The sequence below is a fragment of the Oreochromis aureus genome, linkage group 3 (genome assembly GCF_013358895.1).
Source record: "Oreochromis aureus strain Israel breed Guangdong linkage group 3, ZZ_aureus, whole genome shotgun sequence".
NCBI classification, from domain to species: domain Eukaryota; kingdom Metazoa; phylum Chordata; class Actinopteri; order Cichliformes; family Cichlidae; genus Oreochromis; species Oreochromis aureus.
This window is the reverse complement of record NC_052944.1, coordinates 1,784,617-1,928,795: the sequence shown is the minus strand read 5'-3', so window position 1 is coordinate 1,928,795 and position 144,179 is coordinate 1,784,617. Positions and strand designations below refer to the sequence as shown.

The following is a 144,179-nucleotide window of genomic DNA, read 5'->3' as shown; positions in this document are numbered from 1 at the left end:
AAAAGATATAGCCATCATTAGCAGAAATAGCAGAATAGTTTAAAATTTGAACGGTGAAAATCGGCTGAAAATTGTGGAAGTAGATCCACGGCGAAAAGTGTACGGAAGTCCTAAGAATAATAATAATAATAAAGAATAAAGAGAAACAGGAACTCAATAGTGTGGATGCCTCCAGCATCCACACAATAAAGAGAAACAGGAACTCAATAGTGTGGATGCCTAAAGCATCCACACAACTAGAAAAATTTGCATTTCCTGCGAAAATGCAGTGTGGATGCTGGAACGCTGAAGCTGTCTGCTGAAACTAGCTGAAAAAGCTGAAAAGTTGCAGAAATTGTAAAAACTTTGCAGAAGCAAAGGAACGTTGCTAAAATGTAGTAACTTAGCAGAACTGCAATATCTTAGAGGAAACATAATACTTGGCAGAAATACAATAGCATAGCAGAACTTAGCAGAAATATTGTAACTTACCAGAAACACGATAACTTCCCAAAAATACAAGAATTTCGGAGAAATAGTATAAGATAACAGAAAGAATATATTTAGCCAAACATTCTTAAACATTACAGAAATACTACTCTATAGCAGAAATGATATATTTAGAAAGAAAAATATAATATAGTAGAAATACTATGATTTAGCAGAAATCCTACAATATAGCTCAGTAACAATGATTTAGAACAGATACTATGATTGAGCAGAATAGTAATAACTTAAGTGAAAATATTGGAAAGGTAAAATGACAAGCTGAATAAAAAGGAACATGGTTAAGTTTGCTCAAAACTAATTTTTGTTCACCTGTGAAAAAATAAAATAAAAATACATTTAGAAATACAAATAAGAACAGCCAACAGATACACACAAAATTAAATATGGATACACAAATCAACAAATACACACAAAATCAAATATGGATACACAAATGTACAGAGAGAGACACACACACAGGGTCTATGCCAGTCAACCAGTCTGAATATATTATATTTTTATCAAACAATGAGATGCTGCCCCAAAAAGGGCTTTGTGTGTGTCTTTCTCTCTCTCTCTCTCTCACACACACACACACACACACACACACTCTCTCAAACACTCACACCCACACTCAGGCTCACACACACACACGCGCGCACATCAGCAAGTGAACAGGGGCTGTTAACAGCATGTTTCTAGGTCAGTCAAACAGCTGTGAGATTCTCAATTTGAATCCACCAATCAGAGGGGCTGTGTGCTTTTTCCTGCCAAAACTGGTGCACCAAGTGCAGGCTTTTACAGCACAGAGAGAGACAGGATTTTTGCAGTCTATTTCTCATAGTGAGGACTCCCCTCAAACAAACAGCCATAAATTCCTAACCGTAGGGGCTACAACGGTCAATCTTAGACCGTTGTGTTCAGAAGACATGGGAGAATCTTGAAATGTTGACCATTTAAAATAAAAATATGAAACATCATAGATATAGGACATAGATGATTGGTTGTCTTAGAAGCCATGATTGCCCCAATATGCAAATTTGAATGTGCAAGGCCTAAGATATGATTGGCTGGCTGGGAAGCCATGAAGGCAACAATATGCAAATTTGAATGTGCAAGCCCTCGGATATGATTGGTTGTCTTAGAAGCCATATAAAAAGCAGTAAAACTGTACTATGATTTGGTAGAAAAACTATAATTAATCAAAAATACTATATTTGGCAGAAATACTATGTTGTAGCAGAAACACTATATTTAGCACAAATCTGATGAAATAGAAGAAATAGTATGATTTAGCAGAAATGCTGTATTTAGCACAAATACTGGAAAGCAGCAGAAATGCTATGACTTAGCACAATAGTAATAATCTAAATAGAAAAATTGGAAAAGCAAAATGGACAGCTGAAAAAATCCTGAACATGCTAAGGGTCCCTCAAATGTAATTGTTAAATGAAAAAAAACCAGCAAAAAAAAAGTATAACAGTCATACAACCACAAATATGTACACATATGGTAACACAAATGCACAGACAGACACACACAGGATCAAATTCAGTCAACCAGTCTAACTATATTGAATTTAAATCACACACACACACACACACACACACACATATCCAATTCAGTCAACCAGTCTAAATATATTGAATTTAAATCTTACAATGAGATCATCCCATAAAGAGGCTTTCTCTCTCACTCTCTCTCTCCCTCTCTCTCTCTGTCACACACACACACACACACACATAGACACACACAATATCCAATTCAGTCAACCAGTCTAAATATATTGAATTTAAATCTTACAATGAGATCATCCCATAAAGAGGCTTTCTCTCTCTCTCTCTCTCTCTCTCCTCTCTGTCACACACACACACACACACACACACACACACACACACACACACACACACACACAGGATCCAATTCAGTCAACCAGTCTAAATATATTGAATTTGAATCTTACAATGAGATCATCCCATAAAAGGCTTTCTCTCTCTCTCTCTCTCTCTCTCTCTCTCTCTCTCTCTCACACACACACACACACACACACACACACACACACACACACACACACACACACACACACACACACAGATCCAATTCAGTCAACCAGTCTAAATATATTGAATTTAAATCTTCCAATTCAGTCAACCAGTCTAAATATATTGAATTTGAATCTTACAATGACATCATCCCATAAAAAGGCTTTCTCTCTCTCTCTCTCTCTCTCTCTCTCACACACACACACACACACACACACACACACACACACACAAGATCCAATTCAGTCAACCAGTCTAAATATATTGAATTTGAATCTTACAATGAGATCATCCCATAAAAGGCTTTCTCTCTCTCTCTCTCTCTCTCTCTCTCTCTCTCTCTCTCACACACACACACACACACACACACACACACACACACACACACACACAGGAGAGAGAAGTAAGTTTCTAGGTCAGTCAAGCAGCCTGGGAGCTGCTGAATTTGAATCCACCAATCAGAGAGCCTGTGCACTTTTTCCCGCCAAAACAGGTGCACGCAGCACAGAGTGACACAGGACTTTTGCAGTCTATTTCTCATAATGACGACTCCCCTCAAACAAATGACCATAATTTCCTAACCGTAGGGGCTAGAAACGGTCATTCTTACACCGCTTTGTTCAGAAGAGATGGGGAATCTTAAAGTGTTGACACTTTATCATTAAAATATGAATTATTGAAGATATTTGACTTCTAATGCACCATAACTGAGTATAGGTAAGCGAAAACTGCCTTGGCTTGCCCTCAAACAACGCTTTCTAACTCTAAATCTATTTGGAGTATTGATATAATTCTTTCACCGTAAGAGACAGCAGGCTTTGGTGAACAATCATGGAAATTTTCAGGTCTTTGTGGAAATCTATCAAAAAGATATGACGAGAGAAAAAGTGGTTCATTTCCAGAGTTTGAAAGCTGAAGAAATCTGAGCGAGGACAAATTTCCTACCCTCAAACAAACCCAATTCATGGCCAAATGGTAATAGGTGAGAAAAAAAATCGAACACTGTGAGCGTCAGGAGTGTCTGAAGATATATTGGCACAAGCCTCATGTCTTAACGTCGCTTTGTTAGGGAGATATGACGATTCGAATATGCCTCTCATTACAGAAATCCAGCGGTGATTTTGAACAAACTCTCCATTGACTTTCTATGGAGAGTTTCCAGACTTTGTGTTGGTCTGAGGAGATTTGCCAAAATTCTATAAATCCCACAACAATGATAGTAACATTTTCTGAAAGCCAGCAAAAATACCTACGTTTTGATGTATAAATTGTGGAAGTGGAGTGAAGACTGAGCAAGTAGCAAGAAGTTGTTCGGACATGAAGAGAAGACTGCAAAACCTTCAGTGGCACACTGAAAGCCAAGTGCATAGCAACCATAACAACGCATGTATTTTGTGAAAAATCAAAAAAAAGAAACTCAAAACTTAAAGAGGGATAAGATGAAAACGGTAACAGATATGAAAAAGCTGAATCATTCATGAATAGCCCAATAATTTGTGAACATTTTAAAATTTGAATGGTTGTTCTACGTGAAAGTAGGAAAAAGTAGTTAAGTTTCAAAAACAAGCAAGTTTTAGCAGAATTGCAGAAGTTTCCCATTCATTTCAATGGGACAAATTAAAGGAAAAAAGCTTAATATTTTAAAAAGTATAACAGTATAAAATACCAAAAGTCATAGCAGGAATTAGCAGAAATAGCAGAATAGTTTAAAATTTGAACGGTGAAAATCGGCTGAAAATTGTGGGACTAGTTAAGTGCCAAAAAACGTACAAAAAGTGGCAACTAGAATAATAATAAAGTAGAATAAAGAATAAAGAGAAACAGGAACTCAATAGTGTGGATGCATAAAGCATCCACACAATAATAAAGTAGGATAATAATAAAGATAAAGAATAAAGAGAAACAGGAACTCAATAGTGTGGATGCCTAAAGCATCCACACAACTAGAAAAATTTGCATTTCCTGCGAAAATGCTGTGTGGATGCCTTAACGCTGAAGCTGTCTGCTGAAAAGCTGAAAAAGATGAAAAGTTGCAAAAAGTTGTATGGTGGTGAAAAAAAAAGTTGCCTTGAGCAGGATTCGAACCTGGCCCTGTTAATCTCAAGGCGGCTACTCATCTCACTAAGCCAAAGTCACTCTCACTTACTCAAACTCATTATCACAAAGAAGAGATGGAGAGACTGACAATTTTGCTGAAATGAGCAGAAGCTGCTGAGAATTGTGCTGGTAAGAGGAGAAAAGGCTGAAAATTTTGCAGAAAAGAGGTGAATCAGCAGAATTTCTGCTGAAAAGAGGTAAAGAAGCAAAAACTTGCGCTGCAAAGAGATGAATCAGCAGAATTTCTGCTCAAAAGAGTTTAAGAAGCAGAAAGTTGCGCTGAAAAGAGATGAATCAGCAGAATTTCTGCTTAAAAGAGTTTTTCCTGAAAACAGCTGAGATTTGTGCTAATAAGAGGTGAAAAGGCTGAAAATTTTGCAGAAGAGGTGAACAAGCAGAATTTGGGCTGAAAAGAGGTGAAAATTCTGCTGAAAACAGTTCAATCAGCAGAATTTCTGCTGAAAAGTGTTCTCCAGAACTCTTTTCAGAATTCTGCTGAAAAGATGTTTTGCTGAAAATAGCTGAAAAGCTGGGAAACTGAAAATTTTGCTGAAAAGGGGTGAAAAAGCTGAAATTGAGTTAAAAAGTTTCTCTCGTAAAACAGGTTTCTGCTTAAAACAGCTAAAAAGTTGAGATTTGTGCTGAAAACAGGTGTTCAAATCCCATGACCAGGATTTGAACCTGACCCTTGTGGTCTCAAGGAAGCTACTCATCTCACTGAACTAAACTTGTTCCGACAAACACAAGGGATGGAGAAACTGACAATTTTGGTAAATGAGCAGAAGCTGCTGAGTTTTGTGCTGAGAAGATGTGAAAAGCTGAAAAATTTGCAGAAAAGAGGTGAATCAGCAGAATTTCTGCAGAAAAGATGGAAAGAAGAAGAACATTGCGCTGAAAAGAGGTAAATCAGCAGAATTTCTGCTGAAAAGACGGAAAGAAGCAATCACAGTAGCTGCTCATCTCACTGAGCCAAAGCAGTTCTTGTCCCACCAAGCGATATGATGAGAGAAAAAATATGCAGGGGGGGCCGAAGAAGCTCAATTGTTGTGAAAAGAGGTGAAAAAGCTGAAATTCTTCTGAAAGAGCAGAACAGGCTGAAAATTTTCAGCTACTCATTGAGCCAAACTGGTTCTCATATAACTGAAAAAAGGTGAAAAAGCTGAAAATTCTGATAAAAACATCAGAAGTAGCTGACATTTGTGCTGATAAGAGGTGAAAATGCAAACTTTCTGCTGAAAAGAGGCAGAACAACCTGGTTCTGCTCAATTTCACCAATCAGAGGTACTGCTTCTGTCTGCTTCATCAGGCTGTGTACTTGTATGTATTTCTGCTGTGCAGCGTTAACAAGAATCTGAGGTCCATATTAGAAAAGCTGCTAAAATCATAAAACTTTGCAGAATTGTAATAAATTAGCAATATAAATTACAGGTCTGTGATAGTGTATAAATTTGAAGTGAAAAAAAAAATATTGACCAAGGTGGATTTGAACCCACGACCTTTGGGCTGTAGACCCGTGTCATTACCAATTGCGCCACCTGGAAAGGGGGCGGGTGCCTGAAACCCAGATTGATAACCAGTCAGAAATAGATCGCGGTGAGAGGTGAAAAACGCCGTTTTTTGGAGTTACAAAACGTCAAAAACTAGGAGGGCTAGCAGCATAATTCTTGTACTGGGTGAATCAGCGGACTTTGGTGTACTTTGACTGCGATTTTCATTGCTCTTTCTACCTCCATCGCGGAGATATGACGAGAGAAGAAACGGCTTCATTTTCGGAGTTTGAAAACTGAGGGGAGGACAGATTTCCACCCCTCAAACAAACGTATTTCATTGCTCAACGGTAAGATAATTGTAAAAACTGCTTCCACTGTGAGTGTCAGCAGTGTCTGAAGATATATTGGCACAAGCCTCATGTCCTAACTTTGCTTTGTTAAAGAGATATGACGATTTGAAAATGCTTCTCATTAGAGAGTCCCAGCGCTGATTTTGAACAGACTCTCCATTGATTTTCTATGGAGAGTTTTCAGACTTTGTGTTGCTCTGAGGCGATTTGATAAAAATCTGTAACTTTCACAACAATGATAGTGACATTTTCTGAAAGCCAGCAAAAATACCTACGTTTTGATGTATAATTTGTGGGGGTTGAGTGGAAATTGAGCGAGTAGCAAGAAGTTGTTCAGACATGAAGAGAAAATTCAGAACAGACCTGCGCTCACTCTGAGTTAATTGCATAGCAACCATAGCAACGCATGTATTTTCTGAAAAATCACAATTTTGCAACTGAAAACTTAAAGAGAGATAAGATTAAAACGGTAGAAGATCTGAAAAAGCTGAATCAGACAGGAATAGCCCAATAATTTGAGAACATTTTAAAGTTTGAATGGAGTTTCTAGGTGAAAGTATGAGGAAGTAGTCAAGTTTCAAAAACAAGCAAGTTTTAGCAGAATTGTCGAAGTTTTCCATTCATTTCAAATGGGACAAATTAAAGGAAAAAGTGTAATATTTTAAAAGTATAATAGTAATAAACACCAAAAGTCATAGCAGTCATTAGCAGAAAGAGCAGAACAGTTTAGAGTTTGAACGGTGAAAATCGGCTGAAAACTGAAGCAGTAGTTAAACGGCGAAATACGGAGCAACTAGAAGAATAAAGTATAAAGATAAAGAATAAAGAGAAACAGGAACTCAATAGTGTGGAAGCCCTTTGAGGGCATCCACACAATAAAGAGAAACAGGAACTCAATAGTGTGGAAGCCCTTTTAGGGCATCCACACAATAAAGAATAAAGAGAAACAGGAACTCAATAGTGTGGATGCCTAAAGCATCCACACAATAAAGAGAAACAGGAACTCAATAGTGTGGATGCCTAAAGCATCCACACAACTAGAAAAATTTGCATTTCCTGCGAAAATGCTGTGTGGATGCCTTAACGCTGAAGCTGTCTGCTGAAAAGCTGAAAAAGATGAAAAGTTGCAAAAAGTTGCATGGTGGTGAAAAAAACATGTCGCCCTGAGCAGGATTCAAACTTGGCCCTGCTGGTCTCAAGGCAGCTGCTCATCTCACTGAGCTAAACTCACTCTCTCAAAAAAGAGGAGGAGAGACCGACAATTCTGCTAAAATGAGCAGAAGCTGCTGAGAATTGTGCTGAGAAGAGGTGAAAAGGCTGAAAATTTTGCAGAAAAGAGGTAAATCAGCAGAATTTCTGCAGAAAAGAGGCAGAACAAAAGAGAAAACTGAAAACAGGTTTTGCCATGACCGGGATTTGAACCTGGCCCTTCTAGTCTCAAAGCAGCTGCTCATCTCACTGAACCAAACTCATTCTCACAAAAACAAGAGATGGAGCAACTGACAATTTTGCTAAATGAGCAGAAGCTGCTGAGAACTGTGCTGAGAAGAAGTGAAAAGGCTGAAAATTTTGCAGAAAAGGGGTGAAGAAGCTAAAGTATACCAAATCAAAGTATTTGTGCCAAAACATAGTGTTTCTGCCATATTGTGGTACTACTACATTACAACATGAATACGGATTAAAGATGAAAGAAACTGGCAACAAATTCCTCCACTACAAACCAGTCTGATACCACTTCTTTGCAGTGTTCATGTTTACTAAGGCACTACCCAAAAGGCGCCACAAGAGCGCACTCCAACACAAGAGATGAGGTGAATGAGCAGAATTTCTGCTGAAAAGAGGCAGAAGGTTCTGTATGTAGAAAAAGAAACACTGTTGAACCATGTGTGAAATAAATAAAGAAATGAAATAACAACCTGGTTCTGCTCAAATTCACCAATCAGAGGTACTGCCTCAGTCTGCTTCATCAGGCTGTGTACTTGTTTCTGCCATGGAGCTGCTAAAATCATAAAACTTTGCAGAATTGTAATAAATTAGCAATATAAATTACAGGTCTGTGATAGTGTATAAATTTGTAGTGGAAAGAAAAAAACGTGGACCAAGGTGGGATTGAACCCACGACCTTTGAGCTGCAGAGCCGTGTCATTACTGATTGCGCCACCTGGAAAGGGGGTGGCGGTCTGAAAGACAGATACTTGGGCAGTCAGAAAATAGATCGCGGTGAGAGGCGAAAAACGCCGCTTTTGGAGTTACAAAACGTCGTGTAACTCAAAAACTAGGAGGGCTAGCAGCATAATTCTTGTACTGGGTGAATCAGCGGACTTTGGTGTATTTTGACTGCGATTTTCATAGCTCGTTGTACCTCCGTCGCGGATATATGACGAGAGAAGAAACGGCTTTATTTTCGGAGTTTGAAAACTGAGAGGAGGACAGATTTCCACCTCTCAAACAAACGTAATTCATTGCTCAACGGTAAGATGATTGTAAAAACTGCTTCCACTGTGAGTGTCAGCAGTGTCTGAAGATATATTGGCACAAGCCTCATGTCCTAACTTTGCTTTGTTAAAGAGATATGGCGATTTTAAAATGCCTCCCGTTACAGAATTTCAGCTCTGAATTTCAAAACCTCCCCATAGACTTTGAATGGGGAGTATTGAGACCTTGTGTCACTCCGAGGCAAATTGCGAAAAAACGGTAAATCTCACAATAAAGATAGTGACATTGCCTGAAAGCCAGCAAAAATACCTACGTTTTGATGTATAATTTGTGGGGGTTGAGTGGAAATTGAGCCAGTAGCAAGAAGTTGTTTAGACATGAAGAGAAAATTCAGAACGGACCAGCACTCACTCTGACTTAATTGCATAGCAACCATAGCAACGCATGTATTTTCTGAAAAATCACAATTTTGCAACTGAAAACTTAAAGAGAGATAAGATTAAAATGGTAGAAGATCTGAAAAAGCTGAATCAGACAGGAATAGCCCAATAATCTGAGAACATTTTAAAGTTTGAATGGAGTTTCTAGGTGAAAGTATGACAAAGTAGTTGAGTTTCAAAGACAAGCAAGTTTTAGCAGAATTGTGGAAGTTTCCCATTCATTTCAATGGGACAAATTAAAGGAAAAAAGTGTAATATTTTAAAAAGTATAACAGTAATAAACACCAAAAGTCATTGCCGGAAAGAGCAGAAAGAGCAGAACAGTATAGAGTTTGAACTGAGAAAATCGGCTGAAAACTGAGGAAGTAGTTAAGTGCCAAAAAGTGTACGGAAGCAACTAGGGGAATAATAATAAAGAAGAAAGAGAAACAGGAAAACAATAGTGTGGAAGCCCTTTAGGGCATCCACACAATAAAGAGAAACAGGAACTCAATAGTGTGGAAGCCCTTTAGGGCATCCACACAATAAAGAGAAACAGGAACTCAATTAATGATCATGTCTCACCTCTAGTGTTCTTGGTCTTAATTTAAGGTTTCTACCATGTGTTGTAGATAGTTCAGGAGGTTAACTCGACCAAGCAGTCTTTTTGTTTCCGCTATGTACTGTTTAAAATCCAGAATAGGGAGGATGGTGTAGGTTTAAGTTTATTAGATTGATACATATATACCAACAAGGCAGTGTACATCAAAGCAGTTGTTTTCATGCAAAGGCTTTATGGTTTTTCCTATAGCGATTGACAGATCACGTGACTTTCGCGCATTGCATGCCGGGAACTCGAGGCAAAACAATCCAAGTACCGCATCAAATGCAAGCATTTACAGCACCGCAAAACGTTCATTCTCCGGTTCCAATACCTTCTTGGTTTTTCTTTGCCGCACAAAAAAGGAATGTACAAAATGAAGGAGAATAATGCCGGTCCGTAGAAAGACAGACTCGACGAAAAGGCAAAGAAAAGATACGAGGAAAAAATCAAAGGAGTGAAAGGGTCAGACCCTTACGAGCACACAGAGTGGACAAAAGACAAGAGTGCTGCCCAACTTTCACCACGCTCAGATTTATAATTATACGGTTCTTGGAGTGAGTGCATACACTCATGAAGTTTAGTAACTTCAGGTCACTGCAACAAGCCCAGGTACAGTTTACCGACGGATGGGTACAGGACCTTGAAATGCACCGTGTAGAACGAAAGACCGGTCAAGTGAGCCGTCATTTGTGAGCCGCGGTCAAGCCACCGCGGTCACCGATCTCCTAATATCTGTTGGTGCTCCAGACATTTTCATTCCGGTAAGTTCTAAATATGTTCATATCACTCTTTATAGCCTATTAGTTTTATTTTCGATGCGCTCTGAGGTCATAGTAAATTAGTACAAACATCCTACTGAGTGATTTTGCAGAACTACCTTCTATTTATAGAGTTTCTAATTATTTGGCATTATTGCAGCAAACCAGCCTATGAAATGGATGAAACACATCGTGACTGGGTTCCAGCGCTACATAAGGGACCTGCTTCAAACATACCACCATGCCAATCAGATTACTTCTTCCATGTGAGGGTGAAGAGGTGACCCTTCTGGATAAGATGGTGAAGGTTTGCTGCGTTTGTTGAACAGTGTGATAATAAAACCAGGGAAAATGAAACTTGCTCCTGTTAAATATTCTTAAGTCTCGTGCTGTTAAAATTGCTGTATTTTTTTTCAAAAGATACAGTAAATAATGTTAGTAGTGGGTGATATCATGTAAACACTGTCATGATTTTATGTAAACATTTTGTCTTTTATAAACTATAAATGACATGGATTCTACATTGTAACTGATGTGATGTTCTATAAAGTGGTTTTAATAATAAAAAAAGAGGCAAAAATTAGTTTGTTTCTTTATTCAATTTTTGAACAGTGGTACTCAGTCAGTACATATTCAGTAAATGCAAATTATTTACATGGCAGTGCACTTCAGGCATAAATCTAGACCCCTAGATAAAACATCATGGCATTATAGCAGTGACAACTCCTCCACAGTAGCAGGTGGGATTTTTCTTTTTTGAGGACGGCTCCTTTTACCTTTCAATACGGATGGTCTGTTTATGTTTTGATCAAGAGCCTTTTTTTGGGCAGCTGAAGAGGAGAAGTCTATCTTATGGCCAACCACTGGCTGTATCTTGGTCATATTACCCAGCAAAACCCAGTATGCAGGTTCATCTGTAACAGTCCTTGTGCCACGGATCAACACTGTTGCTTCTACATTAAACAGAAGAGCAGTGACATGGATGCAGGTCTCCACGACTCCGGCCATACAGGTGCAGTGGGCGGCTTCAACCTTCCCTGTGATGCTCACAGTGACCCATGGCTGCAATGCTGGTTCACTCAGTCTTTGAGAGTGCAGCACCTGAAACACACACAGACAAAGTTAATTTAAAGACAAGAACTATGAGCCAAGGCCGACATAAATGTGTTTTATCTACTTTATCATAAATGTAACAAAGTGTTTAGAAAGTTAGCACATACATGTAATTTTTCATTTCTTTATGTGTCCATCTATAGAACGCTGCATTTTATAGGGTAAATCTGCCTGTTTTCTGTCAGAAACCTGCCTGCAGAAAATTAACCTAAAGTATGTAATGCAAGGATGTAATCGCTTTAGAGATGGAGAAAGCATAAAGTGACAATTATGAATCACTTAATATGATAAGGAGTTCTGCAGGTCATTAATCAATGTATAAAATTAAAATAAAATGTATTTTTAGTGACACAGGACACAAACACAGAAGCAAAATGTATATTTAAATTATTTATAATAAATATGAATAAATCAGTGCAATTTCTTTAACCATAAAGAATAACTAAATCCTTCAGGACAATGTCTCATCAATGCACTGAACTCACTATGTTATCCACCTGACAGCCTCCACATGTTCTCACTGTAATTTCCCCCTAATGAATGAATTTATGCTGCACTAATCTGAATGTTTGGGGGAAAATCAAACGCATTTCACACGCAGTACTCGAGCTGACTTACCTTTGTTTGAATGACAACTTGTACTCGCTGACTGCACAGATAAGGTACGAAAATATGTGAGGCTACGTCAGAAGCGGTTGGTCTTCAGGGTTTCTACTCCACGGCCGTGTTTCATACGGGTCCACATTTCCAATGCACGCTATTTTCTGCAAGTACCGCTGCTTCGCCTCTGGACGCAATCGGTCTCTATACCGTCCGTTTTGTTTGGAGCTGCATTTAAGCATGATTCTTGTCGACGTTGTTCCAACACAGTGTCTCTTTTGATTCGTAGACCCCGAAAATGGCGCCGTGCTCTGCAGCGTGACGTCAACTCCAAAGCCCTATACCGTTCACGGTAATACCGGTATAATGTTAGGCAACGATAGGAAAATGAAATATCGCGATAGAATATGAGTAAAACGCGCATGCGCAGTGCCTTTGTTTTCATACGCACATGGCCGATTGTTGAGTGAAACAGATGAACCAGAATTGGTTTGTAAAAATGGTGCAACTTCAGTGATGTGGAACTGGTTTGGTGTTTGTCTGTCAGATACACGACAAATCACATTTTTTTTGCAGAACATGCAAGCGGGCCGTCGTTATTGCCGTGTTTGTCGGACTAAGATGCTCTTAAATCTGGGAGTAATCTGGGTCCTAAACTCCGTATGCTTCAGGTCAAACAAACACTGCAGCATCACTAAGAGTTAAAAACTGATTAAATTCTTTCATCTTTAATAAAACGATCAGCATTACTGCTTTACCAGGTGTAACTATGAAGTTTCACTTCCAGGCATCCATGAAAACAGAATTTATTACATTTAACGGAGTTAGAAGTTAGCAGGACGTTAACGGAAGTTAGCTCGTTAGTTTCGCTAGTTACCTAAACATGATATAGCATGTTCTGACTGAGAGATTTCTGAAAAAAAATCAAACGTATTGCTCTGCTATCACTTCCAACATAAATGAAGACAGAAAACTAAACAGCAGTGACGTTTGTAGGGTTACTGAAGTTGGACTAGCTGGTATATAATGATGTCCCAGATAGCAAGGAAACATTGAAACAATGTTGAGTCAATACCAGGCGACGTCATTGAAGCAACGTTGAAGTGTGACGTTGACCCAACATCACTCTTGCACCCATTTTTAACGTTGAAACAATGTCAGGTTTTGATGTTGAATCAATGTTGAAACCTGACATTGATTCTACGTTATATTTTCTAACACTGTTGACATTGAAACAATGTCAGATTCTGATATTGAAACACTGTTGAGCTATGGTATTGATTTTCCACCTCTTTTCGCACAGTTGCTTTTTATTGAAAAAAACAAAAAAAAAAAAGGTCAATAGACATGTATCATTTGCAAAATACTTTATTAAAGACAAAGTTTCCTATTTACATTTCTATGTTTCACATCACTTTTTATTATTTACCCTGGGATGGGGATGGATGATGTGCATCCTGCGCGCCACCCGTACGATCTGGAGCATATCTGAGCCATTTCTGGACTGCTTGAGCAAAGACCAACTCAGACATAGAGTTCGCCCCTACCTGCTGCGCCAGGCCATCTAGGACAAAAATAGACACACACACAAAAAACAAAGACAAAAAAGGAATTAGAGCACATGAATAAGCTCTTGTTAATTGTCTTCAGCAGGGAGAAAGTATGTAAACTCCTAGGCTGATAAACATGAAAGTCACCAGGCGGAAATCAGCAAACTGCCGCATTTGATTCCCAAAGAGCTATAAGCTGAAAATGTGACATGTCTTAGCATGGTGTGCCGTGTATCCTTTAAAAAAAAAAAAAAAAGAAAACATGGTCCTCGGGCTGTACAAAGTGTACAACCCGAGGACAAAACAAGCCGAAGACCAAAGACTCCATCTCCAGATTAACCGGACATGAAAGTCTTGCTATTAAGAAAGACAAAGTAATATAGCAAAAACCAGACATAGGAAATGTGAAACGCACCCAGCACATCAATTGATCCCTTTATTGTTCACTTTAGGTTCATAAAACTACAATAAATGTTAAAACTTACCAAATATGCATCTGCACAGTGCTGTCTCTTTAAATGCCCTTTTTGCTTTGTCTGGTCCTTGGTTTTTTTCCCTGCCCAGTTGAGTACAGAGGCCAGCTCCTTTGTAATGGCATAAACCATTACACGGCGGACTCGCACCTCCAGTGTGGTCCAGCAGCACCAATCAACGCAAAGCGTCTCACCTATAGACACATTTTATGAGATGGAATTAGCGTGTCTCATGTCTTAAATGTGTATGCAAGTGCTTGTGTGTTTACGTCATGTAATTGATGATAGAAACATGTCATTTAGTTTTCCTAAAGCCTGATTTTCAAGTCATACAAAGAATAAACCAAAGTATTGGCAGTACAATGTATTTCTATTCCCTTTGTTGGATATTCATGTGTTAGTTCTTGTAACTGCTAAAAGTGTTTACTAGTTTTTGCCTGTCACATATATTTGTTATACCATGTAAACTGTGAAATTCCAAGATTTTCAAACTTGCCTTGTAATAGTGGCCTCACAGAGTCTCTGGAATCTACAGAAAAAAAAAAAATCACAACAAGATGACATTCAGGAGTATAAATTGGGTTTTTTTTTTTTTTTAAGAGTACAATGACATTGTGATGCAGCTTTAAAAGCTTTTTAAAAGCATACCATCTATAGGGAAGACATCAGACTCTGCGTGCTGGCGAGATCGCAAAGCTGTGTCGGTTTGTGCCAGAGTGGCGAAAGGTGCCGGAAGCTGGGTGGGGCATTATGATGGTTGCTATCAGTGGGCTCGGGGGCAGACTGCGGGAGTGATGAGGGCTGTTTAGAAAAGATAATTTTTAAGTATTTAAGAATACAGACAACTTGTCAAAAAGTTTCCTCGTGTCAGACACAGATATGTACACAGACACTAGACAGTATTTTATTACCTGGTATTTTCACTTTCGAAGGGCCTGGGGAAACCATTTTTTGTAGGCTGCTCATCCTCTGAGTCCGTATATGTGTACAGGGCATTTGGTCTAAAGAAAAAGAAATTAAAACGGTCTTAAGTAATTGTAAATATGCTTTTGGCATATTGTTTCCTAAAGTTAGTTTGATTTCTAACAACACACACAGGAAACAGAGGCGTGCAAGAAGGTACAGTATACAATGAATTTTTGAAGTGCACAAGTGTACACTGCTTTGCATTTTTAAAAAGTTTACAAACTTCCACTTTTTGGACTATATTATGTGGTGATATTGCAGTATGCAAGCACCACAGATATGTACAAAAGACAAGATTATAAATTCTTAACAATCAAAGATATGTTTGCGAATAAAAGGTTTTACTTGTGCTTTCTTTTAAGACTGGTCTGGGTTTCTTCTTCGGACTGAAGGTCAGTATCACAGCGTTCACGTGGATATCTCTGAAGACTGCGTTCTGCTTCGTGAAATGTGCCTGGAAATACAAACACAATGTACGGCCAGACATACATTACGTGTGGACAAAAGGTGCAAACGCATAGAAAAATCAGCGGTTTCAAAAATACGCTGGTACGTGTGGACATAGCCTTATTCATTATTCAAGGCACAAACGGAAAGTCATGTACGCGTGCAACGTAAAGTTAGGTGACCGTGCAACGTACAGTCACGTGGGCATGCCGCGTGAGCATTCAAACTGAGTCTAAAGTTTTCGTGTGCGAATTGAAGCGAGTGCTCTCCAATCATCAAAAGTAACAAAGTCATTGAACACGTTTATACAGTTAACTTTACGTTTATCAATCATATATCACAGATTTAGAATTTTTTGTAGTACTAAGCAACTACAGAGCGAAAGTCTGGGACAAGCGCCGAGGCGACGGCAAGAACAAAGGAAACCTCGAAGCGTTAAAGCTAGCTTTGTAAGGGAATATAACGAAGAAATTATGAAACAAAAATGTTTTCTTTGTTGATATACTTTGTTCGCAGTGCAATTTATTTGTTGCGGATTGCAAGAAGTAGACACAATTTCGGGCTCCCACATTTTGTGGGAGCAACGTAATAATAGTAAAAAAAACTCGTTAATGTACAACATTAACGAGTTTTTTAATGTTATTCAAATGCAAACATGGAAATAACGAGTAGGAAAAAAAATCATTCATTCTTACCTTATACTAATCGTGGTGCGGGCCAGTGCAGTGCATGAACTGGTGCCTTCTCCGGTCAATTCCGCTGAGAGTAAATCAAATGTCCCGCTCTACTGTAGAAGACAATGAATACCTGGGGGGATGTACCAATGTGAGAGGGGTGCTGCGAAATAGTCCAAGTGATTGCTGCTTTAATTTCCCGGTCAACTATACATAAATTGCACGTAGACACGATTTTTTAAAGCTGGTGAACTAGACCAAGTCATTGATAACAAATGAACAATAAATCTACTTTCTCTGGTACTTTATACCCGATCAGTTGCAGTGCAATTTCATGCTCAACTACAAATCGATGGTTTTTGATGGTGACCGGAGCCGAATGATCGTCAACTATAAATAGACGTTTTCTCGACGTTGTTGTTGTCACCTGGTCGACTATAAATAGATCAAATATCAATGACAAAAAAACAATGGTGAAGCAACATCGTTACAACGTCTCTATAGTAAGACCGTCGGTTTACCACAGTATTTCAATGTTGTTACAACATTGGCATTTCAACCCAGACCATATACGACGGTTCGGATGAAAAATCAACATAGATTCAATGTCGTCTTGCTATCTGGGGTGCTACGTGACCGCTAGTGACACAGCTATGTTAGCATAACATAAACAGTGAAGCTGGAGGACGAACACTAACACTTTTCCACTTATAAAAGTTAACGTTAAGGTTCCTGATAGAGACAAATGCAATTGCATGGCAGGATGCTGTAAACGGACCAAACTTCAGTCAGGAGAACAACTGAGCTAATCCATGCACAATACGAGGTTAGTCATTAATATACTGCAACAACATGGGAATAGAGTAGATGTGATAGAATACAGTATTAATGAATCAATGGTACAGAAGTGGAGGAAGCAAGAAGAATGAGTTTAATAAAGTTTGATTTATCTGACTGCTTTGTTTCGCTTAATGTGCCTGATAATCCCGTGCACCTTATGGTCTGAAAAATACGTACTGCACACTGCAGTTTAATGTTGCAAAGCACCTCTTTTTAACTTCAGTGGATATTATACATGGTTATGCTCAGGATATGTCAGCCCATTTCTACCGGAAATGCCTTTTGGTTAAACTTTCAGCAAGGAATTTGCATTTGCACTGTTAAATTTTTATATAGTTTTAATACACATAAAAAACAGCTGCTTGTTTAAGTGAAAATAAATGGAAGGTTGTCTTTTTGCGCTAGTAAAGTTGTGGAGTTGTATTTTGTCTTCATCAATTATATCGTCAGTTAGATCATTATTGCAAATTTTCAAATATATATCGTGATAAATATTTTTGGCCATATCGCCCTGCTCTATCTGCAGGTGTCTCGTGTGTAAATATTAATCACAGTGACAGTAAAGGAGGTAAAGGGCTGTGACGTCATCACGTACACTGCGTCCTCTGTGGACTCTGAGTGAACTCACAAAGTACAAACTACAAGTACACAAACACGAACGTAGCTCAGAGTGAGGACACACTCGGCCTCGTTGGTCCAGCTGTGAGTCCGTTACCGTGAACTATGGAGCGGCAGATTTGTGCTGAACTAAGCTGCACACAGCTGATGTTAGCCAGGAAACATTACACACTGACTTTAATGGAGAGACCGGAAATACAAACACACACAGTTTGTTGTGTGAAGAAATCAAACATGAGCTGAACAAACAGTAAAGTTCCTAAAGACAAACTGTTAAAGGAGGAAACAAAGCAAACTCACAGTTTCTTCACACCAACAACAACAAGCTCCACTCCACACCTGGACACTAAACACGGACACACAGGTGAGCTGCTTCCTGGAAGGAGGCGGGACTCCACCTGAAACTCAGCACAGGTGGGAGGGGCTCAGCTCTGTGTGTGCTGATGTGTTAACTTTAAAAATATGCCGTCTGACTGCTCAGACTGAGTCAGAGTAAAGTTCACATGCTGACGTGTGGAGACATGAAACCTTGTTGTAGCTGCAGGTGTGAACACACTGATCCCAGATCAGCTGTATTTGTAACATGAACATTTCTGCTGCAAAGCTTCAAATGTTCAGCATGTTTCTCTGTTTCCAGTCTATAGATCCAGTCACACTTTCTACCTTCACCTGTGCAGTAAAGACTGAGAGCAGAGCTGAAACCAACCGTCCAATCAGAGAGCAGCATCAACACCTGAGCTTCATTCAGACTCTGTTATTGAAGATGTTGTTGGTACAAAGTTCATCTGCTGCTCACATGAATCCATGAAAGATTTATTTCACTGAATGTTTCTTCAAAGCTCATTTCAACCTGTTGAAGGCAGCAAAGTTTGAATGGAGCTCTCTGTCTGTGCTGATTTGTCGCCCTCTGGAGGTCAAAGCACAAACTGCATGATGTCACTGTAACCACCACAGTGACAGGAAGTGTTTTTATGACTGAAACACTCCATGTCCCTGAATTTAAACTGAATCTAAACACACCGTGCACAATGCCAAGTTAGATAAGGGTTAAAAGAACAAGATAAGAATAAATAAAAAGATAAAATAAGGATAAAAAATAACTTTAAAAAATAAAATAAGAAGATAAATAACTGCAAATAAGTACAAATAAGTAACTGAAGACACGTGTGGTCTGCAGATGTCGATGTTCATGGATGTACAAAGGAGTTTAATGTGCAAAATGAACTTAGTGTGCAAAGTGACCTGATGTGCAAACGGCAGTCTGAGGTCGGTCAGCTGTTCAGGAGTCTGATAGCAGTGGGAAGATGGAGTTGTTGAGTCTGGATGTTCTAGATTTCACACTTCTGAACCTTCGTCTGGAGGGCAGAGGTGTGTCTCTCCTCTGGACTCTGTGGTGGTAGCTGCTCTGCAGAGAGGGCAGCGGGGTCCTGATGATCTTCTCCACAGTTGTTATCACTCTCTGCAGGCGTTTGCAGTAGTGCTGCCGTACCATGCAGTGATGCAGCTGGTCAGGCTGCTCTCCACAGTGCAGCTGTTGAACCTGCTGAGGATCTTGGCCAACATACCAAATTTCCTCAGCCTCCTCAGGAAATACAGCAGCTGCTGAGCCTTCTTGACCAGCTGTGTGGTGTTCAGTGTCCAGGTGAGGTCCTCACTGATGTGGACGCCCAGGTACTGCTGCTCACCCTCTCCACTTCACGCTCCCGGGTAAACAGCGGCTGGTGAGGCCTCTTCTTCTTCCTCGTGTCCACTATCATCTCCTTTGTCTTATCAGTGTTGAGGGTGAGGTTGTTGTCCTCACACCGTGACACCAGACCAGCCTCCTCTCTCCTATAAGCCACGTCGTCCTCTCCAGTGATGCGACCGATCACTGCAGTGTCATCCATGAACTTCAAAATGATGTTGTCTTTGTTGGAGGCGACACAGTCATGGGTGACCAGGGTGTAGAGGGTGGGGCTGAGGACGCAACCCTGTGGGACGCCAGTGTTTGTCTGCCAGTCAAAAAGTCCTGTAGCCAGTCACAGAGGGTGGAGGGTGCAGGCCGAGTGTAGCCAGTCACAGAGGGTGGAGGCTGCAGGCCGAGTGTAGCCAGTCACAGAGGGTGGAGGGTGCAGGCCGAGTGTAGCCAGTCACAGAGGGTGGAGGGTGCAGGCCGAGTGTTGACAGTCACAGAGGGTGGAGGGTGCAGGCCGAGTGTAGCCAGTCACAGAGGGTGGAGGCTGCAGGCCGAGTGTTGACAGTCACAGAGGGTGGAGGGTGCAGGCCGAGTGTAGCCAGTCACAGAGGGTGGAGGGTGCAGGCCGAGTGTAGCCAGTCACAGAGGGTGGAGGCTGCAGGCCGAGTGTAGCCAGTCACAGAGGGTGGAGGGTGCAGGCCGAGTGTAGCCAGTCACAGAGGGTGGAGGCTGCAGGCCGAGTGTTGACAGTCACAGAGGGTGGAGGGTGCAGGTCGAGTGTAGCCAGTCACAGAGGGTGGAGGCTGCAGGTGTAGCCAGCTTGTGTGGGATCACAGGATTGAAAGCTGGAATCAACCAAAAGTAGCCTGATGTGTGAGTCTGTGTTTTCCAGGTGGGAGAGGTAGCAGTGAAGGGCAGTTTTCCCACAAAACAGCACAACCAAGGACTCAGAAGCACGACATCAAATCCAACAAGTTAAAATGCTGGGTCACAAAGACCCGTGACAGACTCACCTTTAACTGCCCAAGACTGCGTCTGAATCTTTGGACCAACTTCAGGGATGAACTCAGTGATGTCAGTAAGACAGAAAAGGTTTTCACATCAAGCTCACTGGGTGTGTTGCAGAGTATATAGTTAGTGTAGTTGTTGTTTTGTGTGTCAGTTCTACTACTAAGTGTCATAGTTGCTGCAAAAAAGTCACCAAGTAATAATAATTTACCTTCAAATCGTTCCTCCAACTCATTTAGTCGCATTCAAGCAGTTTGTTTCTTACAAAATCATCCAAGAAATGAACCTGAAAGATAAACTGTAATATTTAACCAGACCAGATCTGTGTAATACATTTCTGTGTCATGTTCCTGTTCCACACAGGTGCAGACTGTGGAAATCTCTGTGCCATGTAGTGGTGAGGTTGCTACCCAGTGTGGTTATGGGGTTTAAATAGAGCAGCTATTGGATGAATTTCACCAATGTCACCAATTTTCTACAGAAATATATTTCAGAAGGTGCTGTTGACATGAAAATCTCACCAGATGTGGCAACAACCCATCAAATCCACACATGCAAAGTAATCAAACCACACGTTTCCATAGATTATGTGTAACAAAGAGAAATAAGACGGGAAAAAGTCTTGAACACGCTTGCTGCAGTTTGTTTAACACTTTGTACAAAAGCCTTTGTGTATGATGACATCATCAAGATGCCTCCTGTGTGGACAAATTAGTCGTACGCATGTATTCTGTGCGCTGTGGGCGTGGCTCTACACAGAGTGACAGATGGTCTCCGAGGTAACCACCATGAGATGCTCAAATGCTCTTAGCTTGCACATCACATGTGCTCAGATGTTTCTCCACATCAACAGGGCCCCGTCTATAAACTGTGAGGATTCAGGTCAATGGAAGAAGAAATGACATAAAAGTTTATATTAAATAAACTGAAAGTAACAAACCCAAAGCGACAAATGAGTTTTGCATCAATCATTGGTTTTTAATTTGAGATCTACGTAAGAATGCTAATCACAAACTGCTCATGAACTTCTACCATGGAGATCCTTCTGCTGCACACTGTGGTTCAGCTGCTGTGGAGGACAAGAGGAAACTGCAGCGGGTGGTGAGGGCAGCAGAGCGGCCCTGGGCCCGACACTAACCTCCCTCACAGACATTTATATACTGGCAATGTCGTCCTCAAGGACCCCCTGGACACTCACTCCACCCCCACCCCTTCCCTCTGGTAGGTGCTACAGGTCGATCAGGTCGATGACAAACAGACTCAATAAAAGGTTTTACCCACATGAACTTACAATGCCCCACTGTGTGTGTGTGGAACAAAGATGTGAAGCAGCATAAGACTCACATGTGATGCTGTCCTACATGCATAGAACTAAGTGACAAAGTGACCATGAAATAAAGAAATGTCCCATCACAGATGTTTGCCTGACAGCCGTGTTCAGCTCACAGAATAAAGAGTTTGAGTCTCTCACTGACTCAAACTCCTGCAGTGACACTTGCAGCCTTGCAGATTAGTTGATCCTGATGCATCTCTGGAGCTGCTGCTGTCCCCCAGCAGACAACAACAACATAGATGCACTCACTGGTCCACTTTACCTCTAAATACATCTCTGACATCTGCAGGTTGCTCCAGTAGAGACTCTTGTGCAATGCCAGGTGTTTGTGTTTGTCTGTAGGTACACATTAGATATGACCATAGACACACACACACAAGTGAACACAGGAGCACAGATGGTTTCCACCTGCTTCCCTCTTTCTTCACACAACTGTGAGGATGATGAAGAGGTTTCAGGACGAGGTGGTCAGCAAGCACAGGATGAAGCAGGGCCATGAAACTCTCTCTGCAGCAGATGTTTAATAAGACTCAGCTTTAGGGTTCTTTTTCCACCTGGCAGCAAAGTAACAGCTTCACTCATGTGAACAGTCACAATGTTAAACGTTTCTATATTTTCATATATTTTTATACGTCATCTGTTGATGCTGCAGAATAAAGTCTGTTAACAGAGTCCAGGATGTGTAGAGCAGGTCCAGCTCTCCCTTTACTGTGTCCACTTTCATCAGCCCTGTGAGGTGACACAGAGTGCATGTGTGTCTGTCAGCTGTTGTTTATTGTGAAGAAGACAGATGGAACAAATGAACACACACCTTTAGAGAAATCTGAAAAAGAAACACGTGCTTGGGCTCCTTCTGTGCTCGTCTTTATTAATGCTGATCTTTCTTTGCTTTTGTTCTTTGGCACAAGCTTCAGTCTTTTCTCCCAGGGCTCCTTCACACTTAGAAACACACCTACATTCATTTATACACAAACATCATGAAACAAAGGGGCGGCTTTGTAAAAGAGGACACAAGATCCTCTCTGAACAGCACATTAATATCAAACACAGGACTAAACAGGACTAAGTCTGTGGTGTTTTCATTATTACTTGCTAAGTATTTTTCCAGTGGTTTGAAATGTGACTCCAGTCTGATTCTTCTACTGTGTGTGAACTCTGAGCAGCTGCATTAAACACCTGCTTTTCAAACGAGCCTCAATTCTGTGACTCTGTGAATTTAAACGTTTGTCACCTGCATAAATAACAATACTTGATCTAGTAAGGACTGCAGTGCTGCTATGATCCCAGCTTATAGATGGAGGCTAGCATAAGAGGCTCACAGCTAAAGCAGCACACCTGCGTCTCCCAGCCTATTAAAAGCAGCCCTTTGCTTCACCTGCTTCACTAAACATTATTATTCTTATTTAAGCAGAGTGGTGTGATTGATGTAGGCATTGCTGTGTGACAGGATGACTTTTCTTGCACACCCACTGTTGTGGATGGGCGTAGCTTTGGGTCACGTGGTGTCGGTAACAGTAATAGTGATCGCTATATCACCTGTTCACGTCCCGAGGGGATTTTTGTGAATGAGTGGGTGATGGGAGAAGTCGACTTTTGCTGACCGCTCAAGCTTAGAATGTTGATTTTGATCACTGTTTTTCTGGATTTTAAGGATTTGATAACAAATAAAGAAGTTTTTAATCTGGAACTTTGACTTACGTTTTGAACAGCGGGCGCGTCAACATTATTCCCCTATTCAGCTGCTCGGCGACTCAAAGGCTTGACAGGCGCCAATACCCACCAAATGAGGGCGCACATGCTTCCACGCCCACTGGTGACTGCACACATCCTTTCAAGGAAGCATTTCATTCATCCCTAACAAATGGAACAAAACACTGTGCAGCGTGTTCAGGTTTGAACGTGGCCCTGGCCTCTCTCTGCATCCACCTGCATCGGCCTTCTTGTGTGTTGTACCTCCAACAACCCAGCAGCACATCCACTCCCTGTTGAACTGCTTGGTTTGAATAAATTCTACTTTCTTTGTAGGTACATTTCATCTGTGAACTCCTGAACTCCTTTACAGCAAAGGCTGCAACTCATTGGTGGTTATGTCACCATGAGAAGATTTTATTATTTTGCAGAATTTTTTAGGATCATTCAGATGTTTAGTAGTTTTTGAAGGACAGGATTCTGATTTGGCCTTTTTAATGAAGGAGGCTGAACGATTTCCGAGCTGCCACAAATCAGCCAATCTGCTCCAGATTTAGTTTCTCTGGCCTGAGCAGCATCCCTGTTTTTAAGGAGACTGCATAGCTGAGGAGAAAACCAAGGACTGTTTCTGCATTTCACTCTAAATCTGAGCATGGGGGCATGCTTATTTATCATTTTGATAAAAGTGTCATAAAAATAATTCCATGCCAGCTCACCATTGGTGATCAGATTCTGTTCCAGTTATAGTCCCATAAATCATGAAGCTTGCTGACAGAAAAGCTTCAAATCTCCTTTGAAAGCTGTTTGTGGTCTTGGTTGTGGGAGCTTCAGTTGTCTGACTCCAGCTGCCACACAGTGGTCACTGACATCATTTGCAAAAACCCCAGTGTGACAATATTTATCAGTGAAACAGAAATCAGGAAGTGACGACTTTTCTTTGAACATTTGCTAAGGCTAAGCTGTGTGTAGCACTTACATGGTTTGAAGTACAGAACCAATGGATAACTACCAAGGTAATGAGTAATTTGAGCTGGTATCAGAAGATAAAGAATGACTCTTAGAGCTCTGGTATATGAATGACACAGAAACCAGACAAACACAGTTGTGTGGCTTAAAAGTATTTTAGTGATGTTAAGTCTTGTAAAAGAATTTTGTAACCACACAGCATTACAACAGGTTTAACAGAACTTCAAGTATAAAATTTCCCCCAAAGTAGCAAAAAAATAGAATAAAATAAAATTGTGCACAAGTAAAAGAATTAGTCTTTTTAAGTCCAAATGGTACCGGTGGGGCCCATGACAAACGGGTGTATTGCAATAGAGTTCGTCCGATGAGGAGTGTGTGTGTGTGTGTGTGTGTGTGAATTGTCTGTCCTACCGTACTACTTGTACAGTAGAGGACTGTAGTCCATCAATGTGCAATGGAGTGTGCGTGTGTATGTATATCGTCTCCTAGGATCTTGGGTTGGCTTGCCATCCAGTGAACACTGGAACACTCTCGGTTCTGGAATCGCTGACCTGATCTTTGGATTCGTCCCATATAAAAAAAACCTGACCTATAAACAATGGTCAAATATATGTCACGAACAATTTAGGAATAACTCTCACAAATTAAACTAAAGTAGTGTCACAGTGCAGTAACCACTATTCAGATCAGCTATCATCAATTCAATCATCATCAGTTCAGTCATGTTGTACAACATTAAAATATCAAGTTTCAAAGTATCAATATCCAAAATTTCACAGTATCAAGGTTCAATACTTATTTGTAACCTGCAGTAACATTAAAGATTATCTACAAGGCTTCAAACATTCAGGAATTATAGTCACCATATAAATCACTTTCATTGTAAACATTAATTACATCCATCAAAATAAACTCACTGTACATATATATCTAATCACAAATAAATAAGTATATTACCCCTTTTAAGAAATGGAATAATATGCAAATGCTTATCAGAAATGAACAAAGTGCAAACAATCAGGTTCAATAACATGTAAACACAAGACTCAGTCCACAAATAGGAGTATTAAAATAGACGTGCTTAATCCCGCTTGTACCATAGGCCTACTAGTACAAGTGGAAATACACTAAAAATTACCTCCAAGTATTCAATACTGAGTATTCTAAAACAACAGATTGACATCAAAATTAAACAGGAAGCAGGATAAAGTCTGCTTACAATTATCTCTCATGAAGTTATTTTTTAGCTGCTTTAACCATTTACAGCTTTTCACATATTAATGACTTAGTTAACTATCTAACTAGCATAACAGCAGTGCGTTTCAGAGACATCCAACAACTGTACCCACACTCCACACATCACGTGTCTGATTAGCCACATTTAGCTTACCGCCGTCGAGTGGATGCTCAGCGTTTACGTGAAGCCACAGCTCAGTAAACCTTCCAGTTTCGCTCTGCCCTCTACGACAACAAGTGCAAAACCATATTTTGTGAAAAATATCAGTTTAGATGATGTTTTTTTAACTCGTTAGATGTTAATTTCTCCAGCTTACCGATAACAAAGTTTTAGTCCGCCTGCTCTGTTCGGCTGTAGAAGCAAGAGACTGCAAACTTGGGAGCTGGCACTAAGGAGGGACAAGAGCTGCCTAGAGCTTCACCGATTGGCTGACATGTGAGGAGTGGAGTAAAACAATAGGCTCTCATCAGAGCTCATCAACGCTCTGAGAAAACTTAACCCTTGTTTGACCAGAGCATATCATATATAAATCTGTGTCCCTTTTTTGTTTAAATAAATATATTGATCTCGTTTCACTTTTATTAAACAAGGACAGTAAGAACAGGAACAATGAACATAAAATGTTTTACTTTTTCTTCTCTTTTGTTTGAGATGATTTTAGGAACTGGGTTACATGTGCTTTATACCACAGTTGGGAAAAGAGGAAAGAGAGCATATTATCCTTAATGTATTAGGAAAAAAGAAATCTGATACAAAACTGATATAACCACAATAGTCACATATCAAGTAACCAGAGTACAGCTGTGCAGGACTTTTATTGTGAAAAGTAGGAAGAGGTTTTCATGAGCAAGCTTTTCTGACATGGTAAATGGCCTGTATTTATATAGCGCTTTCTAGTCCCTAAGGACCCCAAAGCGCTTTACACATTCAGTCATCCACCCAGTCACACACACATTCACACACTGGTGATGGCAAGCTACATTGTAGCCACAGCCACCCTGGGGCGCACTGACAGAGGCGAGGCTGCCGGACACTGGCGCCACCGGGCCCTCTGACCACCACCAGTAGGCAACGGGTGAAGTGTCTTGCCCAAGGACACAACGACCGAGACTGTCCAAGCTGGGGCTCGAACTGGCAACCTTCCGATTACAAGGCGAACTCCCAACTCTTGAGCCACGATCGCCCCCGACATGTGTATTGAGTGGTTGAGAGGAGGCGGCAGACAGCAGGACAGTCAAAAACTCCCGACCACACTGGTCCTGGGAATCCCACAGTGCTCGTCCTTTAATAAACACTCCTCACCAACAAGGCTGAACGGCTGCTGTCTCATCATACATGAAGCGAGCAGCGTTCATACAACAGAGGGCAGGGCGCATGCTTGTGACATCACTAAACATGAAGTTGTCTTAAAGAGACACCACACTATTGCCACTGTTACACATGGAAACTTATAAGCATAACTTCTCTCCAACAAACGTGGAATAACAGGAAGATCCTTTATAAACACAAGTCATTTCTTCTTCTTTATATGGAGGAATTAACTGGAACCAAACTTGGCTGCATGAAGGACAATTTAAAGGAGTTTCTTATAAAATACTACAGAACTTTAAAATTTAGAGACGAAGCCAAGAAGACACTGCAGAGGTTTCAGCCTGATGTGAACTGTTCTGCTTCTTTCTGTGAGTTACGCACTGAAACTATTTATCATCTATTTGATCAGAATATAAACACCAGAATCAGAGTTTGTCTTTTTTTCAAAATATTTTTATTGAGTGATTGTGGATCCAGTTTACGGAAAAAAATATAGAATTGAATACAAAATTGAATACAAAACAAAACTTCTCATGTTAGAACATAGGTAAAGAAAAAACAAACCTGGGAGCGGCAATTAAAACTAACAAACCCTTTCCTTACAAACAATTTCTTGTTACAACATAAATCACAACTTGCAATAACTGAATATAACTAAAAAAAAACAAACAGCCAACTTGTTACACGACAGACAGGTGTTTTTAAAGGTGGATGATAAAAGTTTTGCACTAAGCATTTAGTTAAAGAGCCAGTTTGCATACCACAATAATAAAGGACACACTGACAGACATGAAACAAGACAACAAAGACAAAGAGCAAGCTCACATTATCTGTGCAACAAATCAATTTCCTCAAACTGAAAAGAGCCACAGTGGCAAACACATGTGACTCATACCGAAGAGACGGACAGCCATGAAAATGCCTCACAGTGAAAATGTCTTACAAGAGGCCAAGATCCAAGAAGGCGTTATGTCTTTAATAAACAACATACTGTAAGCATTAAAATGAATGTGGCGCAGTGGGTAAGAAACAACAACCCTCAACCTTCTCAGATTCTGTTGAAATGATGTGATTCAAGGTCTCAGCATTTTCTACACACGGCTTTGACTGTAGGGCAAATAAGGTCAAGTTTCAGGAGTGTTGTTGACTGAGATGGCTTATCGGAGGAACGTACTTGCCAAATCAGAATGTGTGATCACAGGGGTAAATTGGACCCTATTAATGCTCATCTGGACTCTGATTTGGAGAGCTCCTCCAGAGCAGAAGGTTGTTTTTGCAAGCAAAAATATTTAGCTTTACATCCATTATCAAGTAGATAACAGAGAGCACAATTCCATAGCCAGTGATTTGTTTGTGTGGCTTTTGGTTAAGAAATATACATGTTTAGGATAACAAAAAAAAGTTGCATACATTCACTTGGTTCACTGGTGGGCAGAAGTAGTGCCAAAGTAAAAAGCTCATCTTCTGTTTGCAGAGCACTTTTTAAATGGCTTAGATGAAGGAGTTTGAGAAAGAGAGGTTTCAACCTGCAATCTCAAATGGGAGGAAGGGAATGTGTGAACTTGCTGTCCAGAGCTAGAGATTGAAGAAGATCTGTAAATGGAAGACTTCAGGCCACTGTGTGGTCCCGTTGCTGGATGGTGACAAGAGGTTACAAACTGAGTTCCAGGACATTTCACAGGAGGTCAGGGTGCAGGCCTGAGCTCGGGGCTCTGCAAAATGCTGCTGTCGCCTTCAGATTTTTGGACTGATTTGGTCAGATATGATCTTCTCTTTTGAGCCCCAGATGAAATTCTGCTTTGAGCTTGCCAGCAGCGTGCCAGCAGCGTGCCAGCAGCGGCCTGCATTGCTTGCCGTCTGACCTAGGTAAAAGATGCAGTGTAGTGAAGACTACATGAAGACTGCCTTGACTATTTCTGCATGTTCTGCTCCTTGGCTTAAACCGCACTGCTGTCTGACAACCCTCTGTATCATCCCCCTGCTTGGATTTGATTGATGAGTGGCCACTTCCTGTCCCATCCGTTTCTGTTGCAGACATTGCCTCATCTGTGTATGGTTTTTGTTCATGTCTTTCTTTTTCCTCTGCGCTTTCACTTTCTTCATCTGTCTCTTGCTCCTCAAAGCCTTCTGGACTTTCCGAACCTTGAACCAGTTTGTGTTTGACATGTCTGGAGACTTGCCGTGTTTTCTTTCTCTGTGTGTTCTATTGGTGAGGGTATTTTGACAAGGTCTCTGAAGTGAGTTTGAGTTTCTGGGTGAGCACACTGTCTGTTCTTCTTTCTGCTCTCTGAAGCACAAACACACCTCTCAGCAATTTTCAATATACGTTATAATACCTTTTTATGTTCTAAAACTGCATGTGTATGTTCTGTAGTCATCATATAGAGAAGCTGGGCGTCAGTTTCTAATTCTGTGCTGCATAATGAGCTGTCAAACTTGAGAGCCCCAGTGATTTTTTTTTTTTTGTTAACCTGAATAGTTAAGTTGGAAGAAACAATTCTTTTTTCTACAAGCCATTAGCAGGAGTGCCACAGCACACTCAGCTCCTGTTGTGGAAAGCTCAAATGTGTTTTGAACCTCTGGCTTAAGGTTAAATTCAGAAGACAGCAATGCATGTTGATTCCTGGATCTCCTCTTAGTGAAATCCCTCACCTCTAGAGCTATATCACTGTACAGCGCTGACTCTACATGAAGCGTGACCCCGTTTCCCCCACGGCGACCCCCTCCTTCCCTTCGCAGCGTTGAAAGATAGAGGAGCACAGGGAAAGGCGTGCCAAGGCAGTAGACACTTTTAAGCAAAGATTAAAGGTTTTTCTTTTTAATCAGTCATTTGGCAGCAATGTTAGCATTTCACCCTGATGCTGCTAAGGATCAATTTTTAATGCTGCTGTGCACAGAGCAGACAGGGTGATTGGCAAGAGAGAAGCTATTTACAAATTTTCCATAGAAATATGCAGAGGGCACAACTGACATCTCTTACAGAATTTTAAATAAGCTCTTCTTTTTTTTTTACTTCTTCACAAGGCGCGACCCCTTAGCACCTGATCATCACTTCAGTGTGTGTGCGTGCGTGTGTGTGTGAGTTTGTGCATGTGGGTGCACAGACTCACAAGTGCCTCACATATAAGAATAATAAAGCAACATAACTCCCTTGTGTTGCATTATCTTCATTTCTCCATCGTATGCTGCAGGGGCTGGGTAACTAGGTCAATCAACCCTGGTGTGAACACATCACAACAATCCACCAAGAACAATGACAATGACTGCTTTTTAATTTATATCTCTCAGTCTCTCACTCTTCAGTTTCAGTAATACTACGTGACGGATTTCAGCTTAATATTGCATCCAGGTAAGCAAAAAGTTTGGTAAATAGGAGGTAGTTATCTACTATACCTACTGGGCTTAAATATAAAATTGCCCCAATCAGCAATAACTAAAAAAACAAACACTTCATGTTAAGAAATGCTTCTTTGCGGAGGATTCACAACAAATCAACTTCAACCTGCAGTAAGTGGCAGGCTGTGTTTAATGGTGGCAGGTGTACAGGACAGAAGTGAGTCTTACACAAAATACAGCAAGCAAGTAACATCTTCAGAACTACACAAGTTCATCTCTGTGCAGACCCAACACCGGTGCCCTCCATGCATCCATCTTTAAGTCTACCCATGAATCAATCCATATATTCATCCATCCATCCATCCATTATGCAACCGCCTATTCATTCCTTATCCAACCATCCATTCATTCATGCAGTCAAACAGCCTTCGAGCCAACCAACCCACACACCACTGATCCAATGATTGACCCTGCATTGGGTAGATCAATACTCTCTTAAATGGCATTGTTGTAAGTGCTTAGGCACAATGGCAAGGCATTGTTTGTGTAGTTAATTTCCAAGGTAGCAAGGCCGTGCAGGGCACTACCCCAAGTCAACTCTCTTTTAATCTCCACTTACACGATAACGTCAAAGCAAAGAAAGGGGGCACTGAAAAAGATATTGAGCAGAAAGCATCCTGTACACATGCAACAAAAGGGGCAGTGTTCCATGCAAAACTACTTGTAATGACCCAAGACTATTAGATGCTCCAGATAAAGATGCCTGTGGGTACAGCAGGTTTACAGACACATTACTGTCACACATGCAACTAGACAGGCAAGAGTAATAGCAAACATTCAAACATTTATAGATGAAAGAAATCATGATGTACATCACTGTAATGAGGTGCAAACTGAAGGTAAACGGAACCATGACACATTTCTTTTTTTTTCTTTTTTTTCATTATTTATTTTATTTTCAGTTATTACAGACGGGACAGACATGACTGAGGGAGAGGAAGGGGAGAAAGAAAGATGAAGGAAAAGAAAAACAGAAGGGAAGAGGGACAGTGAGAAAGGGCACTTAAAAAGAGAAAAAAAATCTCCTGGATCACCTGTTGAGAGAAAAAGAAGAGAAAACAAGCAAAAAAAAAAAAACAGAGCAACATACTAAACACAACACCATCACGTTAATCTAGCTAAGTGTAAACAGCAGTAAATACTAAATATTGAATGTTGTTGTGCAGCACGCAGGACAGACAGCGCACAATGTGCTTTGAAGTAGCAGCTAAGAAAGGTGTAATTTATGTCTACGAACAGTGAACACCCGTGTGCACACCTGTGTGGATCAGCGCACTTTCAAAAGGTTTCTCCATGTAACGGTCTGCTAGAGGGTGCGGAGGCCCATAGCCCCGCCCCCCAGGGCATGAAGCAGGCATGGAGGAGATCCAGGCTCCAGACATCCAGAGGCCCCAGAGTGAGAGAGCCCAAGGAGGACCACCGGAGGGGCATCCGTGCCACCCTCCTGGGAAGGGCTGAGGAGATCCCCAGACGAGGGGTCACCCAGTAGCCACGGAGCAGAAGCCAGAGGGGGCTGCAGTGGCGCGCCCGCCGGCTCTGCCGGCAGCCAGCTGTGCCAGAGTGAACCGAGCCGCAGGCCCTGAGGCCGGCGGCCCGAGGGCCCCCCGACCCCTGGAAGAGGCCTGACCGAGCAACAGGCGCCAGGCCCCGCCAAGTAGCCACTGGGAGTGAGCTGGTACATACCTGAGTGCCCAGCCCCGGACACCAAGAACCATCAATGCACCAACCCCTGAGGGCATCAGTCACCGGCAGGGAGTGTGGTGAGGGGAGATAGGCCGTTGGAGGGCCTGGGAGTACCCAGGGAGGTGGAGTGTAAAACCCGACCTGACATATAGACACAGACAAACAGGCACACACAGACACAAACATGCATTCCCACCCACACATATAAAACCACTCAGCATTCACCCAACGTAGGGATAGACATACATAGACATGTACACACAATCACACTCCCCAAACATACTCTATACCCCGGGTCCAGGTACCCTCGCCCCCAGAGGGGGAAACGGCACCCAGACCCAAGAGATGTTTTTTTTTTTTTTTTTTTTTTAACCTGTCCCGTTTGGTTCTTTTGCCATCAGAATTATTGTCTAAAGGCGAAGAAAGATGCCCAACGGATTTACTTTACCAAATGGACCATCCCAGCCTTGCCGTAATGGTCCATTTGATTCACCTTTTATTGTTTATTTTATTTTCACTTGCTGAATACGGGACAGACTTGACTGGTGGAAAGAAAGGGGAGAAAGAAAGAGGGAAAAAAAAAATCTGAGAAGAGGGACGGAGAAAAAGGGCAAAAAAACCAAAAACCAACAGAATAAGCAGATAAAAAAATACATATCGATCACCTGGATCACCTGTTGGGAAAGAAAGAGAAAGCAAGCAGAAGAAAACGAGAGTAATAAACAACATCACAATGATATATGGGAATATGACAGTAAATACTAAATATTAAACATTATTGTGCAGCACGTGAGATCGACAGCGCACAGTGTGCTTTGAGGTAGGAGCCAAAAAGGGTGTAGTTTGTGTGTGTGATCACCCGTGTGTGCACCTGTGAGCATGAACGCGCTTGTTTTTTAAAAGGTTCCTTCATGTAATGATCTGCTAGAGGGTGTGGGGGCCACTGCCCCGACCTCCAGGGCATGAAGCAGGTATGGAGGAGATCAAAACTCCAGACATCCAGAGGCCCCCAGAACACAAGAGACCAAGGAAGACCAACAGAGGGCAGCAGCGCCACTATCCCAGAAAGAGCTGAGGAGAGTCCCAGATGAGGGGTCACTCAGCAGCCGCGAGCAGAAGCCAGGGGGTTGCAGTGACGTGCCCGTGAGCTCCGCCGGCAGCCAGCTGTGCCTGAGTGACCGAGCCCCGGGCCGAGAGGCCGAGGGCACCCCGCCTCGAGTGGCCCGAGCGAGCCCCAGGCTCCATGCCCGATAAGCAGCCGCCAAGGAGTGAGCCGGTGGGTACCTGGGCGCCCATCCCGGACACAAAGAACCACCAACGCACCGATGTCTGAGGGCGCTCTGCCACCGGCAGGGGAAGTGGTGGGGAGATGGGCCTCAAACCTTGGAGGGCCTGAGATGTCCCCAGAGAGGTGGCGTCTGATACCCAACCTGACATATAGACACAGACAAACAGGCACACACAGATACAAACATCTATTCCCACCCTCATGCTCTCATATACAATTACTCAACACTCACCCAACGTGGAGACAGACATAGAGAGACACTGTACACATAATCACACTCCCCAAGCGTACTCTAAGCCCCGGGTCTAGGTACCCTTGCCCCTGGAGGGGAAACTGCGCCCAGACCCAGGTGGTGTTACCTTTTCCTCCGGTGGGGAGAAGCAGACCGCCCCGACTCCGCAGCAGCAGGGAGGCCCCACATTCCAGACCCCAGTCGGACGGCCAACTCCTCCTCCTAGCCCCCCCGCTCCAGCAGGCCGTCCCAGGCTCCGCAGCAGCAGGGAGGCCAATCGGACAACCAACACCTCCTCCCAGCCCCCCCGCCCCGATGGCTAGTAGAGAACGGGTGTGAAGACCCCATACCTCCCTCCTCCCGCTCATGTGTAGTGTTGCTGCGTGTTGTTCTAAAGTGCATTTAAAACAAGGGAGGGCATGGTGCTGCTGCCAGAGAGCAGCAGGTGTTAGCACGGCCCCTCCCGAGAACCCTCAATGTCTACATGGATTTAAAATTGAGAGGTGGGCACCGGCGCCAGAGGTAGGGCTGAATACACAGACCGTCCACTGGACACCGTTAACGTGCCCACCCTCAAGGCCCTATATATATGTGTGTGTTATGAGAGTGTGAGTAATGTGGATGTCTAAGTTGTGAGATAAAATTGAGGCACAGGTGGCCAGAAGAGGACAGAGGGGGGGGAATGTCTCCCCTGCACCCTGGTGACACACCCGCACCCCAAGGCCCTGCATGTGTGGGTGGGTGTGGTGGAGCGGGAAGAGGGAGGCAGAGTTATTTCAGAGTTATTTCTAACAGCAGTTTCATTATTGATCCAACAGCACAGATTTATCACTGATCTGTTAAACCTGATCACTTAACCCTTTCACACACAGTGGTCACTACAGTTACAGCTATTCAAAGTATTTGTGTCAGTGTTGATGGTATACTTGCACATAAACCACTACACTGGACACTGATGTGTCCCTCCATACCCAGTCAAAACCTGTTGTCCACCTAACCCAGTGGTTCCCAAACTTTTTTTGCTGGGCCCTCTTTGTTTTACAAGAAAAATGTTCGCGCCCCCCGCGTGCACGCACACACGCACACGCACGCACATCCTCCAAACACACACACCCATATTTTGCTCCATTGCGGTTTATTTCACACCTCAAACATTTAGTAAACAATTAAGCAAAGACAAGTAATCTGCAATAAATTACAGGTAGGAAGAAAATAAACTACTAACTCTGTTATGCTGCGTCCGCACCTACACGGGTATTTATGTAAATGCAGCTGTTTCGTCCACATGTAAACAGCGTTTCGAATCACCGAAAACGGAGATTTTTTTAAAACTCCTTTTTTGCGTTTACGTGTGGACGAGGATTACAGAGTTCGTCACGCAACGTCAAAGGTATGTGCCTTTTTTCACGTCACGCTGTGCGCACGTTATTGTTTACATGAGATGAATTGCAGAATAGCAGATAGAGACAAAATACTGTTACTGTTAATCTGACTATCTGCAGGTTTTACACGCTTACATATACACACGCAGTTACTGTCCCTCCATTTAGAAAGGCAGAGGCGTCACGGTGTGATTATTTTACGTGTAGTTGTTTTTTTCCTGTGTAATAATATTCAACATTGCAATCAATACATTTTTCAAAAAATGTCTCTCTGTGCAAAATGGGTTTAAAAACATAAACAACTGTGGGATACTGTTTGTCCGTGATTTGAACCGGGGGAACAAATCGTGGCAGGATCAGCCTGATGTTATTTGTATCCCGCTGTAACTTTATAAAGAGCTAACGTCTCCAAAATGTCAGGAGTAGTTAGTCATTACAACAAGTGTTTGTGAACTAAAAATCACAAATGTGGGATACTGTTTGTCCGTGATTTGAACAGCCCAGCGCTGCTCCCGACGCAGGGGAAACCAGTCCTGCAGGGAGACCTACCTTGGCACTTGTGCAGGTGAAGCCAAAGGGAAGATTTGCTTCACCATATTTTCTAGTCTTTGGCTTAGAATGAAGTTGGTTTGGAAACATATTCAGCGATGCTTCATCTCCTGCTTTGCGTTTCTGTAAGCGCCTGTGCTAGCAGTGTCCAAGCGTTTTGTTTTTTTTCCCTCCTTTTCATCCCGCGCCCCCCCTACCATGGCTCTGCACCCCCCCTAGGGGGCGGGCCCCACACTTTGGGAAGGTCTGACCTAACTGGACATGTAAAAAAAACTCTTTGAAAAGTACAAGTTTAAATGAAGTTCAAAAATCTTTTTTCATGCCTAAAGATGAATAAAAACACTTAAGAAAAAAATCCTGATTGAGGTTGTCATAATTCATGCGTGAAAGAGTCAAAACTAGAAAATAGACGGGACAGACATGAGTGAGGGAGAGGAAGGGGAGAAAGAAAGATGAAGGAAAAGAAAAACAGAAGGGAAGAGGGACAGTGAGAGAGGAAACTTAAAAAGAGAAAGAAGAGAAAACAAATTTCCTGGATCACCTGTTGAGAGAAAAAGAAGAGAAAACAAGCAAAAAAACAGAGCAACATACTAAACACAACACCATCAGGTTAATTAAGTGTAAACAGCAGTAAATACTAAATATTGAATATTGTTGTGTAGCAAGCAGGACCGACAGCGCACAATGTGCTTGGAAGTAGCAGCCAATAAAGGTGTAGTTTATGTCTATGAACAGTGAACACCCGTGTGCACACCTGTGTGGATCAGCGCGCTTGTATTCAAAAGGTTTCCCCATATAACGGTCTGCTAGAGGGTGTGGAGGGCCATAGCCCCGCCCCCCAGGGCATGAAGCAGGCATGGAGGAGATCCAGCCTCCATGCCTGCTTCTGTCTGTCCCGTCTGTAACAACTGAAAATAAAATAAAATAAATAATAACAACAAAGGTCGATCAAATGGACCAATACGGCAAGGCCATGATGATCTATTTGGCAAAGTAAATCCATTGGGTCTTCTTGTTGGTCTTCAGACAACAATTTTTCTGAAGATGATGTTTCCTTGGCTCTTGGCGAAGGCGGTCGCACTTTTCTCCTCTCCTCCTTCCCCGTATCTTCCCTGCTTAGCCTCTTGTGTCCTTGTCCTGTCTCGTGTGTATTACTTTTCCCTGAACAGTCTCTCACTGTCGTTCTCTAAAACCTAAAAGAGAATTATGGATTTGATCAACTGGTCTCTGAATGCTATTGACACCTTTTTCTCAACGAGAAGTCTGGGCTTGGGAGAGCCCGAGTGCCCTGGAGGGACTTTCCCTGCCGGATACACGATGGACGGGTGGCAGACATGGAGGATCGTGTGCCTGGCGGGACTGTCGATCGAGGACGCTGAAGATATCGACCTATTCGGAACCATGATAACAGGGTTCTTGCTGATCGGAGCTGGTTTGGCCCTGGCTTATCGGAGAATTAAGAGAGCGGAACCGGCTGTTCAAACCCCCCCAAGGCTGCCCGCTGGGATTGAAACGATGGGATGAGGCGCGACTTCTCACAACGAACCCAGCATGGTTAACACCTTTGAGACGCTTACAGCTGCCGTGAAGACTCAACATAACAGCATTGAGCGTATATTGGGATACATCAAAGAAAGGCCTGCTCAGAATGAGACCCTTGAGCGAAAGTTGGATCACATCGCAGAACGGATCACTGCAGTTGTGGGGTCTCAGAATCAAAAGGATGACAACACCATGGAACAAAAGTTTGATACCATCATGGAAAAGCTCGCGGCTCTCCAACGGGAGATTGAGAGACCAGTGTCGGAGTGTTAAAGAACAGCTTTGAAATTCTCCTGAGCTGCTCGCAGAAAAGAAAAATCAACGACATCAACATGCGGACACCATGGCGCCAGCTGCGGGTCCAAGGCTGGTGCCGAACAAAAACAATTCCCTGATAACGACTGTGTGATGACTATTCTTCCCATTCCATGCAAGGCCACCTGGGTTGGCTGGCAGACTGTTTACTTAGCCTGATAGGGCGAAGGACACTGTCTCAGCTGAACTCTGGACACGCACACACATACACTTACACTGAAAAGCAAGCACTGATCCCCCTCCCTTTCCAAACGCCTTCGATGCTTTTTTTCCTGTGGGGGAAGACGGCGGGTCTGTGTGCTGCGCTGGAATGGTAGCGCTGTGCAGGATGACTGCTGTGTTTTCCTTCGGACTATTCCTCACCCCCTACCCAACCCTGTGGCTTGTCACGTGCTCCAATGTTGTACTGTGGACATTTATGTGCTTTTATGTTTTTTTGTTTCCTGTTCTCATGCTGTCCTCCCATAGGTGCCCAGCATGAGCAGAGGTCTCTTTTTTCCTCTTGTACTTTCCCCATTGTTGTTTACTTTTTCAGTTTTTTTTGTAACGCTGCCGATCTCCGACCTGTATTCCCATGTGTTGTCTATGTTGTGTGTGTAAGTCGGGGGGGTTCTATTCCTCTGCGGGGCAACCTGCATATGGCCAATAAAGCATTCATTCATTCATTCTGACGACTAAAGAACCAAATGGGACAGGCAAAAAAACAAACAAAAAAAAACAAAAAACTAGAAAATAAACGATCATGTTTTGAGTTGAAAACAGTGACAACAGATACAAAATCACATAGTTCATAATAAAAATGACTGCTGTGAATCTTCTAAATCCAGTGGATGATGTTCAGCTTGTGTTTGTGCTGATTACAGAACCACGTGATGTGATGACTGCAGTGAAGAAGAGCAGCATATACTGTCACACAGCCCCGATAGCAACATGACTCTGGACCAGATCTGCAGACCAGGTCTGGACTGGAGTCCACCTGTGCAGTGGAACAGATCAGGATCTGTTTGTTGTTGTCACCTCTGAAGAGCTTTGACGTTCAGTTTTAGACAGTTAAAATCATTATTTGCGCCTAAGAAAGATCCAGTGTTTCTGGTCTAAATGTGTCATATAAATGCATAAACCACAGGATTTACCACTAAGAGCTCCAGTCTGGCCAGAATGCCGTTAGCCCCCTGTGTGGATGTTATAGCGTGGACAGGGTGAAGGCCAGATCAGTGACAGATAGAAGAAAGCAGAGGAATAGAAGAAAGAAAAGGGACAGAAAAGAAGGGTGGTGGGGGAAAAGTCGAGGGTGAAGCAGATGTACACAATGGGTCTCCACCTGCTGCCACAGATGGAGCTCCCACAGCCAGGGGAAGGAGTACTAGCGGTCCAGTGCAGCGGCCAGCCAACCGCTGCAGAGGCCGGCCACTTCAGAGAAAGCCAAAGACGGGACCCTGGACCCCAAGAACCACCCGACACCTGGGGAACCCCGACCGCAAGCAACTAAGAGGAACAAGCCATCCCGGAAAACAACCCTCATAGGAGCAGGCCAGCAAGTCTCGCACCAGTTGTGACATCACATCCTGTGTCGTGCGACACAGTCGTTGTGGTGCGTTGGTCAGTATCGCTTAATGTTTGTAACTTGATCCATTGTGCCGTGGTCGTTGCAATCATGCTCATTTTCCCACCATTTTAATGATGATCCTGCACCGAAGCTCAGAGACACACGAATACACAGAGTGAGATGTTGAAGCAGTTTGAAAACTTGAATTTGTAGAAAGACCTTTGCAAAAAACACCCTCAACAAAGTCGTGGCTTCCAGTTTTGCTTCTCCTTATCAGCTCGTGTGACGTGATCCTGTCTGAATGGTCTAATTTAGGAGAAGAGTGCAGCGCCTTCTCCCGCCTTAACCACAGTTAGAAACGACTGCATCTGTGTGCTGACCAGATGAGTTCAATGACCATTGTGGGGGTATGATGGTGCCAGGAGTGGTTACAGGGGTGGCAACACAGGGGCACTGGTCCCAGCTGAAATTTGATTGGCCCCCTGAAGTGCCCCTGTGCTGTCACTCATCTGTCCTTTGCGGGAGTGCTCATCAGATTCAAATCCAAGTCCCAACACTAGTGGTGCTAATGAGAAAAATAGGAATTTCCAGTGTGAAATCTTACAGAAGAAGATTTGAACCTCCTGCAATGAAAGCTTTTCAACAACTGGTTAGAGTCTACATTTTGAGAAGTTTGTTGGTATGTCATAAATCTGTATTTACCCACAGCTGTCATGTAGCTGAAGTCTGACAAACATTAAATGAGCCCCAGTGCTCCCAGTATCGGGGCAGAGATCCCGTTTAATCGACTGTAACACGAGCTTTGTAATATCAGTCCCGGCGTGTGTGGTACCTAAAAAAACTGAATCTCAGCTAAAAGCTCCTTTAAACCATTTCTGCAACCACCAAATACAGCAAGAACAACAAACAGTTAGGAGCCGTTACGTCATTTCACAACAAACACAACGCAGCCTCGTTAGTGCAAAACTGCAGCAGCAAAACATTGTTTAAAAGCTGAGATCTCACAGATTCCAAAACTATGAGTTTCATCACGCTCCGACCAAAATTCATGGAACCAGCTGAAACAGCAGACCACAAATATGCACAGCGTTCAATAAAATATAACGTAAAATTCACTCCTTCCAACGTGTGAACATCCAGTCGGGACTCCAGAACTTTCCCTTCCTCACTCAATCTCCCACAATGCCTCAGAGCCGTTTCCCGTCGAGAATCACAAATTTTGCCCGGCTACAGACATTTGATTGGACCAGGGTGAGTGTTGTAAATTCATGGTTACGTGTATTTTTTGCTCTGCAACTTCTGATTGGTGGACCTGACGTAAAAACAGTGATGTTAACTTGATTCTCTTGGCTAAAATTATTTTAAAAAGAGGGTCAATCATGCAAATCTGCCAATAGAAGCCAAAGTTACAGCCCCTCAGAGTTTAAAGAGAAAAGGCACGTTTCCAACACTCGGTTATGCAAAGGGAAACAGGCCCACAGTGCCTGAGTGGGTAATTCTTCAAATAATATTCAAAAGCAAACATTTTTAAGCATGTAAATAAAATTAAATCATTTCTGCTCTTCAGTACCTAAGAAATTAAAACTGGCAGATGGTACCAAAATGTGAAACGCCTGGCTATCTGTGCATTTAGTGCTGTAAGGTTTCACTGTTTACCTGCAGAAGCATAAATCTTTGCACAGATAATGTTCATATGTGGATTCCTGGTTTTCTGGAGTTAATCGTGACCCAAAGCGTATTTTTAAAGTGTTCCAGGCAATAAAGTCTAAAAATAAATCTACTTCCTTTTTCTGTGTTCCAGCCTCAGTGACTCTGACACAGTGCTGTAATATTTACACCTCTGATGAAAACAGAGTTTGTAGTTGCAGAGAAATACTCGAGTCATTTTGGGCATTTACGAGCAGGAACCTCAGAAAGCCCCTCGGTGCTTCACTGGTTAAGAAGCAAAGCAAACATTAGTTAACAGTGATGTTAATTAAGGCCCAAAGTTTAGGAAAGAACGTCAGCACTTCACTAATGAATGTGATGCTGATTCATGTACTTGTTTTGTAATGTGCATGTTGTGCGTTGCTATTTCCCATATTCTTTGGCACTGATAGATGAAAAGTCTCAGGCAGGACCTGAGCCTGCCAGCTGCTGACAGTGAGCAGGGAGAGAAGAAGAAGCTGGTCAAGAGCACCTTCAGCCTCCTTCATCAGGTCAGAAATCATTTGGGTGTCTGTGTGAAATGTCTGATTTTTTTTACAATCTTTTTTGTAGACATATTTATTAAATGTTTAACAATTATATAGAAGAAAGACGATGTAAAGAACAAAACATTTGGCCCATAAACACGGTCAGGAGTCACAGTCGAGTGTGAGCTGCATGTATACAAAGAAATAAGAAGGAAACAGCAGTTAGAAGGAGCGTTGTACGTGCTGTTGGAGTAATACTTGGCCCCTCTATGAATACTGTGGCCTCTTGATGGCCCCACACTCAGAAACATAGATCCACCACTTTCTTTCTACTGCACTGAGGTCTAGCAGGACAAGCACAGAGATGAGTCCACTGTCACCACCACTTGTCTTTTCCAAACCATTAGTCCTGTTATTGCGCCTCTTGATGTGGGTGTGGCCAATGAAATGTCTCCATTACCTGTGTTGACACCAGGCTGTGACATTCTCCAGGTGATGGTGACTGTTCAGTCTTGGTTTTGGATCCTGATGTGTGGAGCCAGGGCTTTGGCCACAGCTACTTCCCCCTGTAGACCAAGCCCCTGTAGAACAGGCTGCTTACAGCACCCCCTGGTGGTGTTAAAGTGGAGTAGAGCCATGAGTGAGAGATGATCTCTTTCCTTTGGCTCTGCTGTTTGTCCTCATATGATCCTTCTTCCTGGCAACAGTGGGATGCATAAGTTGGTTCTCATGGTCACTGCAGTGTCCTCTCCTGCTCAGCCAGAACATTGAGTATATAGGAAACACTGAGGATAGTAGGAAAATGGTGAGGTCGGCTGCCGTGCTGGATGCTCTGCCCCAACTTCTCCACTTTTTGCGGTTTTTCGTCTCTTTTTTCTATATCTGCCATAATCTTGCATGGGCATCATGCAAAACACACAAATTCGCTACAGTAGAGACACTCTGGTTTCTATTGGTCTACAATACACGAACATTTCACCATGTTTAACTCTGGACCCAACCTGGCCAAAGGAGATCCTGAGAGAGAACAAAGGACACGACCCTAAGCGACGGCCTCGAGGGAAACGAGCCGGCATCAGGAACAGGATACGGGCTCGCGCACACCGCGCACCCATGCCCAGTATCCTGCTAGCCAATGTTCAATCCATCGAGTACAAGCTTGATGACCTCAGAGCCAGAATCAAGTTCCAGAGAGACATTCGGGACTGCAACCTCCTCTGCTTCACCGAGACTTGGCTGAACCCAGCGATACCAGACCACGCCGTGCAGCCGGCGGGGTTCTTTTCGGTTTACCGCATGGACAGGACAATGGAGTCGGGGAAGAACAGAGGTGGTGGCGTGTGTTTGATGGTGAACAACAGATGGTGCGACAGCACAAACATCTCCCCACTCACACGCTCTTGCTCGCCCAATCTGGAACTTTTGATCGTTAAATGTCGTCCTTTCTATCTCCCTCGGGAATTCACTGCGGTCATTGCCTGCACTGTTTACATTCTGCCTCACGCGGACTCGGACGCTGCCTTATGTGAGCTACATGAGGCTCTCACACATCAACAAACACTTCACCAAGATGCCGCACTCATTGTTATGGGAGATTTTAACAGAGTGAATCTCAAACGGACATTCCACAACCTTCACCAGCACATCAACTGCCCCACCCGGGGCACTAGGACATTAGACCACTGCTACACCCCGTTCAAGAACTGTTACGAGGCTCAGCCCCTGCCGGCATTTGGAAAATCGGACCATGCCGCCATCTTCCTCATGCCTGCTTACAAACAAAGGCTAAAGCAGCAACCACCAATCAGGAGGGAGGTCGCTCGCTGGACGGACCAATCAGTGGCCACGCTGCAGGACGCACTGGATGACGCATCGGATGACGCACTGGATGATGCACTGGATGACGCACTGGATGACGCAGACTGGGACATGTTTCGGCGCAGCTCTGATGACATCAACATGTTTACGGAAGTGGTTGTGGGATTTATCGGGAAACTAGCGGACGACACAGCAGAAAGAACTATCATCCGAACGTTTCCCAACCAGAAGCCGTGGGTGGATAAAAACATCCGCGACGCTCTGAGATCACGCACCGCTGCCTACAATGAAGGACTCCTGTCCGGTAATATGGACCTATACAAGGCTGCGTCCTACAACGTGCGCAGCACGGTCAGAAAGGCAAAGCGGAGCTACGGGGAAAAACTAGAGTCACAGCTACGACAGTGCGACTCTAGGAGGCTGTGGAAAGGACTGCGGACTATAACGGACTATAAACGACCAGCTTCTTCAATGATGAATGCTGACGCTTCACTGGCTGATGAGCTGAACACGTTTTATGCTAGCTTTGACGCCGCAGCAATTAAAACAACAAACGGCTGCGTGCGCTCGGAGTGCACCAGTGAAGACAATGCATTTATCATCACAGAGCATGCCGTGAGGAACACCTTCAGGAGGGTGAACACCAGGAAGGCAGCAGGACCAGATGCAATCCCTGGCCGGGTCCTGAGAGCCTGTGCTGACCAGCTAGCACCGGTGTTCACGGAGATCTTCAACCTTTCCTTGGCCCAAGCTGTGGTTCCCACGTGCTTCAAACAGTCCATCATTGTTCCTGTTCCAAAGAAACAACAGCCCGCTTGCCACAATGACTTCCGTCCAGTAGCACTGACTTCAATTGTGATGAAGTGTTTTGAAAGACTGATGAGAGATCACATCACTTCTTCACTTCCTGCCACCATCGACTCACTTCAGTTTGCTTACCGGACTAATCGTTCCACAGACGATGCCATATCTCACCTGCTCCACACATCCCTGAGTCACCTGGACACTGGGAATTATGTTAGGATGCTGTTCGTGGACTACAGTTCAGCATTCAACACAATAATTCCCTCTAAGCTTTTCACCAAGTTGAAGGATCTAGGACTCAGCTCAGCACTGTGTCAGTGGATCCTCAACTTCCTCACAGACAGACCCCAATCAGTGAGGGTGGGAAAACAAGTCTCCCCTCCATCTCACTCAGCACTGGAGTGCCTCAGGGCTGTGTTTTAAGCCCCCTGCTGTACTCACTGTACACTTATGACTGTGTAGCCACATCAGACACCACCTCCATTGTCAAGTTTGCTGACGACACTGTTGTTGTAGGCCTGATCTCCGACAACATCGAGACGGCCTACCTGGAGGAGATTAGGAACCTGGAGAACTGGTGCCAGGAGAATAACCTCCTCCTAAACATCAGCAAGACTAAGGAGCTGATCGTGGACTTCACTACAAAGCAGGCGAGGAATTACAAACCCCTCATCATCAGTGGCACACTAGTGGAGAGAGTGGACAGTTTCCGATACCTGGGTGTCCACATCACTCAGGACCTGTCATGGTCCTGTCACATCAACACCCTGGTTAAGAAAGCCCGTCAGCGTCTCTTCTTCCTCAGAAGACTTAGACTTCCATCTGCCACTGAAGGTGCTCAAGAACTTTTACTCCTGCACCATCGAGAGTGTCCTGATGGCAAACATCTGCACCTGGTTTGGGAACAGCACCAAGCAGGACAGACGAGATCTGCAAAGAGTGGTGCGCTCGGCCGAACGCATCATTCAATCAGAGCTCCCTGACCTGCTGTCCATCTACACCAAGCGGTGCAAGTCCAAAGCTAGGAAGATTATGATGGACCTCTCCCATCCCAACAATGGACTTTTCTCACTGTTGAGGTCTGGGAAGCGCTTCCGCTCCCTTAATGCCAAAACAGAGAGAATGAGGAGGAGCTTCTTCCCCCAGGCTATTCGGGCCCTGAACCAGGTGTAGGACTGGACTCTCCCACACACATCACTAGAATAGAATAGAATAGAATAGAATAGAATAATCCTTTAATTGTCCCACAAGGGGAAATTTGGTTGTAACAGCAGCCAAAAAGACACATATACAAACAAACAGTACACAGGACACAGTGAGACTGGACTCTCACACACATCACATCACCACACGCACCACCACACATTTCCTATAATTTATAATCTTTATAATCTCTTTCTGCTATTTGCACATTTTTTAATGTAAATTTCTAAGTTAATTTGTAAATTTTGTAGTAACCTGTAAATTGTAAATACTGTAACTTTTTTCTGTCATTTAATGGTCGGGCATTGTACAGCTACAAGCATTTCACCCCCATATCATACTGTGTATGGTTGTGTGTGTGTGACAAATAAAATTTGAATTTGAATTTGAATTTGAGACCTCTGATTTCTTGGGGACGGGAATGATGATGAAGGATGTGGGGACCACCAACTGCTTCAGGAAGAGGTTGAAGATGTTGGTCAGCACATGCTCTAAAACATGACCTGGAACGCCCCAACACATCTGGAGAGCACTGAACTCTGAGAAAGCACCAAGTGTGTAAATCCATGACTCCATAACCACAGACTGGGCTCCCTTTAAAAGCTGGGGAGGAAATTCTCACTCACTGGGACACCGATCTGCACCACGGAGCGGTCCCATCAAAACATTATCTCAGGACACCACGAGCAACACACTGGAGAGGAATCATAGCCAGAGACTCAACTTTGTCTCTGTTTTCTTTGTACTATTGTAGGGTCTTTACCTTACAAAGGAACATAAACAGAAGGTAAAGAGGCGGGAACAACAATCCTGGGAGACTGCCAACAAGCCCACTGTTTTCTGAAATCACACCCTGCACCGCACTTACGGTGTGTTCACACCGACGCGACCAGAGCGTCAGGTTTACATGTGAAGTCAATGTAGAAGCGTGATGACCCGCGACTGCGAGTCCTGCAAAAATTCGGAAGCAGATTTGCGTCGCGAAAACGCAAGAAATGCGTGTCACAGCAGCGCGTCTGGCGCGTTTGACTCGCGAATAAAACCACGCGCGTCACTTTTTGCGTTGCATTTTGTGCACACGCGCGTATCGTGTCTACCGCTCGAGTTGGAAAAATCGGAACTCCAGCGTCAAATCGTGCGGCAACAACCAATCAGGAGCCTGGTGACGTGGCTGTGAAAGGGGAAGATCCAGCCAAAGCTCTTCATTCTTCAATGGCGGGAAGGCTAATCAACGCCGTAGCAAACAACCCGGAGCTGTACGACACCAGCTGCTTTCTGTACCGAGACAGGAATATAAAGGACGAGCTTGGAGGAAGATATGTGAAGAGATCAACCTGGTGTTGAGACAACGCCGGTCTCTGCGATTCTTTTGGTCCTGGTAGAGATCACTCTGGGATGTTTCCATGTTTTACACAATCCTTTTATTACCCATTATTCTTACAGATGCATCTGCAGATCAGCACACTGCATTCTTATGCTAAAGGCTGATCTCACGAACTCCACACAACAGTTACAGTTATAACTTCTGGTCTCCTCCCCCCTACAGTAAACACCCCCACAATGGAAATACACTAGTACAGTGGCCAAGGGTGCTGACACCCTGACCCCCATCTCCTTTTATGGTAGTGTCCGTTTGCCCTTTGTCTGCTCCTCACCCTCAGTAACTCTTGCTACTGTCCTGGGGGTTGATTGTCCTTCTGCACCTCAGCTCTTTGTTTCCATCCCAGGCCTATTTTGTATCATTACACCCATTACCACAATATTATAATGCTGCAAGCAATCACAACTATATTCTCTTTAACTTTGATGTACATTAAGGAATCTATTCTCAACACTGGTAAGTTCATTCATTTCTCTTTTGAAAGTTTTCACTGACCCGGGGAAGCCGCACAAAAGCCAGCAAGCCACCGCTATTTTCCCACTGATGTACAAATACCGTTCTGCTCTTATGCATGTTGTCATATAGGAATATATTGTTTATTAATAAACAGCACACAGTGTTCATCCGTCACTGCTTCGCTTTTTCGCTGATTTTTTATTGCACCGTACAGCATTGCATTCTGCAGCCTGATTGACAAATCTCCTCTGTGTCGTGTCTCCTGCGCTTGCCAAATTTATCATGTTTGGTTTTGATAACCATCACGTCCAATAGAAAAAACAGCACAAAAACACCCATAACTATGACCCTCATTCGGAAATAGACACCTGCACCGCGAGGGGAAGAGGCGCACGAAAGTGGCAGGCAGATGAAGACAAAACGTGGGTACGGCGAGGACGTCCTTTACGCCGCTGCTCTGCTCTCCACAGTAAATAGAGAAGGGAGACTCTCTCTTCAAACGCTAGCTCGACAGCTGCTATCTAGCAAAGACACCATCTGGCACAACTTCCTCCCACATTTCCGGTTCACGCGCGTCAAAATTACATATTTTGACACACGATAAATTCGCGTTGGACATACGTCGATGTGCGAATTTGCACGCGTCAAGTTAGGGGCGTCTGGCGCGTTTTGATCATGTCTATCGCGTTCAGTGTGAACACACCGTAAAATACCACAGCTCTAAGATGGAGGCTGATTAGAAGCAGATGGCAGAGCGATCAAGTGCAGGTGAGGCCACAGCTGTGCGGAGAAGCTTCCGGGTGGAAGGCCATCCGAGCCACGCCCCCCAACCCCGCGGCTGGGAGAGAGGAGAAACAGGGAGAGAATACACACAAAGGTGAAGTCATGTACTTTGATTACCAGTCTGGCAGGGATTATGGTGTTAAAAGCCGAGCTAAAATCAGTAAAGACAAGGCTGATGTAACTGTCCTGTTGTTCTAAGTGAGCTACGGTTGTATGGAGGGCTATGGCATCCTGAACTGTTCTTCCTGTGAACTGAGGATCGAATGTGTGAGTTCTGACCAGTTTCTCAAGACACTTCGAGATGACTGGAGTAAGACCCACTGGCTCTGCGAGGCGCTAGAAAACTAAATGAAATGTTTATTAAGGGAGAAATGTTTCAGGAACCTGGGTTGATAGTTTATCTGGAGCAACATCACATCAGAAACACTCCCACCTCTGACCCAACTACCCAACCACAGCAGAGCGCTACTCTGGCAGGTCCAGCGTCAGCACCTGTAAACCGTCAGTGTTGATTGGTCCAACAAACTGGTGGTTAGTAACCAGCAACAGCACTTCAATGACGGGCACAAGAAGCTCTCTTTAAAAAGAAGAGTGAGGAGGTGCAGAAGGAGCTGCCTCCAGTCTGTAAGTGCTTCTGAACGTTAGCACTGCTAACACCTGCCTGCCCCACTGCCCACCCCCGGATCCTTACAGACTTACTCTCTGGACGCTCCCTGTTGCTCTCCCAGATCTCTTACCCCTCCATGCCTCGCCTGCTCCCACAAAGAAGTAAGACTGTTTTCAAATTCACACTTTTCTCACTGCAGTAATGGCTGGAACACCTGCTAACCCCTGTCTCCCTCCTTGCAGTGACTTTGAGAATTTTCTGCCTCCTAATTCCTCGCTGGCCACATCTCTCGGTTCCTGCACTGGTCTAGCTGTCTGGCTGTGACATGAAGCGCTCATGATTCCCAGTAAAAGACTTCTACAAGAAATATGTGTTCAGTCTGTGTGCATGTCTGTGTGTTTAAAGTCTGCATAAAGATGATCCAGGTTCATCCACAGTGTTAGCTCCATGTTCATGTGCATTATTCAAATCTAGTGGAGAGCGACAAAGAAAAAAAACTTTGGACATGGAGAAAACATGCAGAAAATAAAATATTAACATCGTTAAACTCCTAATGCAGAGCTTCCCAAAGTGTGGGGGGGAGCCCGGTATGAAAAGGGACGAAAACAAAAGAAAAACGCTTGGACACTGCTAGCACAGGGCGCCTACACAAACGCAAAGCAGGAGATGAAGCATCGCTGAATATGTTTCCAAACCAACTTCATTCTAAGCCAAAGACGAGAAAATATGGTGAAGCAAATCTTCCCTTTGGCTTCACCTGCACAGGTGCTGAGGTAGGTCTCCCTGCAGGAGTTTTCTTGTAAAACAAAGGGGGGCCCAGCGAAAGAAGTCTGGGAACTGCTGTCCTAATGCAACACTGCACACACCGCCGTGGAGCTGCTCAGTGTTAAATAGTAACAGAGTAACACCCCTGACCTGTGCAAGGACATAATTTTAAGAGACTATTCAATCAATAATCAATAACATTGTTGCCTTTTTTTCAGGAAACTGTTTAATAACCAGCAATCACAAATCTGAGGACTATTAAACACTTCATGACTCTTGTTTTTGAACAGCCTGCTCGATGAAGATTACAGAGAATAGTGTTGTAGTTCACATAATAACATTAAAATTTAAAAACACACACTCACATATTTATCTCTCTCTCTCTCTCTGTGTATATCTATCTATCAATCTATCGATCGATCGATAGATATTAAAATGTCTTTTTTTAAACAGTATTGAGCAATCACTCCAACAGTTTAAATGCCTTTCATGACCGGACTTTTTCACTCATTTTCACTCGAATACTACCGACTGACATTATTCTGAGGAAATGAAGTGACTTCTTGACGACCCAATTAACTCCAACTTTTTAGTTGCTCTAAGAACAAAGGAACCTACGAACATAAGTCCTGATATGAACCAGTATTATGGCCGGCCTTCAAGATTATCGGATCAAAAATAGGAACGACTGCCAAGAAGTAATAATCAATGAAGCCAAATATGGCTCACTGACTGTGATATGCAAAATTAAAAACATCAGTGGCCACAGTTTTTAATGGGTGATGAATCGTAAAATTACATTTTTTCATTCATATCATCATCTGTAGGTTATGAGAATATGAGTACAGAGATACAATATTAATATCTACAGCCAATGATTAAAAACTAAATATATTGTCACTGTTCAGGGATGTAATTTGGTCATTGGTGGTGTTGTTCTCAAGGCTTCTTCGAGGAGCATCCGGGAGAACTACTTTCAAAGTATTTAAATAAAAAGAAAGCTTGTTTTTCTTTTAGAAGGTTCCCTTAATAAATATTTACTAGCAACCTCTTTAAAATGATAATTAAGGGTTTGTGTTTATACATAAAAAATAACAAACTAAAATCATTAATTATAATAATAGTTTGTTTAATACAATTAATATATATCTCAAACCTGTGTAGTGACAGCTTCAGTCGGCTCTGTGGGAACATCTGAGTGTGGTGGTTCTTCTTGATGATCCTTATAAAAATAATAAAATTACAACTTTACATGGAAGAACACAGAATACTTACAGAACACACATGAACATGTTTGTCTTTAGCAGAACTTAAATTATTCTCCATCTATAATACAGACATAGGTTTAGACAATATACAGTCTGTGTTTATATGTTACTGCATTTACAGAACAAAATGTTAAGTGATATAAATGGTCTTCTACAACAGCAATAACTAACAATAATGCTCATTATTTCACTAACATCAAGTATTTTATGGGCAGCTGTTGCCATGTGTGGAGTGTACAATATCATGATTTTCATAAGTTTTCCTAAAAGCTGTGAAAGACTAATGATGTTTTTAATGTAAAATGTATTATGGCACATAACATGGTTATCTGATGTATACAACACAGTTTTAACACATAGATGAGTTATAATTACTGTACATTTATGTATAGTTAACATCGTTATTTACTTTCATAAACATAAAATGAATTAAATCACAGGAGCATAAAGAGAGTTACAGTAAGATTACAGTATTTTTTACATGCCTAATTGAACAATTGTAAAAAAAAGCAAAGTATACATTTAAATTTGATTACAACACACAAGCTTTCAAATAGAAAATGTTTTAGTGACATAGATGAAAGAAAAAATGATGATACCTGTTTGACTCGTTTTCCCATCAGAGCAGTTACATAGAAGCCTTTTCCTTTTCTACTGTTTTTCTTCCACTTCTCGGTCTCCACTCGGTAAGACTGAAAAGTATACTTTTGAAATAATTAACAATACTTTTTAGATCTGATCTTCATGTACAAAAGATTACGAACATGCAAACCGTCAAGGACATTTACTGTAATCCCAAATTTATTGGAGCGTAAAATGCTTAATGCTTCCTGTCTTTGGTTTAATTACAGTTGTTAGTCAAATAATCTCCTATATTTATCACATCAGAAATGTCATTCTAACCACATGTAATGCAGTAAAATGTTCTTTAATAACACAAAGTCACAACGACAGTACCAAAGACATTTTAGACTAAAGCATGCACAAAAAACAGACAATTTCTAATGTGAATGGGAATATACATTACAGATTGGATAAATTCAACAACAGCAGTGCGAATGACTTTCGTTGTGTAAAAACTGCACCAAATCTGTCCCAAAATGTTAATGATCCTCTTCAAACCTCACCTTCGTCCTTTTTTTGCCTACATGGCCATATTCTCGGAGAAGAGCATCATGTTTCCTCTGATATATCTGCACAAAGTCATCTAGGCTAGCGAGACGCCTTCGTTCAAAGCGAATCCTTTTCAGGTCCCAGTGACTTTTTTCCACGATCCCTTGCGTTCGATTGTCTTCAGTGTAGTTCTGAAAATGGTAATTACATCATTTACACTTTGGCCAAATTCAGCATAATGTTTCTTTTACTGTATTAACTTATTCTACCTGCTTCTTCAACTGCGACACATGATTGTACCGCTTACTGAGAAAGCCATACGCTGAGCCTTTCCCATGCCGTCCAAGGTCTCCTAAAGAAAAACAGCATTTTTAATCAATAAAGCACATAAATAACAACATATAAGTGTTGATGGACCAAAACAAGACATACCAAGCAGCATTCCTGACCACAAGGTAGCATGTGGTAGAAAGTACTTTGAAATACTTGAAATGAATGCTGGTGCATGGTACACATTCGGTGGTCCAGTCACATCAAGGTGGGCACTGGCAATGACTTGACAAAGTGCTGTTTAAGTGATGAGTGAACTATTGCCGTCTGAAATAAAAATTTAAATATCATATAATGTTTTTGATTCTTAAAGAAAGTCTTAATCTGTTTTAAAAACACAGAAATGTACTACAAACGATGTTATTGGTGTCACACTATATCATGAACACAATTAATATCTTAACCATTGAAATCCAAGCTGAATTTTAAAATGACCTTATAATCCTCTGGAAGGATGTCTGTTTCTTCAGCATCCCCATTCCCCGTCTGATCGATCAGCAGTTTGAGGTTCTGCAGGTGTTTGTTCACTTCTGGTCCACTGCATGAAAACAACTGTTGCACTTATAATGATGCCATCCATGTCTTTCAAGTTGGAAGAACAGGCCAGTAATCCAAAAACGTGCCAAATTTGTAGTGTTTCTGTAGTCTATAGTGGAAAAAAGCATATAAACAATAAGCATGCATACTAAACACAAAGTCTAATCATTAGCAGAAACAACATTAACAAAATATAATTATAATAGAGATGAATTAGCAAGTCAACAATAACTACAAGGGCAAGAACACTAACACCAAAGAAATACTTAAAACAGAAAAGAACAATCGTACTCACAGACTCTGGCACAAATACCTCTTTTGCAAAGATCCTTTATGTTCTTCATGATGTGACTCAAACACCGGTGGAGAATGGGTATGTTGAAGTTATCCGTGTCTAACTGTCCTGTGATCACCTGGAAGTATCGCTCCAAAAGGTCTTCCAAACTTGCTCTGCAGAATGTTACAGCAATGGACTGAAGCACCAGTGAGCCATCACATATGATCATTACTGGCCTTGTGTTTGCCCTGCTTCCATACATTTGTGTAAGCTCTGTTTGAAATGCTTGTAGAAAATATGTAACAGAAGCAGTGGTATGGTCACATGTTACAGAAGTTGCTGTTGGTAGAGGTGATGATCCCTTGAAGGGATTTCTAACTATAACTTCATACACATAGTACGGAGTAGCAGAAGCATCATCTTTAGATGCTTCCTGTTGCATCCAAATATACTATGTGGTCTTTGCACCGCTGGTAAAACACTGAAAGTGTTTCTTTGGACCACAGCATTATACCTTTTGGATGCAGGAGCACTCTCTGAAGGACTTCGTTTGGAAGTCCTTGCTGTCTGTCTATTAACATTTGCAGACTGGCCGTCTCATTTAAATGAGGTCTCTGTTTTTATCTGTGGGACAAGGCAATATTTTTCAAGACATCTTTAGATGGAGCCTCATCCCGACACCCTGCTTGGAAAGCTTTTTCTGGTATTTGATTTAGAGAATCCAGATAAAGACTTCTTGGCATTTTGGTTTCCAGTTTTTCTGCTATTACATCTCTGGACTGTCCACGCACAGGTCTTGTTTTCATTTCCTTTGTGTTGTGGCACTCCTCACCTCCTTGGAAAAGCACATCAGCCTTCAGGGTTTTTTCATCTTTAACCTCCACTTTCACTGGACAGTCCTTAAAGCGGCAGTATGCCGTACATGAGAATACAGCCGTCTTAGACTGTGACTGACTGGTCTTGATGGTCTGCCTCTTAAATCCAAAACTGCAAAATGGGTGTACTGACTTAATGCCAGTGGCTACAACATTAGTCCACTGCATACCTTTGAAAAGCCTCCCTTTCTGTGTTTTTTAGGTCTTGCCAGTCTTTCTGGTCAATGAAAACAAACATGGCTGCTGTGGCAAAGAGCATTTGTAGAATTCCTCTTCAGCATTACTACTGTCACTTCTGTGTGATGAATTTCTACTCCAGTCCTATAATGCATAAAAAGAATTTATTAAAAATAGGTGATGTAATTTCATGACAGAAATGTTATGTGGAAAATACTTGACCTTTTCGAGGGATGTAGACGTGATGGAGACACCAGTTTGTTTCAATTCAGGAGAAATGTTTAGGACAATGCCATTGTCATCACTGTCCTCCACAACATCCTTTGAATATCATTTTATTGTCAAACAAAGAAATAATTTTTAAATAGAGACATTGTTTTCATCGAGTAAAAGTAGTTCAAAGTAATGTAATAAATAATTCCAACCTGTTTGAGCAAAGAGAGATTCATTTCCTTCCATTGCAGATGGACACATCTCCAGTGTTTCCTTCATCCTGAGTGTGAAATAATTATTAACTCATGAGTATAGTAAGGTAAAACAGGAACTACATGTTTTAGTTTAAAAGGTTTAGCATAGAGCTGACTCTATATTACAAATATAATAGATGTTTATATAACCTATGCAAAATGGAAACTGGATAATAGAAATGTGAAATCAACTCCTCTGTATTGCACGGTGTCACAGCAAGTTCTTTAGTAGAGTTTAAAGCAATGTTTGTTGAACACCACAATGTTGTGAAGCCTTATATATATTTATATGGCTTTTATATGAAAATATTGTCTTCTGCAGTGTGGACATAATACAAGTAATTTACTTACTTTATGTTAATGAGAGTGTGGGGAGTGAGCTGGAGGGCAGGGTGGGCTGCTTTTAACCATGTGAAGCACTTTGTGCTACATCTTTGTATGAAAAGTGCTTTATAAATAAAGATTGATTGATTGATACACACACAGATGATAAATGGACTGATTTATATATATTGCTTTTCTACTCTCCCGGAGTACTCAAAGCGCTCTGTACAACATACCACATTCACAACACCTCATACATGCACTTCTAACATCAAGTGCAAACTAATAAACATTTACACACATTCACACTCCGATGAGCGCATCAGAGGGCAACTTGGGGTTAGTATCCTGCCAAAGGATATTTGGCATGCAGACTGAGCCAGGAATCGACAGTATACCTGCTCTACAACCTGACCCACAGCCACCCAGTAGCAAATATAAATCATTTATATTTGTTTGATACAATATTGAAGCACAAGCTAGGCAGTGCTAAAGGTATTGGTGGTTGATTTAACTTACATTTTAGAGTAAACGTTAAAATCTGCATGAAAATGTGAAGGAAAAAAGTGTAACACCCAAAAAGCAAAACATAGAAATTCCTTTAGTGAAACAGCAGAATTGAAATAAAAAAATACCAATCTTAATGTACCTGCTCAAAGACTTGAATGGGTGTACTGTAGGTGGCCAGAGCCAAATGCGTTTGCCCTTCAAACAACAACGGTTCCTGTTTTTGTGCCTCCATCCATTAATGCAATATGTCTCATGTTAGGTGTTATTATTAACCACTACACTATGGAGTTACCACTACACTACAATGGATAGAAAACCATAAATTCATGTGTAAATGATTGTTTAACCATGTAAACATTAATACAATTAAAAAAATGTAACTTTTGAATTCATAACAATATATGTAACATCAAAGAAATCCTGTAATTTTGTTTTGAAATACGTACCAAAGAAGATGTGTTCTCTCCAGAGGTCCCACTATCACCTTCAACATGGATATTTTTGGGTTTGTGTCTGACTTCCATGGTTCTCTGTTTAATACACATGTAGTCATTACATTTTCATCTCTCTGTAATGTAAAACAGTATCCTTCCACCTAGTTATACTTTAGGTGTGCCTGTGCAAGGCACAGTTTTTATTATTCATCCACTGTTCTTCAGGTCTAAACAAACTTCTGTTGCTCACTCAATCTTTGCTCTGTAATTCATTCAGAGCTTAATAAATGTTTGCCACACTCCTTGATAAATACTAAGTCCAGAGTAGTATTCAGACTCTAAACATAGATATCATAGAGTGCTTACCTTTTGGTAGTGCAGAGCAACATGATTAAGTGTTTTACGATTTGTACAATGATTTGGCCCTCCCAGGTCTTTGCACACGTTACTCCAGGATGCGTCTCCTCGGTGAACACGGTGTTTCTTTCTGTTTTGTGGTTCGGAGAAAGTCTCAATGCATTTTATTATATGTTCATGTTTCAGACGAATTCTCCGTGTCTGTAAATGCAAGTAAAATAATTAAATAAAATAGAGAGATCTAGAACTATAAAATTATGTTTTAATTTTTTTTACACTATATGACTTCAAAATATTGTTTAAGGATAAAACTTGCCTTTCCAAAGGATGGAAATGTGGAGGTTCTGTAACACAAATAAGAAATTAAAAAACAAAGGCTTCAATGCAAGGGCGTAGATTTGCCTTTGGTGTTGGTGGGGACGGATGATTCATCCACCGAACCCTGCCCTGTTTCTTTTTTTCCCCCCTTTTTGTCTTTGCTTCTTGATTTAAAAAAAGGAGAAATGTAGTTGCCTGCATATGCTATTCTACATGCTTTTAAACTATTTAAAATCACAATTCATAGTTTTATATGTGAATTATATAATGTTAAATTACTTAAGTATTTTAGGCTTTAGTTTACTTCAGCCATATTCCATATAAATCAGGTATCATACAAAAATAAAAATAGAGTCACGGCAATAAAAGAATATGACTTTAAGGACTTAACAACATTACTTCAGTTATAGTACACCAACATCTCTTATACATTAGCACTAAGGGAACACTGAATGACCTGGGCCCGTATCCCTAAAGAATCTTTGTGCAAAAAGTGGCTCCTAGCGGCCAAATTCTAAGAAAATTCTCAGAGTCATGACGTTTTCTTAGAATTTCCCCTAAAAGTGACACGACAATCCCAGTTAATATAAAAGCTATTCCTCAAGATTCCTAGCGCTTAAAAAAGGGCTCCTAAGGCGAGATCTGCTAAGAGCAGGAAGAGGACTTTAGCAGCTTAGGAGTTCCCTAAGCAGCTGCACAAAATGGCCAACAGAAGAGGCAGGAGAGATGTCCTGCAAACACTGGATGGCAGGGAATTATTGAGACGCTACAGATTGGATCGTGCAGGAATCATGTTTGTGGTGGAGCTCCTTAGAGATGCAATTACTTCACCAACTCGACGCCACAACGCTATTACACCGGAGACGAAAGTAATCACAACCCTGAGGTATTTGGCAACCAGGAAAATGCAACAATGCAGCAGTGATGACTTGGGTCTGTCCCAATCCTCCGTCAGCAGAGTCATCACCCAAACACTGACAGCTTTGTCACAACCTAATATTGTGACACAATTTGTTTCATTCCCGCTGGATGCCCGCACTTTACACACACATAAAAGGGCATTTATGGACATTGCAGGATTCCCTGGCATTGTGGGTGTAATTGATGGAACACATGTGAGAATAATTGCGCCATCAGAGGACGAGGCTGTCTTTGTTAACAGGAGGAACTTCCACAGCATCAATGTGCAAATAGTGTTCAATGCGACCTGTAAGATTGTGGACATTGTGGTGAAATGGCCAGGCTCCACACATGATGCGAGAATGCTCTCCGAGAGTGGCATCAGACAGCTTTTTGAGAGACGCTATGTGCCAGCTAATTGCCACTTGTTAGGGGACAGTGGCTACCCATGCAAACCATGGCTCCTTACACCTTACCTCCAGCCACGCCAAGGGCCCCAACTAAACTATAACAGGTAAGCCAAACAATACAAAAATCATGGAAATGAAATGCAAGCAATATGTTAGAGTAGTGCAATATTTCCATCAAATAATTAAAGGTCTCTGTATTCCATTGTAGGGCCCACAAGACAACAAGAGCGGTGGTGGAGCGTGGCATAGGCCAGCTTAAGAGGCGCTTTCATGTTCTCCACGGAGAGGTGCGGCTGAGGCCTGAAAAAGTCAGCAAAGTCATCATAGCCTGTGCAATATTACACAATATTTGCAAGGTTAGACAGATTGCAGAACCTCTGGAGGATGGCGATGAGGATGAAGACAACGATGAGGATGGTGGTGAGGAAGATATTTACATTCCACAGGAGAACCTAGCCCAGAGTGGTCTGCCTTACAAGGCAAACTTCACAAATTTACATTTCAGGCCCATGTAGCCCCATGTCTTTTGAGAACTTGTGATGGTATTAAGAACTACCACAGTTTTACTGCACATCACCTGCAATTGTTAAATGCAAGACACAGAACACAATCTGTACATGGTTTATTTTTAGGTGTTCAATTTTAAGGCGGTAGTACTCCTCCTGAAGGGAAAGGACTTTTTTTTGTTGTTCAAACACATCAGTTGTGAGTTGCAATCTGCTCTCCTGCAGGGATGCTGACGGAGCAGGTGCTGCGGATGGGAATGGTGTTTGATCCGCTGGGCTATCCTGAGTAGCAGCTGCAGATGGTTCAGGCGGCAATCTCATCGGCAAACTTGATGGGCCCGGTTCTTGTGATGGCTCCATGCTACAGAAATACATAGGCCTAGTTTAATTATTGTTTTGATTAAATTAATCTGATACAATGAGCATGGATAACACATGAAATGGCTTCTGCAATGAATGAACACTGTAGATATGAATAACCCTGTGTCCTACCTTTGCTGCACTTCAAGGGCCTGCATCATTGATGTGTCAATGCCTGTTGGCAGCCCGGTGACACTGACCTCAGAGTGTCCCAGGACTTGAAAGACAGTGTCGGCCACCTGGGACAGCCGCTTTGCAGGTGGTCCACCCCCTAGAAAGAAACAGTCAATGAACACAGTATTTAGGCATGTAAATTAACTTTGCCAGCAGGAGCAAGTTGCCAGATGTGGTAGGCTACAATATTTTGCTCACCTGTGAGTGAGGATTCCCGCTTGTGTGCTGCAATCTCATCTTTTGCCTTGGACTGCAGCACATACCACCTTTTCTCACAATCGTCGCCTGTCCGCACCACCAGTGGAAAAGAGGCATTGATTGTTTGGGATATTGTGTCCCAGGCGCGCCTCTTGCCTTGGCTAGTGACAGTTGGGCCAAATTTTCCTCGTAACATACCTTTATGTTCGTTCACCAACTGGGCCAGCAACAAACCTTGCTCCTCAGTCCAGTTCGGCTTATAGTCCTTTTTTTTCTCCATTTTCTGTGTTTGTAGGATATTTGTTAACAAGCCTTTATAAATAGACCAGCCAGCAATCACAGACATTGATAGAAGCTGAGCCGTGTTACCCTCGTTAAGACCACACTGGACTTGTAACGTTGTGGTTTCTACTTCATTAGCCCCTTGAGATAGGCCATCTTGTTTTCAATGGGGTCCATATGGGAGTGAAAGTACAAAATATGCCAGCTAGGATATTAATACGAGCAAATAAGACACGAATCATTATTTGAACAGGGTGTAATGAGTTTAGGTTTTCACATATTTTAGATTCTAATGTTGGGCTATAACCCCTACAGCTTACTATTCATTTTCTTGAATGTGAAATATTATTTACAATTACAGTCAGCATAAGATTAGAGTGTATAATTATGTTTATTGATTTGAGGGTACATCCTTTGCTCATTCTCACCAAAAGCTCATTTCCATCAAACTTGTAGGATCAACCAATCACGGCTTTTGAAATGATGACTCATACCTAGCAACTGGGTCAACCACACCTCCTCACTAAGATAGGATTTTCCATCCATTCCTTGCTCAGAGTTCACTGAAAATGTTCTGGAATCACTTCTAAGCTAAAACTCCTGGCAAGGAATTTTTAGGTTACGTTAGGAGCTCTCTGAGAGGATTCTCAGAATCTTTAGGGATACGGGCCCTGATGTTTTTTGTCCATAAAACTACTCCTCTAAGATTACCACAAAGTAAAAGATCTCTCAGCAAAATTATGCAACATTTTAGGCACTATTGCCACGATCAGATCAGTGAGCTGGGATTTTTCATTCTAAACATGAACTACTGTTACAGCAACAGACATGGACTACTGGTGCCCCACACAACAACTCAATGTCCACTATGTGAAGGAGCCAAACACGTGCCTTCTCCTCTCGTTAACTGAGATAAACTGCTGGCCTATTGGTTTTACTGTCCAGTCTATCCTGGTGGACATGGCATACATCAGCATTGTTTAATCTCATTTGAGTCATTGTTGACCTTAGCCATGTTTTTAGTCTTCTGAGAGCACTGAAGCTTCTTTCAGGTTCAGTACATGCATTTTATCCTCAGATTAAAATTATTATTATGTAATAATAATAATAATAATAATAATACATTTTATTTGAGGGCGCCTTTCAGAAACCCAAGGTCACCTTACAAAAATACAATTAATAAAAGGAACAGTAGTCATAAAATACATAAAATAAGTTAAAATTACAAAACAGTGTGACAACAGATAAAATCAGCATTGAAGCGAATAAGCCAGTTTAAACAGATGTGTTTTGAGCTGTGACTTAAATACGAAGAGGGAGTCAATATTTCTTAGTGCAGGAGGAAGAGACTTCCAGAGCCGGGAGCAGAGCGACTGAAAGCTCTGTTCCCCATAGTAATAAGGTGTGAGGACGGAACAGTAAGATGAATAGCAGATGATGATCTGAGAGAGCGGGAAACAGTGGTGATATGGAGCAGGTCACACAAATATGAAGGAGCAGATTTATGGATACACTTGTATGTAAGAAGTAAGATTTTAAAATTTATCCTGGCTTCTATGGGCAACCAGTGAAGCTGCTGAAGAACTGGGGTAATATGAGCACTTAACGGAGTACGGGTTATGACCCGAGCTGCAGAATTTTGAAGAAGTTGGAGTTTATGGAGGGACCGTTTAGGGAGACCAAATAGGAGGGAATTACAGTAATCAATACGGGATGTAATAAGACTATGGACAAGGATGGCAGCAGCATGGGGAGTAAGGAAGGGACGGAGTCGGTTAATATTACGTAAATGGAAGTAAGCAGACCGGGTTATGTAATTAATGTGAGACTGGAATGAAAGAGTATTATCAAGTATGACAGCCAGACTCTTAACCTGAGGGGAGGGAAGGGTGGGAGAGTTTTCAATGTTAATGGAGAAACTGTGGGATTTGGTTAAGATAGAGGCTGTACCAACAAGTAAAACTTCAGTTTTATTACTGTTAAGTTTGATAAAATTGGAGGAGAACCAGGATCTAATCTCAATAAGACAGTCTGAGAGGGAGGTAGGTGGGAGGGATGAATTGGGTTTAGAAGAAAGGTAGAGCTGGGTGTCATCGACATAACAGTGAAAATTTATATTATATTTTGGGAATATATAACCAAGAGGGAGCATATAGATAATGAATAGAAGAGGCCCTAATACTGAACCCTGGGGCACACCAGCAGAAACAGGAAAGAGAGTAGAAGAATGGGATTTAAATTGGATAAACTGAGTGCGGTCTGAGAGATAGGAGGTAAACCAGGCAAGGGGGGTGTGACTAATACCAATGGAAGCTAACCGGTTCAGGAGAATATTGTGAGAAATGGTATCGAACGCCGCACCAAGATCAAGAAGGATGAGAATGGATAGGAGACCAGAATCAGCTGCCATCAGAAGGTCATTGGTAATCCTTAACAGAGCAGTTTCTGTGCTATGATTGGGGCGGAAACCAGATTGAAATTGTTCATAGAGATTATGGTCATTGAGATGTAAATGAAGCTGGGCGGCGACAACTTTCTCAAGGATTTTTGAAATAAAGGGGAGATTTGATATAGGGCGAAGATGATCAAAGTTATTGGGGTCTGCACCAGGCTTTTTGAGAATTGGGATAACAGAAGCCTTTTTCAGTGCTTCAGGAACAATTCCAGTGTTCAGGGAGGAATGAATAATGCTGGTTATGAGAGGTGCTAACGAGGGAAGACAGGCTTTAACTAACACAGTAGGGAGAGGGTCAAGTTGACAGGTGGATGACTTAGATTTTTTAATGAGATTAGATACGTCAGTCATGGAGGGAAGAGTAAAGCTTGAAAATAAGTGACAGGAAGACAATGGACGAACCAGGAAGTCTACTTCAGAGTCAGGAGCTCCTAAAGAGTTAAGTTGACGGTGAATGTCTGAGATTTTACAAGTGAAAAAAGAGATAAGAGAGTTGCAAAAATCAACAGAATACATGTGGGAGGGGAATGTGTCTGGAGGTGTTGTAATTTTACTGAACAATGAATAGAGCGACCTGGAGTTACCATCATTAGAACTAATTAAACCAGAGTAGTAAGCAGATTTGGCTGAGGCAATGCAGTCCTTATAAAACAAAACATGATCATTGTGCATTTCTTTATGTACGGTAAGTCCGGTTTTCTTGAATAGACGTTCGAGTTGGCGTCCTTTAGCTTTAAGGTGACGCAGGTCGGAGGTAAACCATGGAGCTGAACAGGAAAATGAGACAGTTTGATGTTTAAGGGGAGCAAATATGTTAAGAAGGTTATGAAGGTTGACATTATAATGACAAACGAGTTCATGTGGGGTTGAGGAGCAGTGGATAGATGGAAGATCAAGGACGGCAGATGAAAAAACAGCTGGGTTGATATTACTAATTTTCCTAAAAGTGATATTACGAGAGATACAGGTTTTGGAAGCGTTTATGTTTGCATCAAAAGAAATAAACATATGATCAGACTGGGGAAACAATGTGGCTTTACAGTGGGTGGGGGTAATGCCAGAACAACAGACCAAATCCAGGATATGACCTTTGGAATGGGTAGGAAATTTTATGTACTGTAGAAGCCCAAAACTTTCCAGACAGGAGGTAAAATCTCTGGAAAGAGGGATTTTATCATTGTCCATATGAATATTGAAGTCACCAGCAATGATCAGATTTGGAGAAAGTACAGAGAAATGAGTGAGAAGAGCCGAAAATTCATTTAAAAACTCCTTGTTTGGCTTAGGTGGCCGATAAACAGTACATATGATGGTGGGGGTAGATCCAGGGAGCTGTAGTGCAGTGTATTCAAATGAATGGGAGGGAGGGGCAGAGACAGGGAGCACTTTCCAGTGCCTCCGGTGAATTATCGCGAGACCTCCGCCCCTCCCCGAGATGCGAGGTTGACAGGTGTAAACAAACTCAGATGAGTCGTTGAGAGAAACGAAGTCATTGGGCTGTTGCCATGTTTCAGTCAAACAAAGAAAGTCCAACTTACGATCACAGAGGAGATCATGTACGAGATGTCCCTTACCAGTGAGAGAGCGGATGTTTAATAGACCAAACTTGATGCTGGAGTTACCACACCTGACAGTAGGCTTAGTTGATCTAACCAGGTGGGCCAGCACACTGTGGTCAACAGCCCGGTCAGTCTTGCAGGGAGGACGACGAGTTTTTGACCAGATGCACAATAGTGAGTTAGTGTCACTGATGTTGAACTTCCGCCGAAGTATATACCAGGATATACCTGCGGCGGGGCTGGAAGGCGATGTCCGGGTAGAAGTATAGAGCCACGGGTGGAGAGACAGCCAGGCAAAAACGGAGCCGCCAAAGATCCGTAGCAGAGTACTGGAGAAGAGCTGTCGCCGGGTGATGAATGGTGGATAAAAAAAACCCAGGTGAGCACGAGCCACACCAACACCCTGTGGATCCACATCTTAATCAGGGCCGAGCACTGAACACAAACGAAGGGACCGAACAACCAGCTGACAGCTGCACGCAAGCAATAAAAGCCCGCAAATATTGCAAAACAAGTCAAAACAGGGTTGCGCCTTAGATACGTGATTTAAATTGTCGTCAGCAACTAAAAAAAACTATAATAAAAATAGTAGTAGTAGATAATAACGATAATAACCGGTGAGCAGCGGCAGCCAAGCGCGCCAGCGTTCACTCGACCGGATGTCCCCAAAAATGATTTGTGCCTATGTGCTTGATGTGCCTCACCTTTGGCTCTTCCCCTCTGACTGCACTAGGAAATAAAATAAAATAACACATTGATTCGTGCCATATAAAAAGTGGGACATGTCAATTCAAACTCTTTGTCAAATATACACTAATGAATCAATTTACATCAGCAGCCTAACAATTGTTCTGATGATAAATACTAGTTAATCTATAGCACCAAATCATCAGTCACCTGTGACCTCGCCTTTTCACCTGTCTGAGCTACAACATGGCAGAGCTGCCTCTGTCACCTGATAAATAACAGTGAGACATTCCACACACATGCAGTCACACATGTGCTTCAAATGCAGTCATGAACCAACAAGTCATCATCCAGTTTCACCTGTGATAGTTGTCACATGAGGTAGGACTCCAGTAGAAAATGTAATTTAACTCTTTCTGCACCGCTGGGTGACTGAGACGCTGACAGATCGTTTTTCTTTCTATCAGGTTTGGTTTTTTTACTCGAAGAAATCAAATTATTTGTGGGGACAATTCAGTCATCGCTGGATATTCCGTCCATGCCAAATCGACGGCCTTGCTTCAATGTATTTGCCAAACAGTAACATTTTCAGTTTTTGTCATGAACTTGTTATATTTACATATTTCCTGTATTACTCGAAATGATATATTTAAAACCACTGGGGTGAGCGAAATGGTCTCGGATGGAAACAGACTAATCATATTATTGTTAACGACCATTATAGTCAAAGATATGGACAAAGCAACAGTCTGATAATTTGTGTTTCGGGTTCAAGGAAATAAGCCTACGTAGGAAAAGTTATTAAATTATGTATTGAAATCAAATTTATTTCTAACAAATTTGTTTAAAAGTGGTTGTTTGTTTATAGGGGCTACCGAGAGCATCACGTGGTTATAACACATCTATTACGTAATGTGTCCCTACTTAAATACATAGAACTCAAAAACACGTTAAAACCAAATTTAAGTGTAAAAAAAGTAATAGGAAGCAAATAACATATGAAGCAAAAAGCCATAAGGAAAACTTCATAAAGGTTTTTGTCAATAAGGCAAACGTAATGATTTGCGGCTTAAGCTAATTTCATGCTTACCTTATCTGTCGTTTTGCGTCACTCATGATTGTCTGTTGCAGAACCACAGGAACTCGTAACTTTTCCAAGTTTACAAACGTAGTTTGTTTAACACTGTCAAGTAAAATTGTAATTCCGTAGTTCCTACAGTTGTTGAAGCATGTGCACGCATCACACCGCCACCGCAAGTACTTGACTCATTGGGCTCTAGGCTACTATCACCTTCACCCTTAATCAGTGTCCCGGATGAAAAGGTCACCGGATATCATCGGACGCATTTCAGAAAAGTAAAGTAATGTTTAGAAATGTTCATAACTCATACTTGCCTGTTCAATTTTGAGCCAACACTTCCTTGTTGATGCAGATTTCAGGGCTTCCTGTTGCTCCTCCGTTATAACTGTTCTCTCTTCTCAACACATGATGACACAAAGGAATCAGCAGTGACGAAGATGATGCTGAAGCACACATTTCACACATATAACAGAGCAGTCCAGTTACACACACCTCTGCTTGACATTAGGCCTCAAACAAAGACACAAAACACTAACTTGACTCTAAATAGAAGAAACTGGCAGCTTTTTCTGTTCTGTGCTTATATTTGACACACATGCTTCTCTTTGTGCAAACACACATTGCACTATAAGGGTAACCTAGCACACAATGATTGGACAGCACAGTGATGATGCTGGGAGATCCTATACGAAGCAACACAGAAACACTGAGAACTTTAAACATTGATTATATTGAGATAAGCAGCCGACCCAGTCTAGATAAAGGCGAGCAGCTGGGACCGCTGCTGCACCAAAAACAGGTTTCAGTGTGTGTGTGTGTGTGATGTCTTTACTTATACTGGTCAATAGACTTTAGTCAACACATGATTGAAAGGTGTTACACATGAAATAAAACCAGTGTTTCATCTTTATTCCTCTGAAGCAGCTGCATTATAACCAATCTGCTCCTTTGTGGCCTTTAAAACAGCTTAAATAACTGTTGTTATATTTGTTTCTGCTCCTCTTGGACAGACGACTCTTGAAAAGACATTTTGAATTTCAATGTGACTTTAACTGGATAAATATGGGATATATAAACGTCCCTCTGCAACAAACTGATTCCAGCTTCTACCTCATGATAGGAATGTTTTGTGGCTCAAGATGACCTGATATCTTTCATGATGGAGACATTTGACACATGTTTCACATATTAGAGACCAACAAGTTATTCATAGCAGTTTAAATACGGGAGTCACTTTTGGGCCCAGCAGATAAAACAGAGCCAATATTTCCTTCTTTATTTAAGTGACGTGTGTCACAGATGTGACCTAGTAAAGTGTAACTGAACATTAGTAACGTTATTAACACTCTCAGCTGGTCCTTGTTCCAGACCTGAAGATCCTCTTCTTTCATTCAGCAGCAGCTTCAGGTCTCTGATGGTCCAGGGCTTGTTGTTGGGAAACAGCCCTGCTGGGATGATGGTGTCCTCACAGAAACAGTCAGTGATGCTGTTGATCTCCATCACAGAGCACGTCCCAGTCTGCAGTCTCAGTCCTGCAGGGCCTCGCTGGCTTCCTGACTCCACCCAGTCAACAACAGGAAGTGTTTGCAGGAACAAACTGAGGCTGTGGTCAAACAGGAGTTTTTATCTCCTGGCTCTGACTCTCACTGCGGCCCCGCTGCTGTGTCAACATGTGTTTGTGCTAAACAATGATGGAAAGTGTTAGAAATGACTTGTTGGCCTCTGATCTGTCACAAACAGCTGAAACGTGTCTCTCATGAGTCACATGAAGGTTTCTGACAGAAAGGACAAAAAGTAGCTGCAGTCAGTTTGTGTCATTTTTTTATATTTATTCATCTGGGAGAAAAATCTGAGGACATTAAAATGTGTTTTTCAACAGAGACAAGAACATAAATATAACGTCACAGGTAAATGAACATATTTCAAGTAAACAGCTGGACTGATCAGGTCCAAACACAGAGTGATCAACAAACAGCTGTCATATCTTTATATATAAGCTCTTTATAAATCCTGTTCACTGCAGTCTGTTTACTAATAATGTCAAACTGTTAGAAACACAGAAACATCAGAATCGTCTTTGTTGACATAAACCTGTCTGGGATCCTTTGTTGTTCTTTTGATGCAGAGTTACATTATAAATATAAAGAGTTATTTCAGAGTCTCATCAGTTTTCCTGCATGTCTTTATTGAACACATCAGCAGGGCTGAAGCTCTCATGTTAAACACACACTGATCTATGGACACGTTCATGTGTTTCTAACAGCATCATAACCAGGCTGTTATCAGCTGCACTAACATGATGTCACACACACTGAATGTAACAGTGACATCATCACACAATCAGCTGTGATTGTTTCACTGTCATCAAACTAGTCAACAGGAAGTAGAATCAATAGAAACCAATCATTTACTGACAGCATGTCTGATTGAAATAAGTGCAGATTATGTATGAAGTCTAACTGCACACAGTAACTGTGTTACAATAAGGACTTAACAGCGCCCTCTGCTGGAGTGTTTCAGTACTGCGTTAACTAGAATACACCACCTCCTCCTCCTCCTCACACCACCTGCTACAGCTCTACTCTTCTATGACTACAGTCATCCACAGCACTGATGTGAGGTCACATGGTTCATATGTAAGGAGCACAGAGACGTGCTAGCAGCTGACCTCAGGTCAGTTTAATGACTGTGAGCAGCAGCTGTGTTCTTGTCACTGTTACAGGAGACACTCTCAGACACAGCGCTCATGTCAGCTTGTTCTCATGCAGGAGGATCAGGAGCTCCATGTTTGTCTTTCTGTTTGAATCATGATGTGTTTGTGCCATCAGAGTCTGTCATGAGTACTCAGGGTTTCACAGCAGCTCTTCTGGATGCTGACGAGGACTCCAACCTCATGTTTCACCTCTCTGAGCTTCTGATGTCTGTGAACACTCGTGTTTCTTCTCTGGGCTCATCTGGACAAAAACACCTTTCTGTGTTTGGCTCCAGCCTCATTGTGACTGACAGGAAGTGTGTTATCCATGAGCTTCTTTGTTTCCTGCTGTGTTTCCTGTGGACAAACACGAGTGTTTCAGCTGAGGACTTGGTTCCTTCCACCTGTCCATACAGGACATCACGCTGTCTTTTCTCTTTAAATGCAGCTCCAGGTCCTTCCACGTGCTGCTCTGTATTTGTGCAGTTTGTAGTGTGTCCTGGGAAACGTAGCACACATGGTGTTCTTCTGCTGTTTCCTCCTTTCACTGAGTGTGAAACACTGACGCTGTGCTGTTGTTCACAGAGCTGATTCTAGCTGCAGCTGGACTCTGTCATCTAACTGAATGTGTTGGTGCTGATCACGGGGCTCTGAGGGGGAGCAGCAGGAGGACTCTGGATACTGACGTCAGTGTATCTGTGGAAGCTCACACAGCGTCTCTGTCATTCAATATTGTGCTATATATTGTATCTATGCAAAGATGAACAGACTGTGTGTTCACTGGTCTCTGTGCTGCTGACTGCTTTGCTGCAGCTCTGATGTCATCATCACTCCCTCCTCCACCCTCAGCAGTCCCAGCATGCTGCTGTGGTGCACCCCACCCTCACTCTACACCTGAGCCATAGACCACACCCTCCACCTCAATATACACCACAGTTTTCTCTGCTATGGAAATGAGATCAGGAGGAAATCATTATTATTATTATTTAATAAATGCTCACATTAATGTGGGCTTATTTGTTTCATATTAGAAACATTAGTTGAGTGTTTTTAGTATAAAATGGTGAAAGTCCCTCTTTTTGCTCCTCCCCTCATCTGTGGATGGACGGTGCTGTTACCGTGGTGACAGCTGTGATGTGTTTCAGTCCTGCCTGGTTATCACTGCAGGAATCTTTCACATTATTACAGGTAATAACTCTGATTTTTCTGTGTATTATGAACTAAATGTATCCTGATACACACAGAGATGGATGAGCAGAGGTCACATGATGAAAGAACAAACATGGAGTCTTTGATTTATTTAGATATTTATTGATGAATGCAAACAAACCCTGACACTGAACCATCGTCCAGCAGAACAAACCTGATCACATGACCTGCTGACCCAAACAGTGAAAAGCTCCATGGCAACAACAACAAACAGCCTCACATATGTTAACAGAGGCTGTTAGAAGCACAGAGTCTTTACAGTCTTCCTCCTGTTTGGACACAGATCTCTGCACATCTTCATCACAGTTACTCACAGACGTGCAGAGTGTGTGGATATCAAAGCTAAGTTTCCACCATGTTTGTAGTCTGTACTGGGACTCATGGAGCATCTCTCTATGAGCACTCAGTCCCAGTTTAACCAGCAGCCTTCACACCACACATCACACAGACATGGAAACTTCAAACCCTCAGACTGAAGACACCATCAGAAATAAATAGATTGTGATGAAGATGAAGAACTGGACCAGTTTGCTGTGGTTTCTTCTGTTCCTGTCAGAAATAAGAGTCTGGCAGCACTTTGCTCTCCTTCCACATGTTTAAGGAGGAAGTGAAGAAGAGTGAGAGAGTGGTCTTCCTCTGTGGGCCCAACATCAGGCAGCAGCCACGTGTTGTAAAACCCAGCACACTGCTTCAGAAACACTGAGTCAGGTGACCAGAGTCATGTGATCAGTGAGGTCTTCACTCAGGACGTCACAGCTTCAGGACCTGATTCAGAGGTTTATAAGGACGTGGATCATTGGTGCTGATGTTGTGTGAGAGCTGGTGAACCATGGGGAACATAAATAACAACCAGGCCATCAGCAATTCTACCCCCAGCTCTAAAACCTACATAATACACTATACATATAGTTATATAGGTTATAGTATGTTATATATAAACGCAGCTGAAGCAGTTTAATTTGTAGCTTCACGTTGCACTTCATATGTTTGTCCACCAGATGGCAGCACAGAGGCCTGTGTTGGAAAGCTTTGAGTAATGAAGCGTTTTCAATCCAAGCTTCAGAAAGCTTCATGTGGTCATCAAGGAACCAACCAGGAAACATCTGCTGTGTGTAAAAACACCAACACAAGAATCCAGGATGAAGACAAGAAACTCAAAGCTCGCAAAACAGGTGGAGCTAATTTTGTGACGTGTTTCTGTAAAAACACCACAGAAGTGAATCATCAAAGTTTCCATGTGAGCTGATGATGCTGCTGCAGAGTTTCTGTGAACCTCCTGTGACCCCGCCTCCTCATACAGAGACATCTGATTGGTCTTCAAACTGCATCACGTGGACACATGTGATTGTGTAGTATTGATCCCAATGCTGGTATTAGTCCTGGATCAATAACACTGGATGGATGCGTTCAGCATGGAGCCCCTGAGCTGTGTTACAGACAAACATGAAACTGACAGGTCTGTGTCATTCACAGTCTGTAACACTTCTAAACAACAGAGGCTGACCCAAGTGCCTCAGAGCCAGGCACGCTCACATCACAGCTCTCTAAAGAAGTTTCAAAATAAGAGCTGAAAGCTGTGTTTGCTTGTGTTAGCTTATTATTGTGGAGACTAACATTCAGTGATCATCAGACTCATAATGATTACTCTCAGAAATCCTGATCTTTGTATTTCCTGTGTGTTGGATCAATAACTGAGATTCATGGTATCACACAGCTGTGCTGCTGCTGGTGATGTCAGCACATCTGGAACAATCCGAGGTATCTGCTACCAGACTGAGCAGGACGTGAGACCTGTGGACTGTTTAAAGCTGTCCCTCCACAGCTCACTCAGACCTGATCCACACCTCAGTGAGATTCTCTGACTTCCTCAGTAGAGACAGAAACCATTCAGATCTGGGACGATCAGCTGACTGATGATGTCACACAGACTGTGTTTTCAGGAACAGTGATTCTGATGTGAGCCTGCTAGCTGACAGCAGACCTGATGAAACCACATGTTGACATCTGTGAGGACAGACTGGACTCTTTGACTGCACCTTGGTTCTCCTCAGAGGTCTGTACAGGAGCATGTCCACCCCACTGAAGATCTCAGTCACTGTGAAACATAGAAAGCTGCTTGTGTGGCCTCTGCCTCACATGTAGATGCAGCTACAGGTTTCTCTGTCAGTCAGACTGAAACAGTGTCCTGATGCTGCATCATTCAGCTCTGTGCCCCAGTCAGCATCACTGTGTCTCCCAGTGTCAGTGTTTCTTTTCCTGTAACACTCAGCACAGGCTCAGCTGGTATCCAGTGTTGGACTTTCAGCTGCTGTGATAGATCCTCTAACATAGATCAGCTCTGCTACATGTTGTTAGATCGGTGCAGCTGCCTGTCATGTCCTGATGTTTCTCTGGGTCAGCAGCTTCTCCATCAGAGGTTCACATGGAGCTGATCCAGTATCTCCAGTAACTGTGTTCTGTGCCTCACTGGTTCATCCTTCTGTCTGTGTGGCGTCAGTCAGATGTTAAACTCTGTGATCTTCACTGTGTCACAGAGTTCAGTGAGTCCCGTTATTCACAGGATCAATCAGATCATCAGAGATGATCAGCAATCAGTGGTGCCAACAGCGCCTCCTGTGGTGAGAGGATGCAATAATGCAATGTAGCATTTTACACTGAACACTTCCAGTCATGGAAACTGTCTGTTGGATCTGTGTGACGTTGCTTTCTTGTGTTGCTTTCTTGGTTAGAGTTCCTCACAAATGTCCAGATGATTCTTCTAATGAGGCGTCGACCATGTTTTCAGTTCTTTGGAAGAAAACATGGCCCTTTGCCATCCTTACTTTTCTTTGACTTCTTCAAATGCAGCTGAACTCCAGCTGGTATTTGATTGGACTCTGCAGCTGTTTCTGGTCATCAGTTCATTCCTGCAAACCTCTGAACCTGAACAACAATGATGCTGCATTGCTGGCTGATCCCAAAAGGTTGATTCTGTTCATCTGGACGTTTTCAGAAACGTTTGCTCACTGATCAGGTGACTTCTTCAGTCTCAGCTGACTGCAGCTTTACAACCTTACAAACAGCACATTTGCACCATGACTGAAACCAGCAGCAGCTGATATATATGATACTAATATAATACATATACATATATAATCCATACTAATGATGAAGGAACTGAGCTCACAGTGTTCATTCAGTGAACTACTCAGTTTATTTTGGGCCTCAGAAATGCTCACTCTGTTTGTACATCACTGTCAGCAATAGACTCATTCTGCTGTGTGGACAGGAACACATGTGACATCACTTCCTGTTTGTTTGTGACTGAAGAGGAAGAAGTTTACAAGGAATCATTTAGAAGAGTTTCAAACATCAACTGATTGAATCCATGAATGTGAAAACGTGTTTGTGAGTGAAAGAGACAGACATGTACAGACTGAACTATCTGTTCAACAGTCAGAGTGTTTCTCTAACAGGAGACACTCTTTACACTCAGCACAGGGACACTGAGGAACCAGGAGACCAGAACATAAACCCAGGATAAAGAGTTTGAGTGAATGTGGTGTTGAAGGTGTGGAGGTGGATCAGAGTGTCAGAGGAGACTCTGTAGAAGGACAGAGTGCCAGCAGGACAGTCCACATACACTGCTGCTCTGTTAGAGACAGAGGAGGAGGAGGAGGAGGAGGAGGAGGAGGAGATGGATGTTACTCTGTTATTGTGCCAGACAGAACGAGGACCATCATCAGAGCAGCTCAGACTCCAGGACTGATCATTGTGTCCAAACACACAGTCATCACTGACTCCTTTCCTTCTGATGCTTCTGTAACTCACTGATATATAAACGTCTCCTCTCCACTCGACCTCCCAGTAACAGCGACCAGTCAGACCATTTCTACACAGCAGCTGTTCACAAACATCAAATCTGTCTGGATGATCAGGATATGACTGAACCTCCTCCACACGTGTCACCTTCCTGTTGTTGTCAGACAGTTGGAGCTTTGTGTTCACTGTGTTTGTGTCGATTGTGAGTTGACAGGAATCTGATGGAGAGAACAAACACAATCCAGCTGCAGTTATTGATCCATCATCTGTTCATTGATTGACACTTTGATGATGACTCCTGACATGATGAAGATGGTTGAATGTGTGCTGCTTTGTTTTCATGAATCCCATTAAAAACACACTTACACTTCCTCAGACCTGGTCTCAACCATCGGACTCCAGCAGGCTCCACCCTGAAAGGAGGAGGGTCAGAGCAGCACAGTCAGCATGCACACATGGACATTACATGGCTCTCACACACACACTGTTACACACTGAGCTCAAAGCTCGGCTCCACTGTTTGATTCAAAGAAATCTACATTTATTTATCAGCACATTTAAAAACAGCTTGAGCCAAAGTGCTGCACAGAGTAGAGATAAAATAGGAAACATACACAGTAATTACTATAAAGACTCGTCAGGATTGAAAGCTACAGAGTACAAATGTGTTTCCAACCGGGTTTTAAAAATGTCGAGTGTTGGTGACGACCTGATGTGAAGGGCGACTGTTCCAGAGTTTGGCTGCAGCCATCGATAAAGCTCACCTCTGTTTTTACGGCTAGTTCTGGTCAGAAGCTGCTTATCTGCAGACCTGAGGGCTCGACTTGGATTATTTTGTTAAAGAGAGATAAGATGGAGCCAATCCACTCAGAGATTTAAAGACAAACAAACAGATCTGGAAGTGGATTCTACGACGTACTGGTAACCAGTGGAAACAGCTGGAAAAAGCTGGTGATGGGTCGTCTAGCACAGAGCCACCGCTGGAACCAGACAATTCATGAGGGAGAGAACTGTGACAGCGCCGTTCCTTCACTTGACCTCAGTCGCTCTCGTCTGCTCCCTCGTAACACTGCTCTTTATTGAGCTTACATGAATATGCATAAGTTCATTAACATGTGACGTCTTACACAGGTATGAACAAAGAGTACCAGTCTGTGCATAGTGTAGGTATGTGTGTGTGTGTGTGTGTGTGTGTGTTCCAGATGTGACCCTGTGACCCCAAAGCTGGTGCTAAGAGTCCAGCGGTCCCCCGGGTGTCGCTAGTCTGCAGTCACATAGCGACACCTGTTCATCGGCAACAACAGTCCCCGGTAACCCGACTAATTATAGGGTCGCACCGTAATTTGTGGGTCGATGTTTTTTATTTGCATCGCTCCGTTTGCATTGCAGCAAACATGAACATTACATATATTTCAATATAATGTGAAAGCAGTCAAAACAACTAACATCAGAAACATGTTATTTATGTGTCACGGTGTCATTTCCGCTTCTTTCTCCTGTAACAACAGCCCGGCGCCGTGAGCAGGCGCCTTTTTTGCGCTCGCTATCCCTGTACTTTGTACCATCTGCAAACGCCACGGTGTTCGTGTCGTCATGAAAGACATGAACATCGAGCGTAAAAACAAAGGAGACTGCTACCGGCTTCTTATCTGCCGATCGCCGTGCTACGGTTGCAAGAAAAAGAAGCAGGAATGACGTTCTCTCTGCGCGTGAGACGCGTTCCCGTCCGTCGGCTAAGCGCTTGATTGAAACTTCAATGCGACAGTGACACCAAGTAGAATTATAAATGTTACACAGCCCCAAACATGTCTTTTTCAAAGCCTGCGGTGAAGAGAACGGTTGGTGATGAGCACCGACAATTTCAGGAAAAGTGGGAAATGCAATATTTCTTTGTTGAGCACAGGGGCACCCCGACGTGTCTCATTTGCACAGAGGAAGTTGCGCTGCACAAGGAATACACTTTGAAACGTCATTACACAACTAGACATGCTGAGGTGGATGCAAAATACCAGGAGATGAGAGAGTGAACCGGGTTGCCAGTCTTAAAGCAGATCTACTGAGGCAGCAAGATTTCTTCAAGAAAGCAACCAAAGAGAATAATGCAGCAGTCGGAGCCACGTGGTTAGTGAGATGATCGCTAAAGCAGGGAAGCCATTCACAGAAGGGGAATTTGTCTAAAAGTGCATATTGCAGGCTGCAAATATAGTCTGTCCGGGAAAGAAAGGTCAGTTTAGCAACATCAGCCTTTCTGCCAACACCGCAGCAGATCGCATTTCTGACCTGTGACATTTCTGACCAACTGTGTGAGAAAGCCAAATGTTTCAGTGCACACTCAGTCGCTCTTGATGAGACCACAGACGTCACCGACACTGCCCAGATCCCAATGTATGTCCGTGGTGTTGATGACAGTTTTGAAGTGATGGAGGAACTGCTCACAGTGATTCCAATGCATGGCCAGACCACCGCTCAGGAGATATTTACAAGCTGTGTGATGCCATTGAGAATGTTGGTTTGCCATGGAAGAGGTTTGTTGGAATAACAACAGATGGAGCGCCATCAATGACAGGGAGGACAAATGGACTGGTGGCACTCGTTCAAAAACACTGGAAGAGGAGGGCGTGGAGGAGGCCATTGCTCTGCACTGCATTATCCATCAGCAGGTCCTTTGCAGCAAATGCCTGAAGTTTGACAATGTGATGTCTATGGTTGTGAAATGCATCAACCAAATCAGATCCAGGGGCTTAAAGCACCGAAGGTTTCGTGCTTTTTTAGAGGAAATGGAGTCAGAAGATGGGGATGTGCTCGACTTCACTGAGGTACGTTGGCTCAGCAGGGGAAATGTATTAAAGAGAGTTTTTGAGTTGAGAGCAGAAGTGAAGCCTTCATGGAGAAGGATGGAGTTAGTGTTCCTGTGCTAACTGATCCCAAATGGCTCATGGACTTAGCTTTTCTTATGATATAACACATGAGCTTAATGTGCTGAACAAGAAGTTACAAGGCCAGGGGCAACTTGTCAGTGCTGCCTATGACAACGTGAGAGCATTCTCCACAAACTTGCGCTCTGGAAAGCTCAGCTCTGTCAGACAAACCTTTGCCATTTCCCAGCATGCAAGGCACTCGTGGATGCAGGCACACCATTCAGTGCTGACAAGTATGTTGATGTCATGTTGAGGCTACAGGAGGAATTTGATCACAGATTTGCTGACTTCAAGACACACAGAGCCACCTTTCACATTTTTGCGGACCCCTTCTCCTCTGATGTGCAAGATGCCCCTTCTGTGCTTCAAATGGAGCTCATTGAGCTGCAGTGCAACTCTGAACTCAAAGTTCAGGGAGGTGAGTGGAAAAGCAGACAAGCTTGGACAACCTTTGAGAGAATTGAGCCCTAGTTTCCCTCGGCTTTCCCGAACCTTCAAGCGGACCATGTGCCTTTTTGGTAGCACATACTTGTGCGAGAAGCTCTTCTCCACTTTGAACTTCAATAAGTCCAAGTACAGGTCCAGACTTACGGATGATCATCTTCAAGACATACTGAGGGTCGCAACTGCTTCCTCCCTCAGGCCAAATCTGGCTCGGCTATGCGAGAGGAAACGCTGCCAGGTCTGTAGCAGCAAGGAGGAGGCAAGAGAAGCCATGTTCAGAAGAACAGTTCATGTTCTACAGTGTTCCCTTCATGTTCAGAAGAAGGTTATACAACTGTTAATACAGACATTTCAATCTAAATACAGCAGATATAGAAGACTGAAAAAAAACACAATACACACATTCTTAATACACACATTAAGAAAGCCTCACGGTTCGACTGAGCCCAAAAGGGGTATCCGTGAGGTCGGTGAAGCAAAAGTCGCGACTGCAGCAAGGTTAGACGGAGTTTCGCTCCGTGTGCGAAGCTTGGCTTGTGTAGCCGCGAGCCGCAACTGGTGTGGTGCTGCAGGCCACCGTCGAAGTAGATAGCGTGGGGACAGGGAGTTGGAGCGAGAGCTAACTCCAGCCGCGCTTTTCGTTAAGACCTCCACCGTTTCCAGTTGGATTAGGCTGGGTTTGGCCGTTAAGTGAACATTCGGAGCAAGTGAGTATAGTTAGCCGTCTCGCTCGGAGCTGACGAGCCGATAGGAGGACTTTAGCCACGTCACTTAATGTTGCCCGTTGCTAGCCTGAGGTTGGATGCATTTTACGGACCCGACGTCGAGGCCAAAGTGGATCATTAAGGAATAGGTTACCCTGCCATCTAGACGACGTCCTGGTTGTTCATCCTCCTGGTTACGCTGTATGTGAAAGTGTCGCCTTTTCGAAGCCCAGTGCTTTTCCCACGCACTGTCGCCGAGAGACAAAGGTATGGTTTCTATTTTCCTTGCTTTTGTGCACCTGAGAATGGATTGCTCACTCTGGCTGCTGCAACTTTGGTCAGCTTAACGGACTGGGACCCTGCAGTCAGCTCCTGTTCACTACAGTTACACCTTCAAAAAACTGTATATGGTTGCATAGTCAAAGGACATTTTGTTGGGACTGACTCGTAGGAACTGGGACTATTACCCTGTGGACATTGTAATTAGTGTTATGTTTGTGATACAGTGTTAATCATTCTAGAGAAGAGAATTTCTTTGTTTAATTTCATTATTTTATTTGTTTTGTGATTGTTGGATCCCTGTCTGTGGCTAGTGTAAGCCAAGGGCTATACAACAGTGGGGTCACAATTGCCTGTTCTGTTCGTTGAACCTGATTTCTTTTTATTTCTTTTGCATTCTTTTGTTTCTTGCCATCCATGATTTCCAGGCCCCATCGTAACTGATGGATGGTAAAGTTCAAAGGGCCATCTGAGCAAATTAAAGTTTAACATTGCTTAGAAGAGACTGTTTCATGTTTTTGTCTAACCCAAGTTGCCTTGGAGTAGGGGCACCCTAGCTATCTGGTTGGGGTACAGAAAATCAGAGGGAAGGTAGACTAGGCTGTGTTTATGTCTGACAGTATAGTATACTCCAGGCAGGCATCGTTTCTCAAGATTGAATCCTGGAGCCCCTCTTCTGTGCCGGCAGCCGCCAGACAGGTGACAACATTCCTAAAGTAGACGGTAACGGGGTCTATTGTACTAGGGGGGTCACGGACACAGATCCCAGCACCCCTCGGTCGTTTAGGGGAACTTGTATACTCCTACACCCCTACATAGCGGGGGCTTGTAGCCCCTTACAATAAAAACAATAAATAAACATAAAAACAACAAATGTCTCACGTTTTGTTGTTGCCGCAAAATGTTGTACTGCTTGAAATTCCGTCTCCACCGTTGCTCGACACTGCATGTGTAGAGCAGGTAGTGCAACAATAGAAAAATAGCTGCGGGACGGCACTGTGTAGCGTTTGTCTAGGGTGTCGATCATTTTCCTAAATCCCTCGTTTTGCACAGTGTTGATGGAGCCATATCTTTGGTCAGGTGATAATAGCCTCCGTAATTTCTTTGTGCCTGCGGGAGTTCGACGTGTATAGAGAAGCGCTGTATAAGGTTCCCGTTATTGATGTTAGGGTGGTTGACCGGGACGGATTTTCTCCTGTCACTTTCTCGTCATCCCTGACGTGTTCTCCGTTGTTTTTTCCCTGCCAATTTTAGCAGCCAGCTTCTGTATCACGTGGTATAAGGCTCCGCCCTTGTAATTTGTTGAGCAGGAAGAGTGAGCGCTTGTTTTCATGCAGATTACGTCCCGGATCAAAATGCGGTACAATCGTCGTCGTCTTTTTTTTTCCTTTTTTTTAAAATCGTTGTCATTTGGAAATGAGATCGCACATAAGTATGAATTGAGATCGCGATTTTCTAACGATTAATCGTGCAGCCCTACTACTAAGGATCAAACCTCTATCATTATGCAATCGATTATAAAACTCATATATGAGTAAATATTTCTAAGCATAAATGACAATCAACAATATAAACCTTACAGCTGGCTTTAATAACAGAATTCATTTGTTTCTCAAATGAGAAAGAGCTATCGAGAAACACTCCTAAATCTTTAGTTCTTAACTTTTCCAGTGGGCCAAGGTCAACATTATCCGCTAATGCTAAATAGGCTGCCACTTATTAACTAATGCTAATTTGATGTGAATTAGCATTATGCACTAATGCTAACACTTACTTTTTAACAATGTGAGTAGCTAATGCTTACACTATTTCCCTTAACTTTATAACAATGTGAACGGCTAATGCTAACACTCTTTTCCCTAGCATTACAACAATCTGAGCTGCTAATGCTAAGTAGGCCGCCATTAGCACCTACGTCTAATTTAAGGCAAATACGCATTAAAACCTAATGCTCATATCGTTTTCCTTTGCTTTATAACAATGTGAGCAGCTACTGCTAAATAGCATTAGCTAATAACAGCAGTCTAATTTAATGTGAGTTAGCATCATTTGCATTATAACAATGTGAGGAGTTAATGCTAAGTATGCTGCCATTAGCGGCTAATTCTAATTAGGGGTGAATAATTATTAGCAGCTAATGCTAATATCGTTTTCTCTTTCCTTATAAAAACTTGAGCAGCTAATGCTAATTTGATGTGAATTAACATTATATTAGTGAGCAGTTAATGCTAAGTAGGCTGCCCTTATTTTTTTTTTTTTTTTTTTTTTTTTATTTAATTTGTTCATTTCAGGCACAATAATAAAGTTGAACATAAAGTGCACAAAAACAAAAAACAAACAACAAAGTGTACCTGAAAAGGAGTGGGATGAAGAAAACTTATTAAATCCCACCCCTATATTCACTTATCAACAAAAACAATAAACTTCCCGCAGCTACGCCCAAGCAAAACAAATAGAACCTTCATAACTGAATACAGAATATATTAATTATGAATTGCGTTACCACAGGTAACAGGCAATAACAATTACAAGTAACAAACACACATACATACATATATATCTACACACACATGTACATATATATACATACATACACACTTTGCCCTTATTAACTAATACTACGTTGACGTGAATTAGCATTATGCGCTACTGCTAATACTGTTTTCCCTTACTTTTTAACAATGTGAGCGGCTAATTCTAAGTACGCTGTTGTAAATAGCTAATGCTAATTTAATGTGAGTAAGCATTATCCAATAATGCTAACACTGTTTTCTCTTACTAATGATAGTAGCTAATACTAATACTCTTTTCCGTTGGGTAACAACGAAGTGAGGAGTTAATGCTAAGTAGGCTGCTTTTAGCAGCTTATTCTAATTAGGGGTGAATAATTATTAGCAGCTAATGCTAATACTGTTTTCTCTTTCCTTATAACAATATGAGCAGCTAATGCTAATTTGATATAAATTAGCATTATATTAGTGAGGAGTTAATGCTAAATAGGCTGCCATTAGCAGCTAAAGGTAATTTGAAGTGAATAAGCACTAGTAGCTAATGCTAATACCCTTTTCTCTTGTGTTATAATGATGTGACATTAATGCTAAATAGGCTGCCATGAGTGACTCTTTTCCCTTGCATTATAACGATGTGAAGGGTTTATGCTAAGTAGGCTCCCATTAGCAGCTAAAGCTAATTTGAGGTGAATAAGCATTAGTAGCTAACGTGAAACGTTAATATTGTTCTCAAACAACAGAATGAGAATGAAATATTGATTCTAACAGGGCCCATAAACAGCATTAACTTAGCAGCATTAGCTTATCAGAGTTTCCATCATGGTCACACAAATCCTTAGCAGAGCAAAGTGGCCTACTTAGCAATAGCTGCTCAAGTTGTAGAAAGCAAAGGGAAAACAGTATTAGCATTAGCTGCTAAATGTGCACTTGAGAACAAATCTATTGTGAATTCAGCCGTGAATGTAGAGTTTCCAGTAAGCTTCCATTTCCAAATGTTAGCTGCTCCTGTCTGCCTCTTTGTCACACACACAGACTGAAATGATTCACAGCCTTGTTTCATCCTTCTGTCAGTGTCACTGACTGTCACTGAGACTGTGGACATACAGCATGGGAAACATACAAATGGCTGACACTTTATTAGGTACACAGTGCCCACTATCTCAGGTACACCTGTGACCTAATAAAGTGTATCTAAAGTTACAAAATGTTGTCTCTGTCCAAATATTTATGGACCTGACTGTAGGTCTACTTTTAATGAAACTCTCAACATGACTTATCAGTTATCATTAATGTTCCTGCAAACAGACTCCTTGGAGACCCATACATAAATATCCATGTACTATCCAGCTAGACTAGTGTGTCTGTCCCTGAAAATATTCCTGCATATGTGATTGTTCATGTGTCATCTGCAGGAAACAAACAGGAAGTGAGTGAAAGACACAGGAAATGTTTCCAGCTCTTCCTCCTCTATCAGACATTCTTCATACCTGAGAGTGTCCAGTCTCCAGCCTGGTTCCTTCAGTCCAGCCGACAGCAGCTTCATTCCTGAGTCTCCTGGATGATTGTAGCTCAGGTCCAGCTCTCTCAGATGGGAGGGGTTGGAGCTCAGAGCTGAGGCCAGAGAAGTACAGCCTTCCTCTGTGATCAGACAGCCTGACAGACTGCAGACACACAAAACAACAATCTGTCTGTTATCCATCTCAATGGCAGCTTAACTAAGGGATGGTTCAGGGTCACCTGATCCAGCTCGAACTATAAGCTTTATCAAAAAGGAAAGTTTGAAGCTGATCTTCAAAGTAGAGAGGGTGTCTGTCTCCTGAACTCAAACTGGGAGCTGCTTCCACACCCAGTCCAACATAGCCAGGCTTTCTTTGCTGCTTTGACAAAACCTCAAATCCCAGTCAGAGATGATGAGCATCATCACAGTGATGATCATTTCTCTGTTAACCCAGGCTTTCTGCTTCAGGATCTGTGCACGCTCACAGAACAAGGAGACCTTTAAACATCATTTCACTAAATGGATGGACTGAGCTCAGCCTACAGATGAACTGGTGCCAGAGATCATAAAGAACATCAAACAGTCAAATTCAACACTTTAGATGGAAATATGAGATTAATGCTGCAGACAATCATGAACCTGCTGAATTCATGAACATCAAGAATGCAGCGAGTGGTAAAATAAAGATTTGACCTCAGTGTTTCTGTCTATTCCTAACATATTCCTAACATGATAGCTGCACTTTAGAGCTCTAAAACTGGAACTGACACATATTTAAACTCTACATGTTACTCAGTACATTCAGTTCTGACACTCGCCCACAGTCCAACAAAGGAAACATGGAGATCACATCAGTTTGTCACCAAAGTCTAATTATTAGGGCAACTTAACCTGTTATTGTCTCGTTAACTCATTAATTGATTAACGTCAGCAATGATTTTAATCACAGTTTTTAAAATCATGATTATTGTGAAAGTGCTCACTGGCTCTGAATATAAAGCCATGGGTCACAGGAGGGATGTTGACCAGTGCTGGCTTGAAATGGGCGTCATTATGCGTCTCAGCCAATGAGAGCATTGAGGGTGGGCCTAATACTTCTGCAGCGCTCACATGACCCAGGACAGAAAGAAAGGGGCGGGGTCAGAAACATGGAGACAGGTACAGATCTTTGACATGTTCATTTTAAACTGTTCCAGGAGGCAGTGTTGATACAACTAAAGTTATCTGGAAGCAAAGTTGAGTTTTTTATCGTCGGAGTACTTCATGTCTGAAGTATCACTTAAATGCATTACACGCTGTTGATGGCAGCAAACAAACCACCCAAACAAACAGAGGTGGGAGGCTTGGGCAGACTAGGCAGATTCAGCTGGTGGGAGGAGTCTAGATAAACCAAAGAAAGACAAGCTAACAAACGCCACAGTGAAGTGAGTAGCTACAAACTGCAGGTCGATTAGTGTTGTTGAAGAAGTCGGTCTGAGGAACGTTCTTAGGATCAACAAATGACGGCATGTATGAGCCTCAAGACGCAGCATCACAAGAAGAACACATGAGCTGTAGAAAAAGGAGAGACTACGAAAGCCACGGTGTTACAACATGAACCAGCTGTTGGTCTCTCTGGAGACTACTGGGCGTGGCTGGGTAACCATGGTTACCTGGGAGTTACAGAAACGTGCTAACATGTGATTCATGTTGCACAGCAGTGGGACATTTGAAATAAAGTCAGCACACTCAGTACAGATAGTGCATCAAATATGATGATGCTGCCAGACGTCTGCCTTTGAACACGTCCCTGCATCGCGCACAACACCAAGGTTGCCATGGCAATCACGGCTAACAGGGACAACGTGCACGTGGAACCCTGCAGGTATATTTAACATGATGTATTTCTGTGTCCTGTCTCAGGTGATGGAGAGCTCAGATGATGACTCCGCCTACGTGGTCAAATTCAAGTCTACATTCAGACCAGACCTGGAGACACGCAAGCAAAATGCCAACATTGTATATGTGAAAGCTGCTGCTGCACTGGAGCCAGATTCAAGGAGCTCAGGTGTTTACCCAGATCTTACTGAACTTACTGCAGGAACAGAGGGTTGTTGGAGGGAAACCTGTGGAAGCAACAACATCCGAGCCACCAGAGAAAAAGTTGCCCTATTGGTGCTTCATCAGAGTGTGAACAGGAGGAAGACTCAGCTGAGAACAGTGTGGTGGATACAGAGCAGAGCCCACCATCAGTACAGAGGCCTGTCCATTAGAGTGCTGCTCCAAACATGCAGCACATGTACTTGGCCACAGCTGCAACATCTGTACCTGTGAGAGCTTGTTCTCTGTTGCTGCTCATATTGTACAGAAGAAGAAGAGTTTCTGTATCATCAGAAAATGTCAATGAGCTTGTGTCTTAGCAGCTGGCTCGGTGCAGAGGAGGAAGAACATGTCAAGTCAGAGGAAGATAAATGCAGTTCATGTTGTCAACTCAACCTGGACGACTGAAAGAGTTTTTCTTTGTCTTGTTTCTGACTGAGATTCTCCAAAGGAAATCCAGCACAAACACACTTCACACACTCAAAGTCCTGCACAGTAAATGAGCTGATGAGCGTTTGTGCTGCTGCCTGATAACAGAACAATAGTTCTGCTGGTTCCTGTTCTGAAAACACACATTTATAAATGTTCACCTGCTGTTGGTCAAAGGTGTGTTGGTGGCTCTGGACTCTGAGGGGAACTTTGTAAAAAACTAGATCAGATGTTGACGTCCTGGCAGAGGCAAAGAACTTTGATTTGATATTTGATTAGATTCATGTTTCAGCTCAGACTGACAGAAATATTTGAACTGCTGCTGTGTTAAAGGGAACACTGCTGTTAGAAAGCACCTGATTTGTTTCTGCACACTGAATGTTGCACTTCTCATACTGCAGTACTATTAACATAAGGACACAATACACTACTTTGAACTCTTGATTGAATGTTGCTGTAACAAAGCCATTAATGGTGATTCAAAGTGTTCATGGTTTCCCAGCACAACAAATGATTGAAGTGTGACTGATCCACTTTAATGTGTGTGTAGCCACACTGTGTGTCACTGTGTCACAGGTGAGTCTGTGTATCCAGGTTCTATGAGGAGAACAGGATATAGTGACTGAGTCCAGCAGCTTAAAGTCTGACTCCATCCTCCATTTAAATAACTCACACCAACAACTGAACAGCTTTGCCTTTGTGCAGCTGACACTTCATTTTAATGTCCTTCTATTCTGCTTCATCTGGTTTCAGTTTCTATGAGCACACAGGTTTCATCAGTGACTCTGTGACCTCAGTAATCTTTGCTGGGCCTTAATGCTCTGAACAAAGCTGCACATCACAAGACTAAATAGAATCAGTCTTTCATTTCTCACTGCTGTTTGACTTCAGCTCTCAATGTCCCACCATAACCCATGGAAAGAATTACTGTCCATCCAGGCTCCTGAACATGAAGCTGATGAAGGTGGAGTATTGTGAGGGCTGATGGAGATGATGATGAGGAATCCAGGAGCAGTGGGTGGATGGCAGCATCAGCATGAAGGATCAGTGTGAGAACACATCATCATCCACAAAGAAAACCAGTCTGAGTGTCTGACGCTCTGGTTAGAAAGACACAGTCCCAGCAGTTAGCTTGTCTGCTAGTTAGCTGAGAGCTAACTCGTACATTGAATACCAAACTGTGTAAACCAGGGGTGTCAAACATATGGCCCGTGGGCCAAATCCAGCCCTCGAGATAATTTCATGTGTCAAATATTGATGAATTTTCAGGCTTGCTGATAATCAATGTGAGCACGGCTGAGGTTTTATTCTGATGAGCAAACCATGTGGCCAAACACTTTAAGAGACAGACTGGGATCAAACCATTATGTGAAAGAAGACATGTCCCATAGACAGCAGGGTAGTGGTAGAGACCAGGTACACAGAGAAATGGGAGCTGTACTGAAATGCAAGCGTGTCAGGAAAGAGTGAAAAGGCAAAACGAGCAGCATCTGGCTGCATTTCAGTGATATTGGAGACCACAAAGCTGAGTGCAACATTTATATAGGAGATATACAGGAGACGCTGAGAGTAGGACTGATAAAATTAGGAGCTGGCTAAAGTGAGACCCTTTTTTATTTCCACCCATTTTCATTGTGGAGGACAAAAGGTTTCAAACTGGTCCAGGTCTTAAACCTCACGTGTTCTTCCTAATAGCAGTAAATGGATAAAAATAAGGCTTTTATGAAAACACTGAATACAAATTGCTGCCTTTAAAAGCTCACAGTGACTCAGTCTGAAAAATAACAGATAAACAATTACAAAAATAAAACACTTATGTTGACGTGTAATGAGATACTATTATATTTAGCAATATTTAATCTTGTTTTGTCAGGAAACTGAGCACTGATGCAGAGCAACATGTGGAGAGAATCAGAGGAGAAGAAGTGAAGAGAGAACAGCAGTAAAACAACACTGAATTGTTCAGTGTGCTTTTGATGTCAACAAAATGTGTCAAACTTCTTTATTTTGTATTTGTTTTAGTAGAATTGATGATTATCACTTAGATAACAACCACAGCCAGGTCTAAATTGGTAACAGTTACACCCAGAAATATTTCAGAAATGTGGACAATTTGTGCTCCATTGTATTCAGTATTGAACAAACTGAGTACCGATGACCACTTAATATTTTTGATATTTGATTTGAGTTGTTCCACCTGATCTGTGTTAACTAGGATAAACATTTAAAAACTAAAGCTATGATCACAGATTTACTTACAGAGCTTTGTTGGAGGCTTTGACCACTGGCAGCAGCCTCAGAAGAGCCTTTTTAAAGGCTCATGTTCTCACTTAGATCATTTATTTCTACTGACATTTCTTTCTGGGAAAAATGGGGATTACTTTGGAAACAGGAAGTATTTTCCCCAATAAGCAGCCCTGGATTAATAAATCACTCCAACATGTTCTCAGGCAGAAGAAGCTGTCTTGTTATGAGGGAGAGAAGAAAAAGATTGAGGCACAGAAACTTGTTGAAAGAGAGATAAAGCAGCTAAAATCAGGTGTAAAAGTAAAGCAGAGGATGAGCTGAATAAAGGAGACTCAAGGCTGGCTTGGAAAGGAATGAAGTCCATGGTGGGGATGCAGAACAAGGAGCAAAGATGAATGTGATGCTGAATCAGCAGAAGACTTGGACTCATTGGATTCCAGCTTTGATATCATTGATTTCAATGAAGAGCTTTGTGATTGTAGCAAAGGGCTGGTAGCTCTGAGAGTCCCACTGATGAGGTGTTTGTGTGGAAATCTCTTAGTGGGATCAAAGAGAAAAAAGCCCTGGTCCTGATGCTGTGGGAGGAAATGATTGAAGTGTGCTGTGAGGAACTGACTGGGAGATTTTCACACATTTTCCAGTCCTCCTTGGAACAACAGGAAGTTCCCAGCATATGGAAACAAAGGTTAAGTGTCCTATGGCACTCAGTGATGATGGTGCTGTGGCCCCACCACCTCCACCTCTTTGTAAAGGAACTAACTGTAATCTGAAGCTTCAAATGGAACTAAGACTTCCTCCACTAGGTGGCAGTGTCTGATGAGAAAGTGTTAGTGGAGCTGGCCTGGAGTCAGAAACAGGAAGATGCAGGATTTGGGCTGAAATGGGGAAAAGTGGTTCGTACTAGTGCCTTAAAGCAAGAAGGTTGTAGGTTGAAGCTTGTTGGCCTTTCTGTGGAGGTTGGATGTTCTCCCACAGTCCAATGAAATGCTGCTTAGGTTCATTGGTGCTTCTAAATTGGCTGTAGGTGTGGATGTGAGAGAGTGCTTCTCTGTCTCTCTCTGTTGGCCCTGTGATGGACTGCTCACCTGTGCAGGTGGACCACGCCTCTTGCCCTATGACAGCTAGGGCACAGGCTGCAGCCCTGTGAGCCTAAGCTGAATAAACAGTTAGCAAAAATGATCCATAGATGGCCTGAAATTCCCCAGTTAGCAGTTTGGTAGATAGCTATGACATGCTAATCCCATCCAGCAGCTGTATTCTACCTGTAAGCTGATCCCAGCTGAGCCAAAGCACTTTTTCATATACAAATTACAACCTTTAATAGAAACCTATTGGTCAGCATCTTATTAGCCTGCTGTTAGCTTCATTCCACAGAAAACTGAGAGAAACTAACAGAGTTGATAAAGAATAAAGAGAAATGTGCTGATTTAAAGCCTTTGAAGTGCTTCAGATGATCTGTGTCCACTTCTGTCCACTCATTCATTCATGTAAGCTTCTAATGCAGCTTTGATCTTCACAGTCTGCTTCATGAAACTCATTCTAACCCTGAATGTCAGTCTTCCTCCTTCTCTTTCCCATCATTCATGCTGGCAGTGGAGGAGATTTGGATGTTGGACTGTGTTTTGGATGATGTGTGTATGTTTGTGTTGGACTGCTGTCTGTAAAGCAAACGCACATTTTGCTTTGGATTTCAGTGTCACACAGACTTTAAGGTGGAATGAAGAGTTGGAGAGTTTCACAGTGAAACACAACAAGAGAAAAAACTCTGAATGTTTCACATTAAAGTCGTACATTTCTCATAAAAACAGGACAAAGTCTTGAAAAAGTCGTGTTTCTCCTTCCAGGAACCACATGGCTTCACTTTTAAAGGTGAAGTGTGAAAGAAATGGACATATTTGAAGTCCAACACCTTTTTCCAGTCACATGATTAAAGCAGACAAACTACAAGCTCATTTTCATTCCAACAAGTCATCTTCTGACCTGGACTAACAACACTGGTCTCTATGTGCAGCTGGCTGTGAGACCAGTGCTCAGGGAGCGTCTACAAAGTGCATCACTGAAAGAACATCACACACTCATTTGCTTCCAGCACTTTCACACAAACATCTACTGTCATTATTGTCACCAAACTCTGTGGATCCTTTATTGCAAATTCAAATGGGATCAAATGGTCAGACAAAAGAGGGTTATGAGGAAATATGATGAAATGTTGTGTATTAGCAGCAAGTTATTGAATCATTTTCCTCAGAAACCAAACAAAATGATTGACAAACATGTTTTTACAAACTCAGTGTTGGACTTGGATCAGCAGGATAAGCTGATGTTTAAAGGCATTTGAGTCTCGCTGTATGAGAGTCCAGTTATTCCTCAATATTTATGGATGATGTTCTTTCAGTGTTGCACTTTGTAGACGCTCCCTGAGCCTCACAGCCAGCTGCACATGGACCAGCTGACATTACCCAGCATTAGAGGCGGCTGTAAAAAATTCATGTTCCCATTTAAATGGTTTTAATTTGAATAAAGCGATGTTGATTCATTCAATCCTGAATGGATTTTTAATATAAATGTATTTTGCCAGAATCTCAGGTTAAAGCTCCCAAAAGTATTTCAACAACAACCAAACAGATGAAACAGTAAATGAGAGCAGCTAAACACACAAAGATGGAAACACAGAGCGTGGATCGTTCACTCGACGGCACACACAGGACACTCTGATCTCTGAATGTGTGACTCAGTGAAGAAGAGGATTGTACTGGATATACTGTGACTGACAGAGTTTAAAGAGAAAGGTGTTTGGATTAAAATGGATTATGCTAAAGTGAACGTGCTAATGAAATCTGAACTGACTGAAATGTGAAGTGAAGATAATTCAGATGTAAAAGAGAGAGAGGGGGTGATAATAAGGTGGGGCTGAAGATCAGTGAAGGGCATGTAAACACCTGATTGGCTGAGTAGATATCAGATGGACAGTTTCACAGTTTTCCCTGTGGATTATAACTTTAAGAAGATGTGACATTCATCAAGGAATCCTGCTCTCCGGATTATTTCCATGAACACTGAGCTGGAACACATCTACAGTGCTGGAAGTGCCCATCTCACCACCAACATGTGCACATTCACTTTTTAACCCTTTGTGAGACACTAAAGGTGTAAATCTGAGTATTTATCTATGTTAGTGCAAACACCTCTAATAGGTTGGTTTAGTCTTTCCAAGTCATAACTTCCCTTGGATCTGCGGTCCAGGCTCCTAAAATCATCCTAGTTTAACAAGCGCTACAATCTAGAGGAGAGCTGCACGAACAGGTGTGACTGATGAGATCTGACCTGCAAGGATACTCATGTTTATGTTTCAGGACAAGCAGGGAAGACCTGGACATCAACTCTGTCAGGCTGCCTGAGTCCACTCACCCACATCAGCTCAGACTCTGCATTATCTACTGAGTCAGACTCAGAGGATCAGGGATCAGAAGTTCTACACAGAGCTGAACCAGACTTCCTGTATAGAGGTCTGCGGGCCTACTGATCCACAGTGTCAGCACAACTTTCACATCATATTCATCTCAGCACAACTAAAACATGTGACTGACCTCAGAGTTTCAAGTCCACATCCTGGACTCTCCAGGAAACCACACAGATGCTTCACTCCTGAATCCTGCAGCTTGTTGTAGCTCAGGTCCAGCACTCTGGGATACGAGGGGTTGGACTTCAGTGCTGCTGCCAGATAATCACAGCTGATCTTTGACAAACCACAGCTCACCAATCTGTATAAAGAATGAAAGATGTAAGTTTATTAGACAAAGTGTGAGCTTGAAATCATTCAGTGTTTCATCATCTGTTCAGAGCTGAAGAAGGTTCAGAATGTAGAAGTTTAGAAAATGGAAACTCCAAACAGCTGAAGCCAACAGGAAGCAGCTTCAAACAAACACAACAAGAGAAAAAACTCTGAATGTTTCACATTAAAGTCGTACATTTATCATAAAAACAGGACAAAGACTTGAAAAAGTCGTGTTTTTCCTTCCAGGAACCACAAGGCTTCACTTTTAAAGGTGAAGTGTGAAAAGAAACGGACATATTTGAAGTCCAACACCTTTTTCCAGTCACATGATTAAAGCAGACAAACTACAAGCTCATTTTCATTCCAACAAGTCATCTTCTGACCTGGACTAACAACACTGGTCTCTATGTGCAGCTGGCTGTGAGACCAGTGCTCAGGAGCGTCTACAAAGTGCAACACTGAAAGAACATCACACACTCATTTGCTTCCAGCACTTTCACACAAACATCTACTGTCATTATTGTCACCAAACTCTGTGGATCCTTTATTGCAAATTCAAATGGGATCAAATGGTCAGACAAAAGAGGGTTATGAGGAAATATGATGAAATGTTGTGTATTAGCAGCAAGTTATTGAATCATTTTCCTCAGAAACCAAACAAAATGATTGACAAACATGTTTTACAAACTCAGTGTTGGACTTGGATCAGCAGGATAAGCTGATGTTTAAAGGCATTTGAGTCTCGCTGTATGAGAGTCCAGTTATTCCTCAATATTTATGGATGATGTTCTTTCAGTGTTGCACTTTGTAGACGCCCCTGAGCCTCACAGCCAGCTGCACATGGACCAGCTGACATTACCCAGCATTAGAGGCGGCTGTAAAAAATGGATTTTCCTATTTAAATGGTTTTAATTTGAATAAAGTGATGTTGATTCATTCAATCCTGAATGGATTTTTAATATAAATGTATTTTGCCAGAATCTCAGGTTAAAGCTCCCAAAAGTATTTCAACAACAAGCAAACAGATAAAACCGTAAATGAGAGCAGCTAAACACACAAAGATGGAAACACAGGCGTGGATCGTTCACTCGACGGCACGCATACACGGACACGCCGTCGGGGGCTGAAAGTGGACAGCTCACAGATCCTGAAGCTGCAGGTTTCATCTGTCTCCAACCAAAACTGAGTGAACCAGCAGCAAAGAAGATCCAAACTACGCTTTACGTTTGATGAACATCGTCATGAATTCTCTCTGACTTTGACCTTTACTTCCTGCACAGCTCTCTCTCTCTCAGTGTACTTCAAGAACAGCTTCAAAAATCTGTTTTCTGCATTATTCACTGCTTATTACGCACCAGTCTGCTGTTGTGTTCACTGCTGTCGGCCTCCGAAAACAAAGCCTCATTTCTGCTGTTCAATACTGAAGAAATTGAAACCTTTTAAAATGATGACAGATTACAAACTCTCAGCTGTGTCTGTAATCAAACCTCTGTAACTTTGCTTCACTTCAGCAGCATCAGCTCATGTTCACATGTTGATTCATGGTTTGCTTCAGTTTTTGATCGACTGCAGAATATTTTGAAGGTTATCTGCTATAAAAAGCCAGAAGAGGAAAATCTGCTTCATGTGTTTCTGTTTGATCCTCAGTGACTTTGACACAAAGGCCTCTGCTGTGATGATCACACCTCTGATCAAGTCTCACAGTGTTTGTTTTTATACATATGGATATGTGCTGATAAATGATCAGAATTACAATATTTCCCACTGTCTGCTGTGTGCATGACCTTTGACCTGCTAAAGACAGTCAGCTGTGGATTATTCATTGTTGTGTCTGATACTTAGAACTGTGAGGAAGAACACTACACAGTTAATCAGGGTCCCCTCTCTCTGAATCAGGAAAGGTGGGCAGGCCGCGTGTGGGCCGGGGGCCATACGTTGAGTCTCACTGTTTGAAATGTGAACATTGTTCTGCTGCAGTCAATGGACTAAACCAGAGAAGAAGAAAACAGACTTTACCATGAAGATCCTCAGTGTGGATCAGTATAATATCAGCCTGATGTCTGCAGTTTAGTGTCAGCACAACTTTCACATCATATTCATCTCAGCACAACTAAAACATGTGACTGACCTCAGAGTTTCAAGTCTACATCCTGGACTCTCCAGGAAACCACACAGATGCTTCACTCCTGAATCCTGCAGCTTGTTCCTGCTCAGGTCCAGCTCTCTCAGATGGGAGGGGTTGGATTTCAGTGCTGCTGCCAGATAATCACAGCTGATCTCTGACAAACCACAGTCCCACAATCTGCATAAAGAATGAAAGATGTAAGTTTATTAGACAGTGTTTGAAATCATTCAGTGTTTCATCATCTGTTCAGAGCTGAAGAAGGTTCAGAATGTAGAAGTTTAGAAAATGGAAACTCCAAACAGCTGAAGCCAACAGGAAGCAGCTTCAAACAAACACAACAAGAGAAAAAACTCTGAATGTTTCACATTAAAGTCGTACATTTATCATAAAAACAGGACAAAGACTTGAAAAAGTCGTGTTTTTCCTTCCAGGAACCACAAGGCTTCACTTTTAAAGGTGAAGTGTGAAAGAAATGGACATATTTGAAGTCCAACACCTTTCCAGTCACATGATTAAAGCAGACAAACTACAAGCTCATTTTCATTCCAACAAGTCATCTTCTGACCTGGACTAACAACACTGGTCTCTATGTGCAGCTGGCTGTGAGACCAGTGCTCAGGAGCGCGTCTACAAAGTGCAACACTGAAAGAACATCACACACTCATTTGCTTCCAGCACTTTCACACAAACATCTACTGTCATTATTGTCACCAAACTCTGTGGATCCTTTATTGCAAATTCAAATGGGATCAAATGGTCAGACAAAAGAGGGTTATGAGGAAATATGATGAAATGTTGTGTATTAGCAGCAAGTTATTGAATCATTTTCCTCAGAAACCAAACAAAATGATTGACAAACATGTTTTTACAAACTCAGTGTTGGACTTGGATCAGCAGGATAAGCTGATGTTTAAAGGCATTTGAGTCTCGCTGTATGAGAGTCCAGTTATTCCTCAATATTTATGGATGATGTTCTTTCAGTGTTGCACTTTGTAGACGCGCTCCCTGAGCCTCACAGCCAGCTGCACATGGACCAGCTGACATTACCCAGCATTAGAGGCGGCTGTAAAAAATGGATTTTCCTATTTAAATGGTTTTAATTTGAATAAAGTGATGTTGATTCATTCAATCCTGAATGGATTTTTAATATAAATGTATTTTGCCAGAATCTCAGGTTAAAGCTCCCAAAAGTATTTCAACAACAAGCAAACAGATAAAACAGTAAATGAGAGCAGCTAAACACACAAAGATGGAAACACAGAGCGTGGATCGTTCACTCGACGGCACGGACACGGTGTAAATGACCTTTAAACTTGGTAAATATTTTTTACGTTTGTTTGAAAGGTACCTCGGTTTTATTTTGAAATCCATGCTATTATTTTGAAACAGGAAACTGGTGCAAAACCGTTAAAGAGCTTGTTAGTAACGGTTCTTTTAGGATATGGTAAATAGTGTGCCTTAAAGTGAAAAATATGTACATTTCCTTTGCCAATTAGTACCTGCCTGACAGTGGCACAAGGTTTGTTAATGTTTCCTTTAACGGAATAAGTTAAGTGCAATCAAAATGTCGTTTAATAGTTTATGTGTTGTTAACCTTGACCTTGACCTTTATGTGTAGTTGTCAGTTAGTGAGGTGATATAATGAATTGAGTGATGTAAATTTGATGTATATGCTATATGTGAGCAGGAGAAATTTGTTTCTTTTGATTATTAATATTGCTGGTTTGTTTTGTTCCTAGCTCTTACGGTGTCTTCACTAAATGTTTCAATAAGAACCTTTCCAATAAAACCTCTGTGAAGCATCAGTATAAGAGACCATCATTCAGCCAGGGATGCTACAGTAAGAGCTTCAGCCTCACGAGTTTCACCTGACTGCCAAAGTCTATGATGAGAGAAGAGGGATTCATTGTGATGGTCTAAATGTGACACTCACTCAAAATGGAAGCATCTCAGATATTAACTGCAGAAGCAGAAGGCTCAGATCAGATAAAGGACATCTGTCAAGCAAGCAAGGATGAGGAACTTCGCAGATCTGATCGCCCAAGAAATCCCACGGAGAAGATGCTTGCATTTCAGAGAGAGGAGGCACACAAAAAGGAGAAGCGGCTCATGCACCTTTATGATCAATGGAAGATCCAGGCACGTAAGGCAAGAAATCAGCTAAAGCTAGACATTCCAGAGAGTGAAATCGCAGCTCTCATTGATATTTTAGAGAAATGCATGAATGATGTTACGGACATTTATGTACAAATCAGAGATCACCTTACACCATCCAGTGAAACGAGACGTCGTGTTGATGCATGTGAGGCCGTAACAAAGGACATTATTAAAATTGCATATGAAAGAATATCAGGCATAGACGAAGACTATGATAGTGAAGCAGTCAAAGAACGCCTTCGCGAGCTCCTTAACAGAGACTATGCTCATTCCATATATGGATCCACAGTTTCACCTCCAAGTCAGCACACTATAGACTCCATTGTCGCAGTAAAAAGAGCAGATGCTGCAGCAGAATTAGCAGCAAAGGAAGCGGAATATGAGTTGTTATTGGCTGAAGGAAAACAAAAAGAAAGGATCCAGCTCTTAGTAGAGCAACAGAAAAGGGATCTTGAAGCTCAAAAACATGAACTAGAAAGACTAAGAGCTGAAAAGGATATAAGAGCAGCACGAGCAAGATTGTCAATTTACAACCAAGAAGTAATGCAGGAGGGCAGCTTGTGCTCTGCTAACAGCAAAATGAGGAACCAGGAACATATGCACCCACATCAAGCTGTGTCTCCGGCCCCAGTTCAGCATCTCACAAGATTTCCAGCTTCACCTCCACAGACAGATGTGTCCCACTTAGCTCAAGCAGTACAAGACAGCATAGCCATGAACAGACTTCCAATGCCAGAGCCACCTGTATTCACCGGCGACCCAATCCAGTTCATTGAATGGAAATCTTCATTCATATCCCTCATAGATAAAAAGAACATATGTTCAGCTGACAAACTGCATTATTTGAGAAGATATGTGGGAGGCCCTGCACGAAAGACACTTGATGGTATCTTTTACAGGGAGGATGATGAAGCGTATAAGGATGCATGGGATCGCCTTAATAGCAGGTACGGTCAACCATTCGTCTTGCAGAGAGCTTTCAGAGAAAAACTAGCTAGCTGGCCAAAGATTCACTCAAAGGATGCAGAACAACTCAGAGCATTCGCCGACTTCCTACATGCATGTCAGCAAGCCATGCCTCATATTAAAGGGCTGGACATTCTGAATGACTGTGAAGAGAACCAAAAGCTGGTCCAAAAGTTACCTGAGTGGGCAGCTTCAAGGTGGAACCGCAAGGTGACCCAGTTTATGAAGGACAGACAGGAATTTCCAGCCTTTCAGGACTTTGTCAACTTCATGTCACTAGAAGCAGAGATTGCCTGTAATCCAGTAACTTCCCTCCATGCATTACGTTTATCAGACTTACCTGCAAAGAAACATCATCTGAAAGAAAGGAAAAATAAATCTACTGTTCTCCATACACAGACACTTACAGAGAATGAGAAGAATGTACCATCCAAGACAAGCTTAAAGCACCCTTGTATGTTCTGTCATGATAACAAACACTGCCTACATAGTTGTCCAGAGTTTAAAGGAACGTCTCTGGAAGAGAAAAGAAAGTATGTAAGGGAAAACAAACTCTGCTATGGTTGTCTGAAACCAGGCCATAATGTTAAAGACTGCCGCCACAGACACTTATGTGATATCTGTAAGGGACGACACCACAACTTGCCTTCATGACGACAGATATTCCAACATGAATCCTGTGTTAGCCCCTAATCAGAACACAGACGAAGCAGCTACGACATTGTCTCTCAATACAGAGACTGAGCACACATCTACGACCACATCCATGATTTTGCCAGTCTGGGTTTCCTCTTCCAACAACCCAGGAATAGAAAGGCTTGTCTATGCTCTGCTTGACACCCAGAGTGATACTGTGTTTATTGATGAAGATGTTAGTCGCAGCTTGACTACCAAGACCTATCCTGTAAGGCTAAAGCTAACCACCATGATCGGAAAAGACACAGTAACACACAGTGAAAGAGTCTCAGGTCTCAGAGTGCGTGGCTATACCTCCACAAATCACATTGATCTCCCACCTGCCTATACCAAAGACTGCATACCAGTAAATCGAAGGCACATTCCTACCGGTGAAACGGCGAGGCATTGGAATCATCTCAAAGCAATAGCAGATGATATTCCGCCACATTTAGACTGTGAAGTTGGTCTTCTAATAGGCTATAACTGCTCACAGGCACTAGCACCAAGACAGGTCATCCTAGGAAGAGATAATGAACCTTATGCAGTCCGCACAGACCTAGGATGGAGCATCATAGGCTGCTCACCACCTCACCTTGAATCTCCTCCTGTCGCCAACATATGCCATAGAGTAACTGTCAAAGAGCTTCCTCCAGTGACGCCATCCGATGCCATTAAGGTACTTGAGTCTGACTTTAAGGACATCAGCAAGGACAGCAGAACAGTGTCTCAAGATGACATCCTCTTCCTGAATATGCTAAAGGAAAGCATTTACATGAACACTCATGGTCACTATGAGATGCCTCTCCCTTTTAAAGAGAGACCCCACCTTCCCAATAACAAGCAGTTAGCTATCATCCGGCTCAACCATCTCAAACGAAAGCTGCTGAACAACAAGAACTACAAGACTCACTATGTAACGTTTTTGAATGAGGTAATTAAAAACAATGATGCTGAAGAAGTTCTCTGTGAAGAGAAGGAAGGTGAAACATGGTATATTCCACACCACGGAGTTTATCATTCCAAAAAACCAGAGAAGCTCAGAGTGGTTTTTGATTGCTCGGCTAAGTACAAGGGAACTTGCCTAAATGATCATCTCCTGTCGGGCCCAGATTTGACAAATACTCTAACTGGTGTTCTTATCAGATTTCGACAGAACCATGTTGCACTGATGTGCGACATCGAAAGGATGTTTCATCAGTTTCATGTGCGGGAAGCGGATAGAGACTACCTACGTTTCCTGTGGTGGAAGGATGGAAACTTCAGTGTGGAGCCGCAGGAATTCCGTATGAAAGTTCACCTTTTTGGTGCTGCATCTTCACCAGGATGTGCCAACTATGGGTTGAAACATCTCGCTAAGGAGAACGAGAGCCTGTTTCCTCTGGGCTCCCAATTCATTATGAGGGACTTCTATGTGGATGATGGTGTCACAAGCATAGCAGATGTAGATGAGGCTATTCAGCTTGCAAAAGAAGCCCAAAGGCTCTGTGCTATGGGTGGTCTGCGACTACACAAATTTGTGTGTAACAATGCAAAGGTGCTTGAGAGTATAGCACCATCTGAGCGTGCCACTGAAGTAAAGGCTCTTGATCTTGCCTCTAGTGATTCATCGCTGGAAAGAGCCTTAGGAATCCACTGGCACATTGAGTCAGACACTTTCAGGTTCCATACCCGTTTGAAGGACCAACCAGAAACCAGGCGTGGTATACTATCCACTGTTGCCTCTCTTTATGACCCACTTGGGCTTATTGCTCCTTTCCTGCTAACTGGGAAAAAGGTGCTTCAAGAAATGTGTAGGCATGGTACAGGTTGGGATGACCCACTCATCAGTAAACTGCAACCAGTCTGGAGATCCTGGAAGAGTGATCTGGCAAATTTGGATAAAATCACCATACCCCGATGCTATGTACCAGCTGACTTTGGAAAGGTCACAAAGAGAGAGCTACATCACTTCTCTGATGCAAGTACGTATGGTTATGGCCAGTGCTCATATTTGAGACATGTGAATGAAAATGGAACTGTTCATTGTGCTCTGATTATGGCAAAGTCCAGAGTTGCTCCAATCAAAGCTGTGACCATCCCCAGGTTAGAACTGACTGCTGCTGTTGTATCAGTTGCAGCAAGCAATACTCTAAAGGAAGAACTGGGAATTTCAGGGATTGATGAATACTTCTGGACAGACTCCAAGGTTGTACTGGGGTCATTAACAACGAGAACACGTCGCTTCCACACATTTGTATCAAATAGGATTCAGAAAATACATCTCAGTACAACTCCTCAGCAGTGGCGATATGTTTCTACTGACAAGAATCCTGCAGACCTTGCATCGAGAGGTTCTAGTGCAAGCAAGCTTCTGACATCGAACTGGTTTACTGGACCCAAGTTCTTATGGGAGAAAGAGGTATCACCAGAGGTAGAGGTAATCCCAGAAATCCCAGTTGGGGACCCTGAAGTTAAAAGGGTTCAAGCACTAAATTTGGAATCTGCAGAACAAGTGACTCTTTCAGACCGGTTGTCAAAGTTTTCTTCATGGTGTAAGGTCAAACAAGCTGTTGCGCGACTTCTTCGCCGAGCCAAGAGTGACAAGTCAACAAGTCACAGCACAGTTCAAGAGTGAGAGGATGCACAGCGCATCATTATAAGAGATTTACAGAGACGAGTGTATCCAGATGAGATCCAGCTACTTAGTAATGGCTTACAACTTTCACGCCAGAGTAAACTGTTTCGATTGGATGCCTTTCTTGACAAAGATGGAATCCTCAAGGTGGGAGGAAGACTGAAAAATGCATCTCTCCCTGCCTCTCAGAAACATCCAATGATCATTCCAAAGGACCACCACATAGCGAGGATGATAATAGCTCATCATCATGAACAGGTTAAACACCAAGGAAGGGGTATAACCATCAACGAGATCAGATCAAATGGATACTGGATCCCAGGAATGAACAGAGCTGTTGCATCTTATGTGCATCAGTGTGTCAAATGCAGGAAACTCAGGGGATCAGTGGAGGAGCAGCGAATGGCAGACCTGCCATCTGACCGGGTGGATCCATCTCCACCTTTCACTTATTGCGGAATGGACTGTTTTGGGCCATTTTTTACAAAGCAAGGGCGTAAGGTGAATAAACGTTATGGTCTGCTTTTCACATGCCTTTGTTGTAGAGCAATTCACATTGAAATGGTGAATGATATGTCAGCAGATGCCTTCATTAATGGCCTCCGATGTTTTGTTTCCATAAGAGGAGCAGTACGACAAATAAGATGTGACCAAGGAAGCAATTTTGTTAGAGCTAAGAATGAAATGTATAATGCGCTGAAACAGATGGATGTCAATCGTCTGAGTGCATTCTTGGCTGAGAGGCAGTGCGACTTCATTATGAATGCTCCCCATTCAAGCCATGTTGGAGGTGTCTGGGAGAGACAGATCAGAACAGTAAGAAATGTACTTCGGTCCACTCTTTCACTCTCACCTGGAAGATTAGATGATGCCTGTTTGAGGACATTGTTTCTGAGGCAATGTCTATTGTGAACAGCCGTCCACTCACTGTGGATAACCTGAATGATCCAAATGGTCCAGAACCGCTGACTCCTAATCACCTACTCACTATGAAGCCCACTGGAGCCTTACCACCTCCTGGGACGTTCATCAGAGAAGACATGTATGCTCGTAAGAGATGGCGTCATATCCAGTATCTAGCAGAGCAATTCTGGAACCGCTGGAGAAGAGAGTATCTCTCTAATATTGCCACTAGACAACGTTGGCATATTCCTAGAAGGAATCTGAAAGTCGGTGACATAGTCATCGAAAGGATGGATGATCTGCCACGGAACGAGTGGAGATTAGCCAGAGTTGAAGACACAGTCGCTGATAAAGATGGGCTTGTGAGGAAAGTTAAGATTCGTCTTGGAGACCAGAAAATGAAAAGGGAGGGTCAATGTTCTGGCAAGCCATCTATTGTTGAACGGCCCATTCAGAAACTGATCTTGCTTTTAGAGGCTGTCTAAGACAACGAATATATCTTTTATTGTATGAAGACTTGTGGACATTACCTGCAGGCTCATGCATGTATAATTCTTTGTTTTTATGTAAAAGGCCTTGTGGTGAGGGTCATTTGTTTTTAAAAATCATTCGTGTTATGGTTCTCCCTTTTGTTAAAACACTCATGATTTGGTGGGAGTGTAAATGACCTTTAAACTTGGTAAATATTTTTTACGTTTGTTTGAAAGGTACCTTGGTTTTATTTTGAAATCCATGCTTTTATTTTGAAACAGGAAACTGGTGCAAAACCGTTAAAGAGCTTGTTAGTAACGGTTCTTTTAGGATATGGTAAATAGTGTGCCTTAAAGTGAAAAACATGTACATTTCCTTTGCCAATTAGTACCTGGCTGACAGTGGCACAAGGTTTGTTAATGTTTCCTTTAACGGAATAAGTTAAGTGCAATCAAAATGTCGTTTAATAGTTTATGTGTTGTTAACCTTGACCTTGACCTTTATGTGTAGTTGTCAGTTAGTGAGGTGATATAATGAATTGAGTGATGTAAATTTGATGTATATGCTATATGTGAGCAGGAGAAATTTGTTTCTTTTGATTATTAATATTGCTGGTTTGTTTTGTTCCTAGCTCTTACGGTGTCTTCACTAAATGTTTCAATAAGAACCTTTCCAATAAAACCTCTGTGAAGCATCAGTATAAGAGACCATCATTCAGCCAGGGATCCTACACACGGACACGCCGTCGGGGCTGAAAGTGGACAGCTCACAGATCCTGAAGCTGCAGGTTTCATCTGTCTCCAACCAAAACTGAGTGAACCAGCAGCAAAAGAAGATCCAAACTAAACTTTTACGTTTGATGAACATGGTCATGAATTCTCTCTGACTTTGACCTTTACTTCCTGCACAGCTCTCTCTCTCTCAGTGTACTTCAAGAACAGTTTACCTTCAAAAATCTGTTTTCTGCATTATTCACTGCTTATTACGCACCAGTCTGCTGTTGTGTTCACTGCTGTCGGCCTCCGAAAACAAAGCCTCATTTCTGCTGTTCAATACTGAAGAAATTGAAACCTTTTAAAATGCTGACAGATTACAAACTCTCAGCTGTGTCTGTAATCAAACCTCTGTAACTTTGCTTCACTTCAGCAGCATCAGCTCATGTTCACATGTTGATTCATGGTTTGCTTCAGTTTTTGATCGACTGCAGAATATTTTGAAGGTTATCTGCTATAAAAAGCCAGAAGAGGAAAATCTGCTTCATGTGTTTCTGTTTGATCCTCAGTGACTTTGACACAAAGGCCTCTGCTGTGATGATCACACCTCTGATCAAGTCTCACAGTGTCAGCTTTGTTTTTATACATATGGATATGTGCTGATAAATGATCAGAATTACAATATTTCCCACTGTCTGCTGTGTGCCGTGACCTTTGACCTGCTAAAGACAGTCAGCTGTGGATTATTCATTGTTGTGTCTGATACTTAGAACTGTGAGGAAGAACACTACACAGTTAATCAGGGTCCCCTCTCTGAATCAGGAAAGGTGGGCAGGCAGCGTGTGGGGGCGGGCCATACGTTGAGTCTCACTGTTTGAAATGTGAACATTGTTCTGCTGCAGTCAATGGACTAAACCAGAGAAGAAGAAAACAGACTTTACCATGAAGATCCTCAGTGTGGATCAGTATAATATCAGCCTGATGTCTGCAGTTTAGTGTCAGCACAACTTTCACATCATATTCATCTCAGCACAACTAAAACATGCTGACTGACCTCAGAGTTTCAAGTCCACATCCTGGACTCTCCAGGAAACCACACAGATGCTTCACTCCTGAATCCTGCAGCTTGTTGGAGCTCAGGTCCAGCTCTCTCGGATGGGAGGGGTTGGACTTCAGTGCTGCTGCCAGATAATCACAGCTGATCTTTGACAAATCACAGCCCCCCAATCTGTATAAAGAATGAAAGATGTAAGTTTATTAGACAAAGTGCTTGAAATCATTCAGTGTTTCATCATCTGTTCAGAGCTGAAGAAGGTTCAGAATGTAGAAGTTTAGAAAATGGAAACTCCAAACAGCTGAAGCCAACAGGAAGCAGCTTCAAACAAACACAACAAGAGAAAAAACTCTGAATGTTTCACATTAAAGTCGTACATTTCTCATAAAAACAGGACAAAGACTTGAAAAAGTCGTGTTTTTCCTTCCAGGAACCACAAGGCTTCACTTTTAAAGGTGAAGTGTGAAAGAAACGGACATATTTGAAGTCCAACACCTTTTTCCAGTCACATGATTAAAGCAGACAAACTACAAGCTCATTTTCATTCCAACAAGTCATCTTCTGACCCTTTATTATTATTGTTATTATTCAATATTTATGGAGGATGTTTTTAAATTAGGCTCAATTATGTGACAGACATTTCATCCCATGTCAGTTTGGCCTCATCCTGGGCCGGATTATCCAGCACACACTCTGACCACAGGCCCAGGGGCCACGCACAGCTGGGCTCCATCCAAGAGACAGGAAACAAACCAACACAATAATAAAAAGCACCATGTGATCTTCTTACATCTTCAAGACAAACACACATTCCAAACTTTCTTTCTTTTCTTTTCTTTTTAAAATAAAGCTCTGACTTGTATTATGAGTCTGTGGTCTGGGAGAGAGTCTGTAACTTTGTCTGCAAAATACAGTAAATAATGACCAATGTTGGGGAAGTAATTATATAGTTACTTCTTCAAAAACGTTACTGAGTTTTGGAAACAACAAAGTTTTTTTTGCAGCTGTTTACCTAAAAATGCAGCCAAGGCGGTTTTTTAAATAAACATTTTAAACTATTTACAGAACAATCAGCTGTTCTGCATCAAATCTGATGCCACACAAATTATTTGTGTCACTCCAAAAAATAATTTCTGTCCACTATGAGATAAAGGAGAACAACAGCCTGAAACCTGCAGGCCTGACAACAGGAGATGTATCACTCCTGTAACACCTCTAACATTCAGCAGGCGCTTGAATGTCAGTATAATATCAGCCTGATGTCTGCAGTTTAGTGTCAGCACGACTTTCACATCATATTCATCTCAGCACAACTAAAACATGTGACTGACCTCAGAGTTTCAAATCGACATCGTGGATTCTCCAGAAGAACACACAGCTGCTTCAGTCCTGAATCCTGCAGGTTGTTGCAGTCTATACTCAGGTCCAGCACTCTGGGATACGAGGGGTTGGACTTCAGTGCTACTGCCAGATAATCACAGCCGATCTCTGACAAACCACAGCTCCACAATCTGTATAAAGAATGAAAGATGTAAGTTTATTAGACAAAGTGTGAGCTTGAAATCATTCAGTGTTTCATCATCTGTTCAGAGCTGAAGAAGGTTCAGAATGTAGAAGTTTAGAAAATGGAAACTCCAAACAGCTGAAGCCAACAGGAAGCAGCTTCAAACAAACACAACAAGAGAAAAAACTCTGAATGTTTCACATTAAAGTCGTACATTTATCATAAAAACAGGACAAACAACAGGACTATGGGATAAGGTGGGATCTTCTAATCCCATACGGGAGCAGCCAGTCACTGACTAACACTGCAGAACAGAATCGTTAAAGTTTTAATTTTAATTTCAATTGAGATTTGATTTTTTTGTGCACAACAGATTTTCTGTGTATAGAGACGTGCCAGCAGTGCACAATTGTGCATGCGCGCAGCTTAGAGGGAACATTGGGCACCACCACAGTTCACATCAACAAAACTTTACTTCAGATTTGTTTTCATGTTTCGATCCAGTGATGAGAGCCGTTTCCCCCATGTCCAGTCCTTGTGCTAAGCTAGGCTAAACATGTCCAGTGCCTGTCTCTGTGCAGCTTTTAATCTGATGGTAATAAGGTAGAAATGGAGGAAGAAGAAAATGACTTCATCAATCAACATGCAGCTACCAACCCAAATGGTGAGGTGGTGGTTAGTTATTACTGTTGTTGATGATCCCCTACATTATCCTACATTCAAATATATTCTCCAGCTACAATAGTGTTTGTGTTCCTAACAGGATTTCATGAACGTGTTATTGTTCATGTCACATCTGTATGAAACAAAGAGGAAGTTTATCCTTCATGATCACAAACTGTTCCAGCAGGTAAACCTGAGATCTGTGTGGAGCAGCTGACCTGTACGATGTGCTCAACACAAACATTATTTACCATCAGTTACTGTGTGACTGAACCACGTGGGTGTATGAAACATGGCTTTTAGTTTTAATAGCACATGGCAACATTCAGACGTGAATCTCTACAGTAACACTTTGATTTGTTACAGTGAGGAGACTGTTGAAGGGAACGATGAGGGGAAACTGTAACAGCAGCAACAGAAACCAGGAGACAAAGCTGAGGTCTGGGTTCCTCTATGCTGCACACAGCCTCCTGCTGCTGGACTTTAGTAAACACATAAATATCTCCAAGTACACTTACTTCAGAAAGTCTATTAAACTCATTACAAGTTTACTTCAGCTTTAAATGACTCACAACATCAGCACACATGAGTAAACACAGTAACTCACACAGCTACTGTTCAAGTTTAGTCATCTTTAATACAAATATACCTCATTATTATGAATCTCACAGCTACCTGCTCATTGAACTGAGCAATAATTCTGTTTTACCAAATTAAAACAAAATATGTGACTGTAAAAAAATCTTAATTAAGTAATTAAGAATCTCCTAAGCAATCCAAAGATAAGGAAAAGTTCACCTGCCAATTCTATAAAGCTTGGTTGTTTATACAATAATATTTAATGATCAGCAGTGGGGATGTTTGGATCCTGACCTGAGAGTTTCCAGTGTACAATGTGGACTCTGCAGTGCAGCAGACAGAAGCTTCACTCCTGAATCCTGCAGGTCGTTGTTACTCAGGTCCAGCTCTTTCAGACTAGAGGACTGGGAGCTGAGGACTGAGGACAGAGCATCACAGCTTCTCTCTGAGAGGTTACAGCCACTCAGTCTGGAAGAAAACAAACAAACAAATTAATTAAATCAGTCAAATGAAACATTTTTTAATGCCAGCATGCAATACAATTATTGGTTAACTAAATAGCTTCATTAAAACACAACTCTTCTTCTATATGAGCAGTTACTCCTTGTAAGCTCCATGTGCTCCACCTTCTGAGTCAGAAGACATGAAAACAAACTGTAAATCTAGTAGAAACATGATTGGAAATCTTCTCAGATCCATTTGTACATTTAGAGCCTGATACTGAAATATAGCAGAATGGACATTCACAGCAGCAAAGGGTTCTTGCTGATCTGAGCTGGCTTGGTCCTGGCTTATTGAAGATTAAAGAAAGCAGAATCAGCTGTTCAAAACCCCACCAGGCTGCCCGCTGTGACTGAAACAATGGGACGGGTCGTGACTTCTCAAAATGGGCTCTTTGAACGCAGCACAGATAAGATCTTGAAGAAGCTCATGGCGGTCGTGAGTTCTCAGACTTTGCTCTTTGAGCGCAAAACTGCTAACCTCTCGGAGAAGCTCGCGGCTCTCCAACGGGAGATTGAGAGACGAGTGACGGACTGTTAGATCAGCTGTGACATGCAGTTGTTGGCACCAAAGAAAAGCACCATCATTTCATGCGGCTAACATACCGGCGCCAGCTGTGGTCTCAAGGCTGGAGCTGAACATAACAAGTCTCACCCTGATACCAGACGGTGTTTAGACTGTTCCTTCCACCCTAAGCATGCTTATCCCCTCCCGGTGCAGACGGTGGGTCGAGGGGACCAGCGCAAATGCTGCAGGCCTGGATGCGCTGTCTACACCGGCTGTCTCTCACCTGTTACCCATCCCTGTTGCTTGTCATGTGTTTCTATGGCGTATTAAGAGTTTTCATGTGCTCTGCGCTGAGGTCATTTTTTTCTGTTCTCAAACTGATCTCCCTGTTGGAGCTCAGTCTGGGCGGAGTTCTTTTTTCTCCTCATCTTTCCTCATGTTGTGCATTTTCTGCTGTTCAGTTCCGGGTCGCTGCTCTAGCGGCTGACCGGCCAGCTACCTGGCCTGACCTGTCTCCCCAATGTGATGTTTGTGTATTGTATGTACGGTTGGCAAGGTCAGTATCCTAATTGCCCCTTGAAAATAAATACAGTGTTCTGAATCTGAAAAGATTACAGAAGACGACTCTGTTCAGTAAATATTACGCTCATGCTGTCAAGAAACACCAAAGGTAGGTAAAACTCTGGTTGTTGCAGTTCCAGTATGACATGCTTTGTACTGCTCTGCTGCAGTTTGTGACACCTGGTGGATGAGCTGTGAAGGATGATGAAACAAACACTTCACTCAATGTTTTTCTTCTAAACTGGATGTAATTTTGGCAGCCGAGAGTTTTTCACAATCTGTCCCAGCTGCAAATAGGAACACAACAAATAACTAACTTTACCCACTTGGATCCTTATCATTCAAGATTGTGAAAAGATTCTCTACTCAGAGAATACTGGTGATTTTAGATGAGAGAGATGGAAGATGATGAAGGGGAAGAGTTTTCAGAACCCGAGGCCTTTTGTCTTCACTGTATAGGACAGAGAAGACAGGAAGTGAGGAGAACACAGGAAATGGTCTTGGGCAGACTCAAACCAGGCCCTGGAATCACGACTCTAACCTTCAGTACATCGGTCACCTGCTCAGCCAGGTAAGCTACAGCAGTCAGCAGTGTGTGAGTTAATTTGAAGACAATGATGACTATAAGTCAGGTAAAAAAAAACTTATCATCAACCAACAAGGGGGAAACAGTGAGCTTGAATGACCAAGCTTTGACCAAGGGTGGCTCACTCCTCGGTCTTCTTGCCCAAGGAGTGAACCACCCTGCATGGCTGTCAATGTGGTGCAACCAAGGCCATCATACAGTACAGGCCATCCAAGCTGATTTTTAACTTTTGTCCCAGATACCACCTTAAAAATCATCTAGATTAGGATATGTTGGCTGATCTGAATTGTTCTAGATCCAGTCACAACAAACAGAGCTGTTGTGTGTCCAAGGTGAACAGGAAGAACATATACATGCATGAAGTCAATAAAGTCAGAAGGTTTGCTTTAGACTGTGCTGCAGTTTATCATCAAACAGGCACCATGCTGCCAATAAATGGCATCAAGTCTGACTTTAGTTTTTTCTTTTTTTTTAATCAAGATTAAATTTTATAGCAACCACAGCAGAGATGACCAGGGAAGGTGTGCTTGAGGGGATAAAGCAGCTGGTTTCAGACTGAAGATGAACTGAGGTGCTGCACCCAAGTCTGCAGGTTCAGGGAGGGACAAACATCTGCTGCAGCCAGACTGGAGTGAGAGGAGAGAGCAGGCCAACAACAACAAAGGAACAACAAACACACTGTGGAGGACCGAAGCAGAGATTAAAGTGGAACTAAGGATGTTTCTCTGGCTGCCATCATTCACTGAGTAATTCAAATGCTTTAATGCAGGACCCACCATGCATGTAAAAGCAAGTGTTTCACCAACATTTGTGACTAAAAATAGACCTGCAGTAGAAATGTATCTAGGAGCATGCATGTGAATATAAAGTATCACAACATCAGGCACATGCAGCCTAAGTGTTTAAACAAAGACTGATAACATAACAGCAGCAGTGATGTCAGAGTTTATGGTGGATTCAGCGTCTCGAGTGCACCGAGTTCTGGAGGCGTCAAAGAGGTTACAGTTGTATTGGAGAAATCCCAAAACTTTACAAATTCACACAAAGAAAGCCTGGTGAAATAAATTACTGACACAGTTGGATGTTAAAGTAAAGACATGAGTACAAATGTACTCACAGAGCTTTGTTGGAGGCTTTGACCACTGGCAGCAGCCTCAGAAGAGCCTCCTCTGAAGCAGAGTATTTCTGCAGGTCAAACTCATCCAGATCTTTTTCTGATGACAGTAAGATGAAGACCAGAGCTGACCACTGAGCAGGAGACAGTTTATCTGTGGAGAGACTTCCTGATCTCAGGGACTGTTGGATCTCCTCCAGTAGAGAACGATCATTCAGTTCATTCAGACAGTGGATCAGATTGATGCTTTTCTCTGCAGACAGATTCTCACTGAGCTTCTTCTTGATGTACTGAACTGTTTCCTGATTGGTCAGTGAGCTACTTCCTGTCTGTGTCAGCAGACCTCGTAGGAGAGTCTGATTGGTCTGCAGTGAAAGACCCAGGAGGAAGCGGAGGAACAAGTCCAGGTGTCCATTTGGACTCTGTAAGGCCTTGTTCACAGCACTCTGGTGGAGAGATTGGAGTTTTAGTTTGTTAAATAATTTAGACCATGTAGACGTTGTTTGTCGTTGTTCCAGCAGATTGAGTCCAGAGTTGATGAAGGTCAGATGGACATGAAGAGCAGCCAGAAACTCCTGAACACTCAGATGGATGAAGCAGAACACCTTGTCCTGGTACAGTCCTCTCTCCTCTTTAAAGATCTGTGTGAACACTCCTGAGTACACTGAGGCTGCTCTGATATCGATGCCACACTCTGTCAGGTCTGATTCATAGAAGATCAGGTTTCCTTTCTGCAGCTGATCAAAAGCCAGTTTTCCCAGTGACTCCATCATCTCCCTGCTCTCTGGACTCCAGTGTGGATCTGTCTCAGCTCCTCCATCATACTTGACCTTCTTCACTTTGGCCTGAACCACCAGGAAGTGGATGTACATCTCAGTCAGGGTGTTGGGCAGCTGTCCTCCCTCTCTGGTTTCCAGCACATCCTCCAGAACTGTAGCAGTGATCCAGCAGAAGATTGGGATGTGGCACATGATGTGGAGGCTTCGAGCTTTCTTGATGTGGGAGATGATCCTGCTGGCCTGCTCCTCATCTCTGAATCTCTTCCTGAAGTACTCCTCCTTCTGTGGGTCAGTGAACCCTCTGACCTCTGTCACCATGTCGACACAGTCAGGAGGGATCTGATTGGCTGCTGCAGGTCGTGTGGTTATCCAGAGGCGAGCAGAGGGAAGCAGTTTCCCCCTGATGAGGTTTATCAGCAGCACATCCACTGAGGTGGACTTTCTAGGGTCAGTCAGGATTGTAGTTTTGTGGAAGTCCAGAGGAAGTCGACACTCATCCAGACCATCAAAGATGAACACAACCTGGAAGTCTTCAAAGCTGCAGATTCCTGCTTCTTTGGTTTCAGTAAAGAAGTGATGAACAAGTCCCACCAAGCTGAACTTTTCCTCTTTCAGCACATTCAGCTCTCTGAAAGTGAATGGAAATATGAACTGGATGTCCTGGTTGGCTTTGTCTTCAGCCCAGTCCAGGCTGTATTTCTGTGTTAAGACTGTTTTCCCAATGCCAGCCACTCCCTTTGTCAGCACTGTTCTGATTGGTTCGTCTCTCTTCCAGGTGAGGCTTTAAAGATGTCTTCTTGTCTGATGGTTGTTTCTGGTCTGTCTGGTTTCCTGGATGCTGTTTCAATCTGTCTGACCTCATGTTCATCATTGACCTCTGCAGTCCCTCCCTCTGTGATGTAGAGCTCTGTGTAGATCTGATTCAGAAGGGTTGGGCTTCCTGCTTTAGCGATGCCCTCAAACACACACTGGAACTTCTTCTTCAGAGCAGATTTAAGGTTACGAGGACAAACTGCAGCTTGAAGTTCTGAATGAGAAGAAAAATAAACACTCAATTCCAAAAAGAACTAATCTTTAAAACATGTTGCTCCATCTTCCATCTCTGGAAAATGTTCATTTATCCAGCAGCTTAAATCTTTAGATAAATCCTCTTACTGCTCTGCAGACGGTCAGCCAGCTCCTCCTGCTTCATTCTCCTCAGGAAGTCCACTGTGATCTTCACAAATGCCTCTCTGCTGCTGCTCCTCTGACTCTCTAAGCATTCTGGGTAACCTGGACTCAGAACCTTCTGGATCTTCTTCAGCTCGTTCTTCACAAAAGTGATGATGTTGTCCTCCAGCAGCTGGAACAGAATATTTATGAATGAGCCAATCAGACTGAAATCATGGAGCCAAACATCAGATCCATGTTGGACACACTGACACTGGTCTACAAAGAGCAGCATGGAGATGACTGTGGACAGAACAGATGTAACAGTAGTTGTTGTTCATGTACAGACCATAAATATGGAGTCCAGCTGTGTTTGATGCTGCTGGGCAGACTGACCACTGGGAACCTCTGAGCTCTGCTGGTCCACTCTGTGGAGGAACCATGAAGGATTAGATCAACACAGGATAAAGATCCAGGAGTTTCTGCTTAAATAACTTCAGCTGAATCAAGTCTGTCAAGTTTTAGACTCTCAGATTGTGAAGATATATTTTCTGTTTTCTATGAACTTTCTTTCATCAGTGATGGAAGTGATGATGTTGCAGAAGCTCAGAGGAAACTTTGAGACTTCATCAAACTGATAAATTCACTCACTGAAGGTAAAACTGTGATGAACCATCAACTAATGCTCTCAGGAGGTCAAAGGTCCCTGAATGTAACTGTGCAGTAGATTCATCGAGTGTTTGAAACCTGACGACTTCCATATGTTTTCATTCTAACACAAGAAGTCCTTTTCTCATTGGTTTGATTTTTCATTTGAGTTTCCTGAGTCTCGTATTTGGAGTCGAGTCTAATCAATGATCTGACAGAAGAACATTAAACAGGATTTACCAGTGCTGTCAAAATGAACATGTAGGGTTGGGTGAGGGGGTTCATCTGTTATCATGATTAACATGATAAAAATCTTTAACACGACACATCTGGAGCGCAGAACGACTCAAAATCCCTGAAATGTTTCTATCAACGCACTTGGGCAGTTTGTCCGAGTAGAGTTACCTTTTGCACACGTGCAGATGTGCAGCACATCTGTTAGTGACGGGCAGCTGAACCAATCAGCTCAATATGGAAGATGATAAACACACACTGACCTCTCGATGGAAAGTTTGAGTATTAAAAAAATAACAAGACGGACCAGCCGACCAACATGAAGCATTCTGCACGTTGTGACTGAAGGAATTTTCTTTTCACCGAAGCTTCCAGCTTAAAATATCACAATAATGCAAAAGCACTGATGACACAACTGCCAAGTGGACAAACTGCAGACCTGTTAATATTGTTAATAACAGAGTTTTGGTTCCTGGTGTCAAAGACGTGAAGAAGAGTGACAGAGTGTGTTAGACTGCTGCAGGATCAGTGCCACCTCCACACACTTGTGAAGGAAATGATTGTTTTACAGATGGGCTCAGACTCAGGATCAGCTGAGGAGTTTGTGTCTGACAGAATCACAGTGTACAGAGCAGAGCCATCATTAGCATGCAGGACTGTGCCTGGGGGTCATTCAGGAGGTTAATCAATGTTTACACGTTCAATAAACATGTTAAGTGTGTAAATTTGCCCTTTTCTCTCCAGTCTGTTTGCTCATGAAATGAAATTTGATTAGTTTACATTAAAGATGATATTTAATCGTGATTAATCCAAATTAATCCACAGTAACCCTGTGATGAGTCTGATTAAACATGTTCATTAACAGCAGTAATATAGATTATATATTATTATATATTAGTGCATACTTACCTTTTAGTATATATGTTTGTTACAAAGTTGTATTTACAGGAGAGAAGCTGAGTTAAAGACTGAAAACTATTCAAATTCTCTTTGAATTGAAGCGTTTAACATTCTTTGTGTTTATTCTGCATTTACGTCATTATATGGTGTAAACGTCTGTTACAGGCTTAAATATAAAGTTGGAAACATGTAATTGCAGCTATTGATCAAGTAATTGTGATTAATCACGATTAATGACAGAAAATTGTGTCATTAATGAGTCATTTTTTCATCTACTGACAGCACTAGTGTTTCCTCTGGTGCCTCCAACTGTTTTACGCCCTTTCAACACCTTCGTGGTCAAAAACGTACACGCACAAAATCTACAATAAAATCCTCGTGCAGCAATAGGACAGACACACAATCCATTTATCTCTTTGTCTCAAACACACACACAGACACACACACAGACACACACACACACACAGACACACACACACACACACACACACAGACACACACACACACACACACACACACACACACACACACACGTGTATTCAAAACCTCGATTTGTTCATATTTCATTTGTTGTGTTTTTATCTTCAGCGTTTTCAGTGTTGGTGCATTTACACCAAAAATGTTTCCATTGATGAATCAGATTGATTTGAATGTGTTTCATCCATACAAATCACTCCCTGGTGGTCACATGACTTTATAACATAACAGGAGTCATGTGACAAGAGTTTCATGCTGTGGCCTAAAATGTCAAAATGGTTGAATGTGGTGGAGTAAAAATGTGAGATATCAACTACTTTTCTTCAATATGAAATGTTTGCAGGACCTGACAGGAAGTGGACGGACGCTCTGATCACTTCCTGTTTGCTGAAGTGGATTATCAGTTGTTTAGAAACCAAAGGCTTGTTTTAAAAGACAGTTTAAATGGGACTGAGGGAATGACGTGTTTGTAGCAGAACAACATCAAGCAGTTTAATCAAAGAGTTCATGTTACTAACAGCTCACCTCTCTGCAGCAGACACAGGCTGGACTTTAAAATTAATGAGGCCACCTTTAGACCGGTCACTGTGTAAGGACACAGAGCTGGGTGGAGGTCCAGGCTGGTTCCTGTGAATAATGATGGAGCAGTGAGTGCTGAGCTGTGACATGGAGAAGAGTCATGGACAGTTAGAGATGGTCATCTCACCTCTGAGCTTTGGTCTGGCTCTCATGTTCCCCACACAGAGTGCTTTTAGAGGGAGGGACTCCCTCCTCTCTGTCCTCACACTGATCCATGCTGCTTACATCAGCTCACACACACTTTCTACCTGCAGAGGAAACACAAATCATTCATGTGCACATCGACTGAAATCCTCCTTTCATTATGTGTGCTGTCCAAATATCAGCTGCTTCTTTCCTGCTTCATCTCAGTGTCAGCTGAGAGAATGACAAACCCACTATGTGTCAACATTTGATGGATGATGACACAGAAATGTGAAATTATATTGACCTAAATCTGTCCTGATGATAAAGAGAAGCTTTGATGAGTTGTGACTCTCTGAGGTGTTACTAGGATGTAGAAACACTGGAGCCCTGACATCTTTGCTACTTTCACTTGATAACAGCAGCTGTTTAAAGTTACTGAGTGTGTTTGACAGTAAAGTGAATGTAAATGTGAGACACTGTGTGCTCACAGCTAAAGGCTGCAGTCAGCTGTGTTAGAGCGTCTTTCACACAATGATCCTTTAATAAACACTCAGAGCTCCATGTTGATGAAGCGGTCATGTGTGAGGTCGTGTTCTGACATGTTGACAGTTTGACTTCAGCTTTTACTGAAGAAAATCCACAGAAGGCTGAAAGTGAAGCATCACTTCCTGTTTGAGCCAACAGTCTGTTTACATGTCATGTCCAAGTTACAGCTGGAATAAATGATCATTTGCAAAGTCTGCTGCTCTTTCTGTAACCATCTGACCATCAACTAACTCTGCTGTTGTTGCTGCTCTCATTCACAAAGTGCTCAATGACATTTTTAACTTGTGTCTCTAAGAGCTCTTAGCGTTAGCTTAGCGTTAGCTTAGCGTTAGCATGCTGTGTGGCTAGCTTAGCGTCAGAGCTCTGCAGGTGTGTCTTGTGTAAATATTAATCACAGTGACAGTAAAGGAGGTAAAGGTGAGAAAAACACTGCAGCTGAGCTGTGACGTCATCACGTACGCTGCGTCCTCTGTGGGCTCTGAGTGAACTCACAAAGTACAAACTACAAGTACACAAACATGAACGTAGCTCTGAGTGAGGACACACTCGGCCTCGTTGGTCCAGCTGTGAGTCCGTTACCGTGAACTATGGAGCGGCAGATTTGTGCTGAACTAAGCTGCACACAGCTGATGTTAGCCAGGAAACATTACACACTGACTTTAATGGAGAGACCGGAAATACAAACACACACAGTTTGTTGTGTGAAGAACTCAAACATGAACAAACAGTAAAGTTCCTAAAGACAAACTGTTAAAGGAGGAAACAAAGCAAACTCACAGTTTCTTCACACCAACAACAACAAGCTCCACTGCACGAAGTTCAGAAAGCGAAAGTAAACTGAGCAGGAAGGAAACACCCAGAGAGGCGTTTGAGGACACTCGGGAGCAATGGCGTGTCCAGCGGGGTGGCCTGTGCCACCTCCCCCAACCAGACTGGCCACCCCAGGTGCCACCCCGAAGCTAAAACAATAAAATTATGGGCAGAAATCTGTGCCATCAGAAACTGAATTTGAATAAGTTAAATTTGAATTTGAATTACTCGGATTGAATCTGAATTGTAACTTGAATGAAAGCTTTTGAAAACTGAATTTGAATTAGTCTAATTTGAAATTGAATTTATGGTTTGAAAATGAATTGATTTGCTTTGAAACTGCATTTTATCCTTTAAAAATTCAGCTCTCGAATAATTTCAGATTCACTCTCACCATTCAGTTTCAGTTCTACAATTCAATTTCAGTTCCAAAATTCAGTTTTTGGGACTTACATCCGGTTCGGTTCAAGCGCAGATTAATAGAACTACAGACTGATAGCGTTACTGACGGAATCTACAGCGTCTTGAGCTGAATTAAGACTTCAGAAGTCATTCGTCATGTCGAATGACCAGCGGATAAACTCTCAGGTTGGTAATAAATGTATTACATGTATAAGAACAAGCGTCATGTTAACAATTGATAGCCGTACAGTAACCTTTATGCTTATTGTAGCTGCTAGCTAAAAACGCTAATTTAGCGTAGTTTGCCCTAAATTCAGCTTTAACAAACAAATATGATCGACTGTTTCTAGTAGAATTCCAAAGTTGTCATCTTGTACCCTGTCAGAGCCCTGTATGCTTGCAGAGACCCCTACAGTAGGGAAACATGCAAAACAGTGTCCAAACCTTTGTATTTGAGCTTTATTTATGTCTTACAGAGCATCCCAACTCTTTAGCTAACTTAATAACTTTAGCTAAAGTGAATAGTTAGTCTAATTCATTAGTGCAGCATTACTGGATCACCTCTGTTTGAAGTGATATAATATGATATACAACTATCACTGTGTTTAACTACCATAATAATTCTTAGGGTACTGAGTGCATGCTTAATTAGTTTTTTTTTTTTTAAACATACTGCTCCATTGCTATGTTTGACAGGCTGAAGTTGTCAGGTGACCTCCTAAATCGACCATCTTTTACAGGTGTTTTGTGCCAGAAATGGAGTGTCCACTGAAGACTGAAGATACTGAATCTCTACGCCGTGCCATTGATCCCTCCTGTGCCTTCATCTAGACAAGAGACATTAACTTAACCACTCTCACATGCTCTGTACCTACATCACCTTCCCTGACAGTCGTAGCTTGGCTCATCTGAGGGTGAAATTATAAGAATGTGTTATTTTGCAAAGTGCTCTCTAGGGTTCCTAAATAAAATATGGCATTGAGGTCATTTCTTTTGAATTAATCCTTCTTCTGAAATATAAGAACCTCTCCTGGTTTAAATGGCACTTTCTGTTCCTTACTTTCTGTTCCACTCCCAACCCCAAATAGATGCTGACACAGTAACATGGAAGAGGAAAGAAGTTGGAAAGGACTACTATAAATAAACCTAATGCCTAACAATGAAAAATGTAAAATAAGAAAAATAATAATAAAAAGATAAAAGATGAAGTAACAAGTTTTTGTTTTTTTTTATTCCAAATGATCATCCAGATGTCTGTGACATGTGATGACAAACACCATAATGGAAGGCCTTAGTCATCACATTCTTAAACTCATCATATATTTTTGCATATGCTGAACAGGCAGTCAGACATGCTGTAACTGTGGGGTAGAAAACTGCATAAACACCATACGGCAGGGGTCTCAAACTCCAGTCCTCGAGGGCATGGAAAAGTTGCATGAAACCGCCCCTCGAGGACTGGAGTTTGAGACCCCTGTCATATTCCATATGACAGGTGTGGTTGAACTTCATGAAGACTCTGAAGTTTCTCTTCTCTTCTGGCAGGACAGGAATGTGGCCTTGTCCTGTGAGCCACCGTAAGGATGTACTTAGAGTAGAACTGGAGTGTCACCGGCCTCAGGCTCTTCACCTTTTCAAAGACAAAGCAGTCATTTAGATAAAATATTAGATATTGTTTACCTGTAAATGCACAAAGAGAATTCAGAAATGTAATTATTGTCAAGAGTGAACAAGTACTGATAGTGTAATCTACAGCTGTGGCCAAACGTTTAGAGAATGAGAAGTGTTGTTTGTTTATTTACAAAGTTTGCTGTTTCAGTGATAGTTGTATATCATATTATATCACTTCAAACAGAGGTGATCCAGTAATGCTGCACTAATGAATAAGACTAACTATTCACTTTAGCTAAAGTTATTAAGTTCGCTAAAGAGTTGGGATGCTGTGTAAGACATAAATAAAGCTCAAATACAAAGGTTTGGACAGCGTTTTGCATGTTTCCCTACTGTAGGGGTCTCTGCAAGCATACAGGGCTCTGACAGGGTACAAGATGACAACTTTGGAATTCTACTAGAAACAGTCGATCATATTTGTTTGTTAAAGCTGAATTTAGGGCAAACTACGCTAAATTAGCGTTTTTAGCTAGCAGCTACAATAAGCATAAAGGTTACTGTACGGCTATCAATTGTTAACATGACGCTTGTTCTTATACATGTAATACATTTATTACCAACCTGAGAGTTTATCCGCTGGTCATTCGACATGACGAATGACTTCTGAAGTCTTAATTCAGCTCAAGACGCTGTAGATTCCGTCAGTAACGCTATCAGTCTGTAGTTCTATTAATCTGCGCTTGAACCGAACCGGATGTAAGTCCCAAAAACTGAATTTTGGAACTGAAATTGAATTGTAGAACTGAAACTGAATGGTGAGAGTGAATCTGAAATTATTCGAGAGCTGAATTTTTAAAGGATAAAATGCAGTTTCAAAGCAAATCAATTCATTTTCAAACCATAAATTCAATTTCAAATTAGACTAATTCAAATTCAGTTTTCAAAAGCTTTCATTCAAGTTACAATTCAGATTCAATCCGAGTAATTCAAATTCAAATTTAACTTATTCAAATTCAGTTTCTGATGGCACAGATTTCTGCCCATATAAAATTCACTCAAATATCAAATGTACGATTATGTTTTCACAGTGCAGCTCAGATATCCGAGTGTAAGTGAATGCAGCATCGGCTTCTGCACTATGAGTCTACCTGCAGCCTACCTGGGTCAGATATAAACCAAGTTTAGGTGGAGTTTATTTTCATTGTGCTGACTTTTTACCGTCAGTTACAATCTGACGTAAGTTACTGCGTACTAGCTAGCATGACAGAGTGCTATGATGTTACTGATAGTGAACTTAATTTTATTCATAAGGTTAGTTAGTAGAGTTGCCAACGGCTCCTTAAAATGGAATGGTCCCTCATTCAGAGAAAATATTACGTCTTTTGTATTGAGCTGAGAAGGGACACAGTTTGTCCCGGACTTTAGCTAGAATGGAAAAAGACACAAAGCTGGATTTATTCTGTCTTTGCTGCACAGCTGTTTCTTCTCTCATTCTCTCCCCCTCCCTCTCCTGTTTCTACTTCAATCATGAAACTGATCAATGATCAGCTGATCATCTCTCTTGTTTGTTTATCTTGAAGGGAAGTTATGAACTGTTTCTGAGAGACAAATAACACTAGGATCCTTTTCTATGTAGCTGACAGCTGGTAACTGTGCAGGGGTGGGTCTAGCAAAGCTTTGCCAGGGGGCCAGGTAGGGCATTAACAGGAAAAGGGGGGCACAAAAAATACTTTTCTTTCTTATTCTCATTTAAAATGTCTAGCTTTTAATAAAAAAATTATCTGAATCTTGCGAACAAAGTTTTTATCTGATGTAAAATGTATAAGGCAGCATAGAAAGTATTTACTTGCTTTCAGGTTTCATTCAAATGTTAGTCTTTTCATTTGTTTCCCACTTTTTTCCTGTTTCAAAATCAAACACCAGCTTGTGAGAAGATTATGTTCTTTTTTAACAGGCAGATAAAGTTTTGCATTGGCTAATTTGCCAATTGTATGTTAAAAATGTTCGTATTTTAATATTCAAAAATGTTTTTGCCCAAAACATATGTGCACTATATGTCAGTAAAAATACTATGCAAATATTGCTGTCCTTGAATGCTGAATAAACACTGACAAAGGACTGATTGTATCTCTTGTACTTTATCAACACAGTATCTAAAAACTTTGCACCGTAGTGGTTAAAATCTAATTCTAATAAGAGTTAAAAGTGCATTGTGTTGTTAGGTTTATAGGGTTATTGAATTATGGTTAACGGTTGGTAGAATTTTTTTTTAACATTATCTGTCAATTACATCTGCCACCCTTCTCCAAATCTGTGCCCCTATCTGGCCCCCCCAACAAACATTTTCTAGACACGCCACTGCCCCCCCCCCAGGAACCACCCGTCCTAAAACTTCCCCCTTTCTAAACAACTAAATACCATGTTGCCATATAATTTTTTGATTGGTAGATATGGTACATTTTTCCACCAATAGGAAAGGATGGGGTGTTTTGGTGTTGTTTTTGCTCACAGGCTTTTGAGCGTTTTCCTTATAAAATGCTGTTTTTACCGTTTCTTCCTGCAGTAAATATAAACAATGATGGTATTCAGGAAGAAAACCAAACATTGCAGATATTTTTATCATTACTCTGGTTTTACGTGGCCTATCAACACAATTTAAAAACTGGTATAAAGTCCACACTTTTTCCGTCAGTTGTTCCGTCTGTCCTGCTCACATCTCCAATGGTTGTACACGTTGTCATTAACGTGGCTTCACTCCACATCAGCCACGCCGCTTTGCTAAAACACCGGTGTCGGCACATAAGGACGCTGTCATAGCCTGTCAGCGACGGTGATTAGCTGCGTAGATACGAATGTGAATCGCATCATTGGCTGGAGCAGCCAGTCACTGCTCACTTACTGACTCACACTGCAAAACAGATTCAATTGTTAACGTATTTATTTTAATTTCAATTCAGGTTAAATTTATTTTTTTGTGTGTAACACAGATTTTCTGTGTGCAGAGACCGTGCCAGCGTTGTGCGATTGCACACGCAAGCAGCTTAGAGCGAACATGGCTCCCATTGTGTTGAAGGAGTCCAAGTTCATTCAGTCAAGTTCCAAGGCCACTATTACAAGGCAAGTTCGAACATCTTGGAATTTCACAGTTTACATGGTATAACAAATATATGTGACAGGCAAAAACTAGTAAACACTTTAAGCAGTTACAAGAATTAACAAATGAATATCCAACAAAAGGGAATAGAAATACATTGTACTGCAAATACTTTGGTTTATTCTTTGTATGACTTGAAAATCAGGCTTTAGGGAAAACTAAATGACATGTTTCTATCATCAATTGCATGAAGTAAACACACAAGCACTTGCATACACATTTAAGACATGAGACACGCTAATTCCATCTCTTAAAATGTGTCTATAGGTGAGACGCTTTGCGTTGATTGGTGCTGCTGGACCACACTGGAGGTGCGAGTCCGCCGTGTAATGGCTTATGCCATCACAAATGAACTGGCCTCAGTACTAAACTGGGCAGGGAAAAAAAAACGAAGGACCAGACGAAGCAAAAAAGGGCATTTAAAGAGACAGCGCTGTGCAGAGGCATATTTGGTAAGTTTTACCGTTTATTGTAGTTTTATGAGCCTAAAGTGAAAAATAAAGGGATCGATTGATGTGCTGGGTGCGTTTCACATGTCCTATGTCCGGTTTTTGCTATATTACTTTGTCTTTTTTAATAACAAGACTTTCATGTCCGGTTAATCTGGAGATGGAGTCTTTGGTCTTCAGCTTGTTTAGTCCTCGGGTTGTACACTTTGTACAGCCCGAGGACCCCATGTTTTCTTTTGTTTAAAGGATACACGGCACACCATGCTAAGACTTATCACTTTTTCCACTCATAGCTCTTTGGGAATCAAATGCAGCAGTTTACTGATTTCCGCCTGGTGACTTTCATGTTTATCAGCCTAGGAGTTTACATACTTTCTCCCTGCTGAAGACAATTAACAAGAGCTTATTCGTGTGCTCTAATTCACTTTTTTTGTTTGTTTGTGTGTGTGTGTGTGTGTCTATTTTTGTCCTAGATGGCCTGGCGCAGCAGGTAGGGGCGAACTCTATGTCAGAGTTGGTCTTTGCTCAAGCAGTCCAGAAATGGCTCTGATACGCTCCCGATCGTACGGGTGGCGCAGGACGCACGTCATCCGTCCCCATCCCGGAGTAAATAATAAAAAGTGACGTGAAACATAGAAATGTAAATAGGAAACTTTGTCTTTTAATAAAGTATTTTGCAAATGATACAGGTCTATTGACCTTTTTTGTTTTTTGAGGGGTTTTTTTTCAATAAAAAGCAACTGTGCGAAAGAGGTGGAAAATCAACACCATAGCTCAACAGTGTTTCAATATCAGAACCTGACATTGTTTCAGTGTCAACAGTGTTAGAAAATATAATGTTGAATCAATGTCAGGTTTCAACATTGATTCAACATCAAAACCTGACGTTGTTTCAATATTAAAAAAGGTGCAAGAGTGACGTTAGGTCAACGTCAGATCTAAACGTTGATTCAATGACGTCGCCTGATATTGACTCAACATTGTTTCAATGTTTCCTTGCTATCTGGGAAGTCAGTCAGTCACCACCATCTTTCTCTTCTTCCTGCGCACTAAAACCACCAAAGTCCTCTTCTCCAGTGTCGGATACGAACAGGCTCAGGATGGCTTCGTCATCCACTCTCAGCTTCTTTCCTTCGTTGTCACTTTCAAAACCAAAGAAATCCTCGTTGTCAGAGTCGAACACCCTCAGAAGGGCCGTGGCGGTGTCCTCCTCTCCATCATGCAGCAGTCCAGCCCTTCGAAATCCGTTGGTGATCATGGATGTTTTCACACTTTTCCATGCTGTCAGATTCCACCGGTGGAGTTGGGCATAACTTGCCGCTCATCATCCATGCCTCCCGCTGAACACGTAGCGCTACTTTGAAGTTTGTTTTTCGCGCTACTTGTACGGCACTATGTTGCCTGGCGGATGGACATGCAACCAACATACCACTCTTGAACCCCGATACTGTGTGTCTGATCACATGCCCTTCCGCCAGGCAACGTAGTGCCGTACAACAGCGGAACAAATAAAACAAATCGTCTTACGATGTCACAAAAATCATGGACGATCCATAGAAAAGCCGCAGGGTTCAAAGCTTGTGCAAAAAGTAGCGACTTATAGCCCGACAATTACGGTAATCAGTAAAGTAACAGGATTACTTTTGGGGGAAGTAATCAGTAATTAGTTACTGATTACTTGTTTGTAAATTTTTTGTAAATTGACCAACACTGCTCATGAGAATGATAATAATAATGATAATACCAAAAATGAATCACCTGTCAGCAGAGGAATATTTACCTGACACTTCCTCATGTCTGAGTGTGTCTGTGTCTGTATATTAACCAGGTTTATAACTCTATTGTACTCTGTTTCTTCCGTTTTCAAATCAATTCTTCTGTGTTTCTGATAAACCTTAGGCCTTGTTAAAGGAAAACATGACCAGGTTCAGATGGTTTCCAGCCCTCTGCTTTCTGCTTTGTAGTTTCTCACTTCTGCTGACCAGAGCATCGCGAGTTCCCGGACCTGATCTCCTGAACACAATCACCTGATGCTTGTTAAAGTGGTTCAGATCTTTCTAAATAGTTCCAACAGTCTCAGCTCACTGAATGTCTGATATATAAGGACTTAGATATGATGGTATCAGATAATCGGTACCGATTTCAGAAACTGAAATCACAAAAAAATAACAAACAAAAAACAACTTTTTTTTTCTTTGAACAGTTAAATTGATTTGAAATAGATTTACACCTCACAAATTGTTTAGCTGTGGGGAGAGATGTATAAATGTGCTTTAATTTGTGAGGCTTTAGCCTGACGTAAAAATCCTGATTTGCTATGAATAACAACCAACAAAGATTTAACATGGACCATTTAAGCTATTTAGTCATCTTAATGTCACAGAGGTATGAAAAGGGGCCATGGAGGTTTGGCTGTCTTCCCCTCTCAATAATAAACACCTTCATTTAGAAACTGTATTTTGTGTTAACTTGTGTTATCTTTGTATAATATTTTAATGTATTTAATTATCTGCAACATTAAGTGTATTTAACACAAGACTATTGGAAAGCACAAGAGAACAATGATTAAAAGCTTCAAACAATAAAAGACAAAACCTCAAACTCAGATCCAGTGACAGTAACAAATGTTTGAGTGCAGAGTTACAGACTGATAACCAGTGTGGATTAAGTCATTTAATAATCTATAATAATATCAATTTGTCTTCAAACACAAGAGCTAAACATCTGGTCCACACCTCACAAAGCAAAAACAAACAGTAAAGTTCCTAAAGACAAACTGTTAAAGGAGGAAACAAAGCAAACTTACAGTTTCTTCACCAACAACAACAAGCTCCACTCCACAACTGGACACCAAACACGGACACACAGGTGAGCTGCTTCCTGGAAGGAGGCGGGACTCCACCTGAAGCAGCACAGGTGGGAGGGGCTCAGCTCTGCGTGTGGTGATGTCTTAGCTTTTGAAATATGCAGTCTGACTGCTCAGACCGGATCAGCATGAGTTAAAGCCTGTGTATCATTTCATGGACTATGTGGGCCAGGTCCTCCCAAGACTTTGTGTGAAATATGGAGCTTCAATAAAGGTTCAAGTTTCAGTTATTTATATTTCCTCTCACCTTAAATCTTCACTCATTGCAAGTATCTTTGACAGTGATATATATGTATATATATGTATATATATATATATATATATATAGGAGGAGATAGAAGCCACTGACATAAAGACAAGAAAGCTCCTGGAGGGTTTCACCCCAAGTCTAGCACCCTGAGGCTGTACGCTAAGCGGAAGAAAGGGGGCCGGGGACTGGTGGGTGTCAGCACCACAGTCCAGGATGAGACAAGAAACATCCACGAATACATCACGAAGATGGCCCCAACTGACAGCGTGCTCAGTGAATACCTCAGGCAGCAGAAACCCAAGAAAGAGGAGGGAGAGGAGGAACCATCATGGAAGGACAGGCCCCTGCACGGTATGTACCACCGGCAGATAGAGGAGGTGGCTGATATCCAGAAATCCTACCAGTGGCTGGACAAAGCTGGACTGAAAGACAGCACAGAGGCACTAATCATGGCAGCACAAGAACAAGCTCTGAGTACAAGATCCATAGAGGCTGGGGTCTATCACACCAGGCAAGACCCCAGGCTGTGTAAAGATGCCCCAGAGACAATCCAGCACATAACAGCAGGGTGCAAGATGCTAGCAGGCAGGGCATACATGGAACGCCATAACCAAGTGGCCGGCATAGTATACAGGAACATCTGTGCCGAGTATAACCTGGAAGTCCCGAGGTCAAAATGGGAGACGCCCCCAAGGGTGATGGAGAATGACCGAGCTAAGATCCTGTGGGACTTCCAGATACAGACGGACAAAATGGCGGTGGCTAACCAACCGGACATAGTGGTGGTAGACAAACAGAAGAAGACGGCTGTAGTGATCGATGTAGCGGTTCCGAATGACAGCAATATCAGGAAGAAGGAACACGAGAAGCTGGAGAAATACCAAGGGCTCAGAGAAGAGCTCGAGAGGATGTGGAGGGTGAAGGTAACGGTGTTCCCCGTGGTAATCGGAGCACTAGGTGCGGTGACATCCAAGCTAGGCGAGTGGCTCCAGCAGATCCCGGGAACAACATCGGACATCTCTGTCCAGAAGAGCGCAGTCCTGGGAACAGCTAAGATACTGCAGGACCCTCAAGCTCGCAGGCCTCTGGTAGAGGACCCGAGCTTGAAGGATAAACCGCCCGCATGGGCGTGCTGGGTGTTTATATGTGTGTGTGACTGTCAGAAGTGATGATAAACTTGTTTACCAACTAGCAGCTTCCTCTCTTCTAGAACATACAGATAGAAAAGTCCCGTCTGTAACAACTGAAAATAAAATAAATAATAACAACAAAGGTCGATCAAATGGACCAATACAAGGCCGTGATGATCTATTTGGCAAAGTAAATCCATTGGGTCTCCTTGTTGGTCTTCAGACAACAATTCTGACGGCTAAAGAACCAAATGGGACAGAAAAACAAACAAACAAAAACAAAAAACTAGAAAATAAACGATCACGTTTTGAGCTGAAAACAGTGACAACAGATACAAAATCACATAGTTCATAATAAAAATGCTGTGAATCTTCTAAATCCAGTGGATGATGTTCAGGTTGTGTTTGTGCTGATTACAGAACCATGTGATGACTGCAGTGAAGAAGAGCAGCATATACTGTCACACAGCCCCGATAGCAACATGACTCTGGACCAGATCTGTAGACCAGGTCTGGACTGGAGTCCACCTGTGCAGTGGAACAGATCAGGATCTGTTTGTTGTTGTCACCTCTGAAGAGCTTTGACGTTCAGTTTTACACAGTTAAAATCATTATTTGCGCCTAAGAAAGATCCAGTGTTTCTGGTCTAAATGTGTCATATAAATGCATAAACCACAGGATTTACCACTAAGAGCTCCAGTCTGGCCAGAATGCCGTTAGCCCCCTGTGTGGATGTTATAGCGTGGACAGGGTGAAGGCCACATCAGTGACAGATAGAAGAAAGCAGAGGAATAGAAGAAAGAAAAGGGACAGAAAAGAAGGGTGGTGGGGGAAAAGTCGAGGGTGAAGCAGATGTACACAATGGGTCTCCACCTGCTGCCACAGATGGAGCTCCCACAGCCAGGGGAAGGAGTACTAGCGGTCCAGTGCAGCGGCCAGCCAACCGCTGCAGAGGCCGGCCACTTCAGAGAAAGCCAAAGACGGGACCCTGGACCCCAAGAACCACCCGACACCTGGGGGAACCCCGACCGCACAACTAAGAGGAACAAGCCATCCCCGGAAAACAACCCTCATAGGAGCAGGCCAGCAAGTCTCGCACCAGTTGTGACATCACATCCTGTGTCGTGCGACACAGTCGTTGTGGTGCGTTGGTCAGTATCGCTTAATGTTTGTAACTTGATCCATTGTGCCGTGGTCGTTGCAATCATGCTCATTTTCCACCATTTTAATGATGATCCTGCACCGAAGCTCAGAGACACACGAATACACAGAGTGAGATGTTGAAGCAGTTTGAAAACTTGAATTTGTAGAAAGACCTTTGCAAAAAACACCCTCAACAAAGTCGTGGCTTCCAGTTTTGGCTTCTCCTTTTCAGCTGGTGTGACGTGATCCTGTCTGAATGGTCTAATTTAGGAGAATAGTGCAGCGCCTTCTCCCGCCTTAACCACAGTTAGAAACGACTGCATCTGTGTGCTGACCAGATGAGTTCAATGATCATTGTGTTGGTATGATGGTGCCAGGAGTGGTTCCAGGGGTGGCGCCACAGGGGCACTGGTCCCAGCTGAAATTTGATTGGCCCCCTGAAGTGCCCCTGTGCTGTCACTCATCTGTCCTTTGCGGGAGTGCGCATCAGATTCAAATCCAAGTCCCAACACTAGTGGTGCTAATGAGAAAAATAGGAATTTCCAGTGTGAAATCTTACAGAAGAAGATTTGAACCTCCTGCAATGAAAGCTTTTCAACAACTGGTTAGAGTCGACATTTTGATAAGTTTGTTGGTATGTCATAAATCTGTATTTACCCACAGCTGTCATGTAGCTGAAGTCTGACAAACATTAAATGAGCCCCAGTGCTCCCAGTATCGGTGCAGAGATCCCGTTTAATCGACTGTAACACGAGCTTTGTAATATCAGTCCCGGCGTGTGTGGTACCTAAAAAAACTGAATCTCAGCTAAAAGCTCCTTTAAACCATTTCTGCAACCACCAAATACAGCAAGAACAACAAACAGTTAGGAGCCGTTACGTCATTTCACAACAAACACAACGCAGCCTCGTTAGTGCAAAACTGCAGCTAGCAAAACATTGTTTAAAAGCTGAGATCTCACAGATTCCAAAACTGCGAGTTTCATCACGCTCCGACCAAAATTCATCGAACCAGCTGAAACAGCAGACCACAAATATGCACAGCGTTCAATAAAATATAACGTAAAATTCGCTCCTTCCAACGTGTGAACATCCAGTCGGGACTCCAGAACTTTCCCTTCCTCACTCGATCTCCCACAATGCCTCAGAGCCGTTTCCCGTCGAGAATCACAAATTTTGCCCAGCTACAGACATTTGATTGGACCAGGGTGAGTGTTGTAAATTTATGGTTACGTGTATTTTTTGCTCTGCAACTTCTGATTGGTGGACCTGACGTAAAAACAGTGATGTTAACTTGATTCTCTTGGCTAAAATTATTTTAAAAAGAGGGTCAATCATGCAAATCTGCCAATAGAAGCCAAAGTTACAGCCCCTCAGAGTTTAAAGAGAAAAGGCACGTTTCCAACACTCGGTTATGCAAAGGGAAACAGGCCCACACTTTGGTTTTACTCAGACTTCTCTTGTTAATGTGTTGCTTCTGTAACTGGATACCCAGCCAGAGTCTTCTAGCTTGCTTACTTGCCACAGTGCACTGAGCCACCTACCAACAGAAAGGAAAAGATAATGTGCACATTTCCACGAGAGAAATCCCACGCCTGGACCGTCGTCGTCGACCGCCATGATGATTCTAGCCTCGTCACACAGCGTCATGTGCGCTTTTTACATCCAACACAAAAACTGCAGTCGTGGTGCTTTGGTTGTACTCAGAACTCTGAAATTCTGCCTTCTGAATAGGAAGATGTAGGAAACAGCAGACTGCAGATGAGCTGCATACAGGGCTGGACCGGCCCACCATTATAGGAAACATCATAAAGCCTTTGAATGAAAACAAACGCTGTTGTGACAGTGATGTTCACTGTCTTGATGGTATATATGTATCAATCTATCAATCGTTTGTTGTAAGATTCAGATCATTATTTTTTAAAAGTGAGACATTTTAAATGAGAATGAGAAAGAAAAGTGTTTCTTTGTGCCCCCCTCTCCCTGTTAATGCCTCTCACCACATATCCAAACCGACATCATGACCAGCAGCTTTACAGCTGTGGCTCCAGCAAACGTCAGCTGATACTAGAAAGTAATATTAAATACATTCTAACAACAGCTGATCAAACGTGCTGCTGTTGTTTAGCACGACATCCGCTGGTTTCCTCTTTCTGGTGCAAAGTGGGAGATAAACAAACAAGAGAGAAAAGCCGATCAGCTGATCATTGATCAGTTTCATGATTGAAGTAGAAACAGGAGAGGGAGGGGGGAGAATGAGAGAAGAAGAGGCAGCTGTGCAGCAAAGACACAGAATAAATCCAGCTTTGTGTCTTTTTCAGCTGAAGTCCGGGACAAACTGTTCCTTTTCAGCTCAACACGAAACGCGTAATATTTTCTCTGAATACGAGACGATTCCGTTTTTTACGGGACGGTTGGAAACTCTACTAATATGTTTTGGATAAATTCTTCCGCTCTGAACGCGGGAGGAAGCGATCGATGGGAGGAACGTCGGGGGCCTTGATCCGCCAGGCAGAAAGGAGCCGGAGAGTGAAAACTCTGCAGCTCACAGCGTGAGTCAAGGTGAGAGCGAAGCGGCCGACAGTTCAAACAAACTCATATGGACTCAGCGAGGAGTTCCTCCGCTCTCAGCAGCACCATGCAGACAGCTTTGTTAGGACTGCACGCCTGCCTGATCACCAAACCTACTTCTCCCAAAGTCTGCAGAAAGTTTGCCCACCTTTAAAATTCATGCTTTTTGCATTCATTTATATTTGCACTCATCAGTCCTCCGGAGTTTCTTTGTCCTCAGGATTATTGCTTCATGCTTATTGAAGATGGGAATGAATGTATTTAATGTGTGGGTGCCACGCTGCTGCTTGTTGCGTGGTGTGGGGACGCAGGCCGAGTTTCTGCTTTCACATATCAAAGGCTCGGTCCTGGAAACACTCTGAGCACGAGGACGGGATTCAGCAGGAACAACCAGGCCTGCGGTCACTCCACCGGTCCTGACCGCTGACCTCGGACCGACGTCCACAACAAAGAGTTTATGGAATATGTTTTACTTACTATACAGCGGGTGAGATGATGTAATTTAAAAGCAGACTAAAAGCAGGACACAGAGGACAACAAAACTGTGATGAACTCAAAGAGAGCCCTTTATTGTGGCTGATGGAAGAAACTTGAACATACAATAACTGTAATTAATCCTGAAATGGGCGAGACTAAACTACGACTGCTATGAATATTACTGTGACTATGACAACACTACTACAGACCTGAACATGATGGCGACCAGCAGTATGAGATAAAATATGAAGGGGTACACCCAAGACTTGAAGATGAGAAAGGAAACAGACTCTTAAAACAGGAAACATGACGAACGTATACCTCACACTAACAAACAACGTAACAAAGTATCGCCAAATTAAAACTACTAACTAATAACAGCAAAAACAAGAATTACATACATTGATCAATAGTAATCTGAATCAACACCAAAACCAATGCAAAAAGGGTCACAAACCCAAACTGCCAGAATCACATTATTTTCTAAATTTAGTGTCATTTTTTTACAAAAGGTATTAAAATGAAAAAGAATGCAAACAAAATCTAAACGAACGAGCTCTACTTACATTTCTGAAATACATAACCTGCATATGTACACATACAAAATGTATAAGAACAATTTACATCTGTTCCTTAGTTTCTATCAGTACAAATAAGAGTTTACATGACATTATTCAACCTTATATACATTTTACAAAATAAATCTGAGTATTTCTTTTCCACAGAGAGCGCGCTCCCATTCTGCAGCCTCTGCCTTCTGAAACAGCTCAGTGTTCATCTGCAGGCACTGTGTGTGAAACCACCTTGAACAGCTGTCACACTGGATCTGGGAATGTTCAACAAACCAAAAATAGAATAAATTCTTTAATCATGTGATTTAACATGAATATCTTTATTAATCTGCCATTAGTATGTATTGCATATTTTTTCCTTATCAAATATTCAAAATAACTAACACACCAAGCCAAAAAAATTACATGCAAGTTAAGGCTATATTTCCCCTCTTCCTCAAAACAAAAACCAAATAACAAAAGCAACTGTACACAATAGATTTTGTTAAATAATATCCCCAATTACAAATCTGTCTCACCCATGTGGTGATTGAAGGCCCTGGAAAAGGTGGTTTTGGAGTTGAACACATGGCCCAATTGTTTTCTGCCTCCAACACTGTTAGAAATATAGTAAAATTAGTGATTGACAATGAATATTTAAATACAAGTGATTTCTTTGTGCTATAACACTTCACAAACCTGAGGCTCCCAGTATATGTAAAGCAGTTGCTTCACGCTGCTGTACCATTGCTTTAATTGTTGTTTCAAATGTCATGTCTGCTATTTTGGGAAAGGACTCCATGAACGCCTTTGCCATCTATGGAAATAGCAAAATATTCCAAAATAATTTAGTCATATTGCTTTTCTATAGCAGACTCAATTTTATAGTGCACCATCAGCACAAACATTATTTGTCTTTGTTACTTTACCAAGATGACAATCACATCGCAGCTATTTGTGTCCTTCTGTACTGGCTGTTTCCAAACTCCTGCTTTTACCTTGATATCAAATATATATATATATATATATATATATATATATATATATATATATATATATATATATATATATATATATATAATCAAACCTGTGTAGTGACAGCTTCAGTCTGCTCTGTGGGAACATCTGAGTGTGGTGGTTCTTCTTGATGATCCTTATAAAAATAATAAAATTACAACTTTACATGGAAGAACACAGAATACTTACAGAACACACATGAACATGTTTGTCTTTAGCAGAACTTAAATTATTCTCCATCTATAATACATACATAGGTTTAGACAATATACAGTCTGTGTTTATATGTTACTGCATTTACAGAACAAAATGTTAAGTGATATAAATGGTCTTCTACAACAGCAATAACTAACAATAATGCTCATTATTTCACTAACATCAAGTATTTTATGGGCAGCTGTTGCCATGTGTGGAGTGTACAATATCATGATTTTCATAAGTTTTCCTAAAAGCTGTGAAAGACTAATGATGTTTTAATTCTAAAATGTATTATGGCACATAACATGGTTATCTGATGTATACAACACAGTTTTAACACATAGATGAGTTATAATTACTGTACAGTTATGTATAGTTAACATCGTTATTTACTTTCATAAACATAAAATGAATTAAATCACAGGAGCATAAAGAGAATTACAGTAAGATTACAGTATTTTTTACATGCCTAATTGAACAATTGTAAAAAAAGCAAAGTATACATTTAAATGTGATTACAACACACAAGCTTTCAAATAGAAAATGTTTTAGTGACATAGATGAAAGAAAAAATGATGATACCTGTTTGACTCGTTTTCCCATCAGAGCAGTTACATAGAAGCCTTTTTGTTTTCTACTTCTTTTCTTCCACTTCTCGGTCTCCACTCGGTAAGACTGAAAAGTATACTTTTTTTTTTTGTTTGTTTGTTTGTTTTTTTTTTGTTTTTTGTTTTTGTTTTTTGTTTTAACCTGTCCCGTTTGGTTCTTTTGCCATCAGAATTATTGTCTAAAGGCGAAGAAAGATGCCCAACGGTTTACTTTTACCAAATGGACCATCCCAGCCTTGCCGTAATGGTCCATTTGATTCACCTTTATTGTTTATTTTATTTTCACTTGCTGAATACGGGACAGACTTGACTGGTGGAAAGAAAGGGAGAAAGAAAGAAGGGGAAAAACAAAACAAAACAAAAAAAAAAAAACCTGAGAAGAGGGACGGGGAAAAGGGCAAAAACAAAAACCAACAGAATAAGCAGACAAAAAAATACATATATCGATCACCTGGATCACCTGTTGAGAAAGAAAAAAAGAAAGCAAGCAGAAGAAAACGAGAGTAATAAACAAGATCACAATGATATATGGGAATATGACAGTAAATACTAAATATTAAACATTATTGTGCAGCACGTGAGATCGAAAAGTATACTTTTGAAATAATTAACAATACTTTTTAGATCTGATCTTCATGTACAAAAGATCACAAACATGCAAACCGTCAAGGACATTTACTGTAATCCCAAATTTATTGGAGCGTAAAATGCTTCATGCTTCCTGTCTTTGGTTTAATTACAGTTGTTAGTCAAATAATCTCCTATATTTATCACATCAGAAATGTCATTCTAACCACATGTAATGCAGTAAAATGTTTTTAATAACACAAAGTCACAACGACAGTACCAAAGACATTTTAGACTAAAGCATGCACAAAAAACAGACCATTTCTAATGTGAATGGGAATATACATTACAGATTGGATAAATTCAACAACAGCAGTGCGAATGACTTTCGTTGTGTAAAAACTGCACCAAATCTGTCCCAAAATGTTAATGATCCTCTTCAAACCTCACCTTCCTCCTTTTTTTGCCTACATGGCCATATTCTCGGAGAAGAGCATCATGTTTCCTCTGATATATCTGCACAAAGTCATCTAGGCTAGCGAGGCACGCCTTCGTTCAAAGCGAATCCTTTTCAGGTCCCAGTGACTTTTTTCCATGATCCCTTGCGTTCGATTGTCTTCAGTGTAGTTCTGAAAATGGTAATTACATCATTTACACTTTGGCCAAATTCAGCATAATGTTTCTTTTACTGTATTAACTTATTCTACCTGCTTCTTCAACTGCGACACATGATTGTACCGTTTACTGAGAAAGCCATACGCTGAGCCTTTCCCATGCCGTCCAAGGTCTCCTAAAGAAAAACAGCATTTTTAATCAATAAAGCACATAAATAACAACATATAAGTGTTGATGGACCAAAACAAGACATACCAAGCAGCATTCCTGACCACAAGGTAGCATGTGGTAGAAAGTACTTTGAAATACTTGAAATGAATGCTGGTGCATGGTACACATTCGGTGGTCCAGTCACATCAAGGTGGGCACTGGCAATGACTTCTGCAAAGTGCTGTTTAAGTGATGAGTGAACTATTGCCGTCTGAAATAAAAATTTAAATATCATATAATGTTTTTGATTCTTAAAGAAAGTCTTAATCTGTTTTAAAAACACAGAAATGTACTACAAACGATGTTATTGGTGTCACACTATATCATGGACACAATTAATATCTTAACCATTGAAATCCAAGCTGAATTTTAAAATGACCTTATAATCCTCTGGAAGGATGTCTGTTTCTTCAGCATCCCCATTCCCCGTCTGATCGATCAGCAGTTTGAGGTTCTGCAGGTGTTTGTTCACTTCTGGTCCACTGCATGGACTTTTGAAAACAACTGTTGCACTTATAATGATGCCATCCATGTCTTTCAAGTTTGAAGAACAGGCCAGTAATCCAAAAACGTGCCAAGTTTGTAGTGTTTCTGTAGTCTATAGTGGAAAAAAGCATATAAACAATAAGCATGCATACTAAACACAAAGTCTAATCATTAGCAGAAACAACATTAACAAAATATAATTATAATAGAGATGAATTAGCAAGTCAACAATAACTACAAGAACACTAACACCAAAGAAATACTTAAAACAGAACAATAACAATCGTACTCACAGACTCTGGCACAAATACCTCTTTTTGCAAAGATCCTTTGCGTTCTTCATGATGTGACTCAAACACCGGTGGAGAATGGGTATGTTGAAGTTATCCGTGTCTAACTGTCCTGTGATAACCTGGAAGTATCGCTCCAAAAGGTCTTCCAAACTTGCTCTGCAGAATGTTACAGCAATGGACTGGAGAAGCACCAGTGAGCCATCACATATGATCATTACTGGCCTTGTGTTTGCCCTGCTTCCATACATTTGTGTAAGCTCTGTTTGAAATGCTTGTAGAAAATATGTAACAGAAGCAGTGGTATGGTCACATGTTACAGAAGTTGCTGTTGGTAGAGGTGATGATCCCTTGAAGGGATTTCTAACTATAACTTCATACACATAGTACGGAGTAGCAGAAGCATCATCTTTAGATGCTTCCTGTTGCATCAAAATATTCTATGTGGTCTTTGCACCGCTGGTAAAACACTGAAAGTGTTTCTTTGGACCACAGCATTATACCTTTTGGATGCAGGAGCACTCTCTGAAGGACTTCGTTTGGAAGTCCTTGCTGTCTGTCTATTAACATTTGCAGACTGGCCGTCTCATTTAAATGAGGTCTCTGTTTTTTTCTGTGGGACAAGGCAATATTTTTCAAGACATCTTTAGATGGAGCCTCATCCCGACACCCTGCTTGGAAAGCTTTTTCTGGTATTTGATTTAGAGAATCCAGATAAAGACTTCTTGGCATTTTGGTTTCAGTTTTTCTGCTATTACATCTCTGGACTGTCCACGCACAGGTCTTGTTTTTATTTCCTTTGTGTTGTGGCACTCCTCACCTCCTTGGAAAAGCACATCAGCCTTCAGGGTTTTTTTCATCTTTAACCTCCACTTTCACTGGACAGTCCTTAAAACGGCAGTATGCCGTACATGAGAAATACAGCCGTCTTAGACTGTGACTGACTGGTCTTGATGGTCTGCCTCTTAAATCCAAAACTGCAAAATGGGTGTACTGACTTAATGCCAGTGGCTACAACATTAGTCCACTGCATACCTTTGAAAAGCCTCCCTTTCTGTGTGTTTTAGGTCTTGCCAGTCTTTCTGGTCAATGAAAACAAACATGGCTGCTGTGGCAAAAGAGCATTTGTAGAATTCCTCTTCAGCATTACTACTGTCACTTCTGTGTGATGAATTTCTACTCAGTCCTATAATGCATAAAAAGAATTTATTAAAAATAGGTGATGTAATTTCATGACAGAAATGTTATGTGGAAAATACTTGACCTTTTCGAGGGATGTAGACGTGATGGAGACACCAGTTTGTTTCAATTCAGGAGAAATGTTTAGGACAATGCCATTGTCATCACTGTCCTCCACAACATCCTTTGAATATCATTTTATTTGTCAAACAAAGAAATAATTTTTAAATAGAGACATTGTTTTCATCGAGTAAAAGTAGTTCAAAGTAATGTAATAAATAATTCCAACCTGTTTGAGCAAAGAGAGATTCATTTCCTTCCATTGCAGATGGACACATCTCCAGTGTTTCCTTCATCCTGAGTGTGAAATAATTATTAACTCATGAGTATAGTAAGGTAAAACAGGAACTACATGTTTTAGTTTCAAAGGTTTAGCATAGAGCTTACTCTATATTACAAATATAATAGATGTTTATATAACCTATGCAAAATGGAAACTGGATAATAGAAATGTGAAATCAACTACTCTGTATTGCACGGTGTCACAGCAAGTTCTTTAGTAGAGTTTAAAGCAATGTTTGTTGAACACCACAATGTTGTGAAGCCTTATATATATTTATATGGCTTTTATATGAAAATATTGTCTTCTGCAGTGTGGACATAATACAAGTAATTTACTTACTTTATGTTAATGAGAGTGTGGGGAGTGAGCTGGAGGGCAGGGTGGGCTGCTTTTAACCATGTGAAGCACTTTGTGCTACATCTTTGTATGAAAAGTGCTTTATAAATAAAGATTGATTGATTGATACACACACAGATGATAAATGGACTGATTTATATATATTGCTTTTCTACTCTCCCGAGTACTCAAAGCGCTCTGTACAACATACCACATTCACAACACCTCATACATGCACTTCTAAAATCAAGTGAAACTAATAAACATTTACACACATTCACACTCCGATGAGCGCATCAGAGGGCAACTTGGGGTTAGTATCCTGCCAAAGGATATTTGGCATGCAGACTGAGCCAGGAATCGACGAGTATATCTGCTCTACAACCTGACCCACAGCCACCCAGTAGCAAATATAAATCATTTATATTTGTTTGATACAATATTGAAGCACAAGCTAGGCAGTGCTAAAGGTATTGGTGGTTGATTTAACTTACATTTTAGAGTAAACGTTAAAATCTGCATGAAAATGTGAAGGAAAAAAGTGTAACACCCAAAAAGCAAAACATAGAAATTCCTTTAGTGAAACAGCAAAATTGAAATAAAAAAATAACAATCTTAATGTACCTGCTCAAAGACTTGAATGGGTGTACTGTAGGTGGCCAGAGCCATATGCGTTTGCCCTTCAAACAACAACGGTTCCTGTTTTTTGTGCCTCCATCCATTAATGCAATATGTCTCATGTTAGGTGTTATTATTAACCACTACACTATGGAGTTACCACTACACTACAATTGATAGAAAACCATAAATTCATGTGTAAATGATTGTTTAACCATGTAAACATTAATATAATTTAAAAAATGTAACTTTTGAATTCATAACAATATATGTAACATCAAAGAAATCCTGTAATTTTGTTTTGAAATACGTACCAAAGAAGATGTGTTCTCTCCAGAGGTCCCACTATCACCTTCAACATGGATATTTTTGGGTTTGTGTCTGACTTCCATGGTTCTCTGTTTAATACACATGTAGTCATTACATTTTCATCTCTCTGTAATGTAAAACAGTATCCTTCCACCTAGTTATACTTAGGTGTGCCTGTGCAAGGCACAGTTTTTATTATTCATCCACTGTTCTTCAGGTCTAAACAAACTTCTGTTGCTCACTCAATTTTTGCTCTGTAATTCATTCAGAGCTTAATAAATGTTTGCCACGCTCCTTGATAAATACTAAGTCCAGAGTAGTGTTCAGACTCTAAACATAGATATCATAGAGTGCTTACCTTTTGGTAGTGCAGAGCAACATGATTAAGTTTTGTACGATTTGTACAATGATTTGGCACTCCCAGGTCTTTGCACACGTTACTCCAGGATGCGTCTCCTCGGTGAACACGGTGTTTCTTTCTGTTTTGTGGTTCGGAGAAAGTCTCAATGCATTTTATTATATGTTCATGTTTCAGACGAATTTTCCGTGTCTGTAAATGCAAGTAAAACAATTAAATAAAATAGAGAGATCTAGAACTATAAAATTATATTTTATTTTTTTACACTATATAACTTCAAAATATTGTTTAAGGATAAAACTTGTCTTTCCAAAGGATGGAAATGTGGAGGTTCTGTAACACAAATAAGAAATTAAAAAACAAAGGCTTCAATGTATTTGCCAAACAGTAACATTTTCAGTTTTTGTCATGAACTTGTTATATTTACATATTTCCTGTATTACTCGAAATGATATATTTAAAACCACTGGGGTGAGCGAAATGGTCTCGGATGGAAACAGACTAATCATATTATTGTTAACGACCATTATAGTCAAAGATATGGACAAAGCAACAGTCTGATCATTTGTGTTTCGGGTTCAAGGAAATAAGCCTACGTAGGAAAAGTTATTAAATTATGTATTAAAATCAAATTTATTTCTAACAAACTTGTTTAAAAGTGGTTGTTTGTTTATAGGGGCTACCGAGAGCATCACGTGGTTATAACACATCTATTACATAATGTGTCCCTACTTAAATACATAGTACTCAAAAACATGTTAAAACCAAATTTAACTGTAAAAAAAGTAATAGGAAGCAAATAACATATGAAGCAAAAAGCCATAAGGAAAACTTCATAAAAGTTTTTGTCAATAAGGCAAACGTAATGATTTGTGGCTTAAGCTAATTTCATGCTTACCTTATCTGTCGTTTTGCGTCACTCATGATTGTCTGTTGCAGAACCGCAGGAACTCGTAACTTTTCCAAGTTTACAAACGTAGTTTGTTTAACACTGTCAAGTAAAATTGTAATTCCGTAGTTGCTACAGTTGTTGAAGCATGTGCACGCATCACACCGCCACCGCAAGTACTTGACTCATTGGGCTCTAGGCTACTATCACCTTCACCCTTAATCAGTGTCCCGGATGAAAAGGTCACCGGATATCATCGGACGCATTTCAGAAAAGTAAAGTAATGTTTAGAAATGTTCATAACTCATACTTGCCTGTTCAATTTTGATGATTTGGATAATTCCTATTAGTTACACATAAATAGTGTTTACAGATGACCTTTGACTTTATATGTTCAATTAAGCAACACAAAAATGTTACAGGCAACGGCTGAAAACTGTAAAATTACTTTGTGTCACATTGAAAAAATATTTTTGACGCATAAAAATAATTAAATATATTTAATTTAAAGATATTTGAAATGAATTTTACAAAATAATTTTAAAAAGTCTTTTTTTTGTAAAATTGCATTAATGTATAATAACCTTCATACTTCACTGATGGCTGAATACTCTTGAGCAACTGTTTTGTGATTTTGTTAATTGGTGTTATGGAAAAATTGTCCAGGTTTGTTGGAGTAGTTTTGGAAGATGATAACACATTGGTTGAGTAGAGGAAAGTGTGTGTAGGACTTTTGAAAAACATTGACAACTGGTCCCCATCATTGTGAAAATAAATAAAAAAATGTCTCCTAGAAAGCTAAATATTGAAAAAGATGAGTAAAAGTAAAAGAATTTGATCCTCAGCACTGCTGTGCATTTTCGTATTACAGTGTAAAATCAACCAACAGTAAAAACAGAAAACAATGACAAAGAGATAAGATAAGATAACCTTTGTTAGTCCCACACGTGGGAAAATTGTTTTGTCACAGCAGGAAGTGGACAGTGCAAAAGTTATAGAGCAAAATTGGAATACAATAAGAATAAAATACTGTACACAAATATACAAAATAGAATAAAATAAAATACTATATATAGTAGAATAAATAGAATAAAATATACAATAGGATAAAAATGCTTTATACAGAGAAGACAAAGTCACATTTTTAACTACTACTGGAGGAAGCCAGAGTACCCAGAGAGAACTCATGCAAACTCCAGACAGAAAGACACCAGCCTGATGGTGGAATTGAACTCAGGACTTTCTTGCTATGGGGCAACAGTGCTAAACACCATGCCACTGTGCCACTCAGATTAAAGGATCTGAGATTAAAATGAGTATTTAAAGACTATCAAAATTACCTTTTGAAAGCTATTCTGCACCTCAGTGTAATTTTATTTATGCCAAAAATATACATATTCTAAAGAAGAATCAGAATCAGAGAAGCTTTATTAATTTGACAGGGAAATTGAACACAAGTTTCCTGTAATTTCTGAGGAATATTACAGTAAATCTGGCTGAAACCTGGCACACAGGTACAGCAGGTGTCCAGAGGAGGAATTTTTTCTTTTTTTCCTGTTTTCGCTTAAAACACACACACACACACAGAAACGTGACGACAGTATTTAGAAAAAAGCGTGGCTGATATATATTATCATAACTCTGGATTTACTGGCCTGTAATTAAAATGTAAAAACTTTGAAGTCCGAACTTTCAATGTGGGCTGAAACAGAGACTCAGCGTGGCTGCAGCTTGTTGCTATGTCAGCTTACATCAGTCATGTGATTTGGAGGTGCAGCGTGTCCGTGGACCACAGAGGGTTAATAACACTCACCTTCCTTCCATTTCCAGAGTGTAACATCCACCCACCTGTGTAAAATCCGAAATTCCCATGGTGTTGTTCCATGGGATGGGCTGAACCATTTGTTACTGGTGGAGGGGGGAACACTATGCAATATATTCAGTTTTAGCATTTATATTCACTGCTGACTGTAACTACGCTCAAACTGTTAATGCTATCTTATTTTAATAAACAACACTGTCATATGCAAAACTGGGGTGGCAGGGATCATTTTAGGTGGCACTTGCCACCCCATGCCACCCTTCTAGATCCGCCCTGGTGGGCACAGACCCACCAAAGCAAGACTCAGCTCACCTCATTCATTCAGGCGCTTGTCTGCTGGAGACCATGAGCCTTGTTAGTCACACATTAGCACCGTGGTAGGAAACAGCCTCCATCATTTCATTAGATCTGAATTTGGACTGTTTCCCTCTGGATGAGAACCAAGTCTGTCAAATCTATTGATCCAACACAAACTATCAAACACATTGGCTCACAGTCAGATTGGCTTTGTATGGATGGTGTAACAGGGGCTGGGAAAGGATGCTGAAAGCTGAATATAATACAGAACAATAACAGGACATATAATCATGTAGCAAACATGATCTTCAACAGGCACACTTCTATTATTCATGATCACAAACACAAAGAACTTGTGCAGCCCTGATATCAGCCCTAATATATGAGTGTGTTTGCCCAAAGATTGAAACAGCATCAACATGACAGCTGTAAGAAATCTTCTCTCAGCCTTGTCTGGCAGAAGATCCCTGCAACAAAGATTGTAGCTGAAAGATGACGTGTGTAAAGTTTGTCTTTGGGAGGGTTGAGGCTGTTTTAGACCTTTGATAGTTTCCAATCCAGTTCTGAAAGACAGAAATAAAAACAACATCATTAAGATCAGATCATGGAGCTGTTTCCTGCCTTGTTTCTAGCTTCACATTACAAGACTTTACTACAATAAAGATGCTAACATGTATCTGTAGCAACAACATCATTGAATCTATAACAACTGGAGCCAAACCAGTGGCTCTGCTGGGATCACTGGTGAGCCAACACTTCCTTGTTGGATGCAGATTTCAGGGCTTCCTGTTGCTCCTCCGTTATAACTGTTCTCTCTTCTCAACACATGATGACACAAAGGAATCAGCAGTGACGAAGATGATGCTGAAGCACACATTTCACACATATAACAGAGCAGTGCAGTTACACACACCTCTGCTTGACATTAGGCCTCAAACAAAGACACAAAACACTAACTTGACTCTAAATAGAAGAAACTGGCAGCTTTTTCTGTTCTGTGCTTCTTTATATTTGACACACATGCTTCTCTTTGTGCAAACACACATTGCACTATAAGGGTAACCTAGCACACAATGATTGGACAGCACAGTGATGATGCTGGGAGATCCTATACTGAAGCAACACAGAAACACTGAGAACTTTAAACATTGATTATATTGAGATAAGCAGCCGACCCAGTCTAGATAAAGGCCAGCAGCTGGGACCGCTGCTGCACCAAAACAGGTTTCAGTGTTTCCATGTGTGTGTGTGTGATGTCTTTACTTATACTGGTCAATAGACTTTAGTCAACACATGATTGAAAGGTGTTACACATGAAATAAAAACAGTGTTTCATCTTTATTCCTCTGAAGCAGCTGCATTATAACCAATCTGCTCCTTTGTGGCCTTTAAAACAGCTTAAATAACTGTTGTTATATTTGTTTCTGCTCCTCTTGGACAGACGACTCTTGAAAAGACATTTTTGAATTTCAATGTGACTTTAACTGGATAAATATGGGATATATAAACGTCCCTCTGCAACAAACTGATTCCAGCTTCTACCTCATGATAGGAATGTTTTTGTGGCTCAAGATGACCTGATATCTTTCATGATGGAGACATTTGACACATGTTTCACATATTATAGACCAACAAGTTATTCATAGCAGTTTAAATACGGGGAGTCACTTTTGGGCCCAGCAGATAAAACAGAGCCAATATTTCCTTCTTTATTTAAGTGACGTGTGTCACAGATGTGACCTAGTAAAGTGTAGCTGAACATTAGTAACGTTATTAACACTCTCAGCTGGTCCTTGTTCCAGACCTGAAGATCCTCTTCTTTCATTCAGCAGCAGCTTCAGGTCTCTGATGGTCCAGGGCTTGTTGTTGGGAAACAGCCCTGCTGGGATGATGGTGTCCTCACAGAAACAGTCAGTGATGCTGTTGATCTCCATCACAGAGCACGTCCCAGTCTGCAGTCTCAGTCCTGCAGGGCCTCGCTGGCTTCCTGACTCCACCCAGTCAACAACAGGAAGTGTTTGCAGGAACAAACTGAGGCTGTGGTCAAACAGGAGTTTTTATCTCCTGGCTCTGACTCTCACTGCGGCCCCGCTGCTGTGTCAACATGTGTTTGTGCTAAACAATGATGGAAAGTGTTATAAATGACTTGTTGGCCTCTGATCTGTCACAAACAGCTGAAACGTGTCTCTCATGAGTCACATGAAGGTTTCTGACAGAAAGGACAAAAAGTAGCTGCAGTCAGTTTGTGTCATTTTTATATTTATTCATCTGGGAGAAAAATCTGAGGGACATTAAAATGTGTTTTCAACAGAGACAAGAACATAAATATAACGTCACAGGTAAATGAACATATTTCAGGTAAACAGCTGGACTGATCAGGTCCAAACACAGAGTGATCAACAAACAGCTGTCATATCTTTATATATAAGCTCTTTATAAATCCTGTTCACTGCAGTCTGTTTCCTAATAATGTCAAACTGTTAGAAACACAGAAACATCAGAATCGTCTTTGTTGACATAAACCTGTCTGGGATCCTTTGTTGTTCTTTGGATGCAGAGTTACATTATAAATATAAAGAGTTATTTCAGAGTCTCATCAGTTTTCCTGCATGTCTTTATTGAACACATCAGCAGGGCTGAAGCTCTCATGTTAAACACACACTGATCTATGGACACGTTCATGTGTTTCTAACAGCATCATAACCAGGCTGTTATCAGCTGCACTAACATGATGTCACACACACTGAATGTAACAGTGACAGTTTACATCATCACACAATCAGCTGTGATTGTTTCACTGTCATCAAACTAGTCAACAGGAAGTAGAATCAATAGAAACAATCATTTACTGACAGCATGTCTGATTGAAATAAGTGCAGATTATGTATGAAGTCTAACTGCACACAGTAACTGTGTTACAATAAGGACTTAACAGCGTCCTCTGCTGGAGTGTTTCAGTACTGCGTTAACTAGAATACACCACCTCCTCCTCCTCCTCACACCACCTGCTACAGCTCTACTCTTCTATGACTACAGTCATCCACAGCACTGATGTGAGGTCACATGGTTCATATGTAAGGACCACAGAGACGTCCTAGCAGCTGACCTCAGGTCAGTTTAATGACTGTGAGCAGCAGCTGTGTTATTGTCACTGTGACAGGGAGACACTCTCAGACACAGCGCTCATGTCAGCTTGTTCTCATGCAGGAGGATCAGGAGCTCCATGTTTGTCTTTCTGTTTGAATCATGATGTGTTTGTGCCATCAGAGTCTGTCATGAGTACTCAGGGTTTCACAGCAGCTCTTCTGAATGCTGACGAGGACTCCAACCTCATGTTTCACCTCTCTGAGCTTCTGATGTCTGTGAACACTCGTGTTTCTTCTCTGGGCTCATCTGGACAAAAACACCTTTCTGTGTTTGGCTCCAGCCTCATTCTGACTGACAGGAAGTGTGTTATCCATGAGCTTCTTTGTTTCCTGCTGTGTTTCCTGTCTGTGGACAAACACGAGTGTTTCAGCTGAGGACTTGGTTCCTTCCACCTGTCCATACAGGACATCACGCTGTCTTTTCTATTTAAATGCAGCTCCAGGTCCTTCCACGTGCTGCTCTGTATTTGTGCAGTTTGTAGTGTGTCCTGGGAAACGTAGCACACATGGTGTTCTTCTGCTGTTTCCTCCTTTCACTGAGTGTGAAACACTGACGCTGTGCTGTTGTTGACAGAGGGAGCTGATTCTAGCTGCAGCTGGACTCTGTCATCTAACTGAATGTGTTGGTGCTGATCACGGGGCTCTGAGGGGGAGCAGCAGGAGGACTCTGGATGCTGACGTCAGTGTATCTGTGGAAGCTCACACAGCGTCTCTGTCATTCAATATTGTGCTATATATTGTATCTATGCAAAGATGAACAGACTGTGTGTTCACTGGTCTCTGTGCTGCTGACTGCTTTGCTGCAGCTCTGATGTCATCATCACTCCCTCCTCCACCCTCAGCAGTCCCAGCATGCTGCTGTGGTGCACCCCACCCTCACTCTACACCTGAGCCATAGACCACACCCTCCACCTCAATATACACCACAGTTTTCTCTGCTATGGAAATGAGATCAGGAGGAAATCATCATTATTATTATTTAATAAATGCTCACATTAATGTGGGCTTATTTGTTTCATATTAGAAACATTAGTTGAGTGTTTTAGTATAAAATGGTGAAAGTCCCTCTTTTGCTCCTCCCTCACCTGTGGATGGACGGTGCTGTTACCGTGGTGACAGCTTGGATGTGTTTCAGTCCTGCCTGGTTATCACTGCAGGAATCTTTACTTTCACATTTATTACAGGTAATAACTCTGATTTTTCTGTGTATTATGAACTAAATGTATCCTGATACACACAGAGATGGATGAGCAGAGGTCACATGATGAAAGAACAAACATGGAGTCTTTGATTTATTTAGATATTTATTGATGAATGCAAACAAACCCTGACACTGAACCATCGTCCAGCTTTCACAGAACAAACCTGATCACATGACCTGCTGACCCAAACAGTGAAAAGCTCCATGGCAACAACAACAAACAGCCTCACATATGTTAACAGAGGCTGTTAGAAGCACAGAGTCTTTACAGTCTTTCTCCTGTTTGTACACAGATCTCTGCACATCTTCATCACAGTTACTCACAGACGTGCAGAGTGTGTGGATATCAAAGCTAAGTTTCCACCATGTTTGTAGTCTGTACTGGGACTCATGGAGCATCTCTCTATGAGCACTCAGTGCTTTAAACAGTGAGTCCCAGTTTAACCAGCAGCCTTCACACCACACATCACACAGACATGGAAACTTCAAACCCTCAGACTGAAGACACCATCAGAAATGAATAGATTGTGATGAAGATGAAGAACTGGACCAGTTTGCTGTGGTTTCTTCTGTTCCTGTCAGAAATAAGAGTCTGGCAGCACTTTGCTCTCCTTCCACATGTTTAAGGAGGAAGTGAAGAAGAGTGAGAGAGTCGTCTTCCTCTGTGGGCCCAACATCAGGCAGCAGCCACGTATTTGTAAAAACCCAGCACACTGCTTCAGAAACACTGAGTCAGGTGACCAGAGTCATGTGATCAGTGAGGTCTTCACTCAGGACGTCACAGCTTCAGGACCTGATTCAGAGGTTTATAAGGACGTGGATCATTGGTGCTGATGTTGTGTGAGAGCTGGTGAACCATGGGGAACATAAATAACAACCAGGCCATCAGCAGTTCTACCCCCAGCTCTAAATCCTACATAATACACTATACATATAGTTATATAGGTTATAGTATGTTATATATAAACGCAGCTGAAGCAGTTTAATTTGTAGCTTCACGCTGCACTTCATATGTTTGTCCACCAGATGGCAGCACAGAGGCCTGTGTTGGAAAGCTTTGAGTAATGAAGCGTTTTCAATCCAAGCTTCAGAAAGCTTCATGTGGTCATCAAGGAACCAACCAGGAAACATCTGCTGTGTGTAAAAACACCAACACAAGAATCCAGGATGAAGACAAGAAACTCAAAGCTCACAAAACAGGTGGAGCTAATTTTGTGACGTGTTTCTGTAAAAACACCACAGAAGTGAATCATCAAAGTTTCCATGTGAGCTGATGATGCTGCTGCAGAGTTTCTGTGAACCTCCTGTGACCCCGCCTCCTCATACAGAGACATCTGATTGCTCTTCAAACTGCATCACGTGGACACATGTGATTGTGTAGTATTGATCCCAATGCTGGTATTAGTCCTGGATCAATAACACTGGATGGATGCGTTCAGCATGGAGCCCCTGAGCTGTGTTACAGACAAACATGAAACTGACAGGTCTGTGTCATTCACAGTCTGTAACACTTCTAAACAACAGAGGCTGACCCAAGTGCCTCAGAGCCAGGCACGCTCACATCACAGCTCTCTAAAGAAGTTTCAAAATAAGAGCTGAAAGCTGTGTTTGCTTGTGTTAGCTTATTATTGTGGAGACTAACATTCAGTGATCATGTGTTCAGACTCATAATGATTACTCTCATAAATCCTGATCTTTGTATTTACTGTGTGTTGGATCAATAACTGAGATTCATGGTATCACACAGCTGTGCTGCTCCTGCTGGAAACTGTGATGTCAGCACATCTGGAACAATACGAGGTATCTGCTACCAGACTGAGCAGGACGTGAGACCTGTGGACTGTTTAAAGCTGTCCCTCCACAGCTCACTC

General features: G+C 41.8%; 1 protein-coding gene, 2 long non-coding RNA genes and 1 pseudogene across 3 annotated transcripts in view; all 4 read right to left on the bottom strand.

The window, feature by feature from the left end:
* Positions 1 to 13,729: 13,729 nt before the first annotated feature.
* On the bottom strand, positions 13,730 to 14,456 carry LOC120438531. The gene is made up of 2 exons (XR_005611982.1): positions 14,413 to 14,456; positions 13,730 to 13,941 (listed from the first exon to the last, which is right to left on the bottom strand). It is a non-coding gene; the product is annotated as an uncharacterized LOC120438531 (long non-coding RNA).
* A 43,502-nt stretch (positions 14,457 to 57,958) lies between these two features.
* LOC120438859 lies at positions 57,959 to 120,090 on the bottom strand (annotated as a pseudogene).
* An 8,311-nt stretch (positions 120,091 to 128,401) lies between these two features.
* LOC120438524 lies at positions 128,402 to 128,765 on the bottom strand. The gene is made up of 3 exons (XR_005611975.1): positions 128,749 to 128,765; positions 128,519 to 128,636; positions 128,402 to 128,435 (listed from the first exon to the last, which is right to left on the bottom strand). It is a non-coding gene; the product is annotated as an uncharacterized LOC120438524 (long non-coding RNA).
* A 14,275-nt stretch (positions 128,766 to 143,040) lies between these two features.
* Positions 143,041 to 144,179, bottom strand: part of LOC120438858 (neoverrucotoxin subunit alpha-like) — a gene marked incomplete at its 5' end in the record, with an annotated part of 3,308 nt that continues 2,169 nt past the window's right edge. Inside the window, one exon of the mRNA XM_039609336.1 lies at positions 143,041 to 143,092. Within this exon, the coding sequence (XP_039465270.1) occupies positions 143,041 to 143,092 (52 nt within the window). The remainder of the gene's footprint in view (positions 143,093 to 144,179) is intronic.